Source organism: Hippocampus bargibanti, linkage group LG03 (genome assembly GCF_051943395.1).
Source record: "Hippocampus bargibanti isolate YZ-2025 linkage group LG03, ASM5194339v1, whole genome shotgun sequence".
In the NCBI taxonomy this organism is placed as follows: domain Eukaryota; kingdom Metazoa; phylum Chordata; class Actinopteri; order Syngnathiformes; family Syngnathidae; genus Hippocampus; species Hippocampus bargibanti.
In genome coordinates, this window is record NC_142736.1 from 17,540,425 (window position 1) to 17,662,094 (window position 121,670).

The following is a 121,670-nucleotide window of genomic DNA, read 5'->3' on the forward strand; positions in this document are numbered from 1 at the left end:
CCGATAAAATGCAACAAAATTATACCAGGAAAATTCTAAATTTGCGAATTAGGAGACTTAACATAGAGATAAAAAACAAACAGTCAGAAATAGAAACTTATTATCAGCGATTACAAACTAATCTTACCCACAAAATCTATCAGGAAGTGTGTGAATTTACTAAATCCGGTTATATGAGGCACCACAGCAAAACCAAAGAGAGACAAAAGGGTAAATTTCAAAAATTACTTTTACTGAAACAATCTCAGCTACTGGTAAACACGCGTAAAATTAGGTATGAACAGTTTGCAAGGGAGAATTGGATCAAAAATTTGTCAGACAGAGATCTCTCAGAGACAGAAAAGGCGGTACTTACCAAAGGTTTAAATTTCTCAGTGACTCCTAAAACTATACCTACAATAGATTATATCACAGCTACTGAATCGGCTATTAAAAATAACAAACTTTCGTATGCAGAGGCAGATGATCTACGCATTAAAATATCAGCTCTTCTCAGTAGTGCCAAACTTCCTCCGTCCAACATAACATTAGAAGAGAGAAAGGCGTTAACTACTCTACAAAAAGACAAAAATATTACTATTTTGCCAGCAGACAAGGGCAGATGCACAGTGCTGCTCAACACATTGGATTATGAAGACAAAATAAATAGGTTAATCAGTGATTCTAACACGTATGAGCAACTAAAAAGGGACCCTTCCAATAGATACAAGAAAGAAATGATTGACTGTCTCCAAAAGCTAGAGAAAGGAAAACATATAGACAAACAGATGTATTTTAGATTATACCCGGGAGAGGCCACGCCATGTATCTATGGCCTGCCAAAAATACATAAAGAAGGGTTCCCCCTCCGACCCATTGTTTGTAGCATTGACTCCTCTACATACAATGTAGCCAAATATTTAAAAACTATTTTAGCTCCGTTGGTTGGTAACACGGAATACCACGTAGAGAACACCACAGGGTTTGTAGAGAGGATCAAAGACCTCATATTGGAACCTGAGGAAACTTTGGCATCATACGATGTGACTTCTCTCTTTACATCTGTCCCAACCCCAGCAGCAGTCTCAGTGGTGAGGACGAGGCTGCTGGCGGATGTTTCTCTGCATGAAAGAACCAAACTGAAACCGGATCACATCTGCCAATTATTAGAAATCTGCCTTAATACTACGTATTTTCAATTTCGGGAAAAATTTTATAAACAAATCCATGGTTGTGCTATGGGCTCACCAGTTTCACCCATAGTGGCTAATCTTTACATGGAAGAGATGGAGAAACAGGCCCTCACATCCTTCCCAGGGACAAAACCTAGACACTGGTTTAGATATGTGGACGATACTTTTGTCATAATTAAGAAACAAGAAATTCAATCCTTCACAGATCATCTCAACTCTGTAGACTTCAACATTAAATTTACTCGTGAGGACATTCAAGAGAACCAACTAGCCTTCTTGGATTGTAAAGTAATTATAAAAGAGGACAGAGCGCTAAAAACAGAAGTCTTTAGGAAGGCTACGCACACTGACCAATACTTACTTTTTGACTCTAACCACCCTTTACAACATAAACTAGGAGTTATCAGAACCCTCCAGCATAGGGCTAAACTAATACCAACTAGCACTGAAGGTAGAGAAAAGGAGTCAAAACATATCAGGAGAGCACTCACTAACTGTGGGTACCCTCAGTGGTCATTCAACAAATGTCAGAAAGAAAGAATAGCGAACGAAACCAATAATTCTCAAGATTCTAAAAGGAGAGGAGTAGCAGTACCGTACATTGCAGGAGTTTCTGAAAAATTACAAAGAGTCCTTTGGCAACATAAAATTCCTACTTATTTCAAACCGATAAACACGTTAAGGCAAAAATTAGTGCATCCAAAAGATAGGCTACCAAATGAAAAACAAAGTAATGTAGTTTATTCCATACATTGTAAGAATGAAAATTGTAAAGAGCAGTACATTGGGGAGACTCAACAAATTCTCAAAAAAAGACTTTATCAACATCGCAGGGATAATACTAGTGGGCCTCAATCGGCAGTACATTTGCACCTAAAAGCTACTAACCACTCATTTGACGACAATGAGGTTAAAATCTTAGCGAAAGAACATAGATGGTTTGAAAGGGGGGTAAAAGAGGCGATTCTTATAAAACAACAAAATCCTTCATTAAACCGGTCTGGTGGTGTGAGGTTCAATTTGGATCGTTCATACAATAGCCTGCTCAGGCAAAACAGGTTAGGCAACTTTCGCAATGCTGATGAGGGTCGTTATGCTGATGAGGTGATACCGGGGGGAGTGGGTGTAATAGGCCAATCGTTAGTCAGGAATGTAGGAACAATCAGTGGGGCCACAGGGGGGGGTCCCGCGCCTCCCCCAACCTGAGAGTAGGGACCTATCATAGCTGTGTCCGGCGCCACCAGGTCTGGACATTAGGGATATATAAATGGGGCCGATACGACCAGTCAGACTTTAGTTCGCTGACGAAGCCTCTTGGATAGGAGGCGAAACGTCCGAAACCTTCACTTTTGTACAGATGACGGCTGAAGAAACCTTCTCATCGATGGACCACTCCTGTACGACTGAGAGCTTACACAGACGTATTGCTGCCAACTTTGGGAGAGACATCCTTCTGCTGGTACGTAACTTAGAAAAGGCCACCTTTAAATTAGCTGATTTAAAGAACCACCTCAGATTCAATCTTAGATGTAGACAGAGCCGGTTAATTCCTAAATGCTTGAAGCAAGCACCCCTGGAACCCGGATACTTAGCCGATAAAATGCAACAAAATTATACCAGGAAAATTCTAAATTTGCGAATTAGGAGACTTAACATAGAGATAAAAAACAAACAGTCAGAAATAGAAACTTATTATCAGCGATTACAAACTAATCTTACCCACAAAATCTATCAGGAAGTGTGTGAATTTACTAAATCCGGTTATATGAGGCACCACAGCAAAACCAAAGAGAGACAAAAGGGTAAATTTCAAAAATTACTTTTACTGAAACAATCTCAGCTACTGGTAAACACGCGTAAAATTAGGTATGAACAGTTTGCAAGGGAGAATTGGATCAAAAATTTGTCAGACAGAGATCTCTCAGAGACAGAAAAGGCGGTACTTACCAAAGGTTTAAATTTCTCAGTGACTCCTAAAACTATACCTACAATAGATTATATCACAGCTACTGAATCGGCTATTAAAAATAACAAACTTTCGTATGCAGAGGCAGATGATCTACGCATTAAAATATCAGCTCTTCTCAGTAGTGCCAAACTTCCTCCGTCCAACATAACATTAGAAGAGAGAAAGGCGTTAACTACTCTACAAAAAGACAAAAATATTACTATTTTGCCAGCAGACAAGGGCAGATGCACAGTGCTGCTCAACACATTGGATTATGAAGACAAAATAAATAGGTTAATCAGTGATTCTAACACGTATGAGCAACTAAAAAGGGACCCTTCCAATAGATACAAGAAAGAAATGATTGACTGTCTCCAAAAGCTAGAGAAAGGAAAACATATAGACAAACAGATGTATTTTAGATTATACCCGGGAGAGGCCACGCCATGTATCTATGGCCTGCCAAAAATACATAAAGAAGGGTTCCCCCTCCGACCCCTTGTTTGTAGCATTGACTCCTCTACATACAATGTAGCCAAATATTTAAAAACTATTTTAGCTCCGTTGGTTGGTAACACGGAATACCACGTAGAGAACACCACAGGGTTTGTAGAGAGGATCAAAGACCTCATATTGGAACCTGAGGAAACTTTGGCATCATACGATGTGACTTCTCTCTTTACATCTGTCCCAACCCCAGCAGCAGTCTCAGTGGTGAGGACGAGGCTGCTGGCGGATGTTTCTCTGCATGAAAGAACCAAACTGAAACCGGATCACATCTGCCAATTATTAGAAATCTGCCTTAATACTACGTATTTTCAATTTCGGGAAAAATTTTATAAACAAATCCATGGTTGTGCTATGGGCTCACCAGTTTCACCCATAGTGGCTAATCTTTACATGGAAGAGATGGAGAAACAGGCCCTCACATCCTTCCCAGGGACAAAACCTAGACACTGGTTTAGATATGTGGACGATACTTTTGTCATAATTAAGAAACAAGAAATTCAATCCTTCACAGATCATCTCAACTCTGTAGACTTCAACATTAAATTTACTCGTGAGGACATTCAAGAGAACCAACTAGCCTTCTTGGATTGTAAAGTAATTATAAAAGAGGACAGAGCGCTAAAAACAGAAGTCTTTAGGAAGGCTACGCACACTGACCAATACTTACTTTTTGACTCTAACCACCCTTTACAACATAAACTAGGAGTTATCAGAACCCTCCAGCATAGGGCTAAACTAATACCAACTAGCACTGAAGGTAGAGAAAAGGAGTCAAAACATATCAGGAGAGCACTCACTAACTGTGGGTACCCTCAGTGGTCATTCAACAAATGTCAGAAAGAAAGAATAGCGAACGAAACCAATAATTCTCAAGATTCTAAAAGGAGAGGAGTAGCAGTACCGTACATTGCAGGAGTTTCTGAAAAATTACAAAGAGTCCTTTGGCAACATAAAATTCCTACTTATTTCAAACCGATAAACACGTTAAGGCAAAAATTAGTGCATCCAAAAGATAGGCTACCAAATGAAAAACAAAGTAATGTAGTTTATTCCATACATTGTAAGAATGAAAATTGTAAAGAGCAGTACATTGGGGAGACTCAACAAATTCTCAAAAAAAGACTTTATCAACATCGCAGGGATAATACTAGTGGGCCTCAATCGGCAGTACATTTGCACCTAAAAGCTACTAACCACTCATTTGACGACAATGAGGTTAAAATCTTAGCGAAAGAACATAGATGGTTTGAAAGGGGGGTAAAAGAGGCGATTCTTATAAAACAACAAAATCCTTCATTAAACCGGTCTGGTGGTGTGAGGTTCAATTTGGATCGTTCATACAATAGCCTGCTCAGGCAAAACAGGTTAGGCAACTTTCGCAATGCTGATGAGGGTCGTTATGCTGATGAGGTGATACCGGGGGGGAGTGGGTGTAATAGGCCAATCGTTAGTCAGGAATGTAGGAACAATCAGTGGGGCCACAGGGGGGGGTCCCGCGCCTCCCCCAACCTGAGAGTAGGGACCTATCATAGCTGTGTCCGGCGCCACCAGGTCTGGACATTAGGGATATATAAATGGGGCCGATACGACCAGTCAGACTTTAGTTCGCTGACGAAGCCTCTTGGATAGGAGGCGAAACGTCCGAAACCTTCACTTTTGTACAGATGACGGCTGAAGAAACCTTCTCATCGATGCGCAATAGAAAAGCACTATGAAGCACATGCGCTCCAAAGTTCCACTCGACAAAACGTGAAGTAAATAATGACACAAAAAGTAATCTGGACTCGAAATGAATAAGGGAACTAATTAGATAACACTAGACAGTACAAAAGGGGAAACAAAATAAGATATTGTCATGAAAATGCGCGTTAATCAAGACCAACAGAAAATTGCGACTCACCCTGAATCTCCTCGAGATTGTTCTGGAAACTATGGGCGGGACATAGTGCCACACTGTGCGCCGTTGCGTCACTTCCTTCATAATTTAATAATCTAAGTGCACAACTCCGTTACATATATACACATATGCTTGCAATATCTCAGTGATATTTTTTACTGGCTTCAAAAATAGATATCCATCAATTGTTTGTGTTCTCATGTACAGTGTATTTGGGATATTATGAGGCGATCATGAATTTATATGGCTTCACAGTCATAATGGCCCATTGATGGGGAATTATAAGGGGGAATCATAACTCCAAAGCGGCCTTTGACAAAAACGAGGTTGACGGTGTGGTAGTGCAATAAATGTTATGCATAAGACAGTCATTTGGCAAGTGTGGTTAATTGTCTTTCTATTGCAATAAACTGGATATCAAGGATATGGAATAAATACACACCAGCATTCCCAAGGTACTTGCACACACTGTAGAGCAGAAAGAGGAGGAAAGAGGAGTGGAAAGAAATGTGTATTGACAGTACTTGAAGGATCACCTGGCATCACACCCACTCAACCAGCCAGTCCATATGTCTAAATCGCTGTTCTACCTAAGCAGTTTCTATAGCATAGATAACAAACTGTCTTCTTTTGCAGAAAAGATGATGTAACAGTGTCAGTTGAGTTTTCTGTTGGCCTTTGGGAAGACGGAGGTAGTGAGACGAAGAGAAAAATGAGCAGGGTGGAACAGCGAGGGCAAAATGCTGCAGCCCTCCCCTCTACCTCATTCACTATCTGTACTGACAGTGGAGCGCTACACCCCCGCCCCCTACACCGCCTTTTACCCACCACCCCCCTTCCCTTGGCAATGCTGTGTGGAACGGGGTTTACATAACCCACTGCAGTCTGAGGTACTGCAATCGTAACTCGTATGCCACAATCATTCGACAAGTGATAACTCTTCTATCCAAGGTGTCCTATAACTGAGAATAAAGTCTACTAGTACAATAGATGGACCTTAAGCTGGATATCAAGGATATCAAATAAATGCTCAAACAGCTTTATGGAAAACTACAAGCGGACATTTTGGGGCTACTTGCATGTTTCAAGAGGCTACTAAGGTCGCATGATTCGTTCCTACTTGTTGCTCGTAGTGTTACTCGTGCAGCATAGTACCTATACTGTATATATATGTATATACAAAATGGTTGATTGTGAAGTGACTGTTTTCATATTTTTTTTTTCATTGTGATTGGATTTGCCTTTATTAGTCTCGCAGTGGAGAAATTTACATTTCACAGCAGCGAAGTGATCATGTCGTGCTGCAATATGCCAGGAAGCACTCAGTCCTACTTAAAAGGGATCCATCACGTACTTGAGGACATTTGTATGTGTTGCTTATTCATGTGTGTTACAGTGGCATTGTCCCAAATAACCTGTCAGATTCTGCGATTAAAAAGGTTAAGGAGGGTAATAAAGTTAATAGCTGCCTGACAACTCTCTCATTAAAATTAAAAAATACTAATTAAAAAGTATCTTTTGGAAGTCAGATTAACAATGTCAAGGAGGGTAATAAGGTTAATAGTTGCCTGACAACTCTTACTAATTCATCACTATTCTCAGGCACAGTACCTGCACGGTTTAAGACTGCGTTTTTTCCGGACCCCTTAAGTGACCAAACCTCAAGCAAGAGTTTCTGTCACTATAAACCCATTTCAAATGTCAAGTTTATTGCAAAAATTATTGAAAACCTTAAAGGACAACAGCCTATTGGCTATATGGCCGCGAAAAACCAATTTGAACCTATACTGATTTAGACTAAAACGGCAAGTAACCAATGATTTACTCCGAGCTATGGACTCTGACGACTTAATATTATTACACATGTAGGAAAAGGCCTTCAGTTGAGTTACACAAGCCAACCGTTTATTTCTCACTTTGGCTGTACACAACATAATCGAGTCATAACACAATGGAATAGATCTACACACAATTCTTTAAAAATATATATAAAAAGTGTATGACTGTTCATCAGCCATGTGCGACCAGACATTGATATTTCAGTGAGAGAAAAAAAGTTTTATTCATCATCGTCGTCGTCTTCTTCCTCCTCCACTTCTCCCCCCTCTACCTCCTCTTCTTCTTCGTCTTCTTCGTCACTGATGACATATTTCTTGGCCTTCTTCGTGGCTATTTCTTCATCATCCTCTGCCTTTCGTTTGCCTGACCCCTCACCTTCCTGCAATAAACAAATACACATTCAGGAGCACCACAATAAATTGAAACGAAACATTTGGCCTAAATTATGATACACAACTATTTCATGAATTCCATTTTATTTATCGTTTATGCGTGGTGGTTTTGTATACCCAACAATGGATATATAAATAAAAAAACTGGAAAACGTTGAACACTTTCACTGTTAAACTAGCAGTTGCACATTTCTTGCAGATGGAAAACATTAGTCAGCACTTTTCCTCTCGTTTTTTCCCCCCTTACTCTCATGCAGGCATGTGGAAAAGTAGGATTTTCAACTTTGGCACCACACTGCCACCTGTGTGCTATGACACTCACATCATCACTGTCCAGCTTTTTGGCCTTCATCAGCCTCTGGGCCTTGTCATCGTCTGAGCCTTCATCGCTGTCTGATGAGTAGATTCTTGCACGTTCCTCTGGATTGAGCGGTGGGTGAATCAATGAAATAAACATTGTTTAATTTTGAAAAAAAAAAAAAAAAAAAAAAAAAAAAAAAAAAAAAAAAAAAAAAAAAAATTACTTTGAGATTGCGCCAACATGAAACAACCAACAAAAAAAAGCTTAATGATACTGTCAATGGTGCTTAATGATACACTGATGGTGTTTTTTGTGTCATAGTCCTTAACACTCATTGGTTCACATTCAAAATGATGCTGATGTCCCTGCTTTTTTTCACCGAAAGGTTTCAATCAAAGATTTCAACTGCTATTGAGTTAACCTCTTTCCAGTTACAACACACCATCTCTTACTCATCTCAATTAAAAAGTAACAGAAACATGTAATTCAGTACGAATACTCGCTCACCTCGGAGGCCGCCTCCTCCTTTGTATTTTCCCTTGATGGCTGCTAAGCTAATGGACTCCTCCCCCTCTTCTTCGTCATCGTAGCGATCGGGCTCCAGATAGCTACTGCTCAGGCCTCTTTGATGCTGCTTCTCCCTCATTCTCCTTTGCTGCGACTCTCTGCGGATAGAGGCTCGAAGGCGCTCTTCCTCTTTCTATAACGACAGACACCAGTTGGAAGCTAAATAGAATCTTTTTAAATGTATTAAGCCACTGTTAATGAGTTGCTATGGACCCAACATAGAATCGGTGCTGATGAGTTAACACTCAATGGCAAGAATACAACTAAACCACATCATTTTGTAGTCTAACAACATTGCAAGGTGATTCACAGCAACTGTGCTGCGGCACATCTGTGAGTGAACTATATGAGTGTAAAGTGCCATGTTTAGCTTTAGGTATTGTTAGCCTAATAGCATAATTGTCCAAGCATTTTTTAACTTAATGTGACAATATTACTATCAAATACCAAAAGTGCTTGCAAAAAATGGTCTTGTTCTGTGCAGATGCTCATTCAAGTGATTATTATTATTATTATTATTATATGTAACGCTTGAATAGAGGCAACCTGACACTTAATTGTTGTATTTTTTTCAGAACAAATTCAAATGGTATTAGTCTCACAATAAAGCCATGCCGGTGAGAGGCAGCTTATTCAAGTTCTTGGTTTTGTGCATGATGGACGCGATCAGAAGTGTCCTTTGTTTAGGTTGGCTGCATATACATAAACACAATGTCAGTGTTGCTGACCACAGTCCAACATTATTATGTAAGCGTGTCACAATGTGTCTTTGTGTAAGCAGCTGGGGTGTGTGTTTACTCGACAACACAAGCCATTTGGATCCTTTTTTTGTAGTTGTGTTGAGCGTTCTCAAAACACCACCGGAACACAATATGAATCACCTTAATCATTTCATTACGATGCGACTCTGGATCTCGTCCAGCCATTGGGAGGATGCGGATCTTCTGTGTCTTTGAACAACGGTCAGCCAAAGACAAGGTCATCTTCCTGTGTGTGGCGCTGTCAGTGGAGTGAGGCCTGGTGAAGGAAATGGACGAATGGCATCAAATTAAAACACAGAAAACTCCAGTATCACTCACACATAAACTTTTTCCCAGATTGAAATTTCTTTTGAAAAATTGTGTCTGAAGAGTTCATAAAAACATGAAGTATTAGAAGTTGTTGGCTATTTTGACAAAACTGACCTTGCAGTTCTTTGAAATTGTGTGAAAATGGCATGCTTACTTAGTTTGAGATTATGTGTTAAGGCAGCAATTAGTACACAGAATCTTCTTGATCCACAAAGTGGAAAGAAATTACTGGTAACTATCTTTTATGAGGTCTTCTCTTTACATTGTTGCCAATGTTTTGTCATTTTATTGAAATAGCAAGTTGTGAATCCACGTAGCCTCTGATGGTGGCAATGAAAAATAGTGCAGTTGTGAAGTAAACTTGGCCAACCATTTTTGAGTAATACTTGGGCCGAAAACAATTGCAAGCACACGTTCATGAGGTTTTTTTTAATGCAATCCACCCAGGTTCGTCGCGAGACCCATTGCAACGTGCTTCACAACAAAAATGCTTTTGTTCTGCACTCTCCATTTACAGAATGCAGAGTTGCCAATCGTCCATTGTAATACATTGTTAAAGGTCCTGTAAACTGTTCTTTGCCATTGTTACCAAGTCATTCATCAAAATGCTTCAGCGCTGTGTTGTTCACATTCAGGCCAAAAGAAAAGAATATGGACCAAATGGATCAGAATATTGGAAGGATACAGTTTCATTCTCACAAAGCCAGTGAATTTCATGTCAAAGTCAAGATGCATTCTTTACCCCATCACAACAAAAGGAAAAGTCTAATCTGGCAGAGTATAATGCTGTTATGCGTTCAATTGGCTTTGGATGGCATGTGTCTGGGAAAACAGAACATCCAGGTGGACAAGTGGCAGCTGAGAGGATTACATAAACCTGGGCAGCTTGTATAAAATCATGAAAGGACATGTCACACATTTCTCAGTCAAGCGTGAATAAAAGCTGCTTCTTGGTGCTGGGAAATAGATTCAATTGGTGTCTTATTAATCCGAGCATAAGAGCAGAGGAACCTGAACTAGCAAATTTTCAAGGTCTTTGTTCATTATTGATATCCGTCAAAAGGGGATGTGATGCGATTACTGTACCTGAACGTGAGCTTGGTTTTGAACACAGCCTGTCCCTGCAACCCAGTACCCTGACGGATGAACAGGTGGTTGTGGTCTCCCTGGAGAGGTGCTTTGTAAACGTCAAATACTTCATTCCCCAGGTGGAGAGACATGCTGCATCACAAGCAAAAGTGCAGTGAGTTGACAGGGGCCAGCAATCAGACAAAGAAAGAAGGTTGACAGTTAGCACGTACCTTCCATCGGACCATTTGACAATGCGCGCGTTGCTTTCACGCGTTTCGTTTCCTTCCTCGTCACGTTTTACTCTCCACCGGATTGTGTTCTCCACCTGGGAAAGGAAACGATTTACTGTCAGCCAAAGTGAAGCCAATTTCACAGTATCAACTTTTAATTTATATAACTGCAAGGCTCTTTTCAAATATCTAAATTTGATTCAACTGAGATGCTGCAGTATGACTTTAATTGCAGTTCAAAAGTGGGAAACTCTCCAACATGATGACTAAATGACAACAATCCAGTGAAGAAGAGACGGCCAAAATATCTCCAGAGCAATGCAGAAGACTCATCAGAAGTGATCGCAAACACTTCCATTTTAGTTATTGCTGCTATGATTGCTCACCCTCAAAAAACAATTAGCCATAGTAGACATACATAGACACACCTTCAATTTCAACCTGGTGCGTCCTTCTTCATCCAGCATTTCCTCATCCTCAAATTCATCCTCATAGTACTGTGGGTCAAAAGGTCTACAAAGGGGGGATTCAAAAGAACTTCACTTTAACATTCAGTAATTATACTTAAACATATTTTAAGTTAGGGTGAGTACATCGTGTGTGAATTTAGTTTAATTGGTTCTAACCTGGGTTCCACAGAGAGAAAGTTGGGCAGCTTAACAAAGTAAAGGTCTGAGCCAAGGTCGGTGCTGACTTTGGGAATCTCGACTTCGATACGCGTCTCTGGCACAGGCTCCTCCTCTGCCTGCTCCCCTTCCAAGCCATCTTCTGTATCCTAAAAAGAAAAGCACATCAAACTACGCTTCACTAAGCCATGGTAGAAGGGATTAGCGAAACAAGTCTTAGCCAGACGCTTTGAGGGCAAAACAGATTGGTCATTTTCATTACAGATGACAGAGACAGTAATACAAAAGTGGATACCATGGGCTGTCCCGGAGTGGGAGGCTTGTCCGCATCACTGTCAGACGAGATGTCGTCAGCTTCACCGAACAGGTCATCTGCTACAGACTTCTTGTCTGCATGTGTGAACAGAATGAACAATCTTGTATCCTCTGACAAGAAAAAAAATAGCTGTGAATGGTGAACATCATCAGGGTTTCTTACTCTCATCTGCGCCAATGTCACTGTCGGAATCGGAATCTGAAGCGGTTTTTGCTTTGGCTCTCCTATGGATGAAGTCATCTTCACTATCACTTCCTCTTGCAGATTCTGCAAAATGCATAACAACAATTTAAGGTAAGGCACAGAAGGATCAATGTCAGAGAGTGATCTTGTCATTCGGACAAAATGAGCATTTTCTTCGGTGTCTTAATGACCAATTTGAAAATTATTTTCTGCCTCTAAAGTAAGTAAAAGGTTTTGGGTAACAATCAGATCAGCTGTTTCAGTGTTATTAACACAAGGTCACGCCGTCTCGATTCTAGACACTCATAAACATACAAACTGTCTTGTAAATACACTATCAGGTGTAGTTTTTGCTTGCCCTTGAAGAAGCACTTCTCGCCGGGGATGTAACAGAAAACAAACGTCACGATATGAGATATGATAATGATAGGAACCGCATATGATAATTCGCATGACATTGTGGGGAAGTGGGTTAGATTAAAAAAACAGGATACTGTTTAAAAACTCACGATTTTGTGAAGAAAAAAAAACATATTGGAAAGCATACTGTTTGTTTTTACAGCAACAGACACAGCAGTGACAAAAACCCAATTATGTTACATTCCCCATCGTTTGGCGATTAGCGTGGTCCTGTAGCTGGCCAAAACTTGTCAAATTCATATTAAACTCCTACCAGACTTTCCGTTCCTGTGCCCTTCATCGTCTGAGTTCTCTCTTTCTTCATCCGAGTATTGCCGTTTCTCCTCTTCGTCCTCTGATTGGTCACTCTTAGCCCCACCTTCCCACTTCTCATCGTCTGAATGGTTCTCATGGCCTGAGGCTTCGCCGTCAGAGTGAGGTGTTCCCCCACCCGACCGCGGTGTTCCGAGGTCGGTGTGAATGCTTAAACAAAATAAAATGAACATCCAAGGATATTGTTACAATACAATGCAATATAATAAAATATATATTGATTTATATAGCGCTTTAACAACAGCTGATTATTAGCTATACCATTTGTGCCAATTAAAGCAGAATATTTCTATCTATGTAAAGGCACAATATTTCATCAGAGTCCATTAGTTACTGACCTTCTGTCAGAGCGGACACTGCCTCTCTCAGAGTGTGGACTTCCCCCTCCCGACATGCCACTGCCTGCCGGGCTTCCACCATCTGACCGTCGACCTCCATCTTCCTCGTCCTCTTCGTCATCTCGATGGCCACGCTCTGAGCCGCTGTGCTGCTCTTCATCGGAGTGTTCGTTCTCAACCTGATCCGAGTGCACGCTGGCGTCAGACTGATTGCCCGACCGCTCAGAGTGGTTGTCGCTGCGTCCGCTGCCACTATGTTGACTGTGCTCTTCTTCACTGTCGTCTCCAAACAGTTCCTAAGAATAGAATGATGTGCAGGGACTCCTGTCATGTAGGACTGAGCCTTGATAAAGCAAGAAGTATCCATAAATATAAACCCAGAGCTTTCTTCAAGCTAGTCTTTGACTAATACTCGTCTATTACAATGTTAATTAAGTAATATTTCGAAGCAATTATTTTTGAGATTCATACAAGTCAACTACAAACAAAGGTACGCACTTTATTCATACTGGGTTTTCCACCTTCATGGCCTACTTCGTCATCATCATCATCATCATCATCTCGTTTTCTCTCACTGTCACTGCCACTGCCAGATACATTACTGGCAGAACGAGGTCGCTCTTGCTCAGAGTCAGATCCAGAGCCTGAAGCAGATTCTGTAGCACATCGTCACAACATTAGGCACAACTGCACATTCAAATGATATCTAATACTGTATTAAATACTGGATTTGAGGGAGTTTGTCATTTACTTTTTATGTTTACCATTGTAATCACACAATGGTAAATTCACAAAACTTCCCTCTCCTGTACCTTTATCGAGAAAAATATGAAATAGACTAGCTTCTCTTGAGAAATAAGTTACCTTTTTGTCTGCAGCAAGACTAAGTGCTCCAATGCACAAGTGAGCTACTGCTGCTGGTTTGGTGACTACAGAAGATAACTATCATTAATTATTAAGTAGATCAAATAAGATATCAATAAATTAAACCCCGATCAAACCTCTAAAGATGGAGGCCACTGATTTGCTGTGGCGACCCCCTGAAGGGAAAAGCCGAAAGGAAAAGAAGAACAGTCTCAATGGGCTTGACTTCTGATTCAATTTAAGCAATGTAAAATGTCACAAAATTGTAATTTGCTGAGTGTAGCCTCAAGCTAAATGTGAGGCATTAATGCCAAGGAACATTGTATATTATATCTTATCTTATTGCAGCCCATGTTTTTAAAGTGTACTCAGAAGTGCTAACAATCATCGGTGTTGATTTTAGCCGAGCAAAGTTATTCTTTTACTCGGTGGGCTTGCTCATCGATTTAAAAGTAGCAGGTGTAAGCCCGAAAGACAGCTCCATACCTCGTTGCTCATTGTCGCTCTCTCCATCACTGCCGAACAATTCATCCATATCAGCCATTTTTCTAAAACTGTATGAAATATGACCAAACGGAAGTATTTGAATGAAAGTACTTTACTTCCGGGGTCATTCTGCAGACGAGACTGCCGCAGTTAATTAAAAATAACACGCGGGGGCGACAAAACGTAGGGAATGGATATTATCAATAATAGAGTATGCAGCTTTCGAATATTAAGAAAACATTTTATGTCTCACAACGGAGAAATTTGCAATCTACGGCAGCGAAATTGGGGGAATTCAAGATAAAATATGACATTTGATATTTGCTATCGCACGGTACACATTGACGAACAACAACCTGCGCTGACCCTCACACCAATGTACAATTTTGAGTCTTCCTTTAACCTGTTGTCTTTTTAGAATGTGGGAGCAAACCGGCGCACTTGCTGAAAACCCACGCAGGAAAACATGCACATCCAACACAGTAAGGATTCGAACCCTACACCTCTGCATTGTGAAGCAAGCCGATGCACTGACCAGTCGTTCACCGAGCCATGAATGTTTTATACAGACTCCATACTGTAAAAAACGCATTATAATGCTTTCGAATCTAAAACGAAATCGGTTAGAATGAAAAAAGCCATTCTGTTGTTTCATTCATCTCAGTTCCAGCCGACTTTCAGTTTTCTCCGTTTCAGATATTTCCAAACATTGGTTAAAAAACAAATAAACGCACTGTCTATTGGCTGAGTTATACGTCAGTCAATGAACCGGTGGCACTCTCTTTTCCCTGTTGTTCCACCCTTGGGCTGGGTCTAGAAATCAAGACACTGTCCTCACAAGGAAGTACGCTCATCACACCATCTCGTTTCATTTTCCTCAGGTAAGACGCACGTGAATGCGTAGCTTGATCGCCGAATTTGCGGGCATTAATTGAGTAATGTGACACAAACCGCTGCTTGTACGCGTGTCCTCGAGCTGTATGAGCTAGCTTCAATCGTTAGCGCCGTTGAAGCGAAGGTTAGCCTGCTAGCCGGCTGCTGTCAGGCTATTTCGATCAGATTCCAACTTTCACGGAATGAAATAGTCTCCGTTTAACTATAGAGTTGTTTCTTTCACGGTAATGTAGATTGTGACAGATTTGAATCGGAGGCGAGATTGTCAGAATAAACATGTCGCGACGAGCTAAACGTAGTAAATGAATGCAATTCTTTCCACGCATTGGTTGCGTTTACTTTCTCCACAGAATTCAAATTACGTGTTATCAGTCAATAGATGACTGTTGCTCACAACACAAGAACATTCGGTTATTATACCCGCCAAAGTGCTCAATCTAGTTAATTTGCTAAATCGTTTAATGTATATTATTGTTCGTTTCCAGGGATCTAATTGAATATCAGTTTCAGGCAAACGCAGTAACACGTCAGTAGTCCTACAGTTTCAGTGATTATGAGCGACTCCCGTCATCATTGAGAGTATTGAAGGGGAAGTGTAAAATGCCACATCGAGTCACTTATAAGATGCAAAAGTATATAGCTGTGTTATAGAATCCATCTACACTTTCCTGTTCACATTCTACATCTGAGTGCACTCTCGGTGTTATCTGTCTGGTCAGCGTGGTGAACGCAGGGTGTGGCCCTTGTGTTATGGTGCGTGGTTGCTCAGGGAAAGTGAGCTTTCAGCTGATCATCTTACTCGCCGTGAGTTAGCTGTTGTTTGTCCCTGCATGGAGTTCACACGCTGACATGACATTGTGGGGAAATCTCCCGTCTGCCACACCTACCGCGGTGTTGTATTGCAGAGAAACAGGCTCTGCAGATAGAATTTGGGTGCATAAAGGGAAAGCATCCTGCTCAGAAATGTTGTGGACAGTGTAAACCAAAGCAGTTGCACCTCAAGACATGTTTGAAAATAGTCTTATAAGATTCAACCACAATTTATTAAAATATGTACAAATGTTATTTAACACACCTGATATGAACACGTTACAGCCACAATAACAATGCACAGTTAAACCATTAAATGCGTGAGTCTCTTGGAACCACTAGAAGGACCCAATGTCAAATTGCTGGTAGTAACATTCGACTTTTGGGGGAAAATAATAAAAAAAACGTTGCCTTATTTTTTTTGACAAATTATCCAGTTAATCGTTTCTGACCTACTTGCTCTTGTCTCAAAATCTGTCTAAGTCCTTGATTATCAGATTTCAACAACCATTACTCTGATTTATGTAGTACTTCATGAATGCGGGCTCATTATGTTTTGTGTTTCACCAAAAGAAAACATTTTCAAACTATTGCTTAACGTTAAGAAATCAAAGACCAAAACCGATGATTGTTGTTCAGTGTATGTGTGTGTGTGTGTGTGTGTGGTGTGTGTGTGTGTGTGTGTGTGTGTGTGTGTGTATGTGTGTGTAGGTAGGTAGGTAGGTAGTTTGGTAGGTAGTTTGTTAGTTAGTTAGTATAGTTAGGTAGGTATGGAGTTAGTTAGTGATGGGGTTAGGCGTCCCAGCCACCGCGAGTCTCCCTGTCTAAGTGAGCATGCCACATAAACAGTAGGTTATTGTAGGGCTTGTCTACCTACGCATGTAAAGCCTGGACCCAGCAGATTGCGTGGAGGAAACCACTAGACTGGTTCAACGGGCATGAAGGTGGGCCCAGCAAAGCGTTGTGGAGCGCAAGTAGGGCACAGTGAGACACGTAGAACATCCACTGCATCCCGACCCATCCCCAGTCGTCTTGACTCTGTCTCGCCACTGAATTCAGATGGGCTGGGATGAGAGAGTGGGGCAGACGACATTGCGCAACTCTCCTTGAATTTAATCAAACTCACGCGTCATCTCACAAGTCATCTTCACCAACCCCCATTCCAGTGAAGATGGTCATCTCTTGCCAATGAGGACGAACACCAGGTATGTAGTTGGTTAGGTATGTAGTTAGTTAGGGATGTAGTTAGTCAACTAGTTTGACATGTAGTTAGTTAGGTATGTAGTTAGTTAATTAGTTTGGTATGTAGTTAGCTAGGTATGTAGTTAGTTAAACATTTAGTTAGTGAGGTAGCTAGTTAGTTAGCTACTTAGTTATTTAGATGTGTAGTTAGTTAGGTGTGTAGCTCACTAGTTAGTTAGTTAGTTAGTTAGTTTAAATAACTTAAACCTTACCAAGTAAACAATGATAGTCAATAAATAGAAATTGGGGATCTGTAGGGGAATCAAGAATATTTGAACTGCTGCATATTAAGACTTAAAGAACAGATAATTACAATTAGCTCACCCACTGAAAAACCTATCCTGTGACTGTAAAGTGACCTTAAGAGTTTTGAAAGGCGCTTATAAATGGAATGTATTATTATTGTTATTATTATTATTATTATTATTATTATTAATTATTGACTAAACTTTTTTTATTGTATTTTTTTACCCTGGAGTTTTAGGTTTGTCAGAAGAGCCATTACTTGGGTTACGTGGGCAACGTGATTGGCCTTTTCATGATGATCGTGATTGGCCTTGGCCATATGGTTGTCATGGGTTTGTACTGGGGATAATTGCTACGTATTTGAAAATCGCCTAGCAACATGTTAACTCGAGTTGACCTCGCCCCCAGCTGACATGCTTTCTGATGAGTTCAGCAAGGTCCATCACCCACGGAGCACCCAGCACAGCGATAGATTTTTTTCAAAAATAATAGAGAAGGCGCAAAGCACACAGAGGAGGGAAAAGCAATGGTTTGTGTGTTGGGCTGAAGAGGAGAATGTAAAAAAATGATAATAAAATTCACACAACAGGTGGTAGTGGGCGGTGTGAATACAAACGCAACTTGCTCAGAGAATGTGAGATCGGAAGAAGTCGTAGTAAATTGTCTCACGTATTTTTGCGGTGAATTGTAAATTTCTCCACTGCGAGACTAATAAAGGCAAATCCATCCAATCCATCCATTAACCTACATTTATTGTGCCTTTTGGATTGACTTGAGCAGTAACATTAAAGGACAACCGACGTCTCCGGACAATTTGTGTCCATAATTTGTAAAATGGCTTCAAATGACTTCTACTGAGCGTATTTTACAAAGATTCCACCGCATGTAGCTATATTTTACGTTTTAAGGCTCGTGCTGAATATTCCGGAAGTCTTGTTATTGAGTTGGTGACGAGTCCGTACGTGACGTCACTTAAGGAACGCCCCTGACCGAAAAAAAGGACACATTGTAGCAGTCGTTCCATCACGTCAATGCTTGTTTGGTCTGAAAAACTTGTGTTGCACCAGAAAGAGCCAGAAGAGGGCGTCCAAGCTCCATGTAAGGAATTTATCAGCCTGTGGAAACGGGCTGATTCATTCCTCAGCTCGGATTGCCATTTTCTGCCTCTTTTTGGGTGAGACATCCCCCCTCCAATGTTGCCTCAAAATGGCACGGAATAAATTCTTTAATCGATTGCAAACATGTATGCTTTCCTCTTCAGAACTATTTGAATCATATTCATAACTGGATGTGTAACAAGAAAGCATATTCTCTGAATCTGAAACCATTGTTTTGATTATGCAGCAATGCAAGATGTCTTGGCGTGACGTCACGAACTGGGGGCGGAACTTTCTGAAAATGCCCAATTTGCAGCTAATTTTTTTGCAGATTTTGGACACTTTAAGTCATTTTTATTGGTGTTTTGCATTTGAATAAAATATCATACTGCGTGTTTTGGGTATTTTGCTATAAAACGTTTTTCTGATGTCAGTTAGGAAACAAAAAAGTGACGTAGGTTGTCCTTTAAAGTTGGTGTGTGACTTCTGTCACCTTCAAATTGTACTACTTTGGTCAGACCATTCAATTGTGATGTTCTTCTGTCAAGATGTGGTCTCCCTAGTAGAACTTTTTTTCTTATGCTTTTTCTTTTAGTCTTGGGCAAGCTTAAATACTTGGGGTTTCTTGAAAGCTTCTCTTATTATATTCCTAGTACAGTAACTTGAGTGTGCAGCATGAAAGGAGGGGGGTGCAATCATGATTATTCTTGTGAGGAACTTTCTGGCTTGTCATTGGTGCGTTTTGTATTCGTTATTTGAATTTGTAGATTCTTATTTCTTAACGTGCAAAAACAAAACCTGTATTTTGGACAAGGATCACTTTAGCAGTCGTTATAGACTTTTAATATTTCGGTGCCAGTTATACAGTGTAGTGGAGGTTGAACACGGAAGAGACATTGTGGGAATATAATAAGAGCAATGTGTGGGATGAGGAAGCTGGGCAATTCTAACTATAGTCTTCTGTCTACTGTAATACGGGACTTAAGCAAACTTCCTGTTCATCTCTTTGATGTATCAACAACTACGCACGCGCACAAATACACAGACACACACACACTCACACACGCACACACACATGCACAAGCACACACACGTTTTAGTCTTTAGATGTCAATCTACAGATTTGTTAAATAATTTCATGGCTCACCTAATAATAAACATGTCTAAGTATCAATTAGTGTGGGTCAGGTCAGTGTTAGAACGGCCAAGGTGACAAAATTGAGTTGTGTCAATAGGTTTGCAGTATTATTGGCGTACGGTACTGTTTGTATCGTAGGATTAGCAGAGATGAGAAGGAGAATGGAATTAATCGGGCTGGACTAATAGGTCCTTTTGGTGCGGCGTATTCACCATTATTGCTGTCTGCATGCACTCATATTTTTCTATTTTATTTGGCCTTTGTGGTTGCTGTTTGAGAAAAGAGGATAATATCCTGACCACTATTATTTCAAGCTCATCTTGTCATAAGATCATTACGTGTGTGCGACTTACCCTGCACTTTATCCTAATCCTGACTAGAAATATCATCACATTTTTTACCCGGTGTGTTTTTTAGCATGGAGTAACTGACAATTTGACTAGCTAATGCATCAATACCGCTTTTTTCCCGATGGAACATTTTTGTCTTGCCTTTTAAATGGGAAAGGAAACAAAGATAATCATTTTGGCAGTCCATTCATTCGACTGAATCCTAAATCTTGAATCTCGTTTATATAAACGGTCTTAAAGGTGATATGTTTCTTTGCAAAAAGATGAAGAAAATCTGGTGGACCAGGCAGTTTAGTTCTTCACATTACAGTGTTTTCAGTCATTTTTATAGATCTGTAGAACAAAATATTAATTCACAGTTATTGATTTGAGCTCATAGCTCTCTAACTGCACATCCCGCAGTTGTTCCATGAGAGAACATCCAATTCAAGAAATTATCGCATTTAACTTATTGGTCTGCCAATTATGTACTACAAATATTGTATTGTTATAAAGTTTAGTATTCAAACGCTCATCCTAATGTATATGCAGCAAGCAGTGTGTGCCAAGTTGACACATTTGAGTGAATACAGTATTATCGCAAGTGCTATATTATTGCTGTTGAGTAAAGCCATCAGCGTTGAATTTTCAGTTCCGCGTTATCTGTTGGCACACAGACTGGTAAATTCCCCTGCTGTGACTTTTAACATTCCTTCCTAATGTGTTTTTGTTGTGGTGGTTTGTTAGAGCAGGCAAGAGGAAAAGTTCAGGACGGACATAGGTTGAATATTGGAGGTGAGGAACTGAACACTGTACATCGCCACAAGCCTGTTCAGGAAACTTTTCAAGTGCAGAAATCCCTGACTTGGACAGCTTCGAGGAAATTGCCAGAAATATTGAAAGAATCATTTGCTCTTACTCACAAATGAGGATCTTGTTTTTAAACCGCTGCCAAAGCATTTCCAATGTTGAATTATTGAAGTTGATGCGCATGTCTTATTTAATAAACGTGATTCACGTTCTCTTTCTAGTGTGATGAAATAGTTCAAGAAAACTATGAAGAAAAAATTGTAGTTAAACATCTGAATAATTTTGGGGGGTGGTTAGTTCTAACGTCAAATGTGAACCACTTAAAGGGAATGAGGAAACGATGAGGTCATGTTATGTTACAACTTCGGCGTGGGAGAGTGGACAAAAAAACTAAGGTCTCATCACTGAGTCCCACAGGACAGGCTCATTTCAAAATGTCTCAAACCATGCTGCTTTCATTATTCACACACATGTTGTTTGTTCAAATCTTCCTGTAACAGAACATATGGATTTAAGATTATGCGTCGGGGTAAAATATGACACAAAAGAGAGAGACTTTAGTCTGTAAGGTTCACTGGACGGGAGGTAGACATCTTCAAAAGTGCAGTCTGACTGTCGATGTTCTGAGAATGTTGTTTCTTTGTTCCTGCTGTGTGTGTTGCGTCATTGCAAAGAAGGCAGCTGCGATCAACTATTGTTTCACAATGATGAGCTCAACACTGGCCTGTTACTTACAAAATCCCGAAATACGTACAAAATACTTGATTAAATGTGCTGGCATTTTTTTTCTTAAAAGAAATAAGAATCCACTTAGATATGAGTCTTGGCTCGACACTACGATTATAACTCGAGAAATAAGAGCCCTTCAAATGGCGATGTTTGGATGATAATAATGATTTATGAGAAAAGTGTCCTCACCATAAGTGTAAATGTGAGTTTTGTCTATATTCATCCTGTGATTAGCTCGCCACCCGTCCAACCTCTCATCCAAAGTCAGCTGGGAAAGGCTTCAACTCACCTGTGACCCTAATACACACAAAAAAACGGTATTGAAAATGGATGGAAGGGATAGTTCCATAACCGAAATATTGTTCATCTTGCATTATTTAACCATTTTTTTCTAGATCACATCACACAATTGTCCCCAGGCAGAATTCAGAGCACTCAGTCATAAATAAACCTAAAAAAAACAGACAACTGTTCCTCCTATTCCGCCTGGTGAAAAGTTTTGTTATATGTTCCCCTTTTTCTCTTCATCTTCAGGTAGCCTTTTCTCTGCTGTGGAGCGACCAGACGAAGACATTAAAAGAGGGTCTGCAGTCTACCGTCCAGCGTGATCGGGAAAGTAAAAGCGAGCATCATGACGTTGTCATTCAAAAAGGACCTGGACAAATACAAGGATCTGGATGAAGATGAGATCCTTAACACTTTGTCGGTGGATGAGCTCAAACAGCTGGAGACGGCCCTGGAGGAGATGGACCCAGAGGTTGGAGCTCGGTGACAATTTATTGTATTTTAATTCAGACATCTACTAATGTGTGTCATTGGTCCCCTCAGAATGCACTTCTTCCAGCGGGTTTACGTCAGAAGAACCAAACTACAAAGCAAGCCACAGGAAGGTTTGACAGAGAGCAACTCCTCAAATACCTGGAGAAGGAAGCTATGGAGTACAAGGACAGAGAGGATATTGTGCCTTTCACAGGGGAGAAGAAAGGTGCGTGAAGCTGAGCTGCATGAGTTTTTCTTTCGTTGTACAGTATGGTGATGAAAAAAAGCAGCACAGTTAAGATATTAAGGACGTGTTGGAATAAAATAGCTTATGTCATATAATTAGTCAGTGTATGTATTTCCAAATCCCTTAAAAGAACTGCGACAATTTACCTCTCAAAATGCAAAGGGCAGTTGCTTCAGGAAGATCCAACCTTGTCCAGATGACCTTGAAGTTAAAAATCAAGAGATGTTAACTTCATTGTGTTATTTGTCATGTGAATTGGGATGAAGAGCTGGTGTGTGTCCATGGGTTTATGAGTTGAGACACATAACGGTAATTACTCTGCTGCTGTCTGTTCAAGTAATACAAATGCTTGTGTCCTCTTCTGCAATGTGTTGGCGGGAGTGCGGCGGACCATTGTGCGTGGGCTGAGTTGACGGAAGAGATGTAAAGCGGCATAACGCTGGACAATATTTTTCACTAAATTGCCAGTCTTTTTGTCTAGAACCCTCACATCTCAAATCGTATTTCCCTATTTAAATACAGTGGGACCTCGGTTTACAAACCCCTTGGCTTACGAACTTTTCGTTTTACGAACTTTACATTTATGAAAATTTTACCTTGGCATACGAACTATTTTTCGGGATACACACGGAGCTGCCACAATGAGTGATGTGTCGTTCGTGAACGAGCCCGTTCTCCAAACAAGGAAATGGCAGCAGTCTTTTTTTTGTTCTCTATTCCCCGCCCCCAGTCGTCTGTTAAACCCACGTGATTGGTCAAGAACGCAGCAGTGGTGGATGGGGTTACAGACAGAGAGAGAGTGAGGCCGTTCTCCAAAAAACAAAATGGCGTCTTCGGTTAAAGCCACGTGATTGTTACAAAACACTAACGTAGGAAAACAGTGAAGCTGAAGAGGGAGTGGTAGCAAACAATGTGATGTAATGTTACTCAAAGCAATTCAACTGTATTTATCTAGAGCGCTTTAAAACAACCACCACTGTGTACAAAGTGCTGTACATCAAGTAAAAATAAATCAGACAACAACACACCAATCACAAAAACAGTCAAATTAAAACTAACGTCTCATGCTGAGTTATGAGTCCACAGTTCCAATTATCGTCCCTAGCGCAGTAGTATCATAATAACTAGCATAGTCTAAAGGAAATCCTATTGTCAAAATCTCTTAAAGATTAAAATATTCTCTCAGCTAATGTGGAGGAAATGTGAAACTGACATGTTGACATCCACGCGAACCCGCACTGCTTAGTTAGCCATAATGGATCCCACATGTGTACTGTATATGTGCAAGTCCTATGACGCCATGGAAAAGTTGAATCATTGCAGTAATTATGTGGAATGTTACAGTTTCCCTTCCCCTTCTTTGTTCCACCCCAGCTGATAAATTAAGACAAACAGCCTTCTTACGTCCCCTGGAAACCGCCACAAATGATATTAGGCCTTTACCCTTTAATGTAATTATTTTGTAGTTGATCAATGTTTTTGTTGTTTTTCTTCTCTTGAATTTTCGATTACCAATTCCATTTCCCCTCTCAAAGTTTTGAGGTTTGTTTGTACACATATGAACTCTAATAGCTGGCAATAATAATGTCAATAATTTGCTTCACCTACTAGAAGACATACCCCGTTTTTCCCCTTTGTCAAGCATTACGATTCTTTGTGACGCGAATTGTGTTTTTGGTTTCCTTTAGCAATTTTACCGTTTCATTCATGATGCACATTGAACTGCCTTTTTGGGATTGTGAGATCAGAGGCCGCATTATCCCTATTGCTTAAAGGACAACCAACATCACTTTTTTGTTTCCTAACTGACATCAGAAAAACGTTTTATAGCATCTAGAATACCCAAAACACGCAGGCTGATATTTTTAGTCAAATGCAAAACACCAATAAAAATGACTTAAAGTGTCCAAAATCTGCAAAAAATTGAGCTGCGAATTGGGCATTTTCACAAAGTCCCGCCCCCAGTTCGTGATGTCACCCCAAGACGTCTTGCCTTGCTCGATAATCAAAACAATGGCTTCAGATTCGGAGAATATGCTCTCTTGTTACACATCCAGTGATGAATATGATTCAAATAGTTCTGAAGGGGAAAGTATAAATGTTTGCAATCGATTAAAGAAGGTCTTCAGGGTCATTTTGACGGATCAAGACTGAGGTGTAGAGTCACAGAAAATGTAGAAGATGGCGGCATAGCTCCGTTGGAAATAGTTTTATTCTTCACCTTAGAATTTTTGTCAACGAATATCAAAGAGTTGTCTCAGTGTAACATACAATGATTCACCATTGCGTTATTTATGTGTTTTCCTTCTAATTTTGCCATCAACACGGATAACGTTTTTCAGTCCAGAAGTTTTCAGACCAAACAAAGTACCGCAAAATGCATTGAGGTGATGCAAGGTATGTCCTTTCTCGGTGAAGGGCGATCCTTCAGTGACGTAGGGTGAGGACTCGTCACCAACTCAAAAACAAGACTTCCGGAATATTCAGCGCGAATCTTAAAATGTAAAATATAGCTATATGTGGTGGAATCTTTGTAAAATACGCTCAGTAGAAGTCATTTGAAGCGATTTTACAAATTATGGACACAACTTTGTCTGGAGACGTCGGTTGTCCTTTAAGAAAGGAGCCTGATGAGTGTATTTACTGATTTTTTTTTGCTCCAAGAAGTCCCTGAATCCCCACCAGGGACTAGTAGGAACAATTTGATTGGCTTGACTGACTTGAAAGGGAGGTTAAAAAGTTAGAAGAGCCTATTTCTTGCAGGCATTCAGCGCTGGCATCCACATGCTGTCACACTACAGCAGTGCAGTCAAATTTACAGTTGACTTTTTGTTCATGACTTCCTTCCCTTTCCCCCCTTTCCTCCCCCAGAGTGGTTGCCATGGCACCACCATGCTCGCATGACTCTTAGTCTTAGTTCAGGTCAACTGAGTATTGTGGTGTGGAATGTGAAAGCAGAAGAACACTCTATGATGCCCAACCCTTTTTACTCTGCGTTTTAAATCGGAACAGCCCAATGAACTTTGTCCATTACATTGCCGCTGACGACCGGAAACGATACAAAATGAATTCATCACCGTTTGTAAGATTCTTGTGCATTTTAGTCAAGCACTGTCAGTGTTGCAATGTGATGCCATATTTTTGCTGAGAGCACCGTAAATAGCCGGTTGGTGACGCGCTCAGTCTGCTGCGGGCTGACACTCACGCTGAGTGATTATACTGATTGTTTGTACATGTGTGTAGCATGGAAATGTGTTATATGAATCAATAGAGAATGGTAGGAAATAAGACATTAAGAAGAAAGATAATTTAGATGTATACGTTTCAGAAACTTTATTCATCTTATGAAGGAAATTAAATTGGAAGCTGATTGAAGATTCAACTCCTCTGCTGGTGAAATATGATGTGGCATAAAATACTTTGATGTAAACCTGCTTGTATCACCTTGTTAGTTTATTTTATTTTATTGTCTGTTGTCGGATGGAATCATCTTCTTGTTCACATGCTGTTTCCTCAACTACTTTTCTTTTTCTCTTCCCAGGCAAAGTATTTATTCCTAAACAGAAACCAGTAGAAACACAACAGGAGAATATCACAACCCTTGACCCAGAATTGGAGGAGGCCCTGTCCAGTGCCACGGATACGGAACTCTGTGACCTTGCATGTAAATGACATTACAGTACTTTACTACATGCACTATATGTATTTGCTCCGGGACAAAAAACAGCCAGACTCCGCCTCTGCGAGCACAGCTACACACAATCCCATTGGCAGTGTCTGAAATGACGCCTTACAAAACGTCTCCGCCCGGGTGGCCGACAACTTTTTCATGAAAAATAAAAACAAACAAATATAAAGGCAAATCAATCCAATCAAAATGTGTTTTTCAAATAAAATGTTGGCTTTATTCAATAAAACAAACATTTGAACAAAGATTTCGAAATCTGAATAAATTATTCCGATTTCGAAAGCTTCATTCGGTTTGGAAATTTCAGTTCTTTTGGCAATTTGCATACTCGGCACGGCAGCCAATCAGAAGCCTTTTTCGCGCTTCCGGACTTTCCCGAGTGTTATAAGGTCGTGCATTTGCATATCATTTTCCAAAGTCGACACACAGAACCTCAGCCTTAAAAATTCAAAAGAAGCTAACAAAATTTATGACGCTACAAAACGTAAACGTACATTTAAAGCATTGTGGAAACAGGAGTTCACGAGGCTTGTAGCCAACGACGCAACGCAAACATTGCACTGTGCAACATGCCGAACAGTGTGTGGACAAACGACAACTGGAGCAAAATTATCAGCAAGGGATATTTACGATAAATTAAGCAAGGGAGCATTTGTGGTCGGTACATCGATCTGTCCATCTTCTGCCGCTTATCCGGGGTCGGGTCGCAGGGGCAGCAGCTTCAGTAGGGCAGCCCAGACTTCCCTATCCCCAGCCACTTCTTCTAGCTCGTCCTGGCGGATCCCGAGGCGTTCCCATGCCAGCTGGGAGACATAGTCTCTCCAGCGTGTTCTGGGTCATCCCCGGGGTCTCCTGCCAGTGGGGCATGCCTGGAACACCTCACGAGGGAGGCATCCCGGGGGCATCCTAATCAGATGCCCGAGCCACCTCATCTGGCTCCTCTCGATATGGAGGAGAAGCGGCTCGACTTTGAGCCCCTCCCGGATGACCGAGCTTCTCACCTTATCTCTAAGGGAGAGCCCGGACACCCGACGGAGAAAGCTCATTTCGGCCGCTTGCATCCGGGATCTCGTTCTTTCGGACACAACCCATAGCTCGTGACCATAGATGAGGGTTGGGACGTAGATCGACCGGTAGATTGAGAGCTTTGCTTTTTGGCTCAGCTCCTTCTTCACCACGACAGATCGGTACAAAGTCTGCATCACGGCAGACGCCACACCGATCCGCCTGTTGACCTCTCGCTCCCTTACACCCTCACTCGTGAACAAGACACCCAGATACTTAAACTCCTCCACATGAGGCAAAATCTCCTCCCCGACCCGGAGACGGCACTCCACCCTTTTCCGACACTGAGAACCATTGTCTCAGATTTGGAGGTGCGGATTCTCATCCCGGCCGCTTCATATTCGGCTGCGAAACGCTCAAGCGAGAGTTGGAGAGCTCCACTTGAAGGCCCCAACAGTACAACATCATCTGCAAAAAGCAGAGATGCTATACTGAGGCCACCAAAACGGAAACCTTCAACGCTTCGGCTGCGCCTAGAAATTCTGTCCATAAAGGTTATGAACAGAATCGATGACAAAGGGCAGCCTTGGCGGAGCCCAACCCTCACTGGAAACGATTCCGACTTACTGCCGGCAATGCGAACCAGACTCTGACATCGGTCATATAGGGACCGAACGGCCCGTATCAGCCGCTCCTGTACCCCATACTCCCGAAGTACCCTCCACAGAACTCCACGAGGGACACGGTCAAACGCTTTCTCCAAGTCCACAAATCACATGTAGAGTGGTTGGGCGAATTCCCATGCGCCCTCGAGGACCCTGCTTATGGTGTAGAGCCGGTCCACTGTTCCGCGGCCGGGACGAAAACCACACTGTTCCTCCTCAATCTGAGGCGGAACCCGCCCCTCTAGGACCCCTGAATAGACCTTTCCAGGGAGGCTGAGGAGTGTGATCCCTCTGTAGTTGGAAAACACCCTCCGGTCCCCCTTTTTAAAAAGGGGGACCACCACCCCGGTCTGCCAATCCAGAGGCACTCTCCCCGATGACCACGCAATGTTGCAGAGGCGTGTCAGCCAGGACAGCCCCACAACATCCAGAGCCTTTAGGAACTCCGGTCGGATCTCATCCACCCCCGGGGCCTTGCCACCGAGGAGCTTTTTAACCACCTCGGTGACTTCAGTCACAAGGATCGGAGGGCCCACCTCGGAGTCCCCAGACACTGCTTCCTCCAAGGAAGGCGTGTTGGTGGAGTTGAGGAGGTCTTCGAAGTACTCTGCCCACCGGTTCACAACGTCTCGAGTCAAAGTCAGCAGCGCCCCACTCTCACTGTACACAGTGTTAGTGGTGCACTGCTTTCCCCTCCTGAGACGCCGGATGGTGGACCAGAATTTCCTCGAAGCGGTCCGGAAGTCGGCTTCCATGGCCTCACCGAACTCTTCCCATGCCCGTGTCTTTGCCTCGGCGACCACCGAGGCTGCATTCCGCTTGGCTAGTCGATACGTGTCAGCTGTCTCAGGAGTCCCACAGGCTATATAAGCCCGGTAGGACTCCTTCTTCAGCTTTACGGCATCCCTTACTACTGGTGTCCACCAGCGAGTACGGGGATTGCCGCCACGACAGGCACCAACCACCTTACGGCCGCAACTCTGATTTGCCGCCTCAGCAAGGGAGGTACGGAACATGGTCCATTCAGACTCAATGTCCCCCACGTCCCCCGGGACATGTGTATAGTTCTGCCGGAGGTGGGAGTTGAAACTCCTTCTGACAGGGGATTCTGCCAGACGTTCCCAACAAATCCTCACAACACGTTTGGGTCTTCCAGGTCGGACTGGCATCTTCCCCCACCAACGGAGCCTCCTCACCACCAGGTGGTGATCAGTTGACAGCTCCGCCCCTCTCTTCACTTGAGTGTCCAAAACATGAGGCCGCAAATCCGATGATACAACTATAAAGTCAATCATCGAACTGCGACCAAGGGTGTCCTGGTGCCACGTGCACATATGGATACCCTTATGTTTGAATAAAGTGTTTGTTATAGACAATCCGTGTTGAGCACAGAAGTCCAATAACAAAACACCACTCCTGTTCTGATCGGGGGGGCCATTCCTCCCAATCACGCCCTTCCAGGTCCCACTGTCATTGCCCACATGAGCATTGAAATCGCCCAGCAGAACAAGGGAGTCCCCAGTGGGAGCGCTCTCCAGCACACCACCTAAGGTCTCCAAAAAGGATGGGTACACTGAACTGATGTTTGGTGCATATGCACAAACAACAGTCAGACCACCCCCCCCCCCCCCACCTGAAGGCGGAGGGAAGCAACCCTTTCGTCTACTGGGGTGAATCCCAATGTACAGGCGGCGAGTCGGGGGGCAATAAGTATGCCGACACCTGCTCTACGCCTCTCACCGTGGGCAACTCCAGAGTGGAAGAGAGTCCAACCCCTCTCGAGAGGGCTGGTACTTGAACCAAGGCTGTGTGTGGAGGCAAGCCCAACTATGTCTAATCGGAACGTTTCAACCTCGTGCACCAGCTAAGGCTCCTTCCCTGTAAGAGAGGTGACATTCCACGTCCCCAGAGCTAGCTTCTGCAGTCGAGGGTCGGACCGCCAGGGTCCCCGCCTTTGGCTGCTGCCCAGCTCACATTGCACCTGGCCCCTCCCATGGGTGGTGAGCCCTTGAGAAGGGGGACCCACGTTTCCTCTTCGGGCTGAGCCCGACCGGGCCCCATGGGTGTAGGCCCGGCCACCAGGCGCTCGCCAACGAGCCCCATCTCCAGGCCTGGCTCCAGAGAGAGGCCCCGGTGACCCGCGTCCGGGCAAGGGAAAACCAAATCCATTTGTCTTTTTCATCATATGGGGTCTTTTGAGTCGTACTTTGTCTGGTCCCTCACCCAGGACCTGTTTGCCATGGGTGACCCTACCAGGGGCATGAAGCCCCAGACAATCTAGCTCCTAGGATCATTGGGACCCACAAACCCCTCCACCACGGTAAGGTGACGACTCATGGAGGGGTGGTAGTTACATCCTTAATAAAAAAAAGATAGGTAGGAACATCCTTTTTGTGTCTGTGTAAGCTCTCAAGTCGTACAGGAGTGGTCCATCGATGAAAAGATTTCAGCCGTCATCTGTACTTCTTTGAAGGTGTCGGACGTTTCGTTTCTTATCCAAGAAACTTCGTCAGCAAACTAAAGTCTTACTGGTAGTTTAGGCCCTATATAAATATCCTTAATACTTTGCAACAATGTTTTTTTTTTTGCGTCTTATTGTGTTTCGAGTTGTGGAAACTTTATGGCCGGGCAGGCAACTTTTCAGAGTTGTCTGCCCTGGTGTCCGGTAACTTTGTGTCATGAGTTTCAGACACTGCCATCGGCACTCAAAATTCTTATCTTATGCTGTGTTCCACTAGCCCAAATCATACCACATTGATTTCCAAGACCTCCCACCCCAGAATGCCTTTCTAATTAATATACTTGTATTTTAGGTTACATGTCTGCATGTAGAGTCTCATGCCTTTCCTTTGTTTGCAGCAATACTGGGTGTTCACACGCTTGTAACCAGCAATCGGACGTATGACGGAACTGGAGCGAAAGACGGCTATGACAGTATGTTATGTTATAAAAACAATAATGATAATGACAACTCTATTACTATGACTCCTACAATCAAATGTAGTACTACTGGTAACATTATTATAATGAACTCATTCACTGCCCGATGTGCAAAAATGTCTCCACTACAGTGCCAGGGTTTTTGTCATAGTCACTGAAATTCCAGGACCCACTGAATATTGAGTTTTAGGACTGCATAAACATTTAATGCAGCGTAATAAACCTTAGAGTCTCTTCTTTCATCAGCAAAAAAGAGTTAATTCCTAAGTATGGGTCTGGAATTATCTGAGCTTGAAATGTGGGTGTCTGTAAAAAATACAATACAGTAAAATACATACATATTGATTTATATAGCGCTTTTAACAACAGCTGAAGCTGTAACAAAGTGCTAACATGAACAAAATGCCCCCTCGTGGGAGGGGAAAATATCGGAGGTCTGACCAGCGCTTTATCGGCACCCCGCAAGAAAAAAAACAAAACCCGAACAACTTCGGAAATGGCGCTCCACTTCATGCTTTTCAATTCCTGAATAAATTCGGGAATGGCAATGAATGAGTTAAATGACAATAACAGTATTGTGAATCTGCTATTGGCAAACTGATATCTCCTATCTATCGCTCCCCCTTGACTCAAATGAGAATGAGTGATTTTCATTAAAGTAAAGAGTGACTCAAGGGTGGGGAGTGGGGCTGGTTGCCTCCCAACCTCGAGTTTAGGGGTTCAATCCGCTGCCATTGCAACCTTGTGTGAGTGTCCTTGACCAAGATACTGAACCTCAGTTGGTAAATTAGGTAACAGCGTAAAATGCTTTTGGTAGCAACGGTAGAGAAGCGCTATTTAAGTGGACACACATTTATCGTTCTCTCTTGGCCCAAAAGGGATATGATTTCAATTTGAATTGAACAAAATGTGGATATTCACTCTGTGCATTACTGTTTATTTCCATCAAGATGTGGTTAAAGGGGAGAAGATGAACCCCATGTTCGACGAGCCCCCCAATCCCACGAACGTGGAAGAAACACTGGACAGGATCAAGCGCAATGATGCCTCCCTAAATGAGGTCAACCTGAACAACATTAAGGTGCAACCTTCACTCACAATAATCAACAAGATTTACAGATGAACCACAATAAACAACAACATGCAATTTCCCTTTTGCAGAACATCCCCGTCCCCACTCTCAAAGACTTTGCCAAAGCGATGGAGAAGAACACACGCGTAACAAAGTTCAGCATGGCAGCCACACGGAGTAACGACCCCATTGCTGTGGTGAGGGACGCTGGTCTCTGGGCTATTATTGCACAGAGCTGCTCTGTGTTCACCTTATTCAATGTTGCCCTTCCAGGCCTTCAGTGACACGCTGAGGGCGAACAAGACACTGCGAAGTTTGAACCTGGAATCCAACTTCATTACCAGCGCTGGAATGCACTCGCTGATTGACGCCTTGCGAGACAATGACACTCTCACGGAGATCAAGATAGACAACCAGGTAAATACACACCAGCGCTATCTTGAAGTGGCATCTTGGCTTTGAATAGTTTGCAGTCATGCTACAACCGTGCGATGTACCGACAACCGACATCCCAAAGTGAAACACATTGGATTATGTATGATAGGCAGTCGTAGTTTAGTTGTCATTAACTTATTCACTGCCAGACGATGTGCAAACATGTGTCCACTCGAGTGCTAGGGTTTTTGTCATTTTCACTCAAATTGCACGATCCACAGAATATTGAGTTTTAGGACGACATAAACATTCAATTCAGCGTAAGATCGCTTAGACGGCTGAAGCTATAACAAAGCACTAACAAGGACAAAAGGCAATTGCTGCCCCCTCGTGGGAGGTAAAAACATTGCCAGAGGTTTGACCAGCGCTTTATCGGCACCGCCGCAAGAAAAAGCAAAAGCCGAACAAATTCGGGAATGGAGCTCCACGTAATTCTTTTCAATTCCCGAATAAATTCGTAAATGAGTTAATTCATACGACTTTTCCATCTAATGATTTGCTGGCTTTAGCTCAAGTACTCGACGATATGTTACCTTTGCCTTATTTGGATGCCTGCCAATGGAAATGGCAACTGCCAAAGCAGTAACTTCCAAAATATTTAATTCCTTGTCATATTTTCCACAAGTGAGTCCCACCACGTAATGCTGGTTTCTGTAAAATGAACCTTAGTCTGATGTGCAGACCTTTCAAGCTCTTGGAATTGCATTTCAGAGGCAACAGTTGGGTACCAATGTAGAAATGGAAATCGCTAAAATGTTGGAGGAGAACAACAGCATTGTGAAGTTTGGCTACCACTTCACCAAGCAGGGGCCTCGCTCTCGAGCTGCCGCCGCCATCACCAAAAACAATGACCTCGGTATGTAGCAAGCAAGCATCTACTCAACACATGAGAACCTGTTACAACCCGTGCAGAATCACCTCATTACATCAAGTAGGGGGGTGTATCATGCCATGACAATTGAATGTAACATACATGGAGAAAATCTTGCTTTTATTTTGATAGGTTTAGAATCATTTTAACTTTATTGCAAGTGAAAATTAAGTAGTAGTGAGAAATGGATAGCACCACAGAGTTCGTCTCATTTCCATGATATGATTATTGATTGCTTGCCCTCACGCCATCATGCAAATGATGTCTCCATTTTTTAATTCTTCCACATCACTTTGCTGTTCTCGATTTTTATGATAATAATAATATATATCATTTCTAAGCGCCTTTCAAAACTCTCAAGGACACATTACAGTCACGGGATAAGAACTTTCTTTTTTTTTTTTTTTTGTGCGGTTGAGCAGCGGCAGCCATTCGCACCAGCGTTCACTCTACCCGGAAGTCCACCCGGTTTATCCACTCTTGGAGATTCAGGATTGAGCGTCTTTCATGCTGCTAAAATGATCATAAGCTAGTGTTTGCACTCTCTCGAAACGGGATTGTGAACATTATTTTGTAATACATGACTGCACATTCTGTCTCTCTCCAACTTGCGTACCCCCTTACATTTCTGGAAATATTTTAATTATGGATAGCTTTTAAGACATCACTTGACTATAATGTCAAGGAGTCAATGTAAAATTTGTATAATTACAATTGCCTCAAAATAACATAGACCCATTATTGTCTAAACTGCTGGTAACAAAAGTAACACCCCTTTGTGAAAGTGCACACTTAACAAAGTCAAAGTCAAAAGACACATAGACCTCAGAAACAAACACAATAACTAAAATTTGAAATAAACATGTTCTTAAATTAAGGTCAGAGTGCCTAAAATGATTACAAGTTATTATATTAAAGCCTGTATATTGAGTTATTACACTCATCCAAGCTACACACGAACATTGTACATTATATTGTTGAAAAGTGTCATCTCATCATTAATGATTTTACCAAATATACAATCAGTCGATAATGCAATATTCACATTTAGTTTTACTTTCTACTCCTGTTGACATTCATTTCTAGGCACCAATGATCTGCTCTCTCTTTTAGTTCCTCCTGTTGTCAGAGCTGCAGTAGAACAGGTCTGATGCATGGAGTGTGCTCAGTGCAAGTTAACAATGACTTTTCTTCACAGTGTTCATGGGACTATTCCGTGCATTGAATGGCGCTGGCTTAATTTTTTCTGTACTCACTGATCCACACTCTTGAAATGGATGTAAAGTTTGCCCACGTGCTGACTCGCGCGTTTTTACCATAACTAACAAGTTATAGTTGAGCACGTAATGTTTTGTTATTCTTTTATTTAGCCTTTGCGGGTAGAAGAAGGTTAAAAAAGAAAAAAAAATGACAACTCCTTTCCTTGCAGTCCGCAGGAGGCGAGTGGAAGGGGACCACTAAAAGTGGAGTCCTGCCCATCTCCCAGCCAATCATGTCGCTTCATCTCGCCACGTGGAATCCTTTCCACACCAATGCCCTGATCTCATCTCATGTGGAACAAGTCTTGTGCCAAACTGGGGGGGTCAAGACGCAACTAAAACATACATCTGAGAAGAAGAGAAATAACTGGAATGAAATGCCCTCCTCTCCCATATATGCGTTTATCTTTTTTTATACTGTCGCTAAAGGTGTAAATCAAGTTAGATTTTTAGTCTTTCCATTTCAGCTGCTCCCTGGTTTCAGCCTTGAACTAGTCTTTCCTGACTTTTTACTTCTTTTATACTGATATCACATGAAATAACAGTTAACATTACATCATAGAATCGAAATCGAAAACATTAAAGTTCAGGATCACCCCATGGAACACCAGGGTCTTCCAAGCAGCTCACACAGCAGGACCACCGTCTGCCTAAAAAAACCCTCCACAGCTCTTACAAACCCATGCTGCCCTCCGTCACTGTGTACAACTTTTGCCATAACCGCAAGTGAAGGCACATGTCTGCCCAATTTTTCTTTTTATCAGCGCTCTCTTGTTAAACTTCACAGCTGCTGCGTCTTTTGAACGAAAGGCTTGTTTAGGTAAAGCGGGGCTGATCTTGTACTGCAGTCAGCCAAATCAATGAATCCTTACTTGTCCCTTCTAGTGAGGTACTGTACCCACTTAAACCTAACACTGCATAATGTTTGATAACTTTATTGTTAGATTTTAACCGATTTGGATTTTCCTGACCTCTTGTAACAAATGGCATCGGACAGAATATCAATGCCGTTCTGTAGTGAAAAGGTTTAACAGATGAAGTCATAAATTTGTACTCTGATGTTAAACCATGCCAAAGACCAACGCGCATTGCTTAATTTGTCTCATTTTGGGCGATGTGATTAGAGTATATTAGACTAGGTTTTGGCTGAAATAGTTTCTTTCCCACGGTAATTTGCGAAACATTCATTGTACATGTCTTTTTTTCCTTTTTGGTCTATAATTTGTGGCTAAAACGGTCAATGAAGTGACACATCATTGGAAGCGAGTGAAATGGCGACATGAAATCTTCCCTACAATTTCCCTGAACAGGATGCCCATCTTTTTGAGAAAATACCATATCAACATGCAACCTTTTAAGTCAAGTTTAAAGGATTGTGAGAACATTGGGCACAACAGTTTATACAGTAGTTGTATCATCAACAATTATAATCATCATTTAAAAATATTTGCATGAATTCACATTTTTCACCAATCATTTCTACGTCCATCACAGGTAAGCTATTTTTAGAATCGGACCTGTTGATACTATGGTCGTGAGAACCCCCACAAGAACATAGGCAAGTAATTGCACTACTATTGTTAAAACAAAGCATCTTAAAGTCAAAGTCAGCTTTATTGTCAAATATGCTAATATGCATGACATACAGCACATTTAATTCACTTAAAAATTGTTACTTGGCACCAAAAGGATGATGTTGAAATCCTTTTTTTCCACCAAAATCAAGCATCTCAACTGACTTCCAAGTGTAGAACTGGTAACGTGCCCAGGTTCACTGTATAATGTATGAATTGGCGTTTCAGGCAAAGGTACAGCCACCACACACTTTCACTTGACACTCAGGTTTGACCTTGAACATACCATTCATTTTTTAACGTTCCATGTGCGCTAAAACAGGCGTCATTATACATGGCTTAAATGAGCTACTTGAGTCTTGTAGTATATAAATAATGTCTTAGCCAATCCTAGGATGGCATCTTATTTAAATGTTTTCATCAACCATCTTATTTTTCAACTTGAAATGACACATTCCTTCAACATGATTTTCCCATCCAGGCCATGTCGAGTTCTTAGCATGCTCACATCTTCTTGCCTTTTCACAGAAAACACACAGGTGGCTTGCTAACATTCAGCTTCTTTTGTTGGGCTTTCTTGGTTATCGTGTATATGAATTTTTAAGTGGCATCTCAAATGCTATGCGCATACACTCAAATGTTTGTTCAATAAGGGTCTGCACAACTACTGTGGCGATTGTTTTGTACATTATGTTTAAAATAACGGGTGCCGGCAGAACATAAATGATAAAAGAAAAAAACTGCCGAAAAGCACTGCTGAATATATCTTCAACAATAAATGTTTTTACATTCAGACTTCCATTTTCTGCTTTTCAGTCTTCTGACCACTTTCATACACATCTTTGGGTGGGCCTTGTGGTTTGGGAGATGCAATTGCTGGTGTTCCTCTGCACTCTAATCAAATCCAGTTTCGGTGATTGTTTGCATGTGCCTGGGAGATGATGTCATTCATATGTATGACTTCATCCTGGGTTTTCACCGGGCCTGTGAGGTGTGCTGAGCTGTTGTCAAAGTGGAAATGAAAGACTTGTGTTACTCGATCAGTCAGACAACAGAATGACTTAAGAGGTCAATTGATCATGTGTTCTTGGTTTGCACAAGTCTGTAGAAAAAAAGATATAAAATATTGTTTATCATCTCACTTTTTTATCTGTTTCAATAGTGTACTGAATTGGAAAATTGAGGGTTTTCTCAGCAATGTTTAGTCTATTAAAACACATTTGAACTGAATCAATTAATTCCAGTCCGTAAATAATCTTACCGTTTGACCGCACAAGGGGGATGTCACTGATTTTTTTTTTTTTTGGACATTTCAAAAACAGAACATCATCTATTTATGTGAAACAGCCCCCAAAACAACCTTAGTTATCCAAACACTCTAATTCGCAACAACAAACATTAGCACATGCTTTATCGTCAAGATACAGTAATTAAAAATATATACTGTACAAAGGTGTATACTAATTGCGCCATCTTGAGGGTAAAATAATGTAACACTAAACCAAGGTGGAGTGCTTCAGTATTCCAGTAGAAGGCAGAAAAGACCAAATGTTTCTTCAGACGACTAGTCTGCACTGAAGGATCTGGTACTTAATCGCACCAGAAATGTGCAATCGACGAATTCAAATTTCCACCCATCCATTCTCTGTACCTCTTATCTATAAAGCTTAGGTTGGAATAATATAGTGATTTAATTTTAATTAATCTCCCCTAAAAGTGAGCTACCCCTACAATGTTTATTATCTGGCAGTGACGTGGATATATGGCTTTTTTGTGTCCCAAAACGTATTTAAATTTTATTTTGTACCATATCCGGTTTGGGGGAGATTTTATTATTATTTTTTAAGTTTGACCCAAAGTATCAAATAAGATTTTTTAATTGTTCCTATAGCCAATGTAATAGAGACACAATTTGACAGTCATGAATGTTGTATCCCAATACTGCCTGCCAAAGCAAATTGGACTTCATTGAGTCCATCCCAAAGCAGCACCTGTCCTCTTTGTGCTCCGGCTGAATAACACGTTTTCATCAGCACTATACAGTGCAGTCGGATCACTATTGTTTACAATCACTCTGAGTAAATAAAGGATTGTATAATGATACATTAATTCATGAGGTAAAGCTAATTAAGTGAATTTGGTGATTCTTTTGTGCTCTAAAAATGCACAGAGCTGAAAAGGATGAAACAAGTACCAGAGGCAATTGCAAATATTAATATCCAGTGGCGAGTGGTGCACTTCACATCTAGGCCTTCAGTAGTGCTACATATTCAACTATTCAACCCAACCAATAACTATTTTATGACTACGCAATCTTTATTGCTGCCATAGCTGTGACTGTGGCTCATATAAAAAGTGACCACTAGAGGGTAATAAAATATCAGGAAATAACTTGATTTGTATGAAGGTCTGCTAGCAGGCCTTCACGTCACCAACTTCAAATCTGTTTGGTTAAAGCAACAGTTTTATCGACACTTATTTTATGCTACAGGGCACGGCAAACTCATTGTGAAGGTGTCCCATCAGCCAGTGATTCAGATATTTTAGGCCAGCAGAGAAGGCCTTGCAGGTCCTGACGGTCCACCACTATTAATATCATGAATACAAAGACAAGGAGAACATGTAGACATTTAGAGACTCATATTGTGGGTTCACGGTGTTCCGTCTAAGCTTGCCCAAAACAAACGTGAGTCATACCTCTGAAGATGGAGGTCAATGATTTGCTGTGGTGACCCCTTGAAAAGCCGAAAGGAAGACAGTGTTCCCGTCTAAATCTCATTTTTCTAACATCAAACATTTCTAACATCCTAACATCAGTGCGGTGGTTGGGGTGCAGCAAAATAGTGGTACATTACTATGGTCTGGGATTTCACAAACAAACACAAACTATCATGTGTGTGTGTGTGCGTGTGTGTGTGTGTGTGTGTGTGTGTGTGTGTGTGTGTGTGTGTGTGTGTGTGTGTGTGTGTGTGTGTGTGTGTGTGTGTGTGTGTGTGTGTGTGTGTGTGTGTGTGTGTGTGTGTGTGTGTGTGTGTGTGCGCGCGTGCCACAACAGGACAAGATTAAACATCCCCAAACACCACCTGCCTTAGTGCAGCTCGAATCTTCTTCTTTTCCTTTCGGTTTTTCCCTTCAAGGGGTCGCCACAGCGAATCAGTGTCCTCCATCTTTAGAGGTTTGATCCGCATGTTTGTTTTGGCCAAGCGTTTATGTCGGATACCCTTCCTGACACAACCCTCTGTATTTATCCGGGCTTGGGACCGGCACAAGAAGACGTATGTCCCTTTGTGGCTACAGAACAAGCAACTCGCTCAGTAAAAGGCTCCAAACACAAAATGGTCATTGGCAGCTCGAATAAATATTGGAAATGAATAAACCAGAATGAATTATGGGGAAGTCTCTAAAACACAAACAAATAGTGGATCCAAATGAACTACAGTATCTTCCAGAGGTCCACAATCTAAATGCCAACAAGGAAGGTAAAATGCCATAGATTGGCCAATGGACATTGCAACGATGTGTAGTGAAATAATGTGTGTGCTTGCTGATGATTTTGGTGGGGTTAGAATGGATTTATGGCATTTTGTTCATTTCAATAGAAGAAGATAATTTGAGATGCAGCGCAAATGTTTTGAGTTACACAGCTTGGCCTCCCTGTGTGGAGTTTGCATGGGTTTTCTCCGGGTCCTCCGGTTTTCTTTCACCCCCCCCCCCAAAAAAAAACCTCCAAATCGTCCATCGGTGTGAGAGTGACTGTTGTACGTCTTTGTGTGCCCGCAACCAATTCAGGGTGTCCCCCGCCTCGTACCTGAAGACAGCTGAGATAGGCTCCAACACCCCTCGCGACCCTAGAGGAATAAGCGGTACGGAAAATGGATGGATGTTTTGAGTTACACGCAAATTAAATTGTTAAGTCAAGGCACCACTGTAAGTACGGTAAATAGATGAGGAATACGTTCATTACATTTAATTCATACAGTACGATTCATATAGTAGTTGTATACATAGTCATACAAATTATAGATAATAATCAAAAGTGATTGTAAAAAAAAGTAATTTCAGATGCATGGACTAAGGATGTAATTAGAATGTATTTTTGATTCAGTATTATTATTTTCCATAAATGTTGGAATAACTGCTATCAAATTAAATGTAAAATAAGTGTTCAATTGAAATGAGCAAATTAATCTAAATGGTATAGAAAACTATCACAAAAAGCGAACGTTACAAAAAGTAAAACAAAAAAATCGAATTGAGCGATACAGTATACAATAATTTTATTTTCAGAGCGTACCGGAAGTAAATGTAAATTCTTGTCCCTGGTTGGACGCGCTGCTCCTGGTACATCGCTACGTCAACGTGACGACCAATGACGAAGGCGAATTTTAAGGTAGTGCTCCCCGAAACATGTTTGTCCTCTGGGGCTAGCACGCTGAATTCTAACGGGAATGGCAATCTTTCAGTGCCCCGACGCTGTCCTTTTTATATTACCGGCCACCGAAGTCGATCGTTAACATCCACTGAGGTCACAAATTCCACACTATATCCAAAGAAGATGGCGGACTTCTCGCCCGTATTACCGATGCGGGATGGAGGAGCAGGAGGACGATACGGACAACCGATCTTCACTCGGTCCAGGTCCGGTTCCGAGTCTGAGAGCGAACTCTCCCAAAGCCTTGCTCGGACTAAGATACGTTCTTACGGAAGCACTGCGAGCGTCACGGCCTCTTTGGGGGAGAAATTCATAGAGCATCGTGTTGCGGACAGCGATACTCTGCAGGGAATAGCTCTCAAATATGGTGTAACGGTGAGTTTAACTTTGAACTTCCGTATCTCCATCTATATTTTGAAACACAAATGCCCCCCCCACCCTGCACGCATGTACAAGTTCAGATACTTGTGTGAATAAAGGAATGCTAAGCCAGTACTGCTTACAATAAATATAAATATATATTTTTAATAGTTCTTGGCCATCAATGTAAAATGAGTATTTATTGATGGATTACAGACAATCAACAGGACATTTAACCACACCTCAAATGTATTTCATCACTTGCAAACAAACTCTTTCGAGTCAGTTGGTTGACGACGGCAGAGTGATTGGGAAAAAAAAGATAAATAGCTTTAGTGATGATTGACACACCATTTTTTCACCAGACTTTGAATGTGTCACGTTACAGTAAACAAATGTGACGCGGGGTAAGTAGCTTGAAAGGAAACTGAACGCTGGCTGCTTATTATCTTTCAGGTGGTAAATTACAAATTGCATTATACCCTATGTTACGCTATGTTATCACAGAGGGTTTGGGTGATGAATTAAGTAGATAGCAACATATGTTATTTTCACATTGACGTAGTAATCGGTCTAACCTTAATAGTTTACTAAATTACTCAAATACAACCCAAACAAACGTTGGATACTGTCATGCTCTGCTCGTGCTTATACATGGGAAGTTTCGCAACTCCAGCTTGTAGGTTTTAATATGTTAAAGGAAGTACTATAGTTTTCGGAATGTCCAAGGTCACATTAATTGTACACATTAAGACATTTCCTTCTTTGTTTTTGCGATCACCCAATCTTCAAGATGGAGCAAATCAAAAGAGCCAACAAGTTGTTCAGCAACGACTGCATCTTCCTCAAGAATAGCCTCAACATCCCCGTGGCAGTGCCCAAGCGCTCTATTTTTAATGGACTATCTCCAGAAGCTCCTGATGGGGACGGCGAAGCAGCATGTCAGGAGACGGTGACCACCTATGCCATGTCTCAAGAAGTTGAGGGACCGTCGACCCCGCCCTCACCACCGCCTGAAGACTCCAGGGCTCCCCTGACCCAATCAGAGGAGCTCTCTGCCCAAGACTTCTTACAAAGACTGGACTTGCAAATCAAACAGTCAAAAAAGGTTGCGCGCAGGCTGAAAGAAGAGGAAGTAAGGTGAGCTTGAGTACACAATTGCAGTAAGGCAATAGTATGGAGACAGTACAAGCATTTGCAAAAACAAATTTACCGAATATTGCTTCCATTTTCGAGGATTATGAGAACCGCTGACAGTATTAGGAAAATGCAGTGCAGTACATTGCTAATATGCTAACTAGGCTCACTTGAGTAGCGCTTCTCCACCTTGGGTACTCAATGCATTTCATACTTATAAACCTCTTTTACTGACTGATGACGCAGCATTAGGACCAGCTGGGGTTTCAGTATCTTGCTCAAGGACACTCCAACATAGTCGCAATTACTGGGGTTTGAACCCCTAACCCCTGAGTAATAACTATGTAACTGTGTAACTATGTAATAAATATAAAAACCTAAATTAAAATAAATAGTGTCTGACAGAAAGGGATTATTGGAGACCAATTTCTATATTTGACAGATTTAAATGCAGATAATCAGACAATTATTTGAAAACAAAATGAATATGAATAATAAATCAGAGGCATCCTTGTGATACAGTGTTTAGCATGTCAACCTCACAGTGCATATGTACTGGGTTCAATTCCGCTTCCGGCCTCCCTGTGTGTCGAGTTTGCATGTTCTCCCTGGGCCAGCATGGGTTTTCTCCAATTACCGGTCCTGCGGTTTCCTCCCACATTCCAAAAACATGCATGGCAGGCTGATTGAACACTTGAAATTGTCCCTACGTGCGAGCGTAAGCATGGATGGTTGTTCATCTTTATGTGCTCCCTTCACAGTTACAACTAAGGTATGTATTATGTACTGTACTATATACAATACTTTGTCCTTTAGTATTTGTCCACCTTAGGAACTGACAGGACAAAAAAAAGTATGAACTGATGACTTCAGCTTTAAGAAGTTACTTTCAAAACACATTGCCGTTTAACCTCAAATGACATTTCTTCTCCTCCAATAGTTGTTTTGCCATGAAGCGGTGACTTCAAAATTAAAGAAGTTAAAAAAACAAGGATGTCTTTGCAACATGTCAAAACATGCCACCTTTGCCAGAGTTGAATTTGTGAGGAGTCACAACTGTTCAACAGTCAATGAAAAACACATTTGTATTTGTTACTTGCCTCGCACCTTCGCAGCGACAGAAGGGAATTTGGCCGCTGGCACATGAATGTGTATGTATCTTCCATATCTTTAAGAAAAAAGTGCTCAGGCTTAGAAAAAAGCTTTTGACAAGATATGGCGTAGAAACGGAGATGAACCACAATTAACTCATTCACAGACGTGCAAAAATGTGTCCACTCCAATGCTGGAGTGTTTCTCATTTTCACTCAAATTCCAGGACCCACAGAATATTAAGTTTTAGTGCTAGTACATCAACATTTAAAGGACAACCGACGTCTCCGGACAAGTTATGTCCATAATTTGTAAAATCACTTCAAATGACTTCTACTGAGCGTATTTTACAAAGATTCCACCGCATATAGCTATATTTTACGTTTTAAGACTCACGCTGAATATTCAGTAAGTCTTGTTTTTGAGTTGGTGACGAGTCCGTACGTGACGTCACTAAAGGACTGCCCCTGACCGTAAAAAAGACGGTCCTTCCATCACGTCAATGTATTTTGCTGTACTTGTTCGGTCTGGGGACCTCGTGTTGCACCCAAAAGCTGCCAGAAGGCCAGAAGAGGGCGTCCAAGCGCCATATAAGGAATTTATCAGCCTGTGGAAACTGAGGTGGCCACAGGAGGTCGCCATTTTGAGATTTCCCCCCAATGTTGCCTCAAAATGGCACAAATAAATTATTTAATCGATTGCAAACATGTATGCTTTCCTCTTCAGAAGTATTTGCATCATATTCATAACGGGATGTGTAACAAGAAAGCATATTCTCAGAATCTGAAGCCATTGTTTTGATTCTCTGGCAATGCAAGACGTCTTGGCGTGACGTCACGAACTGGGGGCGGGAGTTTCTGAAAATGCCAAATTCGCAGCTCATTTTTTTACAGATTTTGGACACTTTAAGTCATTTTTATTGGTGCTTTGCATTTGACTAAAAATATCATTTTGGGTATTTTATATGCTATAAAACGTTTTTCTGATGTCAGTTAAAAAACAAAAAAAGTGACGTCTGTTGTTTAATGCAGTGTGATAAACCTTAGACTCTCTTCTTTCATCAAAAAAGTTAATTCCTAAATTATATAGGTCTGGAATTATCTGAGCTTGAAATGGCGGCGGCTGTACAAAAAAAATATCGCGCTTTTAACAACAGCTGAATCTTTAAAAAAGCGCTAACATTGATAAAAAGGCAAATGCTGCCTCCTCGTGGGAGGAAAAAACATTGAAGTCTCACCGGAGATTGATCCGCACCCAAACCCAAAACCCGAATTAATTTGGCAATGGCGGTCCACGTCATATTTTCAATTCCTGAATAAATTCGAGAATGGCAGTGAATGAGTTAAGATGCACGTCATTTACCACAATGTTAAGATTCAATGTGAATTTTTTTGGGGACTGTTGATGGCATTTTTTTCAGCAAAAGCGCAGCGGCAATATGCTCCGGCACAACTCGCGGCCCTTGTGAGGATAAGCGATTCTGAAAACGGATGAATGGATTGATATTTTGATTTTAACTCCCAACTCAAAATTAAATGCACAAAAAATACATAAATTCATTTCCTGGTGACATGAGCTCTGACACTGAGCCTGAGACCAAGACAGTTGTTCGATTAGCCTCATACATAATTTAGTCAAGGCGTGCGTGCGCACATGCACATGGACACGCTCACGCTCATGCTCGCACGCACACACACACACACACACACACACACACACACACACACACACACACACACACACACACACACACACACACACACACACACACACACAAGACCTGATGTGTGTTCCCACAGTGGAAAATTTCCATGAAACGTTTGTCTTCTTCATTCGCAGGAGCAGTGAGGAGGACTACACTGCATCCACTACATCATACCAGGAAATATGATGGACCACCATGTTTACCGGAACCTTGCTTGTTTGTTTACCTTCCAGCTTGTTACATTTGCCTTTGTTACATTTTACATTTGCCCATGTTCCATCTGAGGACGTGTCTGCGGTTCGAGGATTGGGCTCGATGCCCATGAGAAATGGCACCAGCGACAGTGTCGCTAACCCCCACCCTTCCACAATCCCCCCAACATTCCCCCCTTCCCTTTGGAGCAAGCATCATCATCACTTATGATGGACAGCTAGAAGTGAAGTACATTTGCCTTTTATTTATTAAGGGTATGCAAGTGTTACATCGTGTATGATTGTTTTCTTTTACAGTTGCACATGGAGACAGACAACATAGGCGGAACATCTTGTATTTGGGTACTATCAATCGATCTGCTGCTGTACTGTATTAGACTGCTCCCAGCTCATCCCTATTTAAAGGACAACCTACGTCACTTTTTTTTGTTTCCTAACTGACATCAGAAAAACGTTTTATAGCATCTAAAATACCCAAAACATGCAGTATGATATTTTTATTCAAATGCAAAACACCAATAAAAATGACTTAAAGTATCCAAAATCTGTAAAAAATTGAGCTGCGAATTGGGCATTTTCAGAAAGTCCCGCCCCCAGTTCGTGACGTCACGCCAAGACGTCTTGCATTGCTGGAGAATCAAAACAATGGCTTCAGATTCGGAGAATATGCTTTCTTGTTACACATCCAGTTATGAATATGATTCAAATAGTTGTGAAGAGGAAAGCATACATGTTTGCAATCGATTAAAGAATTATTCCGTGCCATTATGAGGCAACATTGAGGGCAAATGTCTCACCCAAAAAGAGGCAGAAAATGTCCACTGAGCTCCTGTGAGGAATGAATCAGCCCATTTCCACAGGCTGATAAATTCCTTACATGGAGCTTGGACGCCCACTTCTGGCTCTTTCTGGTGCAACACTAGGTTTTCAGACCAAACAAGCATTGACGTGATGGAAGGACTGCTACAATGTGTCCTTTTTTCAGTCAGGGGCGTTCCTTCAGTGACGTCACGTACGGACTCGTCACCAACTCAAAAACAAGACTTTCGGAATATTCAGCACGAGTCTTAAAACGTAAAATATAGCTATATGCGGTGGAATCTTTGTAAAATACGCTCAGTAGCAGTCATTTGAAGCCATTTTACAAATTATGGACACAACTTGCCCGCAGACGTCGGTTGTCCTTTAACTCCCAGTAAAAAAAACAACAACAAAAAAAGAGGTAATTGATGGCGGTCTTTAGACTTATTCTATTATCTCCATAAAATCATTTCCCTCAAGATTAGAAGGGAAACGTATCTATTTTTGGAGTGCGTTATTTATGTGTTTGGACATGTTTTTATGTGCTTTAATATTTGACTTTTATTGTCTGGCCAGAATAAAGATGTACATACACTGAACAAACATCTAAATCAGATGCTTAGTTTTTTCTCGATTTGCTTATGAGCTGAACACTAATAACAGATTTTTTTTTCAACTCCTACATACACAAAAGCACACATAAAATATTTCTCTCAAATATTGTTCCCAAATCTGTCCCTGTCAGAGAGCATTTAGTCTTTGCTGGGATAATCACATGTATGGTGAATCAAGATGATGATTAGCCAGTGGAAGCCTTGGCATGCCTTCAATAAAATTCACAATGAAAAGTCAACTGTCAACTGGAAGCTAAGCGTTTATTGCCGCAATGTATATACGTACATGTATTGTCGAGTGCATTTTTAATGGATATGTCCTGAAGACGGTTTGGCCACTATTCTATGAAATTTAGGTTTGTAAGATGTTGCAATGATAAACAGATACTTGCCACTGGTGACTTTAGAAGAGAGTATGTGTTGTGATTGTGGAAAAGTTTATGACATGAATCAAGAATGAACGCTGTTTCTGACGGTTCAATGTGCAATTGTAATTTATTTGGGGCATCCGCGTATATAGGGAAGTAGGGTAGTGTTGTGACAATGTTGACAGCAAATCACTCAGACACACAATGCCGTACATGCTGTCGACCGTCTGCCTCATCCGCCTGGTTCACTCTAAATTACAACTGAAGTGAGTACCTCTGCTAAGTGTCAGATCCGATAGTGACTATTTGTCCACTCAAGTCTGCTTCTTCCGTGACGACAAACTGGAGATGGGGCTCCCTCAAAAGTGACTTTCGGCTGTGTTATAAAATTGAACATTTGTGAGTGTTCTTTTACAGTGGGCAGCCGTAGACATACCTGCGCTATCTCGTCAACATGGCACATCAATAAACTGGATCTCAGCTCACCAAACTCAGATTTAGACAGATTTGACAAGCATTCGAGTTCAGTTCATGTGAAATGGCGGCAAAAACAAAAGCATTATATTTATATTGTTGTACAGTGTATTAAAACTTGATGTGTTGTCATCACAATGCATCTCCTTGCATGTGTAATATTTTGAGTTGACTCGTATTACCATTATTACGTTATTAAGCACACTTGCAAAGAAAAGACCGTGTTTTAATTGTTGTCACACAGAAAAGGGCAAAGGCACATATTTACAGTTTGAAATACCTCATCTTGTGTGTCGCCTCGATGAAAATGTTAATTTACAGGCCCGTGAAGAGGAATGATTGGTGAACTGTCCACCTGTGGCCTTCAGCGTTATTACAGCAGATACAAATTTCATGCACAAATATATTTTTGCTGGTGAAAAACAGGAAGAAAATAATAGTATGTCACAAAACTGAAAAAGCTGACAGATTTGCATATACATACTGTATTGGTCTGAATATAAGAGGTGTTTTTTGCATTGAAATAAGACTGGTAAAAGTCGAGGTCGTTTTATAATCAGGGTTGAAACATTATACCCATTCAACAAGCTCGATGGCGCCAGATACAATTGAAGCGAATGCTGAACTTGACTCCATAGACCAAAGCGAAGAAAATAGAGGAAGATAATAGAAGAGAAGAAGTTATGATGCAAACTTCAAGATGATAGAGATAAATGAGGCAGAGTCTTCAAACAATTGCAAAGCGGCTGTGAAATATGGTGTCACGGAGTGTCATGTCTGGAGATGGAGAGCTCAAAAATCACCTAAAAATGCTCAGTCAGAGAAAAGCTTTCTGTCGTCCTCGCAGCGGCTGCTTTGAAGAACTTGTTCGACTTCACTTTGATGGTTAATGCACTAATTGCATTTTTTTTTGTTTTATCACAATCTTCTTCTTTTCCTTTCGGCTTTTCCCTTCAGGGGTCGCCACAGCGAATCAATGTCCTCCATCTATCCTGGTTTTGTGCATCCTCTACTCTCACACCAGCTACCTTCATGTCCTCTTTGACCACATCCATAAACCTCCTCTTCGGTCTTCCTCTCGGTCTCCTGCCTGCCAGTTCAAGGCTCAGCATCCTTCTCCCGATATAGTCACTCTCTCTCCTCTGGACATGTCCAAACCATCTCAGTCTGGCCTCTCTGGCTTTCTCTCCAAAGCCTCTAATATGAGTTGTCCCTCTAATGTACTCATTCCTGATCCTATCCAACCTGGTCACTCCCAAAGAAAACCTCAACATCTTCAGCTCTGCTACCTCCAGCTCTGCTTCCTGTCTTTTCTTCAGTGGCACTGTCTCCAGTCCAAACATCATGGCTGGTCTGACCACTATTTTATACAATTTTCCTTTCATCCTAGCTGAAACCCTTCTATCACACATCACACCTGACATTTTTCTCCAGCCACTCCAGCCTGCCTGGACACGCTTCTTCACCTCTTTTCCACACTCTCCATTGCTCTGGACAGTTGACCCCAAGTACTTAAAATCCTCCACCTTCTTTATCTCTTCTCCCTGTAGCATCACTCTTGCACTTGGATCCCTCTCATTCACACATATATTCCGTCTTGCTGCGACTGATCTTCATTCCTCTCCTTTCCAGGGCATATCTCCACATCTCTAGTTTCTCCGCCACCTGTTCCCTGTTCTCGCTACAGATCACAATGTCATCTGCAAACATCATGGTCCAAGGAGATTCTTGTCTAACATCGTCTGTCAGCCTGTCCATCACCATAGCAAACAAGAAGGGGCTCAGAGCTGACCCCTGGTGGAGTCCCACCTCCACCTTGAATTCCTCAGTCATACCGACAGCACACCTCAACTGTCTTACAGTCACAATAGATTGGTTTATTTACAGTACATTTCAGAAGCCATTCATTTATGGATGTGATTGCATTTTAATTTACATATTTAAATGTTCAGACATTAAGATTTGAATGAGGCAAAATAACATACATTTTCTGTTAAGTATATTGTTATAATCATTTGTTTCAGATGTACTGTAAATATTTTCTCAATAAAAAAAATCATTTTTTAAACGAGTGTTGAAAAAAGGGGGTTGTCTTATCATCAGGCCATCTTATATTCGGGCCAATACAGTGTATATAATATGTGTGTGTGTGTGTGTGTGTGTGTGTGTGTGTGTGTGTGCGTGTGTGTGTGTGTGCGCGTGTGTGTGTATATATATATATATATATATATATATATATATATATATATATATATACACACACACACACACACACACACACACACACACACACATATACAGTAAAGTCTTGTTATATCGATATCGGATATATCGATAGTCCCGGTTATATCGATACTATTTCTATGCACGCACGGAGAAAATTACATGCAAACAGGGTCGGATATATCGATAGTCCCGGTTATATCGATATTTTTTCGGACTCCCTTGAATATCGATATAACGAGACTTTACTGTATATACACACACACACACACACACACACACACACACACACACACACACACACACACACACACACACACACACACACACACACACACACATATATATACAGTAAAGTCTCGTTATATCGATATTCAAGGGAGTCCAAAAAAATATCGATATAACCGGGACTATCGATATATCCGACCCTGTTTGCATGTAATTCTCTCTGTGCGTGCATAGAAATAGTATCGATATAACCGGGACTATCGATATATCCGATATCGATATAACGAGACTTTACTGTGTATATATATATATATATATATATATATATATATATATATATATATATATATATATATATATATATATATATATATATATATATATATATATATATATATATATGCTGCAACGCTAAATTGCTAAATTCAAATTCGTTCGCTGACGAAGCCTCTTGGATAGGAGGCGAAACGTCCGAAACCTTCACTTTTGTACAGATGACGGCTGAAGAAACCTTCTCATCGATGGACCACTCCTGTACGACTGAGAGCTTACACAGACGTAAATTCAAATACTCTACCATATATAAAGTTTGTCTTGCCCCAATCATCACATCAGAAAATACCCTGCTTAAAGTTAACCTCCACATGGCACTGCAAATCAACACAGCTTGAGTGACGTGCCCATGAACAGGATGAAACTTGTGAACTAGATGTTTTAAATTTGTTTTTTTGTGAGAACAGTATAAGAAAGATGGCTGTTAGATTAGCCCATTTTGATTCTTTTCTTCATGATTTAGATGATTCCACATTAACTGTATTATTTTACTTGGGTAAATAGCTGTGACAAGCAGAGAAAATAGAAGTAGAACAATTGAATTCTTTACGGAAAATTAAATGATTATTTAGATCATGGTCATTGCTAGACATCTTTAATAGCGAGACAGCCAGCCAGATAGCTAGCTAGCCATATAGATAGAAATATTGATAGACATATAAATAGATAGATGGCTAGTTAGAATTAAAAGACCACTGCAAAATTATCGGCTATTTGTCACCTAATATTTCCCCCCCTGCTGTACAGTGTATGCGTTTTAAAAATACGTAGAATAAAAAATGATAATGACAAAGCTGAGGATTCTTACTCTTCAATCTTGCGATGCAAATATTGATGAAATTATTTTAGTGCCTTTAGTTTCATCGTTTTATTACATCATTTCCCTCTTTGTGGTTCTAACATGTATGAGAAAGTAAGCAGTTATTATGAATACACTTTACCATGCCATGGGAATCAGGTGTAAGTAAGAAATGAATGTTCTCTTAGTATCTTGATTCCGTTCTAGAGGACAGAGGAGGATGTCACAGGCTGCTGTAGATCCTTTTGATGGTGTCCCCTTCCTCCCTGGCTATGATGCCCTTTTCGATGTAAGAGTCAACCTGCTGGTCCATGAAGTCCTTCAGTTTGGATAGGTCATAGTCTGGCGCACAAACACAACATAGTTATTGCATTAGTTTATTTGGCTCGGGAGAGGGTTAACAATTCTCAGTATGATGGAGTGCATCACTCCAAAGTAAGAATCAAAGATTCTAATCTCAGTGGTATTTCGTACTGTATTTGTTGAACTGGTTTTATTAAAAATGATTTGTACAATCAAACCCAGCATTATCACCATTATAAAGACCCACTTGTTTATGGACAGTTGATCTGGGCAGGTGCACCTCATGTTGTGGCTCATGACTGGAACTATGGCCAATGAGTGGAGACAGTAAATTTACAAGGGCTTGTATGGAGGATAGGTCAGTCATTACAACACCCAAACAAGATGTAATCTGTGCTGTATTTATCATTATAAGGGATTGAGGTCACACTCAGCATGAGCGGTGGCCCAAAAAACAAAATAAAAACATAAGGGAGCCTAAAGCAGATGTTCGACTTGTCGCTCGTGAGTCATTCCAAAATCAATGGACAATTTCTATCCTGCCTGAGAGATTTCCAATAACTAATGTGGAACATACAGAAACACCCACAAGTATAAATTGTAGTTTTCCTGAGGGGAAAAAACTGCAGCGGAAGCTCTAGTAGAATTCATTCATTTTCCAAAGCTTTATCCTCACGCGGGTCGCTGGAGTCTATCCCAGATGTCTTTTGTATCTGATTCCAAAATATACATTGTCCTTTTTTAATGAAGGCAATCTATATGAATGTTTTTTTGTATGACTTTTTCTGCATCTTTCTCAACTTGCATGTAGCCTTTGTTTTTGCAATTTTTAGAGCGCTAGCCTGTACTCCTGAGTCATTGGCATTGATGTGGAATCCTGGTGCGACTAAAATCATACTCCTGAAGTTTAATTAGTCCGCGAATAAAATGTATAACTATCAATAGTGAAGGATATATTCTGCACGTTTAACATATTTTTTTCGGATGCATGAGTACTTGTAATAGTGTTCCACCAAGAACAGCATATGATCTGACAAATAAAATGCTTGCCCTTGCTTACTGAGAGAAATTCAAACAGGTCAATCAATTCCTCCTTATTCTCAAAATATATTTTCCCCTTGATCAAAGACAGTTTTTAATTTCCCTCGTTCTTTTATTCATCCCCATATTGCCACAGCTGCTAGCAGGTTCAGAAATGAGCTGATTGTGATCAAACTTAGGAACAAAACACACACAGTTGTGGCACTAATTAAAGGCCCAGATGAGCTTGAACAGTAATGAATTTCAATAAGGAAAATCCCTGTTAATGACGCACTTCCATTCACGATGTGGTTGCCAGGACACTGTTTGCTGATAACAAACATAACGTGTGTCAGGGATTTAAATACAATATGATTAGATTCTTTCAATCTTGACAGTGTGGAGCCAAGATCCAACAGCAGCATGTGGCTTGTGCGTCCATCTGCTCTCCTGCCTAATCTGGGTGATGTGTAGGCGTAAACAAACACGCATGCACACGCGTACACATTTCCAAACGATTTGCCAGCTGAGATTGTCCTAATGGGTGCGTCGGATGGAATGAACACAATAAATGGTTGCTTTGCTCTGTTTCTATGACACTGGCTGAGGTCAAGGAGACCTTTGCTTTCCATCTGCTCTTCTTTTCCGACAACACAGAACATTCAATATAATTACCGGACACTTAATTAGGTACACTTGCACAGTATTATGACCTCTGCCTTTTGTCATATTTATTTTGATATCCTTCAGATTAAGGATGACGAATTTGGGGCAAAACTGGACAAGGATACAATGGATTACAAAAATATTGAAATACATCCATTCCTTTATCGGCTTACATGATGTGCACTACTTTGAGAAAACTGGATGTACTCTCGAAACTGGATGTCCTCTTAACTGTGAGTGTGTTCGGTCTATTTTCTCCTATGATCAATTGTGTGTCTTCTTTGGCCAAACGGTAGACAGGCAGGCGGGGAGGCGGCTGTTGTCCCAGACTACCATCACACACTTGAATACTAATGAGTCGTCCCACATACAAGCTCAAAGATAAAACCTTCCTGCCGGCCTTTGAATGTCCTTTAAATAAAGGACTGTCGATTTTTGTTTCTTTTAAAAGGTAACCTGGCTTTTTGTTGGACAGCACCTGCTACTCCACAAATAAAGCGGACATCGTAAAATGCTATTTTTATGCAGCTATCACATTCTGCTGTTCATGTCCTGCACAGCTCGTGCTCATTCACATTTCATTTCCTGCTGCCAAATGAAATACCGCTGGGCATTGATTTTTACAGCAGCAGGGAGACTTTTGTGCGCCATTCACTTTTCAAGATCAACAGTCATCACACGGAAATAATAGATCTTGGAATAAAAATACATTTTCCTCTTTGTTCAAATGGAAAGTTCAATTTTGTTTTATATCCCCCCCCCCCCACTTTCTGGTGTGCATTTTTAATGTATGCAGTTGAGACTCAAGGCTAGGGCACCCCAACATGATTGCACTGTCAGGATGGGTAGAAATGAAACAAAATATGGCATTTCAACATCAACCACAATAAACAATAAATCATTTTTGCAGATCCATTTAATCTAACCTTGTTTTAACTTTTGAACGTATGTGAAAATAAGCAGATCATAAAATAGATGGATGCGTTGATTCCCCAGATAATTCCCACACATTTTAAGCATACAATTCTACATGACATCTTGGTTAGATGAGAGATTGAGCAACTTTGTTTCTATGAGCTGTTATTCTGCATAATGGCGTAACGTTGGTAGCTAAGAAGCTATATCTTCCCGCCTATAACAAGTGGCTTGTAAAGGCATTTGGCACCTTGGAACGTTTTGACCTTTTGCAACCTTTGAAGCTTCCAACTTAAAGATATAAAATTGGATTTAGTTGGCATCTGGGACAGAGGCTTACTGCCGAACGAGACAAGCAAAACAGAATGGCTTAAAACTAAACACACTCAGGACTTAGAATGGCTACATCAAAGCCCAGACCCGAATCCAATTGAGAATCGGTGGTGGAAAAGCACTTTTGCACGAAGGAAAGGCGAAAAAGTCACTTTACAGATGTGCAAAACTGACATATCCCAAAATAATTGGAAACTGTAATTGCATGAAAAGGAGGTTCAACAAAGAATTAACTAAATTTGCATATTTCACTTTTCAGTTTTTTATTTTCTAAGTATCGTATGAATTTCATTCCACTCTGAGATTGTGTCCAACTTGCCTTTGATTCTTCACAAAAGGAAAGCAAATGTAATTTTATAGATTGACATTTTAAACCCGGACAGGCAAAAGATCAAAAAGTTCCATGGTACTTTGTGGCCACTTTAAGAGCACCTTGTTGTCCCCAGACCCCACGGAGAAACATGGAAGCTTTTTGGTGTATTTTTCAAGGTCAGATTTGACAGTCAGCATGTCGACAAGGGCTTTGTGCTCGCATGACCATTTTAGATTGGCTCATTTTTGCGGTAAGGAAAAGCCTTGCGAAAATGTTGTGGGAGATATACCAGCCACTTTATGTCTGTGTAAGCTCTCAGTCGTACCGGAGTGGTCCATCGATGAGAAGGTTTCTTACCAGCCACTTGAGGATTTAAACCGTATTTAAGTATTTTAGTGGCTGGTAAATGTTGTCATGCGGTTAGAAGAAGGAGGCTAGTGCCATCAATTTTTTTTCAGGTACTTGATTGACAGTTAACAGCTGTGCGTGGTGTGGTTTCAGCCCATTCAGTGCAAATGCCCGCGGCATTGCATTGTTTTGCCACCTCATTTCAAGTACTTGTTTATTTTTTTCTTTTATTTTTATTTTATAAAAATGCTGCATCCTTATTAGCAACAGTTCTTTGTAGTGTGTGGAAAATACAGTAGAATATACTGTTTAATGTATATGGTTTCCCCTTACAGGAAATTTAGGTGATGTAAAGATGTGTCCAAAGTCTTGTGCGTGGAGTTACAGACATTAATGTAGAGTAACATGTGGGAGGAGTTCACTGAATAGACCTTTGTTTCTGAACAAGACAGTCGAAAAAGCTGTAATGAGGACAAACGCATCAAGAGTGATCTAGATTCATTAGCTGTGGCGCAAGCGTCTCGTCAAGCGTCCCACAAGAACTCCTTTCAAATGCAGATGAGGGACAACAAAAAGGGTTTTACGGGTTTGAGCTCTTCTGTGCCTTTGACTGCCTGTGACCCACCGCAACACTCGGGGTTGAGCGGTCACCCACATGAGATCTTTCATTAAACTCACCGTTTTTGCCTTCTTCTTTGTTGTGTTTCTGCAGCCACTCGATGTTCTTCCTGATGGCCTCCAAATACGTCTCGGACTTGCCAGGCCGATCTGTTGATCATGAGCAAAAGAGGCCAATCTAAAATATTGCTTTTGATGATCACAAATACCATATGTATCATAAATGCAATTGTCATGGACACATTCCCATATTGACATCAATAAATGCTTTTCGTCTAATATTTACTGCACAGCAAGATCCTGTTTGACTATTGAGCGAGGATGGTACAGCACAGAGGGACAGCAAATAACGTCAACTGTGATAAGCCTTTGAGCCATCTCTTATTGAACTGGCCTAGTTCTGGGCCAAACACCGTTCCTGTGCTATGATTGACTCGGCTCTGCGGTCTTATTTATTTACTTAGCGACTGCTCTGGCTGGGCTGAGTGGAAAGAAAAGGAGACATTGTGTTTGACTGATATGACGTCATTTGCAGGTAGTTACAGTTCAAGTGGAATATACATGGCTTTTTTTACATGTCCATTTTCCACGCACTCACAGTTTCATGTGTTCTGGTGTGTCAAAGTTTTTTTTCTTGCGAAAACTATTAGAATGTTTAATCCCCATGCACATGTTATATATAGAGCGCAGAACAAATTAATAAATAACTAGTTTTCACATTTGAAGTAAAAAATAATGACTGTTATTGTGGTTAACATGGGACAATTTGAAATTTTGGTTCAGACTTGAGCAAACATCATGTAATTTCAAAAGTTTGATCTTCTTTCGCGGGCCGAAAAAATGATGTGGCGGGTAACATTTGGGCCCCAGGCCTTGACTTTGACACCAGTGATCGACACGTATTTTTAAGATGTATGAAGATCCCAATTGACAAAAAGAAATTGTTGCTTAATCCTTCATGCTTCACAGAAAAGGCAATTCTATATTTTTCAGATAGACAGTTTGTGAACCTATGACTGTTGTTGTTTGTTTGTATGTATGTATGACAATTGAAAACTCCTTTCCTCTGCTACTGTTTTGAGATTCCCCCCATTGAACATCCAGAGATCAACAAGTACCGGGACATGTTTCTGCAGGAGTCTGTTCTTGTTATTGTTGTGAATTCCTTTTTGAACAGTTACCTCGGTCTCATAAAAAATACATGCACGTCATTCGTGGCATGTGCAGTTTCAGGATTCCCATCATTTCCTTTGATTTAACAGAAAGTGGTGCGTCTAAAATCAATTGTAGTGGATACAGCTCAAATATAATCTGAAACAACCTCAGTGTTCACCAATTTTGTAGGACCTGTGCTAAAAAAAATCTAATGTCAAAACGAGTTCAGTTTGTCTTAAACGGGATGGAAAGAGGTAAAACATACCAAAAAGAATAACGTTATTTTGCATAAATAACTAAAAAAGCCAATGGTTTTCATGGCTCTCTTAGATCACATCTAACGTTTGAAGACAATATGCATTCTTTTCTCAGCTGCTTTGTGGACTGACTGGTTGATGGCTGATCCTGCTTGGTGGAGTCCTTCAGGCTCTGATACTCCTTCTGCATCTTGGCAGTCTCGGCCTTGGTGTTGTCATCCTCATCCAAATTCTTTCCCACTGCTCAAAAACACAACACTCATTTAACCCCTAGGCTTCATTTGAGTTAATTATTTTGTCAATTTGGGCATGACAGAATGCTGTATACACGTGGCCTATCCAAGTTGTCTTTGGCACAGGAAGGCCGGAGTCGGAATGGAACACTGCACTGCAGGGCCGACATGCTAACCAGTCAACTACAATGCCACTGCTGTCATTCATGCAACACAATATTTGCTTAGGCCCAGATTTCATACGTGCTAAAGCCAGCAAGCTAACCAGCAACTAATGACTAGCCTCTGACAAATGTGGACATTTATTTACCGTTAGGTCCTGTAAAGTCTGGCGGTCCAAGAGCCTTTCCGAGCTTGTTCTTGGTCTGCATTGCAATCATCGCGTCCAGGTTTTCTACAGGCGAGAGGAAAAACAAAGGATTAATTAATAAATATTTTTAGCAATGGTCTTGGAAATTGGCACACATCATTTTTTCCCCCGGGCCACATAAAATGACGTGGCGGGCCGGATCTGGTCCGCAGACCTTGAGTTTGACACCTGGAAGTTAGCACCTGGCAGGCTCTCTCTTGTACGATGTGAAAAAAATGACTGAAATAAATGTTCAACTGCATATTACAGAAGCTTAGATTAAAAAAAAGTCAAATTTTCAAGTTTTATTTTCATTTTATTTTTGCTACAATATTTATGCAACTTCTCCGTATGGTCCTTTGATAAAATAAAAAAAAAAAACTGATATTTATTGATATTGATATTTCAATACAGTTTTCGACTTTTGTAAATGAAGCACAATGTTAAACTGCGCATAGAGTTGCTGTGGTTTTACATTTTTGCTATTCACGTTGGTGGTTTTATATTTTTCGATTGAAAGTGCTTCGATAAATTCATTTAAAGCACAATCTTAAAGGACAACCGACGTCACATTTTTGCCAGAAAAACGTTTTATAGCATCTAAAACACCCAAAACACACAGTATGATATTTTTAGTCAAATGCAAAACACCAATAAAAATGACTTAAAGTGTCCAAAATCTGCAAAAAATTGAGCTGCGAATTGGGCATTTTCAGAAAGTCCCGCCCCCAGTTCGTGACGTCACGCCAAGACGTCTTGCATTGCTAGTGAATCAAAATAATGGCTTCAGATTCGGAGAATATGCTTTCTTGTTACACATCCAGTTGTGAATATGATTCAATTAGTTCTGAAGAGGAAAGCATACATGTTTGCAATCGATTAAATAATTTATTTGTGCCATTTTGAGGCAAAATTGGGGGAAAATCTCTCACCCCAAAAAAAACGCACAAAATGGCGACATCCTGTGGCCATCTCCGTTTACACAGGCTGATAAATTCCTTATATGGCGCTTGGATGCCCTCTTCTGGCCTTCTGACGGCTTTTGGGTGCAACACGAGGTCCCCAGACCAAAATACATTGACGTGATGGAAGGACCGCTACAATGCGTCTTTTTTATGGTAAAGGGCGGTCCTTTAGTGACGTCACGTACGGACTCGTCACCAACTCAAAAACAAGACTTCCTGAATATTCAGCGCGACTCTTAAAACGTAAAATCTAGCCATGTGCGGTGGAATCTTTGTAAAATACGCTCAGTAGAAGTCATTTGAAGCCATTTTACAAATTATGGACACAACTTGTCCGGAGACGTCGGTTGTCCTTTAATGTTACTGCTCAAGTCAATCCAAAAGGCACAATAAATGTAGGTTAATGGATGGATTGGATGGATTTGCCTTTATTAGTCTCGCAGTGGAGAAATTTACAATTCACCGCAAAAATACGTGAGACAATTTACTACGACTTCTTCCGATCTCACATTCTCTGAGCAAGTTGCGTTTGTATTCACACCGCCCACTACCACCTGTTGTGTGAATTTTATTATCATTTTTTTACATTCTCCTCTTCAGCCCAACACACAAACCATTGCTTTTTCCTCCTCTGTGTGCTTTGCGCCTTCTCTATTATTTTTGAAAAAAATCTATCGCTGTGCTGGGTGCTCCGTGGGTGATGGACCTTGCTGAACTCATCAGAAAGGAAGTCAGCTGGGGGCGAGGTCAGCTCGAGTTAACATGTTGCTAGGCGATTTTCAAATACGTAGCAATTATCCCCAGTACCAACCCATGACAACCATATGGCCAAGGCCATCACGTTGCTATGGAAACTCCCATCATGTGTAATGGCCGTTTTGTTTGGCTATACATGGTCATTAGGCTCCTCAGGCTTGGCCAACGTATATTTCTGTGTTGTGATGATGAACAACCAGAGAGAGTTACTTCTGGAGAACTTTTCATGCTTACTTAACAAAAACATAAATCATACGTCCTTCAAATGAAATTATTGATTTTTTTTTCTTTACTCACATAATTCCCCGAATTGTCTGCTGGCCAAATTCCAGTTAAAGCAACACAAAATGATTACTCTACATTAGACTGGACAATAAACAGTCATGACCGCACGCACACATGCAGTAACATCCTTTTAAAATGAAAAACAGTCTGGTTCAGTGATTCAATGATTAATATTTTACAAATTAAGAGATTCATTTATTGAAGTACTCATTAATTTCTATTAAAATTAAAATTGCAATTATTATCAATTGATTTTATTTTTTTCCTTTCTGATCGTTTTTGTGTTCCAGTTCACCATAACACAATTTTCACATTAAAAGTCCGTGTTCGTCTTAAATAAAAAAGACAAATGATTGAAACAAAATTAAAAAAGAAAGTTTGAGGAAGAAGAAATTTGATGATGGGCCATAAAAAAAGCGTTGGCTATTGAACCCTTGACACTAACCTGTCATTTCAAATTCATCCTCCGGGAAACCGTTTTAACACATATAAAAAGTAGGAATATATAAACCAAAAAAATGTGGTGAAAGAACAAGAACATATAAAAACGTTCCTTTTCCTGGATCATGTAACATTTGTTTGTATAATAAAAATTTGTATAATATACATTTACGTATAGTGTTACATAGTCAATTACTGGCAACAAATAATCTGGATTAAGGCTGAATAATGTTTTCTTTTGTTACAAATCCTCCACAGTAAGTGTTTTTTTTCATACCCAGATAAGAGACGCCCTCCTCGGGTGTGATGGTGCCGTACTTGACCATCATCTTCACAAAGTCAACCAGCGTCTTCATGATGGTGATGAGCGTCTCCCTTTCCTGAGCATCTTGATCTGACGCAATCACAAAGCAATCAGAGCAGTGATAGGCAGAAACCAAATATTGTAGTGAAATCGATTTGACTTGATTATGTATTCATTAAAAAAAAATATTGATGTGAATGAGAGCATTTTAATTTTGTGTAAATTATTTGTTTGGATGCCCTTTGCTGCATGTTATTTTGATTATTCTGTATACACCGATTGGCAGAATACAGTGATTGATTACTTTTACTCAAATAAAGGAGATGAATCAGTCCATCGTTGTACATTTACTAAAATACAGAATGTGAGTACTGTTGCCACCGATGCACATTGTCTTGCGTGGTCAGTAATAGGTTGCAATAGTTTGGGTATTGCGGTGTTTAGGTTCAGGGGTCTGGACGATGGGATTATGAATAATTAGGGCTGTGTGTGTGTGTGCGTGTGTGTGCGCGCGCACGTGTGTGTGTGTCTTTGTGTCTACCTGGATGATAAAGGCAGACTAAACAGTGACTCATCCCAGAACACATGGTTGCCATGGCAACATGCCCAGGTCTTTGTTTTGCCCAGGAGGCAGTGTGTGTGTGTGTGTGTGTGTGTGTATGTGTGTGTGTGCGTGTGCGCGCGTATGTGTATTTGATGTAAAATGTGCTCACCGGAATTGAGGCTCCTGAGCAGACGGTAGAAATTGGGAAAGTATTGGAGATCTTGAAGGCCGTCTTCTGGGTTCACTTCATTGTCATCCTCGGCGTCATCTCTGCCCCATGTGTTAACTAGTGTCTCGTCGTCGCCTTCAGAGTCCCTGTCCACGTCATCCGTAACCTCATCATCCTCCTCTTCCTCCTTGTTATCGTAGCGCCTCCTGGGCTGCTCCCATTTATCCTGTTGATGCATCAAGCATTTTATGCATTTTAAATATGATTTGAAATCAACTTCACTTGTTAACTGTGAATTACCGATTACCAAGTTTGTAGACTGGGTGTCCTGCACATCTGTGACTTCCTCTTCATTGTTGTTTTCAATCTCGCTTTTGGCATTTTTGGTAATGAGATCCTGCAGGGCCTCAGCCACCTGATACTCCAGGGTGTCTGCCTGACTTTCCGTTATCTAAAAATAAATAAATAAATAAATAAATAAATAAATAAATAGCATCAAGACTGAAAGCAACCGTAGACTGTATTACATTGATCCATGCTCGTGAAATGCCGACTGAGAGATACTGAGGTGTGATAACAGTAATAAACACGTGAAAAACATCCAATCCACATGTTGCATTTTCATGAGCAAGGTTATGCAACCTGGGACCTGATAACATGAAAAGCCGTCCACTGTAGTAACTGCTGTCCCTGAAACGGTTAAAGACATTTTCTATGTATGCGTTGTAAGGTCTCTTTCCTTCAAATACTGTTCAGTAATCTACAAATCTGTTCAGCAAGAGATGGTTCATCTAACTCACAGGTAAGAGGGGTAGAAAGAGGGGTCCCACAAATATTGATTTTCTAAGCTATAATTGGCAGAATAAAATATTGAACAACAATTTAGTTAAAAATATAACAAGAAAACATTTTACATGTTTACAGCGATACAGGTATGAATTATAATCTGAAGATTTGGCTCTTTTAAAATATTTTGTCTTTTGGTACCTGCCTAACTTTACAACAGAAAGGAAAAAATGGGAGGATTTAAGGGAATTTTCGCCTGTCTTAGTGAGTAAAAAAAAGAAAATAAACTGAACCTATATTTGTATATTTAAAACAAGCTAATAGAGACTATGAAATGAACAGAAATGCAATGAATCCATTCTCGCCTCAGTCAAAATAAAACAAGAAAATTGTAACATGTTCTGAATAAGTAAAATCGCATTCTTGAATGATATGGAAATAAATATGCTGTTTATGTCAATCATTTTGCTGCACTTCAATAAATATTGTGGTGTTCCTTCTTGTATGTGGACCTTGGCCACTTGACAGCAGTTTAATTCAGAAGGGTCAGTCATTTTGCCCGTCACCTATGTATGGGACTAAAAATAACAAAAGTAATATAGGTAACATTTTTGTACTTGATTACTAATGGTGTGACTGCAAAAGAGAAAGTCCAATCTTCATAGAGTGGATGTGGCGTCACTGTTGTCAAACCTACCAGACCCAGTTTGAGCAGTTTGGACACAATCCGGTCAAAGACGCCCCTGTCGTCTTCCTCGTAGATCTTATTTGCGATCTTCTGAACGATGTCTTCGGCCGTCAACGGAGTGCCATCCACCTGACGGAACGTGTCTGTCTCATCTGAGAGGGGAAGGGACATAAATCGTGTGTTGATTTGACAGAACATATTGCAGCTGATTCATAACTGCCGTCTTCCAACCATCCTCAAGGACCTTCGATTAATTTAGCAATCAGGCAGGAGTGCATTTTCCCCCGAGGGCCACAAATGGAACAACATTGAAGGAGGACACAGACTCATTTACCTTGCTTTTGTCCATTTTTTTTGTGGGCTCAACTAAAAGTCGTAACCTCGTGATGCTGACCATTTTAATTTTATTACTAGAAGAGGTGATGGGCCAATAAAAATGTGCAGTGTGACAGAAGGAAAATTCTACATTTACAGTGTATAAGATATGAAAATATAATATCATAAAATATAGACTGTGTCTGCCTTCAACTCATAACACTAAGCTTCTTTTGTGCCAACTACTTATACGTATATTAAACAGGGTGACAGCCTGATCACAAAATTGCAAATCAGTGAGCAAATAAATTAGGAAAGATCAGAAAACATTAGCAGTGAATTATAACAATGTGTTACATCTTTGTTACGATTTTCTTTCTTTTTTTCTTTAAGTAGGTGTTTGTTTGGCCAATGTGCCAGTACTTCACCACCGCATTTATATATTCTTCCTCTTGCTTAGAAGAGAGATGTTATTCATACAACTCTTTTATCACTCCCAGGCTTCCCACAGAAAGCAAACGTGTGCTGACTTAATGGATGATCTTCAAGCTATTGTCTCACTCTGACATTGAAGGAAAAAAAAGAACATCCAAAGTGTGCTTTGCTGTATGTATTGTGATGTAACAGAGGCTGAGGAGAAGCTCACAAATGCTGGGCCATATGCAGGAATTGATTTGTGTCTGAGTCATCTCACTTCAGAGATTCTATTTCGCTCGATTATGTGTCAGGACGCTTGTATTTTATGAAGCTTTATCCCTTGATGAAATCTGATGTCACAAGCATTAACTATGTCCTTTTTTAGCCGACTGGAATCCTCCTGCAAGCATCCGGCAAATGTGTTTTTTAGATTATGTTTTTACATCCTCATTAATTGTTAAGAAACTGTCGTGTTATTTTACAGTCCTTCCAAAGGCATTTTGGCCCACAAAAATAGTTTTACTTTCTTTTTCGATGTCTTTAAAAATGTTTAAATCTCAACATTAGACTCATTGCACCCTGAGTGACATCCTGACATCTGGATTTGCGTCTGTTTTATTGATAAATCTCCTCTTCTCCTTTTTCCTTCTTTTCTTGATTTTAACTGCATATTATTGGAACCTTGAGGAGTTTGAATGAAACTAATTTAGTGAATACAGTACCACGCACACACACACACACACACACACACACACACACACACACGCACACGCTTTCATTTCACAGCTTTCTGGGGACCACATTTAGGATCATGACTTACGGGTCTTACTACGCTTTTTATATGTTTTCTTTTTTGGACAGGGTTGTTTGTTCTAATATCTAAAAGGGTTCCCAGGACGTGACTGTGTAAACAGGTTTGTGTCCCCACAACCATACAGAAACGAGAACACACACACACACACACACACACACACACACACACACACACACACACACACACACACACACACACACACACACACACACGTTTGTACTGAAAGTCACAAAAATAAAAATAAATAAAAGGAAAAAAAATATATGGATCTACAAGCTCATCAAAAGTAACCAACTAAACAAATATATCCAAAACAGTTATGCAGTAATCCAGATTGGAAAGATTTGTACTTTTGTGGAGTCCTGTCACGTCCTCGTCGACGCCAGCAGCGTGCCCCTCCTCTCCTGTCTCTTCCTCCTATGCTCCTGGAGCGGGCCCCTCCCTTCCTGGCTCTCCGGACTCACGCACCTGTTCCCCATTTCCTTAATTCTGGCTATAAAAGCAACCCTTACCGTTCTGTTGTTGTCGGTGTATTCCAGGAAGTTCCTCGTCGCCCATCCGCATGCAGGTCTGTTTTGTCATTGCTCTCTACCTTGCCTGATTTTCTGTTTTGTGCCACATGTGTCTCAGTAAAGACTCTTTTGGAATCACTGTCTCCACCGTGTATTTTGGATCTGACCTTAATCACCTTCCGTCATCCCTGTCACCACTCCTCGAGCGGACGTGACAAGTCCTTTTAAGGCATGGTATTTAAAAAAAGAAAAAAGAAAAAGAGGAGAGATTTTAAAGCCAGTGCTTTTGAGGTCTGGCACGAGACCATTGGGAGGTAATCCTACTGACATCCACGTGTTTTCTTTCATGTCTGCATGCAGATGCACGTGGAATGTTCAAAAGTCACCGACAAGCAGACGAGATCACGACTGGATGAACCTCAGTTGTACTTGGGTAGAGCTCGTGAGTATAAATGCTTTGCTCTGTACTTAAATATATTTTTAAGGTCCTTTACTTTGATCCTTTTTCATTATTTAAATGAATAGAGGTAAGATCAATTTCAATTAGGGTGGGAAAATGGACAGGAGTGAATATTTATATTCAAGTGCAGAGTGTGAGTACTCTGCTTTTTACTTGCCGTGCTCCATCCCGTTCTTGGTCGAGTCATATTCTACAGCCAGCCGGCGACTCTTGGTGGAGTCCGATTCATCTGGAAGGTACTCATCTTTCTTCTCCACCTCGTCAGTGGTCTCCTTGAATTTGTGGCTCTCTTGTAATGACTTCAGCACAGTCGAGTCATCTTCCTTTGGCTCCTCTGAGATGGCTTGTCGCTTGCTCTCTGATAAGGCGAACAAATGAAAATCATTCATCCTTACGGCCGCTATGTGTGCCTTGGAATAAGGTTATCAAATTGGTGCAATTTTGGAAACTTTCCATGGTAATGAAAAATGAATTTAAGACATTTCGAGGGTTGGCTGACACTGGAAAAAAGACTTTTCATTTCCATATTGTGAATTTTCCTTGCACTAAATCAAAAATGGTAGTTTACCGCATTTCATCATGTGCAACTAACTAAAGCACATATTGAAATTGAGTACATTCAAAGGAAAAAATAAAATCACCCCAACACTGTTGACATTCAAATCCCATTCTTCTTCTTCTTTCCTTTCGGCTTTACTGTTGACATTCAAGTCTCATTAATTCCCAAAATATTTCCCAAATTCCCATTTGGACTTCCCATATAAATTTACCAATATTTCTAGATACAGTATCTACTGAAAATGTCCCACCCCCTATGTAATTTTACCCTTGAGTAAAGCCTTTGACAATCAGTTTATTTTAGATTTTTTCATGACTTGACGTGGCATGTTCTTCCTGGCAGTCTTGAAATCTGATTATTATCTGAAATCTCATTAATTGATTAGCAAAATGATTTCCTCTTACCAGCCGACTGTACTGCAGCTTTCACACTGTCAGCCTCGGCGATCTGAGGAAATATCAAACATGCTATTAAAAATGCCATTGTTGACATGAGCTTTTGATTATTCCTTTTTGCTGAGAAAGCCTCACCTGCTCTTGGAGTGGCCTTTCTTCTGTCAGCTGTCGATTGTACACAGATTTATCTGCAACAATAATAGACCAAAGACAGTAAACATCATAAACACTTTTTTCCCATTTTTTTGGGGCAAAACAAATACTTTTGAAGTGGGCTCCAACATATAAATTCCACATCTGTGGTTCTTTACTAACAGAATGTTCAATACATAACAAGTCTGCAAGTTTTGTCATCGCTTCCATTTTATCTTCCAGACATCGGAAAGCTAAGGCTTCAACACCCTCCCACCCCTCACACACACACACACATACGCACACCTCTCCCTTGGTCAAACCTTAATCGGATTATCAAACAAAAGCTTAAACTGAGTCCAAAATAGACCGGAGGCCTCAACAGCTGGTGCTGAGCTGCAGCTCAATTTGCTGTATGCTGTTAATGAGCAGATTTACAGCTAAATTGACAGAGAACTGCTGGAAAGTGACACAAAGAACCACCAACCTGGCTCCAGTCTGAGCCAGAATTAGTCTGGGGTTGTTAATTGTTCATTGTCAGCACTTGTCACCCGAAAGGCTGTATTTTATTCTATTGTTCAGAGAGATTCTGTGGTATTCTCTTTTACAAGTCAGTTTGGGTAACTCAATTGTGTCCCTCTGCAGTTGGTTATTGTGTTTTTGGCTCTTTTATCATTGGTTGTAAAAATGTGAAAATACTTTGCTATACGTACATTGAATATGACACCGTGCCCCTCAAAAGGCTAACTCACCTTCGCTGGATGCTGTCGGTGTAGGAAAAGCAAATATTTGGTTTAGTAGACTGAAAACAAAAACATGCAACAGGATACAAAGGTGTTTTGGCGCCATCCTAAACTAATATTAAAAAAAGTGATTGGTCGTCTCCAAGCACCGTTGCGGAGGCTGCGAGATTGCTAGCCGCTTGAGTGAAGCCCTCGACGGGGGAACTGCTGACTTGATCTCCGCTTGTCCGTGGAGAGAATTTGAGCCGTCTGTCTGCTCTGGTGCTGAAAGCAGGTCGCGCAAACGCTTCGATTCGACAAAGGATGAGCAAGGAAGGGTGAGCAAAGCCCCGTGTGAGCTACAGCATCACTGGCCGGAGGATGTAACAGCTCAGCGCACAACAGAACCTGCCCCCTCACTGTGGAGGAGGAGGGGGAGGAGGGGGAGGAGGAGGAGGAGGGGGAGGAGAACGCTGTAAAAAGTGTCCTCATTTCACACTGCCAGAGCTGCGACGTGATGTTTTAAGAATTAAACACCACGAATTCCTGCATTTATTTATTGTTTATGTTACTCCTACTACTACTACTACTACTACTACCATTTTACTACTAGTAACATTACAAAATTTGACTAATGTTGTCATATTTTGGTTTGCGACCAACAGGTGGCACTGTCGGGCTCCGCCTGCAGCTGCACAGGTGTTGGTCGTTTTAATCAGTGGTGGAAAAGGTGTCTGGTCATTGCTTGTTTCACCCTGTCTGGTTTGTTTCATCTTGTCATGCGTTATTCATGTTTTTGTTTACTACTTTGGACCTTTTTGTTCAGATGACTTTGTTGTTTGAGGTTTTGTTCCTGCCAACTTTATTTAATAAAATTTGTGAAATACAGCCTGCTTCTCCTTCCTCCTGCTTTTTTGGGGTCCACCACCACCTTGCAAAGTAGCACCCCATACACTACAAGTACTTCTCCATTGTATTGTTTCTAAAATATTGTTCTATTACTCGGAGAAACTAGTCTTATGTTCTTTAGTTTCTTAGTTTCGTTCTTGACCTTACAAAAGAATTGAAGTTGTCTTTTGTGTGAAGTTTTCAACCATATGTTGGTTTGATCAATGCAATACATTATAATGCATCCATCCATCCATCCATTTTCCGTACCGCTTATTACTCATAAGGTTTGCGGGGGATGCTGCAGCCTATCCCAGCCGTCTTTGGGCACTATATATATATATATATATATATATAGGCGGGGGACACCCTGAATTGGTTGCCAGCCAATCGCAGGATAATGCAATGCATTATAACATACTGTATCTCCAAGTTCAATGGAACATTTATTTTCACCAATTTCTAATTGAAGTCTTTCATCTGCTGATCATCGTTTGCAGTGTTGGTGCATGACCTGGCGTGTATTGTAAGTCACACAATCTCATCACACAATCTTTGTGCGAATTGCTTGTGCAGTAAATCTTTCGTCTGCCACGCTTGTCAACAGCGAGTGCTATTAAATGACCAGCAAACAATTAGTCTTGTGCACACATCACTTTCAGGATCTATTTGCTTTCATAATCTCTGTGTGATCCTAATTAGACAATGAAAGCTAATTAAAAACTGAGATGGGTCAGAAAGGTCCAATAAAATATTATTACATTTTAAATTGTCTCTGCTTTAAAGGAATATACTGACGTTTAAAGGACAACCGACGCCACTTTTTTTGTTTCTTAACTGACACCAGAAAAACGTTTTATCTAAAATACCCAAAACACAGTGTGATATTTTTATTCAAATGCAAAACATCAATAAAAATGACTTAAAGTGTCCAAAATCTGCAAAGAATTGAGCTGCGAATTGGGCATTTATTCAGCGCGAGTCTTAAAACGTAAAATATAGCTATATGCGGTGGAATCTCATTAAAATACGCTCAGTAGTAGAGATGTCGGTTGTCCTTTAAAAGTATAATATTGTGGTAACATTACCTTTCTTTATAACTATCTATCCTTTAATTCTCTTCATCGCATGTTCTCATTAGTAGGATGTGTAGGCTATCCCAGCTGATTTGGGGTGAGAGACGTGACATACCCTGGATCGGGAAAAAGTCCAAGATGGCGCCCGAGTAGGCAGCCTCAGCAAGTGCTCTCATGAGCCTTGCTTTTTTTGGTTGTTTTTGTCTTGTGTTGTGTTTTCTTTTGTCACTTTGTGTTGTTGTGTGTCGTGTGGAACGGATACGGATTGTTTTTCAGCATTTTTGACCACGACATTCATCAAGAAGGAGACTCTGCTGAGCGGTTGCGCCTTTTCGGCAGCATGAATATGCCAGTACTGTTTTTGAATGGGAGGAATGTCGGAGCCATTCGACTGCCATCGCTGGACACCAAAGGGGCCATTGTGCTTTTTTGCGCCTGTAATGGGCAGCATCTTCACAGCCCCACTTTGTTTAGCGGAAAGGTCAGTGCTGTTGGACAGTCTGCGGCTGGATGGATGCATGGCTTGAGGAACCCGCGATAAGAAGAAAGGAGCGTCAGCGCAGAGCGCCGATGCGTATGTGGAACTGTTGCGGTTTGGAATTGAAGCAGATTTATGTGGAACAGGAGATGTGAGACAATCTCTTTTCGTCAATGGATGCTACAACTGCGCATTTAGCTTGTAGTCGACGTGCACATTCCACCATGATATCCCTGATCCACTGGTGGAAAGACGCTCTGATCCTCTCCTCTTTCATCTAGAACTGCTTCATGTCATCACAAAGAGGGTACAGCAAGTCCTGAAGAATGAATGTCTCTCCGTGTCTTTGTTTTGTCATATTGTCTCTATGCTGTCATATTATTTGTTATTTAGTTTTTTTTGTTCTTTTGACTTCAAGACGGCGCCCCGAGAGTGGCTGCCTTTCCAGCAGCTCATGTATTTTGTTTTTCTACTTTCATTCCTTTCATCACTTTGCTGCTGTGAAATGTAAATTTCTCCACTGTGAGACTAATAAAGGCAAATCCAATCCAATCCATCTACACCTAGTGAGGACAATTGTCATTGAATCCAACAAGCATGTTTTGGAATGTAAGAGGAAGCCAAAGTATGAGATTAAATCTTCACAGACATGGAAAGATAAAAACGTCACACAGGAGGAGGTCCAGATCCTGGATACAGACCCTGAACATCAAATATCAACATGCTTGAAAATGCTGGGGATATTATACAACTCAAGTGTTGAGTCACCGCTATTGGGTCAGAGATTGTGTCACTTCAACAGAACGTTGGATTAAAATTGGACTCAATTATTCAATCTGTTGGATAAAAGATGCTCTGCCCACAACACGCAACGAAACACATTGACTTCTGAACCGAACAACTAGTATACGCTGCTGGGTTTGGATCCATCATCAATGATGTTTTACCACTCTGATTGAAATAAAACTTCAACAATTGTATTAAATTAGCATTTGAAATCTGTTGTTTTGGCTTTGTTTTATAACGTCCAATACTCAATGTGTACACACAGGTATAGAAATAGTTTATACGTTGTCCGACACAATTTATGAATTTAGTGCTGATGAATCATAATAATCATAATAATCATAATAATACATTTCATTTTAAGCGTGTTTCAAAGCTCTCCAGGACACTTTACAGTCACGGACAAGCATAGGTACTATAATAAATAAAATAAAATCACAAATAGAACACAATAAATAAAATACAATAATAAATAGAAATAACAGAAAGAGCTACACAGAAAATGCAATTTTAAATAGGTGGCTTTTGAGATGGGATTTGAAGGTGGGAAGAGAATCGATATTACGAATGTTGAGAGAAAGTGAGTTTGGGGGCAGAGCAGCTGAAAGCTCTGTCCCCCATCGTGCTGAGACGGGCAGGAGGGCACACAGTGGTGGAGGGAGTAAGAGGATCTGAATGAACGAGAGGGAATAGAAATTTGAAGAAGGTCGGATAGGTATGGGGGGCAAGGTTATGGATAGCTTTAAATGTATAAATGTGGCGGGGGTCACAACAGTGACTGTCTTGAGCTCCATGTTGCTGCCGTCTTAATAATACCAGACGCGTGGATGTGTCTTTTTTGGATGGATAGATGGATGGATGGATGGATGGATGGATGGAGTTGCCTTTATTTGTCTCGCAGTGGAGAAATTTACATTTCACAGCAGCGAGTGATGAAAGGAATGAAAGTAGAAAAACAAAATACATGAGCTGCTGGAAAGGCAGCCACTAATAATAATAATAATAATAATAATAATAATAATAATAATAATAATCATCATCATCATCATCATCATAGTCATGATGATGATGATGATGATGATAAAAGTAAAATAAACACCAGCAAAAATGTGGTGTCGGTTGTCCTGTAAGGTATACATTCTCCAAAAAGAGGAAATGACTATTTGCGTCAATGAATCAAAGTCATCTTGTCCAGCCATGTCCAATGGCGCTTGTCTTCAGTCGGGTTCAAGTGTAGCCCCACACAGCTGACTTTACATGACATGACGTATTGGTTGCTGAATGAAGCCAGTCACAGAGCAAACAAACTGCTTATCATATTAATTATTCCCACATGTGGACAATTTAAGGAACGAAGATGGACGTTTATGGAATATTGGTAAGAAACTACACTTTGGGGATCATGAGTGTTATCATGAAATGGTGAGTATAGTTTTGCTTTTTTGAATGTTGCTGTGCCGATGACCATTTTGTGTTTGGGAGCCTTTTACTGAGTGAGTTGCTTGTTCTGTAGCCACAAAGGGACATAAGTCTTCTTGTGTCGGTCCCAAGCCCGAATAAATACAGAGGGTTGTGTCAGGAAGGGCATCCGACGTAAAAGCTTGGCCAAAACAAACATGTGAATCAAACCTATGAAGATGGAGGTCATTGATTCGCTGTGGCGACCCCTTGACGGGAACGGAAAAGAAGATAGTTGAGTGCATGCTGACGTTATTTTTTATTAATTTTTACAAATTCCGAAAGGGGAAAATCTTCGATATCCCTGGACTAAATCAACACCAGGGGAAACTAGAGCACATCAGCAATCACACCAGACCACTCTGATACAGATCTGATGTTCTATTTAGAAATAATGGGCCTCTGAAAAGATATTGTGAATCGATATTGTTCGTCAATTTAAAAAAAACTTCTAAATAAAAAAATATTCGATGTCCCGGGACCAAATAAACATTGAGGGAAACCAGAACACCCGATCTATCCAACCAGACCACTCTGACACAGATCCGATGTTTTATTTTGGAATAATGGTCCTCTGAAAAGTGATAACGTATCAATATTGTTCGTCAATTAAAAAACCTTCTATATCGAATAATATTCGATATCGCGGGGCATCATCAACACTGGGGGAAACCAGAGCACCCCGGCTATCCAACCAGACAACTCTGATACAGATCTGATGTTTTATTTTGAAATAATGGGCCTCTGAAAAGTGATAACATATCGATATTGTTTGTCAATTAAAAAAAAAAACTTTGAAATCGAATAATCGATATCCCGGGGGAAAAAACAACACTGGGGGAAACCAGAGCACCCCAGCTATCGAATATTATTCGATCTAGAATTTTTTTTAATTGATAAACAATACCGATACGTTATCACTTTTCAGAGGGCCATTATTAAAACATCAGATCTGAATCAGAGTGGTCTTTTTGGATAGCTGGGCTGCTCTAATTTTCCCCAGTTTTCACTTTTCAGAGGCCCAGTGTTTCAAAATAAAACATCAGATCTGTATCAGGGTGGTCTGGTTGGATAGCTGGGGTGCTTTAATTTTCCCCAGTGTTGGTTTTGTCCCGGGATATCGAATATTATTCGATTTAGAAGTTTTTTTTTAATTGACGAACAATATCAGTATCTTTTCACTTTTCAGAGGCCCACTATTTCAAAATAAAATATCGGATCTGTATCAGAGTGGTCTGGTTGGTTGGCTGGGGTGCTCTGGTTTCCCCCAGTGTTTATTTGGTCCCGGGATATCAAATATCTTTTGATTTTTTCGAGGTTTTTTTACAATTTATGAAAAAGAACCTCAGCATGCACTCAACTATGATGTTGTTTATTTTATATTTGAGCTTCAACGACTACATGCATGACCCATATGATTTCCATCCCTTTCAATTTTCTCCCAAGTCCCACCTGTAATCAAAACATTTCAAAACGTCATAGTTATTATCCATCCACAATCTGTGTGTGTGTTGCCTTATTCCAAATGCATGTTGTGGACAACAGGTCAGATTTTGTTTGTCGTGTTTGCTTTGTTCCATAATTGAATAGCATTTTTTGAGTCATTGTTAAATTGGTTTTAGTAGGTCACATATTACGTACACTGCATCCTCTTTGTACTCTTGAATACTGTTCACTCACCACTAGAGGACACAGCTTTTTATCTTTCCTCATCCATCCATCCATCCATCCATCCATTTTTTATTCATCTGCTTCTTCTCACCAAGGTCTGGGACGTGGTGCAGCCCATTCCCGCTGTCATCGGGTACAGTGCACCCTGAATTGGTTGCTAGCCAATCACAGGGTACACACAGTGAAACAACCATTCACACTCACAATCATATATGAGGACAATTTAAAGCACAGTTGTCAAAGTAAAGGCAAGGGGTCCAAATGTTTAATCCAGATTAAAAAAAGACTTGTTTATCCGTCTCCATGATCACATGTTTTTATAAGCCATGTAAAAGAAAATCAGGCATGTATGTCACAAGTTCCATGACGCTTGCTAAAGTCTGACCCAAATTTCTAATTGCCATATGTGATCCGCAATAACAGTTATTATTGTTCACTTCTGATTTTAAAATTACTTATCCATCAATTTGTTGTCGATGAGAAGGGTCGTATCGGCCCCATTTATATATCCCTAATGTCCAGACCTAGTGGTGCCGGACACAGCTATGATAGGTCCCTACTCTCAGGTTGGGGGGGGGGGGGGGGGGGCGCGGGACCCCCCCCCTGTGGCCCCACTGATTGTTCCTACATTCCTGACTAACGATTGGCCTATTACCCCCACTCCCCCCGGTATCACCTCATCAGCATAACGACCCTCATCAGCATTGCGAAAGTTGCCTAACCTGTTTTGCCTGAGCAGGCTATTGTATGAACGATCCAAATTGAACCTCACACCACCAGACCGGTTTAATGAAGGATTTTGTTGTTTTATAAGAATCGCCTCTTTTACCCCCCTTTCAAACCATCTATGTTCTTTCGCTAAGATTTTAACCTCATTGTCGTCAAATGAGTGGTTAGTAGCTTTTAGGTGCAAATGTACTGCCGATTGAGGCCCATACATTTGCAGGGATATATAAATGGGGCCGATACGACCAGTCAGACTTTAGATCAATTTGTTGTGTATGTGGAGGTGATTAAAAATGTATATGGTTTACCAAAATTCATAACGCCCCTCTCAGGCAAAACGTAACTGCAATGAGGCCCGTAACAAAAACAAATTTGCCACCCATGATTTAAGGTGGGGTATTCCAGTCTTGGAAGGCCTCTATCCTCCATATTTCCTATCTTTCCCTATGACACACACAACTGATTCAAATTATTAGTTCATCAGCAAGCTCTGTTGAAGCTTTACATTGAACCGGTTCATTTGAATCAGGTGTGTTGCATGACCCTGATTAAGCGTGTTCCATTAACCTGCATGTTTTTGGAAGAATCCACATTAGCAAGGGAAAACCCACACAGGCACGGGGAAAACATGTAAACTCCACACAGGGAAGCCTGCATCTCCGCCCTGTGACCCTTGAGTAAGTATTCAATTCAAATAATTAACATATAAAAGTTAAATATAATGGTGGCTAAATGTTTCAAAAACATCTATTCAAGATTAAATGCAAATGTATTGAAATAAAAAGTGAAAACTGAACATAAATGTATGTTGTCTGTAATTCTTTTGCTTAGCACAAGAGAGAGCCCAAGTTCCACATTTTGCAATGACTCTTCTTTTGTGTGGTGGTATATCTGTGGTCTAAATCTGACTCATAGGAACGGGCACAAGCTGAACTACAACCTGTTTTGTCAAAAGTATTTTAACTGTTTTAAATCAAGAATAACCACAGAGCACTTCATCTTCGAGCATAAAAGAATGAGTGGGGTGATGCTTACAACGATGGCTGCAGGCCAGAGCACCACAGGGCGTATTTCGAAACGTATGTCGGCAAAGTCATGGCTCGCGTAGATCTTTGTGAAGCCAACAGGAAACTTGTGGCCTCATGTGCAATTTGTGGTTTATTTTCCCGATCCAATCCATCCATATAATTCCTTTCTTGGAGGCAATTTCGGCACCATTAAAAAAATAAAAAGGCGGAAAAGCTGGTTTATTGATGTATGTCTTGTGCAAAAGAGTGGTAAATGTTAGAACCATACTTGGCCACAGTGGGCATGAACATTCTCCCCCCTGATAAGCTGTCGAAAAACATCAATCAATGTTGCGAATGAAGATAAAACCTATTTTTGCTATTGCTCTCAGAAGGAACGACAAAATGACACTGACAAGATTTTTTTAATAAAAGACAAGTGACACACTTTGGAGAAATTTGACTTAATTGGTTTTATGTACAGATGATTGCTAAGTCACATGACCCCCCCCCCCTCCCCCACACACACGTACACACCGCCGCGTGCGTGGAAGGGGAGTGATTACCATAATCTTCGAAATATACCTTCAATGTTTTAAGGCCCATTGGTTGTAATTTTTTTGTCCGCACACAGCAATGTACTGTAGATGAAAAGCCTCAGATCATTTACTCCACACCTTTGCTATTCAGCTTTAGATCTAAGATACTGTACTTCAATTTACTCGTGAAATGACGAGGGTGCACTAGTAAAACAACTGATTTGCTAGTCATGTTTTTCAACTACTGTACTCCTATTCATTCGACTTGGCATGATTCCGATCTGATCTTTCACTACCGGGTGGTTTCTACTATCTTTGTCACTACTTTATTTCCTGTGTATGATAGCTGTCCATGTTAAGTGCTACAGCTTCAGCTGTTAACACGCTATATTAATATGTATTGTATTGTATTTAGGTGCCCATGGTCCACAACTTGAACATAGCAGTAAGACAATTGAGTGTTACTGGGGAGCTGCACAGACCTCAGCACTAGCTTACATCTGCATGCTGCTAGTGCTACAAATGATGTGGCATCAATAATTTTATCTAGCTACTAGTGGTATTAGGATCACGTAGGTGTCAACTCGTGCACCGTTTTCCTTCATTAGTAACATGTAGTTGTAGCAGTGATGAGGTTTGCACACACTCCATTTAATGCTTTAGTATGTCCGGCCCAAACACTCCCTCCAAATGCCCCTCTGTCAAATTTTAGAACCCATTGTGGCCCGTGAGTCAAAAAGTTTGCCCACTCCTGTACTAGTGCATTGAATCACCCTGAAATGGGATCAGCACAACAAGCTTAAAATGGATATCAAAGATTCATTCATTCATTCATTCATTCATTCATTCATTCATTCATGCATTCATTCATCCATTCATTCATTAATTCATTCATTCATCCATCCCCAAAGCACTTATTCCTCACTAGGGTCGCAGAGGGTGCTGGAGCCTATCCTAGCCAGCTTTAGGCAGTAGGCCGGGGACACACTGAACCGGTTGCCTGCCAATCGCAGGGGATATTAAAGACTGAGTGATTAAATGCTCAAATATGCGTTTGTGGTTCCATGCTTGTGCAGTCTCTATCCTCACTTTTAACCCTCATATTATGTTAAGGTCTCACTTTTATCCGTTTCCATTTTTGTGTTGACTAAAGCACTGGATATATATTCCCAATGGGATAGAAAATATGTTGTCTTTCTTTTCAAGTATGTTTATAACAACTCAGAAACTGTTGTTGCTGATGTCCCCTATTATTTGACTGTTTTGTGCGGATTTTTACATACGGGTAAAAGAGATACACAACATAATCAACGTGATTTTTTTTCAACATCTGAGGGTTAAACGGAAGCACAGATGCCTTCTTGTGGGGCTGACTGGTGTTACATGTGGAAGAGATTAGATTCATACTGGTAGGATGACCGTGGCACTAGTAGTTGGGAAAAATATAAACGGTAAGACACAGTCGTTCTCACTAATGCAATGAATAGCATACTATTATATGGACCTTAAGATGGGATCCAACGATATGGAAGAAAAGTATTCACATCCAGTACTTGCAGAATTGTTTCCCCCCAATATTATTGAATGTCAGTGTTTAATACATTTCTCCCCATTTTTGGCAAGATTTTAGGGAAGGGAAGGGCTATTTTTTACATTCAATTTCAATGAAAGTCAATTATTCACTATATTTTCTGGTCCCATAAATACTCAAACAGCTTGCTGTAAATCCATGATATCCAGTCTCAGGCTGTACGAGAAGGCTAAATGCAGCACTAGAAAATCTACAAGTCAGACACAATCATTCTGCTAGTGTAATTGTAATAGTAAGAGGAAAGGGCACTCGAGTGCATGGACCTTTAGCTGTATAATAAGGAGATGGAATAAATGCTCATACAGCTTCCTGTGAATGCACATTTCACACACATTGTCCACAGGTGCGCATGGGGAAACACGGTCTGAATGAAACAATCGTCAGTAAGCCACAGCTGGAGGATGCTATAACTAGCTCCATGGAAACGGATGCAGGAAACAGGAAGTTGACAGAAAGAAAGGCGGAAGTGATGCAAGCCGTCCAAGGAGAGTGAACAGGAAGCTGTCTGAAGCGGCGAAGTGACGTAACACAGTTGAAAGGTTAAAGCGTCCCCTCGTCCAGCAGTTTGTTGATGCCGTTGCAGATCTTCCTCAAAGACAGTCTGTAGTCGTCTCTGTCCCCGTACAGTTCGGCCAGGAACTCGCCGTGAGCAAAATGGTCGAAAACATGGTTGATGCGAGCGTGCGAGCGAGCCGTCAGGTGCTGCTCGACCAGCATGTGAAGCAGGTCCCGGCACTCCAGCAAGAGCTCGGAAAGAATATTACGGTCAAAGGTGTACTCCACTTCGTAGAATGACACCGCCGTCATAGCCGCCTGGTTCAGCTTTTTCTTAAAGCGCTCCACCGTGTCGAGCTCGTCCGCGCTGAACTGGTGGTTGCGGTACAGGATGCCAATCTTCAGGGCGATCTTGATGACATCCTTGATAATCTTGTGGGCCTCCTTCTTGCTTTTGGTGAACTCACGACTAGATTTGTAGAGCTCATCCAAGATCTCACTGCTGGTGTCGTCTGTGAGCATGTTGGCCACCACCATGGTCGCCATTTTGCTCAGAATCTTCTTCTGGGCTTGCAGAGCTAAAGAGCGTGAGTTGAAGCTCTCATGTCCTTGAGGAGGGAAACGAAACAGCAAGAAATTAGTTTAAAAAAAGACCTTTTGATGCCAACAACACAATAAAGTTGGTAAACACACCCCATCTCGATACGTAAATCGAAATACAAATACTTGAAATTATGCAAAAGTAACTGCTGAAAGTAAAAGTTCTAATTCAACCCCCCTACTTAAAGACCTTATAAAGCAGAGCTACCCCAAATCTGTCTTGGGTGCCATTTGTGGTATGTGGCAAGTTTTTCATTTGCTCATCACATATTCAAATAAGACAACAGAAACATGGCTTGCATTCATAAGAAAAACTTTCAATCTCAAAGAATATCTTCCCTTTTTTATTTTTAATTATTTAAATTCTACATCCATCCATTTGTGATTTTTTTTTAATCCGCTTCATCCTCACTTGGGTCACGGGGCATACTGGAACCTATCCCAGCTGTCTTTAAGCAGTAGGCGGGGGACACCCTGAATCCATTGCCAGCCAATTCCCGTGTGGACATAGACAATTATTCACTCTTAAAATCACATTTAAAGTCACATTTACTCATCATTTATTTTCATGTCACAGGTTGTTAACATTAAAAGTTCATACATTCAAAATGTACCATCGGTGACCTCTCCATTATTGCAACTACTAGCAAAGATGTGTTAAACATTTCAAAATTAATTATATTTTCATTGCAGGAGTCTCTCTCAGTAACTGTAAGTCTCTGCAGACCTCAACCCCATTGAACCTTTTGAAGGGCAAAAGGGGAGAGTGAACAGGAGAAGACCCTGGTCATTGGATGATGAAAGAGATTATGCAAATGGTGGTTCTCCAATTTTGTGAAACATACAGGAGAGGAATTGTTTTATTTTTTGTCACCAAAAAGGGTTTGTACACAATATTAGCATCTGGGCTGCTAATAACTATGGCACACTTAAATTGATGCAAAATATCCATCCCTCAATGAAAACCATCCCTTTTTCAATCCTGTTTATCTCACAAGAGTCGGAAGGCATGCTATAGCGGCTATAGCATGCATATAGGCTATAGTATAGCCTATCCCAGCTATGTTCGCGTAGTAGGCAGGGGACACCTTAAACCGGTTACCACCCAATCGGAGGGCACATAAAGACAAACTAAGACTCACACCTTCAGTGTGTTCAATCAGCTGGCTATAAATGTTTTTGGAACGTGGGAGGAAACCAGAGTACCAAGAAAAACCCCACACAGACCCTGCGGGGAGAACAAGCATACTCCACACAGGAAGGCTGCAGCAGAGATCAAAACCACAACCTCTTCAGTGTGAAGCCAACACGCTAATTACTGGTCTATCGGACCACCCTGATGTAAAATAATTACCGTAATTTACAAGCCACGACTTTTGTCACAAGCTTTCAACCCTGCAGTTTATGCAACGATGTGGTCAATTTATGCATTTTTTTTCTCTAACGGCCGCCATGAGGCACTCGAGCACTAAAGGTAAGAGTGAGACAGGGTGAATATATGTACTGAGGAAGATGCAAGTTGAATGTAACTTTGCTTGTGAATCTTGCATTTGACGTGGCCCTCCGGGTTCAATGGGAGGCTTGGATAACCAGCGGTGAGAAATTGTTTACCAAAACTGGCTGTGTGTGAAGAGCAACTTTTGCACAAGTCTGCCAATGTATCCTGATAGCGTGGAGCAGTGTGAAAAAATCAAGCATCACCAACAGAGCCTGTCTGCTGCGTGACGGACAGGACAGCACGAGCTCTGGAGTGACTTTGCCTTAGGATGAAAGTGACACAGCAACAACCAAAGAGAGAATAAGGGTGTGTGTGGCAAGAAATATCTGACGCTATTCCAATGCGACACAAGATGAGAACGGCTCTCAGCGACGTGCTGTATTTTTGTAACCAGCCCTCTTAGTGCTGGTTAAATAATTTCGTGTTTTCTGGACTTTGGATGGGAGAAAGGTGCGCATTTCTCCCCATCCAAAACAGAGTCGGGCGACCACTAATTGTCTTTGAGAAGGTGATTGCAACCACCTGGGAATGGCCAATTGCCACTGGGACCTGATTGGCCAGAAGCTCCGGTGAACCACCTTTAAAACCAGACTGAGGAAGTCACTTCGAGGGAGGAAGAAGAGGGAGGAAGAAGAGGGAGGAAGAAGAGGGAGAAAGAGAGGGAGAAAGACGAGGGAGAAAGAACAGCCTGGAGAGCAGTGTTACCTGTGGTCTGCCGAAAACCGACATCTGTTATGACTTCAAATAAAGAAAACTCTAAATATCATTCCTGGATATGGCAGAGTGAACTTTTATCGTCTTTCCACCTGCTTGCTGTCTCGCCGCATAACACAGCTCTAATCGGGCTGTGTTGCTTCCGTAATGCTTGCTGTGTTCCTGCCGCATAACAGGCACTGTTTTGAAATAAAAATTAAGGTATACCAGTGTTCGAAACTCATGACAAAAAGTTACCGGACACCAGGGCAGATCACTCTGAAAAGTTGCCTGCCCAGCCATAAAGTTGCTTGCCCCATTTTCACAACTTGAAACACAATAAAATGACTAATCACAAAAAACCCATTGTTGCAAAGTATTAAGGATTGATCATCAGAATATATAACAGAACACCACTTTAAAATTAAGTAATTGATATACCTTAAGCTCCCTTACTTAATTTATCGTAAATATCCCTTGCTGATGATTTTGCTCCAGTTGTCGTTTGTCCATTGTTATGCGGCGAGACAGCAAGCAGGTGGAAAAAATGATAAAAGTTCACTCAGCCAGATCCAGGAAGGATATTTTGAGTTTTCTTTATTTGCAGTCGCAATGGATGTCAGGTTTTGCAGAAGAAAACGGAATTATTTAACATTTCTCTTGGCATCATGACATCCATACGCTGTTAGGCATGTTGCACAATGCAATGTTTGCGTTGCGTCATCTACTACAAGCCACCTGAACTCCTCTTTCCACAATGCTTTTAATGTACGTTTACGTTTTGTAGTGTCATCAATTTTGTTAGCTTCTTTTGAATCTTTCTTCTGGGGCTATAATGCTCGGGAAACTCCGGAAGCACAAAGTTATTCGATGCAGGCTTCTCATTGGGTGCCGAGTATGCAAATTGCCAAACAAACAGTTTATTTTTCCTTGAAAGAGTTGTGGGCCACTCGGGCGGAGATATCTTGTAAGTTGTACGCCCGCCGTCAAAGTTGCACGCCCCGGGCGTCCGGGCAGACATTATTTCAGACACTGGGTATAATATTAAAACTTTTTGTGTGTACTGTCTTTCTTTATAAACATTTCATGTTTCAATTTGGGCACACGTGGTTTATAGACAGGTGTGGTTTATGTATGTACAAAATGTTTTTTCCTTTAGAAATGTATGGGTGAGGCTAATAAGTGCGCTCTGTAGTGCAGAAATCAGAAATCAGAATCAGAATACCTTTATTCGTCCCACAATGGGGAAATTTGCAGTCCACAGCAGCAATTGAAAAGTGATGGGGTTGGGGTGGGGTGAAAGGATAGAAAACAAGATATTCTAAGCATAACAAAATAAAAATGTCAACTGTATACTGTACAAATGTAAATGTGCAAAACCGTTCCATAAGAGAAAAAAAAAACTGTACATAGTGCAGAATCAAGAAATTACGGTAAATCTTAAATTTCTATTTTTTTTTCTCACTGAACCAATGCATTTGAATTGAAGGTTGGATTCCCCCTTTTAATTCAGATGACATAATATTAAAATTAAATAATTAAACAATGGAGGGCAGTGTAAGTACAATTAAAAAAACATGTATCAAGAATTTGTACATTAACCGTTTGTGTATATCTATGAATCCATCAATGTACAGATTTGTGAATGAACTACTTAAATCTTGATATAACTGTAGTAATAAGTTGTGTAATAGGTAGTGTCGAGATGACTAGATGTACAGTCCAGAAGTGCTGTGCTATCGCATTCTTGAACAGGGCGGCGGCCTTCTTGGAGTTGGCTCCAATGCGGTTGGCTGTCTGAGGGAGGAATGATTACTATCTACTGTGGAGAACTTCAAACAGTAGCAGAGTGATAACAAAGCCCATGTATAGTCTTTTTCCACATGCTTCACAGCTGTGAATGCGTGGTAGTAACTAGACTTAGCCAATGTTGTGAAGAACAGTGATTTCTAACATGTGACAAGCTGGAGAATGAAAGGTTTATGAAATGTTTATGTTTGAGCAGATGTCATACCATGACAAAAGTATTAGGATTTCCAACAGTTGGGGAAGTGCTTGCAGGGTAGGAACATGTTGATAGCGATACATTAAAACATTTAATCAAGTTGGGGTTATTGTTACACTTTTTGGGACAGATGGTCTAACAAGATGTGTTGACTAAAGAAGTTGCTCTGAGCTTTGTGGGCAAGGCTAAGGGACTTCAAAGGTATTTAATGGTATTTAATGTTTCAAACACACTATGTTTAAAAATATTTTGACATGATGGTGGCCGGCCAGGAGGAAGGAATGTCCAAAGTTTAAAACTTTGCACAGCCATTAAACAACCCACATCAATAAAACAAGAATCGGCAACAATTTTAGAGATTTTCACCAGTCAACAACACACAGTTTGACTAACGTGATAGGAAAAATGGGAAACTATATGGGCTACGTTGTTATTGTTTGCGATTTTATGCTGTGCCAGGCTGTAAATTGTGCAAGATGACATCACAGACTTGGTCTACGTATTCCCGCTAGCACTGAGAACACGTCATAGTGGCTTGGTGTCCTCCACTATTGTTGGCCACTCCGCACATTTTGGCAGCTTACAGAGGATTCCATCCATGCACTCATATAGTTTAAATGCTTTCATCCAGGATTACATCCTTGGACGTGCATAATACCGTATTTTGAATTGAATGTTTTTACGGACAACAGCCGAAGTTATTAGTAAAATAGTATACCCACATATTTTGAAAATGTAGTTGTGTAAACAGATGTCTTTAAGTGCTTGTCACAAAGAATGCTCAATGACATCAGCGTGAAATTCATTCACATTGCGACAACGAAACTTGTGCTCCAATATACTGGTTCATTTATGTGCCCTATTCTTTTCTTTTGACCATTCAAACAACTGTTTGTCTCAATGATGAACAGTGCATCGCCACACAGCTACGAGACATTTTGCTGAATAGCTCAATAACAATGGCAAATGTCGGTTAACAGGACAATGCATTGCAATGGGTGACTGGTGCCTTGGCATTCTGCAAAAAAAGTCACTCGCCAGCAAACGCTAAACGGAATAATTTTTGTTGTTCGGTGGTTAGTATGGGTATAACTATAAACTTGGGTGAATTGTGTAAAATAACGATAGAATGCTTGAAATATTTTTAGCCATAAGTATGACTCAAAAGATCCTTCGCCTAATTTATGTCACACTTGAAATATCTAGTAGTGTGCAACTACCGTGTATTTGTACTTATTCCTTCCCGCCACTGACAAACAAGCATTGTGAAGATAAAGTATACGTCCAAGTATAGACCCCAGGCTGGCTCCCTTTTTTAAGAGTTAGTTGAGCGGGAAGCCCTAAGAGTTGTTAGGACCGAAAACAACACGAAGAGAGATGATGATGAAGAATACTTTAAAGTGTGAGTCAGCATGTTCAATGGAGAAAGACATAATATGTGAGTCATCAAATCCACTATGTCATAACCGACACCTCTAGCCACTCGGCAGCAAGGTCAAAAAGGTTTTCATGGCCACCTGCCACAGCGGGCATCTGGGTTGTACAAAAAGTAAATACATGAACATGTCTTCGTCAGTGTGGAAAGACTGCAGAGTGTAATATGCGCATCACGGAAAAAAAAATACCAGGGTGGTACAGTATGCCTTTTGTTAGACCAGTCCTGAAACATTTTCGACAGGACTAAATTGAAATGCTAATTTTTTTTTTTTTGCTGAATGTGGCCCATCATGTGCAAAATGAAGTGTTTCATACAGTATGTGCTTGTGGGAGAAGAGCTCTCCACAGAGGACAAGCCAACCATAGAAACCATGTGTCATGGGCCATCCAAGTTGTTACATAAGTGTTTTAAAAGTTAGTTTTTTGCTGTCAGGATTAGGTAGGTGCCCACCGACTTTGCCCGTTGACTACACAGTCCTTCTTTGTTCTGTCTGATGTTTTTACAGTGCAGAGTCAACACTTTCTACTGCGTTACGTCAAAATATACATACAGTGTGGGACATGGAAACCAGCCAAGGCTGCCCTGCAAAAAAATTATATGGCGCCTTCTATTAACTACATCTGGATTTAATTATTCACCTTTAGTCTGGCAAGGAACAGTCACAGGAAATACATGTGGAAGAAACTAAATGTTAGCCTAAAACATTACACTTATTTACACTCAACAATGAAAAGGTTTCTTCAGCCGTTATCTGTACTTCTTTGAAGGTGTCAGACGTTTCGCTTCTTATCCAAGAAACTTCGTCAGCAAACTAAAGTCTTACTGGTAGTTTAGGCTCTCTCTCTCTCTCTCTCTCTCTCTCTCTCTCTCTCTCTCTCTCTCTCTCTCTCTCTCTCTCTCTCTCTCTCTCTCTCTCTCTCTCTCTCTCTCTATATATATATATATATATATATATATATATATATATATATATATATATATATATATATATATATATATATATATATATATATATATATATATTCAACAGTAGCCAAAATGGAACTGTATAGTGCCACTTAGCAGTTTTTTTGACGACGTTACTAGTGCAGCGTGTTCTACCGGAAAGAAATTCCTTGTGTGTTCTACATACTTGGCAATAAAGATGAATCTGATTCTGATTTATATATATATATTTATATACCCCTACTGTCCAGACATGGCGGTGCTATGATAGGTCCCTGCTCTCAGGTTGGGGGGAGCAGAGGACTACTCCATGCAACTCCACATATATAGGGCCTAAACTACCAGTAAGACTTTAGTTTGCTGATGAAGTTTCTTGGATAAGAAGCGAAACGTCCGACACCTTTCAAAGAAGTACAGATGACGGCTGAAGAAACCTTTTCATCGATGGACCACTCCTGTACGACTGAGAGCTTACACAGACTTACAGTTAACATTTAAATTAAGAAATTCTATATCTGTACATCCTTGTGTTTAGTCAGTGAACGTCCCCTGCACTGCTGCAGCACAGCATAGTATTTCTTTAATTTTTACGGCACGACACAGCGATCGTGTGAGTGAAAAGAACGTCAGAACTGACCGCAGACAAGAAATGACAACATTCTGCCTTTACATGTGCAGTAAACCGCCTACATTTTGGGGAAATTGCACATTTTCATGGTTCTACCCAAACTATGAAACCCTAAACATTTACTTAACTTAACAAAATAAATGGCTCGCAGATTACTTTTTGAAAAAAGTCACCAGAAGTGCTCATGCGGCAAAAATTCTCAATAACTTTCACCTACAGTCCAGACTACTAAACTTAAAGTGCTGTGAAAAAGTATTTGCCCCTTCCTAATTTCTGTTCCTTTAAATATGTATCACACCTAAAGGTTCCGGATCATCAAACCAATTTGAATCACACAGATACAACACAAATGCACTTTCTCCATTTCAGTGTAATTCACCAAAGCAAGTTCAAAAGTACCCCATGAGAAAAAGTTATTGCCCCTCGCTCACCCGCTTGTTAAATCACAACGTAACAAATAACAATTGTGAATAATATCAATTCACCAATTTTAGGTTAAAAACACCCAACTTCATTCACAAACTAAAATTTATTGACGTTGTGGAGCACTAAGGCACGCCACAATGTTTTTGCTTTGCTTCTCCAAAGTGCCCAAAAAAAAAGAAAAACCCCGTCTGGATCTGATATCTCATACAAACACACCACCACGTAGGCGTTGCTCATGACAACATGCAGATGTTCAGCATTGGAGGACACTCCGCAGGTGCATGTGTTGTTTTGCTGCAGGACACAGAAACCCACAGCAACCATGACCCCATGTCAATGTGCTTGCTGTATGAGGACTTTTTTGTCCCCCCATTGTATGCTATGCATGTGTTTTCTGCGCCCTGTCAAGTTTGTTTCATCTTGGCACACTTTTCCTCTTGGTTTTCTATTGATACTTTGTATTTTTTCTGTACAGATGATTTTGATGTTTTAGATTTTGTTCCTGCTGACTTTATTTTAATACACTTTGTCAAATACAACCTGCTGCTCCCTCCTGCCTGCTTATTTTGGGATCCACCGCCATCACCACCTTGCAAACCGTGACAAGTCCTCACCAAGTCCTCTGGAATGCTGTCCTTCCTCTTTTAAATGTCTCCCTTCAACACAACTGATTCAAATGATCAGCTCATTAGTCAGCTCTGCTGATACCTGATAACACTTCTGATTATTGAAATCGGGTGTGGTGGCACAGAGTAAAACATCGAAATGTGAAGGATATCGGCCCTCGAAGTCCCAATTTGGACAGCCGTGAATTAAAAGGTTTGGTTCAGCACCGGATGGAATTTTCTGAAATGTCATAAACGCACGTGCTTTTATCTGTCAAATCATTAATTGAATATTTTGTAAAAACCTAATGTATAGGAACAAAAAGAGTAAAGGCATTTTGTGCTGATGATCCATGATTTTTTTTTTTCATGGCTTGTTTTACTGCACACTGGTGGTTCGGGTTGATAGTTGACACAGTTCTTATTCTGGATCTCATGAGCTATAGTTGACCTAATATTTGTCTGGTGGTGTGAAACCACATGTGATTTCAGACAGATCCATTCCTGCGAATGTGCCAGTTGATGTCTGCTTATTCTGTAGACAGAAATGACTGGATCTACTCCAAGTTGATAAGTATCTCCTCCCCGGGGACATAACCTCACACCAAGACTAACAAAATGTCAGGGAAAATTCACTTCAACAAAACTTGCCTGGCAGTTTGCATTTCAGTTTTTCCTCTGGCCTATTTTAACATTCCGACTCTCTTCCATATTTCTCTGGGCTGCAACTGGAAAATAACATTTTCAGGACCTTCTGGCTTAATGAGCCTGCTGAGGATGGCCTACCACAGGTTGACTGGTGAAATTGGAGGAGAGTTACTTTTCTTTCTGTCATTCCAGTTCTCGCCTCCTCTCAGTCTGTCCTGTAAAAATTGCACTTGTCTATTTTTAAATGCCACTTTCATATGATGACTCAAACACACCAGGCCTACTTTACTCCATATGTAAATCTGAAAAAGTCTTGCTCATTGAAAAAGCAATGGGTTCCACAGAGAAAAAGCAGAACTAAAATGTCTTGTTCATGTCACGCTTTGTTAAACCTTTTCTAAGGCGTTCTGGTCTGAAGGAGGTCATTCACCTCACCACTAACAACTACCCAGGATGGAGAACGACAATTGGGGCTGCAGGGTTAATGAATGGTTCCATTTTAATTGATCTAATGGTTTTCATCAGCATGAGTTAAAAGTCCTTTGACTTTGGTGGATTATTTAGCATGGCAGAAACTGGAAGGCACACAGATACACATACATATACAGTAGATCACAAAGCTTATCTAGTTACAGTGAGCCCTCAACTTACAAACACCTTATATTACAAACGTTTCGCCTTACAAACGTCAAATTTATGAAAATTAAACCTTATAATAAGCACTATTTTAATAATACACACCCACCACGGCTGGCGGAGTGATCTTCGGCGGAAGCACACGACTGAACAGCACCAGAGGTTAAGTTACCAACAGTCCATATGGAAGGTGACTCTCCTTCCATAAGCCATCAACGACCATCAAAAAGGTAAATAAAACTTTATTTTACAGCACAGTGAAACGACACCTGCAAGGAAGTATAGATAATGATTGAAGAACCCTTTTCCTCAATCTGCTGGTGTTTACACTTTCAAACTTTATTGAATGGATGTGACTCGGCCCAAATAGCAAACTCATAATGTTGACTTCATCACTTTTATGATTTGTTTTAAAACTCTGTTAGAAATTATTTTGCGCTGCAATGGTACTCAACCACAGAGTTTTAGTCCGTTCACCCATCTACAATGAGATATAGAGATTCTCATTGAACACAAGATTTGTGGCATTTGTGCAAAAGAACATCATATTAAAATATGTTCATTTTTGTGTACTGCATGTCACTCGAGGAAAAGTCATTTTATTGCATTTCAATATTTTTTTATTCCTGACAAATATTAAAACAAGTTACTTTACACAAATAGCTTGATGAGTACGGTAAAACTTGCAGTCTTAAACTGCTCGAAGACCACTTCCACTAAAAGCCTTTTTCAGTCAGAAAGAGAAACGATCACAAAATGCCTTGAGGCTTATTTGATAGTTTGTCCCTCATCTGCGTGACTGCTTTTTAATGGTGATGTCCCTGCAGATTTGAAACCAGAACAGAAAGTGGCAGGAGATGCGACTGATTAATGCACCGTTGCCTGATTGCTTGTCACGAGGAAACTGGAAGAAAGAGACATCAGTGACCTCCACCTCGGCTCCCATCGCAGCCACTCTGCCCAATGAAAGACGACAAAACCAATCCACTCCTCTGGGGAAAACAAATGCTACTCGTGACATCCTGTTTTATCAAATAGCGGAGCTTGTGGGTTTTCTGCCCTTTGACCTCTATCCGCTTTATGATTAATTTTTCAACCAGCTCTAGACTTCCTCTGTTTGGTTCGGACATGAGCCAGGCCCACTCAGCCGGTGAGTCGGGCATGGGAAACTGGCCGCAGGCGTTTTCTGCCTCGATCCCTTCAGTGTGGGAGCTTTTCTTTACCGCTCTGCCAAATTCACATCACGGACACATAGCAAGACGCGGGACTGACACACAGCAATAAATACACGCAACATCTCCACTAGAGATGGATACATTATGATTTAGTGACGACCACCCACCCAACACATCGTTTGGTGTGGTTGTACTAAGTCTGCACATTTAAACATTCCCTGCAGAAAAACATATAGTACAATGTTTTGTGTTTTTAAACTTTGTACTCACTTGAATGCAGTGGTGGGGAGTCAAGGCCTTCTCTGCTGGTCTAAAAATATCTGAATCACAGACTAATGAGAATTATAATTTGTCCATGAATTCTTATTAAATAAATCCAAATTGTCTTTCAGCATATTTTCATTTCTTCTGCCCTGATGTGCCGCTTCCAAATGTGTGTTTGTGTATTTAAGCATTTAACCAATCACATTTTTGCCATCATTTGTTACCAGGGTCAGAAATTACCTGGACACCTTCACAATCAATTCTGAAGGCCCTGAAGCATAAACATCAATGTTGATGATTCTGTTACTTTAACCAATCACAGTTTGAGTTGGCAACCCAAGGCCTGCTCGAAGGCGCAGGAAGCGCCAGAGTTTTCGCAAACTACAATTGGCTAGTCACATGATTGGCTAGTCACTAGCCAATCATAATATCATGAACCGCTGATAAAAGCATACTGGCTAGAGCTACCACGGTGTATCTGTCGTGAGCTGCATAAGCCAATATACATATTGTTGTCTTGATTTAATAGCGGTTTTGTCAACCCACAATGGCCCATGAGAAGAAGTGGATTTGGTTGCAAATATATTGTTAAAGCCATTTTCAAGATGGACTTTTCAAGAATAGATTGGCCATCATTAAGAAAGGTGGACAGCTCAGAAGCTAGCAAAATAGCAAACAATATTGCAATTTTATGAGGTTATCGTGAATCCACACGTTCATAATACAAATTCCAACAGTTTAATGACAGTATTTCTCTAGTTTCTTCAAGTCAAAAGTTATTTACTGGCCAACAGCACCCTCTAGAGGACGTGTAGTAATTCACACCAGCGGATTGATTCTGATGTAGCACTATTGAAGGCCTAGGAGTGACATGCACAGCTCCTCACTGCTTGAATGTTTCTATTTGAAACAAAACTGTAAGTTTAAAATCCCATTTTTGAGCCCAAAGCCTTACTCAAATGTTCACTTTGAAACCTTATACCGAGTTTAACCCCTACTTTGAAACCCAAGCTACAATTTGTAGTCTCTATCAGAAACCCCCACCCAAATTTAAAACCCTGCTTAGAAACCCCAACACCAGTTTGTACCCTACTTTGCAACCTTAACCCTAGTTTAAAAAAACAACTTTGAAACCCTACTTGGAAAGTCAAACCCTCCTTTGACTTCCAAACTGTATTTTAAAACTCACCTTGGACACTGGCCCTAGTTTAAACTCTGCTTTGGAACTTCAACCCTTGATTCAAGTGTGTGATGTAAAGCAGTATGGAAAAGCAATTATCTGTTTTCACAATATTTATGGATTTTTTTGCAGACACCCTTAAGTTTTTTCCATAGTGCATGATAAGATTTCAGAACCTTTAAAAACTTGACTTTGACATTTATTAACCTGCGGCTGTCTCCATTGCAAGTCCTCAAGTATCACTTACACACTGAAAGATGTTCTAAATACTACTATTTCTCATGCTACTCCAAATATAAATAATACCAAGAGGATGCATGATTGTTGCAAATGCCGCTTTGCAGGCCTGTGTAAATATTGTTTTGAAGATGTCGTCTCAGGGGAAACTTTTTTTCATTCAGTCGATAAGTCAATTTCAAAAGTTCAATGAAGGACACATGTATTGCTGCTATTATGCACCAAATTGTCATGTGGAGTTCAAAACATTACATCTGTGACTAATTTACCATCTTTACATGAATATAAAGACTGATTCTTCTTTTTTTCCCAGATTTTTTTTACTTGTGTGTGAAATTAATTTGCACTATCTGAAAATATATTTGTACAGTATAATGTATTACAATATACGTATGTACATTTCATTTTAAACAGTTCAGAAGGTCAGAAGACAGAAGGGTAGAAGAAGAATCACACAAACACCGGAGCTCCAGTCATAGTCACTACTTTCTCACTCACTATCTTTTCACCTCTGGTGTAATCGTGTCTGACTCTTTTATTTTGCCAATCTCTTCCTTTTTGACTCCATTTCACTGAGACAAACTTCAAGGAAGTAAATATTTTCCGGCCCTGGTTGAGCCGCCTCTGTCATCGGCCCTCGCCAAGTCTCAGCATGGCGTAGCAGTGCTTAAAAAGAGAACCACACGGCACTGCAAAGGCTCTCACTACTCACAAGCACAATCATCCAGGCAATGCCAACCTTCCCCATAACTCTGGCCTCCAGTTGGCCTGTTTACTTGTTAATCTATTTGGCCTCAGCTTACATTCAAGTGGGCCTGTGGGAAAGCTCCAAAGAGGACCAGGACCTAGATTTAACAGCCGCTGGTCCTCTTTTGATTTTTTTGAACTTTATTTATCCTCATCCTGCAATTAAATTCCCATGTCAGTCATACATACCAACAAAACAGACAACAAAAGTTCAAATATAGCCACAAGAGTACTTAACTAATAGCCAACTGCAGCTGGAATCAGACGCTGCTATTTTATTCACTAGATCAGGCCTCGAAAAAGCAAATGAATACTGTTGTGCGATTCATTTAATTTCACTATAAAACTAGTATTTTTTTTCAGAGGATAAAGAATATATGTGTCTGTTATATTTTCTACATGTGTTGATGCACCTTTTGAAATCAAATTGTTATAATATATTCGTTTTACATTAAAATGGAACTTCATATTTTTCCCTCTCCGTTGTAATCTAAAGTACTTTTCAGTCTCCTGAGCTATGAAATCTGACCCTGGGCTAAATCCAATGTCGTGCTGTTACTTTGTGGCTTCCACGTTCCAATTACTAACCACCATCGGGCACATCTGCTCTTCTCACATGCTGAATCAGTATCCACTGAGCTTGTACCACTTTTTCTATTCAACAGCCATGACGGATAAAAATAACCTGAGCGACTATGGACAGATTGAGAAAGCGGTGATTCATATAGAGCAGAACATAGACCGCTCAGAATTATAGGAACTTATCCGTATACTCAACCGTATGTGGGAAATTGCTTTGGAGGAATGAAATGCCATCAAATACTAAAAAGAAAATATGAATGGTGGCATCTTTAAAATCGAATGTCATACTGTTCGTGAGTAAATCACACATCAACCAATGTCACCCAAGATGCCGATGTATCTTGCTAGCGTCCCTCAACATACAGCAAGCATCTAAGGATTAATTCCAGATCTAGCTTTGCATTTTACGTGAGCAGTTTTTTTGTTGTATTTTTACAATTACCTTATTTTACGATTATAAGGCGCACCCAAAAGCCTTTATTTTCTTCAAAATATGATCCTGCGCCATATACGCCGGTCCGCCTTATATGTGAAGTAATATTGAGCCACAACAGGTCTCGCAACTGCTGTTAGCAGCCACCGATTCCATTTCCCCCTGTCGAAGAAGTAGTGCGTAACCCCAGCCTCTACTGTAGCGCCTTATAATGTGGTGTGCCTCATATTTAAGAAACTTTTATATATTTATATACAACAGTATATTTTCATTCATTGAAGGTGCACCTTATAGTCCATATCTTATATATGGAAAACGTTTGATAATACACAATTTATTGGGGGTGCGCCTTATACTGTACAGTGGAAAATATGATAAAATTGTAAAAGAAGGATGAGCCACAATAAGGGTTTTAAGAGGGAATTTAATTTAACAATAAGACCCTTTGTATCCAAATGATACATTCATGACCCACCTGTGGTAATTGAAAATCTGTGATATAGCGTGACCACATTAACAAATATTTAGGTAGTTTTATCCCCAACGGGCTTCAAAAAACATTTGAAACTCACCTTTTCAAGAGTTTCATCATGCATGTTCTCACTCATTTTCTGTTCTGGGGCACCTCAATTAAAAGCTCGATTGATGTGACTAACTTGGATACAAGTTCCACGCTGGCCTTGACTGCCTGATAGCAATGAGTGCAAACCCCAAGTGCTGCTCTCGTCATGGCTGCAGGCCCAAACACCGCAGCTAACTCCTGACAAGGAAATAACTGTGGTTTACATCCTCTCACAAACACACACGAGAAGAGTTGTCCCAACCTCAGAGGTAATCCATTTCTTCTGGAAATTTAACCCACTCTGCTGAAAGCATAAATCCAATCCCGCCCGGCCCCCACATGCATTCAACTCTCATCCAAGACTTGGAGAAAAGCTGTCACGTTTGAGACTTCTTTTCCTCATTCCCATTAAAATGTCATAAACCACACAGATATCTGTGGTTTTCCTTTTGCTTCCCACAGGGTTTATTGGATAGCAAGCATGGAAATGATCTGTAATTGAGAAAGGAACGCTTTACAATAAAGGAGTTTCAAATTACATATAATGGGTTGTTAATGATGTAATAAACAGTTCAACAAAATGTCTGGGATCACCATTTGGCAAGTTGAAGCTGTTGCCTACATTTTCTACTTTCTCACTGAATGTTATTTCCCTTCTTCATTTTATTCAGTCTACTATGTTGCAAAAATTCATAAACAGCCAAAGGAACCTTCTCTAAACTTGAATGAGTGACTTCTACCTATACTGTAATTTAGAAAGGGGTGGGGCTAGGTGTATAACACCACATTCTCAATGCCATTCGTGTCTGTGGTGTTTGGATTATGTGCATAAAACGAAACTATCAAACTCACTGCCCAGTAAATCGATGAGAAGGTTTCTTCAGCCGTCATCTGTACAATTTTGAAGGTTTCGCCTCCTATCCAAGAGGCTTCGTCAGCGAACTAAAGTCTGACTGGTCGTATCGGCCCTATTTATTCTTCAAAATTGTACAGATGACGGCTGAAGAAACCTTCTCGTCGATGGACCACTCCTGTACGACTGAGAGCTTACACAGACCTAACTGCCCAGTAGGAATTCACCGATGCTTTGTGTCACAGATCTAGCCACAGACTTCGCCGAGGCTTGTGGAGATTACATCTGCCGTTTAAGTATGTTTTAGAAACTATGCAAATTCCTTTCTGAACGTCTCATAGAATATGTGTCACATGATGCAAAAAACACCTGGAAATCTTAAGGTTTGCTCTTTGCAAAAATGCAGGGGGGAAAAAATATCCTGAGTTGCCTTTTCCATTTTTGGGCTATGCCATTTTTATTCTAAGACCATTTGTGTTACAATTTTCCAGAAGCACCTCTTGGTGTCTGGGGTGTGGGTGTATGTCCTGTGCAGGGGCTCGTTGAGCACTCTCCATCTGCAGATCAGATTAAAGAAGTGGGGGATGCATGCAAAACCAACACACTGTCGCTTATGGAAAGTCTTTGGAGTATTTATTTCTCAACCACCACATCCAGCCTCATGTCCATGTGATAGTATGTCATATGCCCTACCAATAAGACAGTTTAGCTCATTAGTCCAAAGCAGAATGATAAAAACACATTAATAAAACAACTGTGTCTTACTTGTAATAGTTTTTCTACTGCTCGTGCCACCTTAGAGCTACAAGTATACAAATAAACCCTCACCTAAACTACCGTGCTGCATTAATAACATCACCGCCATGTGTTGTTTGACTAGTCTGATGAATTGACTTAAAAGTGATGACGAAAAGTAGACTAGTGCATTGACCTTAAAGTGGATAAAGCTCTTTGAGTATTTCTTTGATTTCATTTATAGAGAAGGTAAAGTACAAATATGCTCTTTCTTATGAGCAGGGACATTTTGGCATAGTTGTATAAAGTCCTTTGATATTCTTGCTATCAAGCTCAAGTAGGATTGAATTATATGACGAGTACTGCAACTTTGGAAAACTAGTAGGACAAATAGATGTTTAGTGAGGTATAACTGATCTTGTTGACAACTGCTTGCTACTCGTACTACTAATGAAATAATGAAATAGTCGTTAACATTGAGCATTTCAGAAGAAGCACATGCAACAATAATAATAAATAATACTAATCATAAATATTTGAAGACATTCATTCTACAAGTGCATTGAATTCTACGACTACATTATGAACCTTCAATAGGCTGTCATATATGATACATGTCCAGCTGTTAAAGTGCTATAGAAATCAATATGTATTGTATTGTATTGTATTGTATTGTATTGTATTGTATTGTATTGTATTGTATTGTATGTACATGTCATGACGACACAACAGTATGGTCGGTGTCATGTATTTTGATTTTATTTGTGAGTTTGGCCGATTGTCAAAAGTTACAAAAAGATCCTGGCTGAGGATTACATTTGTGTTGTGCCATAAAACAACAGCTTTAGTTTCTTTGTATATAATATAACCCAAAACAAGCAACCCACATGCCCCTATGTGATGACTGGAGAGACATGACATGACACTGCACTACACTCCGCTACACGACCAGTTTCTGAGCAAGTCTAAATCTAATGCAATGTTAGGTGGGCAAAAATGCGTGGACGTCACATCAGCAGATGGCAGATTGATTTTTGTGTGAGTGAATCGTCCAGATTCTACAGCCAAAATAGTAAGCGAGCTGACTCACTGTCCACTGGCATACTGGCAATGTTGTCATCAGAAAAAAATATCCTGTGACTGTAAAGTGTCCTTGAGAGTTTTGAAAGGCGCTTATAGATGTACGTCTGTGTAAGCTCTCAGTCGTACAGGAGTGGTCCATCGATGAGAAGGTTTCTTCAGCCGTCATCTGTACAAAAGTGAAGGTTTCGGACGTTTCGCCTCCTATCCAAGAGGCTTCGTCAGCGAACTAAAGTCTGACTGGTCGTATCGGCCCTATTTATATATCCCTAATGTCCAGACATGGTGGCGCCGGACACAGCTATGATAGGTCCCTACTCTCAGGTTGGGGGGGCAGAGGACCCCTCCCTGTGGCCCCACTGATTGTTCCTACATTAATGCTGATGAGGGTCGTTATGCTGATGAGGTGATACCGGTGGGAGTGGGAGTAATAGGCCAGTCGTTAGTCAGTCGTTAGTCAGGAATGTAGGAACAATCAGTGGGGCCACAGGGAGGGGTCCTCTGCCCCCCCCAACCTGAGAGTAGGGACCTATCATAGCTGTGTCCGGCGTCACCATGTCTGGACATTAGGGATATATAAATAGGGCCGATACGACCAGTCAGACTTTAGTTCGCTGACGAAGCCTCTTGGATAGGAGGCGAAACGTCCGAAACCTTCACTTTTGTACAGATGACGGCTGAAGAAACCTTCTCATCGCTTATAGATGTATTTTTATTTTTTTTATTATTATTATTATTATTATTATTATTATTATTATAACCATAATTTTGGCAACCAAGGAATTATATTGTGAATAAAGGTGTAACACGTCACAAAATAACGGATTGAGTCATTGAAATAACACACCAATTTCACATTTCTACCTGTAGTTATTGGACAGGCTAATAATCCCTCTAATATAAAAATACCATAAAAGGAAAGACTGCATACATGATGTGACAGCATCATTTATGCAAAAAAATAAAAATAAATCATGACTTGCCCCTAATATATAAATTGGCATTGAGTAGACAGTAAGACTGGTTCATTGCAAATGCTGGTCACTGGCTAATTAAACAAATAATAATACAAAATTCTGGCTTGAGAGTCCGCGCATTGGGGGTGCATTGGTCACTACTTCTGCTCAAGGAATGTTTCATAATGTTTCAACAGTTTCACTTTCCATCGTTTTTACTGAAACATGCAAAGGAGCCTCTTATTCACATCCACACTGCAGAGAGCGTCCAATGACCATGAAGCTGTTTTAGGTTGAGTTGTGTGCTCCCAAAAGTTTTGACAATTAAAACATCGCACTGGGCATCCATGGCAATCACAGCCTGTCACCTCTGACTCACTTGTTTTCTCCCTTGGGGCCTGAAAAGGGACCGCTGAGAATGTAGTGTGAAGGTAGGTTAATAAAAAAAATGCCTTCATTAAAACAGTCCAAGGTTTTTTTATTCTCATATGAGAATAAAATGTTGAACTGCTTCCAAAACTGAATGTGCAGCATCCCAAAAGAGGCTCTGTTTGCTTGTTACAGTAAATGACACTTGAACATTTGAGCGCAAGTTGATTTTGTGATTTTGAGACTGTGTGACCTGCCTGGATCAAGCATTTTATACAATGCAGGTTAGAGATCACTGTGAAGAATGTGGAGGCAAGTTACATCATGAAATATGCTTACTAACAACAAATAAACTGCTCACGACAGAAAGGTCACCTGAAACAAAAACATTAATATTTACTCTTTTGGTGTAGCATACAAAATAAGTGCACACTGATAACTTATTTGTTGGACAGAACAGTACTTTCGTTCCAGTCCATCTTGACGTCATTAAAAATCCAAATCCAAAAAAATATTGACCTTTACATGGCAGTCAAGCTACTTTTTCTTTCCCTTGACAGTAGACTGAATGATAAAAAGTGTGGTGGAGCCACAAGGCAGGTTGCATTTATGTATGAGTCAGACTCTACTGGTTGAAGAAACTTAATTTTCCTTCATTCTCACAATACAGTCGAGACAGTCAAATCTCCGAGACTTTACATTATCTGGTTTCATAAAGACATCTCCAGGCTTGGACATAACAGAAAGTTAAGTCGATCGTCTCAGTCTGTGGCTGCATATGAAAGTCTACTTTCAAACCTGGAAATTGCTATGCCACATTTACACTGCGGCTTGGTTCGTTTATCAGGCTACCTTTGCCAGGGAATCAAAAGACAGACAGAGAATGTGCCAGATGGACAAACAGATGGTGGGGTTCAACGGCACATCATTAACAAAGATAAAAAAAATATTAAAAAAAAAACCACAATTTGGAGTAACAGATAACATTTTCAATACTGTCATTCTAGAGGAGAAATGATCATTAATCAAAAAAAATCAAAAAGCCACAACTAATCTGCTGACTATGGGAAGCCATCAAAACACTTGTAAATATGGAAAATGCATTATTTTTTATATCAAGAGTATTACATAAATGCTCATATTGCTTCCTAGGAAGAATTAAAAAAAAAATACTACCGGGCCGCCCCATACACACACACATATAATACAACCCATATATATATATATATATAGTCGAGTGGCTTCACAGTGCAAAGGTCGGCCTCTCCCGCGTGGGTTTTCTCCGGGTCCTCCGGTTTACTCCCACATTCCAAAAACATGCATATCAGGCAGATACACTCCAAATTGTCCTCAGGTGTGAGTGTGAGAGTGACCCTTGTTTGTCTTTGTATGCCCTGCGATTGGCTGGCAACCAATTCAGAGTGTCCCCTGCCTAGTGCCGAAGACGGCTGGGATAGGCTCCAGCACCACCCACGACCCTAATGAGGAATAAGCGGTCTGGAAAATGGATGGATGGACATACATATAAATATATATGTACTTGTAATAGTTTTTTCTCTCTCTCTCTCTCTCTCTCTCTCTCTATATATATATATATATATATATATATATATATATATATATATATATATATATATATATCAAAGTGACGAGTCAACGAGAAACACCTGGACAAGACACAACGGGGTGAGCTGATTGATTAAACACAAAAGACCCAGATGACGAGAACAGGTGGAGACAAATAGGGCACATGAGAGCACAAGATCAAATGTAATCAAAACACAAACACAACATGATATTCATTTTCAACAAAAGGGAAAATATTGGTGTCAAATAAAAATCCTGCAACTCCATCTCATAACATCGTTGATGTGTCTTGAAAAATATTTCTGGTGAACAACTTTTTAGATTTGCAAAATTTAATCACAATTTTAAGTGTCTTTTATCGGTTGACAGATACCTGTATTACAAAAAGGCATATGCCGATATTTCTCATAATTCTGATAATTTTCATGAGACTTTCACGAGAAACAAAAATAAAGCCCCAAAAGATATGGTTTTTAATCTCTCAGGGGTATATTTTTAATCAACAGTACTCATTAGTTTCTTTATTCTTAAATTTATAATGTCCTTTTGAATTACTTCCAATAAGATAACCCGTTACACTTATTTTCATTGCATTTGATTCATTTACATTATTATATTATCCATTGAGGTTATTTCGAATATTAAGTCAAGCATACCCATTAATTACTTCACTTCAAATGTAGAGTACAGTAGTTCATTTTAAAAGTAAATTTAAAAATGCCCAATAGTTACTGATGTCAAGTGTATTAATTATCATGTTGTCAGTTACACATATTAAATGTAGAACACTCAGATGATTACTTGTAATGTTAAATCTCAAATACTTATTTCAGCCATTTTTAATATTACATCAACAAAATCCATTGGTGTTACTTCATTTGTAAATCTTGAATACCATTATAGTAACTCTGAATCAATGTACACTACCTGCAGTTTATGAATAATACTTACCCCGGGTGTTAGTGTAAAACATGAAACCATCTGTAGACTCAGCGCGATACTTAAAATGAAGTGCAGGCTCCTTGCCATGTATGTTTAATACAAGAAATGAAGAGTACGACACATAGAGGTTAAGAAAGAGAGTTGTGTACCTGGCGAGAGGTCCCCATCACTTTGCTCTCCGGAGTCAGAGTCCATGTTCTCCTGTGGGACACGAGGAGGTTATAATACCTCTCTGATTCTTCTTATATCACTCTCCCCTCTTCCCTTCTCTTCTGATTTTCTTCTCTCAACACACACACAAAAAAAAGGAAACCACAATTTATTTTCTTCCCGCTGAGCTTCCTTTCTCCACCCACCCCTTGGGTTACTGCAGCGGTGGGAGGAATGCTAAAAGGATCATTTGCTGAGCTGTCCTTTTGGTCTTTCTTTTTTTTCCAGCTTGCGCTCCCTTACCCTGACTCCTTCACTTTCCTTCTTTCTTCTCCCTGTCATCTACTTTTCTGATGCCCACTCTCCTCCCCTCCCCTCTCTTCGCAACATCTCAGTCCACCCCCTCTCTTTCTCGTCCCTCCTCTTCCTCCTTCTTTCATCCGGTGTTGTCCACTCCAATTCTTTCCGTACCTCTTTCTGTAGGCAGCCTGTTCCTCGCTCTCTATGTCTCTATTACTCCTCTTTCTCTCTTTCTCTGGGTGAGAACGCTGCTTGTGTTTTTAGCGGAGCGGTGGGAGAGACTTATTCGAGGCAATTCAAAATGCATCCCAGAAGTATAAATCCCATGACCTCTTGTTACTAGCTCTCATAATATGAGCCCCTAACTATCCACGATGGTCACCAGAGGCAGTAAATGTTCCTTGCATGTCATCTCCAAGTAAAACCTTGGCCTCTTTAGGGTTGTAAATAAACTAGAAGCAGTGTGATGTAAACATGGTGTTGGTCAGGGAACCACAATTGATCTATTTATCATGGTTGTTTTTTTTTCTAATGTTGGGCCTGGTGGTGTTGTAAACTCTGTTTTGTGTCTTTAAATCAACTATTAATTTCCGCCCAGAAAAAAAAACATTGAATCGACTATGCACTCATGGTTTATATTCCATATTTTATTTCCTGAGTGTTGCCAAAATAATTATTTTTATTATTTTGAAGTGAAAAAAGAACTCATGTAGGCCTTTTTTGCTTTGTTTTGTTTTTGTCCACACATTTAATGTAAAACAAAATGAAACAGTGAATGTAAATTTAATATACTACAGGCAAATGTGGACAACTTTGTTGCGACACTTCTGTTAATAATAATGAAAAAACAGAGGTCATGGAAATAACTTCAATCTGATGTCCTTTCCTTCCCTTTTACTTTCATGACTTTGCTTCTGTGAAATGTAAATTTCTCCACTGTGAGACTAATGAAGGCTAATCCAATCCAATCAAAACTCCGGTCCTAGAGGGGCCGCCGTCCTGTATATTTTCCAAGTCTTTCTGTTACAATCCACCTGATTCAAATGAACAGGTTTAATGTCAAGCTTCCACAGAGCTTGCTGACATTCTCATCGTTTGAAAATAGGTGTGTTGCAACAGGTAGACGTGGAAAACATCCAGGACAGCAGCCATCCAAGATCTGAGTTTCATACCTCTGAACTAAGGTATGTCTCTTTACCTCATGATCACATTGCATGTACCACATGAAACATTGTGGACCCAACGAAGCAAAGTGTAAAGTTGTCTCAGGAGACTGGAAACAAAATTTTAGACAAGCATGTTAAAAGTAAAGTACATATAACCTTATTGGAGGTACTGAACTGACCCGGTTCATATTCACATTTGACTGCTGAGTAAAATAAATTTCCCCTGGCACTGATTCGACAAGCAATGTAATGTGATCATCTGCAGCCATTGAAAGCCAAATGGGAGCGTCATTGTTCATTGACATGTTGAGTCGGGTATGTCTTAACCATCATGGCAGAGGTTCCCTCGAACCACTGAAACGGATTTTCCGAACCCCTGTGGTTAGATTAAACCCAGGTTAATAATCAATGTCCCCAAAGGACGCAGAGTGGTCATTATAAATCAATTACAGATGGAAGTAAATCTTGAAGCGTCACATGGCCTACTTTTAAAACTGAGTCTCACCACCCACCATTTTTTGCTGCATATCACTTCAGCTTGGAAGCGATGCATAGAAAGCTATTCCTCATGGTAAGGACATGACCGAAAGCACAACGGTCTATTGTCTGCAGTCAGTCTTCTGCTATGTGGTGTTCTACATGTATTCCAGTGTGTGGGGGCAGGTGTGTGTGCAGTTGGTGGCCTGACAGCAGTTGCAGGCCAAAGCAGCCCGCAGGTTTGGACTTGATGGATGCGCAGCAGGGACGTTGGACACCAGATGACATCAACAGGCCTCAGGCTTCAATATTACCCCACACCCAAGTGTGTGCTGATGTATCCTTGATATCTTGCTTAAGCTCCACTTATAAATATGCTCTTTGTCCTCGCCAATAAAACAATTCAATGAACTCATACAATAAAAAGCGTGCAGGTCAAATGATTGTGGCTATTGTATAGGGAAAATATTGCTATAAACTTATTTTACTAGTGCACTCTTGTCATTCTGCTGCTGTCCTGAATTATTTTACTCATGAAGACAGAGCAGACTCGTGCAAAGTACCACGGCTCCCCATACGTGCCTGATTAAATAGACAACGGATTTCTCTCTGATTCCGCCGAACCAGCAATAACTGCAGACATTCAATACAAACCTTTTGAGATATGTCCACATTTTCAAATGTTTTTTGAAGTATTCCATTTTAGAGTAAAAAAAAAAGGGCTGTGTTTCTTTGGACCACCATGCTAGGGAAATGCTATGCATTTTTATGAGATGGTCTTTGCAACTATTTTCTCCACTGTGAGACTAATAAAGGCAAATCCAATCCAATCCAATCCAATCCAATCCAATCCAATCCTGAGGATCGAAATCCTAAGCACAAATAAACACATTCTGTAAACTTCTAAAGGCTTATCAGTAGAACTACGGAAAATGTCGCCCAGTGCTGTCTTACACTATCATACAACTAGCAATGTTGATAAATGAGTATATTTGCCTGTTCGATTTCCATGGCAACTACATCTTTTACTGAGGCGTTATTCAAACAGGGCCGAGAGATAAGACAGCCACTGGCATTTTAGAATTTTCACACTTTGTGTGTGGTGTACAACAAACAGCACCAAGTCTGTCAGAGAGTAGATCTGAGGAGAAAGACTCAGTTTTTGTTGTAACATTCTGACGTTTGAAATATTTGGAAGGCTCAAGGGCATCACACCAACGCATACCTGTCTTGGATTCGCATGGACACAGCATCTTCTGTTGAGAATATAAAACTAAGATAAACAAGGTAAAACAAGAACAATAATATTTGTTATTTTTTGGAACATAACAGAGGGAATAGTTCGTATGTGACAAAATGGAAAAAAGGCAAAATCATTTGTTCAAGAGTGAAAAACACAATCTAAATATTTCCTTCCTCAACTGGGATGATGACAAGAGATCAGACGGCCCTAGAAATCAGAAAGTTCTGCTGCTCTCAACAATCTCCTGTTTTCCTTGTTTACAAATCAAGAAAGAGATTGGGAGTGTCTGGAGAGTTGGTTTGGCATGTGTGATCGTGCGCACAGCATTTGATTGGCAATAAGAAATGACAGCATTAGGCCCTCATGTGATAAAGCAAAGTGATAATGAAGGCGGTTCACCCTGGAGATGACAAATGCCAATATGTATGAGTGTTCTGTTTTAAAAATAAAATGTACCTGTTAAATATTTATTTTCTCTTGACCTCATTGTTTGCTTGCCGCTATGTAAGCGGATCCAAATAGGTGCACGGTTCGCCGGGATCCACCACCATCTGTAGAGCCGCAAGGAACTGCTCGTGGGACACCCTCTGCGGCTCTCTCTGCGGGGAGCGGGTATCGGGCGGCGCCGGCAGCAGGGCGGAGGGGGCCGGTAGACGTGGGGCTGGCACACTGGGGTGAGGCGTGTGTGGGTGTTGACCCGCTTCTGGCGTCAGGCTGGGATCGGACGAGGTGTGGTGAGGGTGCAGCTGCCCGACGGTGGCCTTGTGGCCGGAAGATCCTCGGAAGGGCACGGAGGGGCCGTTTTGAGAGGATGACTCGTGAGGACGCGCTGGTGGCCCGATGGGGCTGTGCCCCCCGTCGCTTTCCTCCCTGGGATACGTGTTGAACGGCCGCGTTGTCTGCTTTGTGGTCTTCATCACACTATCGGTTTCCGCCAGGTTAGGGGTGTGGATGTTGGGCCCTGAGAAGGGTCTCTTTTCCTGGGGGGACTGCGGGCTGCCATCCCGCACCTGATAGCTGGACTTTGGCCTGTGTTCGTCTCTGCGGATCGCGGCGGATCGGCTGATCCTGGTTCTGGTCCCGATGCTCTCTGTCTCCGTGAGTAGGTGGTGGAGGGGGACCGGATCCCGGTCTGTCTCTGTTGCCCCGGCCTGGTTTTTGGCCTCTGAGCTGCTGCTGAGGTCGAGCGTGGTTGGACTCTGATGAAGACTCAGATGAGGAGAGGTTGGAAGGCTTGCTCTCTGCTTTCCGTCTAAACTTCACATAGTGATCTTTCATCTCTGGCTTCTTCTTCAAAGTACGCTGAAGAGACAGGAGACGGTTGAGGGCGTGCTCCCTGTTGTTTGGCAAGTGCTGCCTTGGAAACCGTAACGGGAGGGGAGCCACCCAACTGTTTGAGTCATCCTTTGAGAACTCCTAATTAATGATTTGGAGGGAAATCTCATCTTCGACAGATACGGCTAGTTTATCATCCTCAATGGTGTGACTGAAGATCTGCTTGCCAAGACCATCTTGAACTGGCTTTTGAGGAGGTTGTTTGGGGCGCTCTCCTGTGAACCTCTCCTTAATGTAGATGCTGCTCTCACACGGTCTGAAGAAGCTAACTCGACCATTCTCAAGGATACTCATCCTGCAAGTGTTCACAGTGGGTTTGTTGGCTCCCCTGGGACAGACGTCTCCTACCCATCCCAAATCAAGGCGTTGGGCATATGGTGCATTGTGTGGCCCATTTCACTGACTGCAAACCTTGTGAACTCGGATGATATCTCTTCCAAGCAACAGAAGGATTTCGGCTGAGGCATCAAGTGGTGGTATCCTGTTATCAATTGTTTTGAGATGGCGATGATGTGTAGCAGCCTCTGGAGTTGGTATCTCATCTCTATTATTAGGTATCAGATTGCACTCAATGAGTGTTGGCAGTACCATGGATACTCCACCATCAATAGCCTTTTTTGACGAAGTTTATGGCTCTTCTTCCACTGGTTTCTGTCATGCCAGAACAGGTCATCAATGTATAAGGAGACACCATTCCCTGAACGTTAAACATATCGAAGAAGGCGGACTTGGCGAGTGACAAATTACTTTAGTCATCCAGCATAACATACATTTTCTTCTTCTGTTCAGGATATCCTTTGGGATATACATTGACCAGGCATATTTTGGAACATGACTTTCCATGCAAGCCCTCTCCACACACTTCAGTGTAGCTGGATGTACTTACAGCAGTGTTCTCCTCAGCTTGCTCCCCGCCATCACCCTCGGAAGTCACGGTCTCCTTTGCCATCCAGGGAGCTGGACCATCATGGAGAGTTGAGATGTGACGATCATTGTTACACTCTGAACAGCAAACTGCAGTCTTACAATCTTTTGCTGTATGGTTTGTGGACATACATCATTTGAAACAATGAAATTCTTTTTAAGGAAGCTCTTCCTCCCTTCTAGGGTCTTCATTCTGAAACCCCTACACTTCCTGAGACAGTGTGGTTTGTTGTTAATGGGACAATGTCTTTCTTGGTCTATGGGAGACTTGTCACCACCTGAAAGGTTGGAGGCTTCGACCTCAGTTTTATTTGCAGAGATGGGAGTCCAGACCTTCCACTGGCTGGTGGGAGGTTTCTCATCTTTGTAGGAACCTGTGCTGGAGCCTTGGAGGGTGAAACTAGGATCCGTCTTCATTTCTGCGTAACTGTTAACAAAGTTAACGAAAAAGGAGAATGACGGATAATAGACAAACTTCTCTCTCTTGTATTTGGTACCCTGAGTAACCCATATGTCCTGGAGGTTGTATGGAAGCTTCTCAACAATTGAATTTATGCCCCTAGATGAGTCGAGGAAACTAAGGCCAGGTAGGTAACCTTCATTCTTCGCAGCTTCTTCCTCTAGAAAAGGTCTGCAAGCTCCTGAAGACGTCGGCTATCTTTCGGAGAGATTTTAGGCACATTGTCAAGACGTTTGAATAGTGAAGCTTTAATAACCTCTGGAGAACCATAACTCTTTTCCAATCATAGCCATAGCCTTTCGAGTCCATCTACTGGATTGTTGACATGCACTGCCCTGATCCGCTGGGCATGGTAAAGTGACTCCCCATCAAGCCACCTGGTAAGTAAGTCTAGCTCCTCACTCGGTTTGAGATTCAAGCCGTCTATGGCATTCCAAAAGGCAGATCGCCATGACATATAGTTTTCAGGCCGAATTTCAAACACCTTGAACCCTGTTGTGAGAAGGTCACGTCGAGCGAGAAAGGCAGCAAGGTCAGAAACATCTGTAGACCTCGATGGAAGCCTGTCGCTGACTTTATGTGGTTTGCTGCATTGTTGCCCTGCGGTGAGTGGGATCTGAAGGCATCAACATTGGCACAAGGGAAGACTGGCCACCGTGTGGCCTGGGGTTGCTCAGAACGCTGGATTGTACGAGATGCTACAGACTGCAACACGCTGGGGCTATTATAAGAAATGTCCTTATAATGGCGCTGTGGTGGGTATACTGATTTCCGTCGTCGTTTTGAGGGCTGAAGTGTGTGTCAATATAGTAGTCATCAACTTGTTGTTTTAATACAGCCGGGGATTGAGGAGGTCCGATAGCCAAGTCAGCTTTACTACTCTCACTTTCTGCTGCTGCTTCAAGCACCTTTGCTGCAGCCAGTGCAGCTTCAACTTCACTCTCTTCTTTAAGAGCATTCAATGTTGCATAAATGTGGGCTCGTTCAACTTCCATGTCAATTTTAAGTTTAGCATATTCAGGTCTTTTGCGAGCGGCCTCCGCCTTTGCCTGTGCTGCTGCAGCAACCTGGCTTGAATTTGTTGCAGCCAAACGCAGGAAGGGTATTGTGAATCTTCTTTATTTGAAGTCGCAACAGATGTCGGGTTTTGGCAGACCACTGGTAACACTGCTCTCCAGGCCTTTCTCCCTCTTCTTCCTCTGGAAGTGACTGGCTCAGTCTGGTTTTAAAGGTGCTTCACCTAAGCTTCTGGCCAATCAGGTCCCAGCGGCAATTGGCCATTCCCAGGTGGTTGCAATCACCTTCTCAGAGTCAATTAGTGGTCGCCCAACTCTACTGTTATGGATGGGGAGAAATGCGCACCTTTCTCCCATCCAAAATCCAGAAAACACAAATTATTTAACATTTCTTGTATTGATGTAGGCTTATAAATAACTTGCACAACAACAATAAAATGTATAATAGTGTAAATGTACTTACCAATTGTGCCTGAACAAGTCAAAAGAAAGAGGATGCCCATGGATGTAATCACAACTCTTCACAGTTAGATTTCAAAATGGCTAGTCCACAACGTTTTTCTTCTTCTTTTCCCTTCGGCTTTTCCCTTCCGAAAACATTCTCCATTTGTCTCGAGGGCAAGGTCCACCACTATGGTGGTGGACCCGAAAAATGCAGGCAGGAGGGAGGAGCAAGGTGTACTTGAGGAATTTTGTTTTAAACAAAGATAATAGATAAATCCAGTGTTCAGACATGACAAAAGTTAAAAAAAAAAACAAACAAACAAACAAACAAACAAAGTGCAAACAATAACCGTGGCTGACGCTAAAAACTAGCAAACATGAACAAGAGCGCGGGTAAAACATGAGCTACAGTGGAGACAAACACAAGCAAAATGTCACGAGCAAACAAGAAACAGTGACCTGACACTGAGTGTTTGTGTCGGAAGTCCTTTTAACTGCCACTGATTACAATGACCAACACCTGTGCAGCTGCAGGCAGCTGCACAGATACAATTAGTGATTCAGAACTTTTTGTGTCACTGGTGGCGAGGAACCATGTTGATGTGAGTTGAAGCTATTAATTCAGATAACTCGCCTCTTGACTGGTACTCGTAAGAGGGAGCTACTACTACAGCTACTCTGGCATCCCTTCACTAGGTACCTATATATTTCAGAGTTCTTTTCAATATCTTATTATTGGTTTTCAAATCTTGAAATGGCCTCTCTTCTCCTTACCTCTCCGAGCTCAGCCACCCCTACACACCTTCCCGGCGCCTCAGGTCTGCTAACCAGACATTATTAAATGTACCAAAAACTAAACGGAGGCTCAGAGCGGATCGAGCCTTTTCCGTTGCTGGTCCCACTCTCTGGAATGACCTGCCACTGAACATTCGGCAAGCACCCTTGCTGCGCATCTTTAACCCCCCCCTCAAAACACACTTGTACTCTTTGGCATTTTACTCAGCATGATTCAGACACGGGAAACTAACTCAACATAAAAACACACCCCAAACTGATGAAAAAAAATCATATAATAGCAGGAGCTTTATGGCCAATATTAGTAAAACTTTTAGGGTCTATGTACTCGCATTTGTCCTCATACTGGAATACTGAAGGTGAACCGGCAGGTTTTATTTAGAATGTGTTTTTTTTGCATGCACAACTGTATGATATTTCTTATTTTATGAGGACAACTTTGGCTTACTAGTAAGACAACTATGTGTTACAAGTGAAGCAAACCATGTTATGGGCATATTCCTGCTAGTGGTAAAGCCTAAGATGCTACTATTGTTTCGCACCTACGAAGTCTACTAAGTGTCTACTAGGTATGTAAGTCTACTGGTCTACTAAGATCAAAAGTGAAAAAGCCTTAGTGCAAGAATTTCATTCATTCATTCATTCATATAATTTTATTTATTTCATACATCCATCCATTTTATGCCACTTATCCAAGGTCGGGTGGCGGGGGCAGCAGCTTCAGTCAGGAATCCCAGACTTCCCTCTCCCAGCTCTTCCAGCTCTTCCTGCCGGATCCCGAGGTGTTCCCAGGCCAGCTGGGTGACATAGTCTGCACAGCGTGTCCTAGGTCGTCCCTGGGGTCTTCTGCCAGTGGGGCATGCCCAGAATATCCTCACCAGGGAGACGTCCATTAGGCATCCTAATCAGATTCCTGAGCCACCTCATCTGGCTCCAATCTATGTGGCGGAGAAGCGGCTAGAGTCAGAGAGAGAGCTTCTCACCTTATCTCTCAGGGAGAGCTCGGACACCCAACGAGGAAAGCTCATTTTGGCCACTTGTATCAGGGATCTCGTTCTTTCGGTCATAACGCATAGCTCGTGACCAGAGATGAGGGTTGGGATGTAGATCGACTGGTAAATTGAAAGCTTCGCCTTTTGGCTCAGCTCCTTGTTCACCATGACAGATCGGTACAATGTCTGCATCACAGAAGACACCGCACTGATCCGTCTGTCGATCTCTCGCTCCCTCCTATACCCTCATTCGTGAACAAGACTCCCAAATACTTAAACTCCTCCACTTGGGGCAAGATTTCTTCCCCGACCCAAAAAGTGCAGTCCACCCTATTTATTTATCTATTTATTTACTTTGCCGTCATTCAAATTTAGGTCTTAAAGGTCTTAAAATTGGGTCGTCGTTCTATTTAAAGACATCACATGGGATTTATCAAAACATTTCTGGGTACAATAATTTGCTCAATTGAGTGCAACATTATGAAATCACCCGACTACAGGTTGAGGCCCTCAGCATTACTTTATGCTGCAGTGACCTCTTCTGACCGTTATATGTTCACAGTATGAGAATACATCTGTTGGATTGCTTCCTGAACATGACTGCTTATTTTCCACAATTCTGACATTGATCATCGGCACAGGGCGACAATTTTGCACAATACTATGAAAAATCAGAATCAGAATCATCTTTATTGCCAAGTATGTAGAACACACAAGGAATTTGTTTCCGGTAGAACACGCTGCACTAGTATCGTCGTCAAAAGAACTGCTAAGTGGCACTATACAGTTCCATTTTGGCTACTGTTGAAATATTGCTACAATTCTCTGCAATAATTTATTGAAAGCGAAAAATATACAGTAACAATAAAATACAGTTTAATATATGATAGTGAATTAAATACACACTAAAAGAAGCAATATGCAACCACACAACAGCAAAACACAAAGTAGCTCAATGTATCTCATGCATTCATTTAGCAATTGTTTATAATGAATAATGTGTACCCAATAAATAGGTAAGCAGTATTGTATTGTATTGTAAGCAGTATATGGTCACTATATACATGTCTGGGAAAAGAGAAGGCCAACAAAAAATCTCAAAGAACGTCCCTGTGTCCTCTCTTTCTCGGTAAGAATGTCATAGTGAGATTTTGGCTGTCGTGCTGGTGCGCCACAGGCTGCTGGGAGAGGTTGTTGGTCTGCGGGAGGCAGTCTAAAGTCAAACCCTCGTGCGGGCACACGGAATACTGAGAGAGCAGCGTCACCAGGATTGATTTCATCATGACCAAAGCAACATGCTTGCCCACACAGGCTCGTGGACCGGATCCGAATGGCTGGAAGTAACGGCGTGGAGCCTAGAGAAGGAAATACAAGTTGAAAGTTATCAAACCATTCAGTCCATTTTTTTTTTCTCGTGAACGTTCACATGTCAAATGTTTGCAGATTAGTATTGGCTTTTTAACTATTCAATGTATGAAAGTATGAGGCATTTCTACAAAAGTAGTGTTTCACCATCATCTTAATGCAAAAGACCTTTGTTGATCTCAGCTGAGGAGCTCAATTTAGACAGATATAGCTCTTTGAAGTTGTCATGCAGCATGTATGTAAGAAGGAATTATGTTGAAGTGAGTTAAGAGCTTCATTTAGACAGTAGTTGTGCTTTGCTGTCATCTTGTAGCGTCTTGGTTCTAAAGGAGCTCAGTGGAAGTGAGCAGCTAAAATATGGGTAAAGTAATCCTTTCCTACCATCTTGTGGCAATCATAACACTCTTAGCCAAGGTATCAATTACAGTGAACCCAACATATTCGCGATTTAACATATACATATTAATTTGTTGCCGCTATTGAACTGATGAGAGAAACTTCATTTGAGCCAGATCTCAGAGAGCCTTGTCTCAGAGAAAAATCTCTAGGCAAATCTAAACTTTTTTTTATGGGCTCAGCAATCTTCCAGCATATTTTGGCGAATTAATATTTTTAGACATCGGAACATCAGGAATATTTATTGGAAGAACCATTGAAATGCATTTGGGAAATTTGAGAATTTCTCCCTCACTTTCATTGAAGAAGGGAGGAGGGGAAACATGTTGACCTCAACCACCCCCCTACTCTCTGAAATAAAATTTAATTTGCAATATAATATAATTTGCAATTTGGTAGAATTTTCAGCCATCAGTTACCCATCTCTGTCATTGGTGATCTTCTGCCTTGTGGACCAAGATGGTATGAGATACTTTGGTCTAAATGAGGTGCTCAATTCACTTCAACAGCTTCTTGGCACCATAATACCAGAAGATGTCAATCAAGTAATAATATATTATGTTTGGATACTTTGTGAGGTGGAAATGATCTGTTGGACCAAAATATGAACCCATTAAAAGAATTAAGAAACGGAAGAATTAAAGAAATTCATGGTGTGATCGTATTGTACATCATCTTATTCTATTAAAAGGAAAAGTGTCTACTTACAATCTTTTCAAAGTTTTTTAGATTCAATTCGTTGGGTTTGGGGAAGAACTCTGTGCGATGCATTCGGCCGGTGTTGAGAATGATATTTGTGCCCTTTGGGACTTTGTAGCCATCAATGACATCGTCAGACAATGCACGCCGCATGGTGAAGTCTACCACGGGGTGGTACCGCAAGCATTCATTGATGAAGCTCTCCAGAACTTGCAGCTTGTTAAGGTCATCGTTTTGTAAGGGTCGGTCACCTAAAAGCAAAGCATTTACCCTCAGTTAAAAACTGCTATTGAAAGTGGAGTCCTTTCATTTGGTTGGTGGGCTCCGTCAACAGACTTAATCCACCTCTTCATACCATCAAAATGTCATACAAAAATAAAACATCAAAAAATTTAAAATATGGAAAAATGCCAACTGGTATCACACAACTGTACCATATATATAGGTATATATAGTATATATATATATAGGTATATATGTATAGGTGTATATATAGGACACAGCTATGATAGGTCCCTACTCTCAGGTAACGACTCCCTCTGGAGAGAGTCGTTAGTCAGGAATGTAGGAACAATCAGTGGGGCCACAGGGAGTGGTCCTCTGCTCCCCCCAACCTGAGAGTAGGGACCTATACCATAGCTGTGTCCGGCGCCGCCATGTCTGGACATTAGGGATATATAAATAGGGCCGATACGACCAGTAAGACTTTAGTTCGTTGGCGAAACGTCCGACACCTTCAAAAAAGTACAGATGACGGCTGAAGAAACCTTCTCATCGATGGACCACTCCTGTACGACTGAGAGCTTACACAGATATTCATATATATATATATATATATATATATATATATATATATATATATATATATATATATATATATATATATATATATATATATATATACACACACTATTTCTATTCACTCAAGGAGAAAATTACATGCCCGCAGGATCGGATATATCGATAGTCCGGTTATATAGATATTTTTTCAGACTCCCGAGAATATCGATATAACAAGACTTTACTGTATGTATGTATGCATATATATATATATATATATATATATATATATATATATATATATATATATATATATATATATATATATATATATATATATATATGAATATCTGTGTAAGCTCTCAGTCGTTTCTATTCACTCGAGGAGAAAATTACATGCCCGCACTCACATTGTTTTTCATGTTTAATGCCTTTAGAGAGAGAGAGAGAGAGAGAGAGAGAGAGAGAGAGAGAGAGAGAGAGAGAGAGAGAGAGAGAGAGAGAGAAAGCAAGAGAGAGAGGAGAGAAAGACATAGCGAGAGAAACAGAGAGCAAGAGAGAGACAGAGAGAGTGAGAGACATAGAGAGAAAATAAGAGAAAGAGAGACAGCGAGAGAGAAACAGAGAGAGAGAGAGAGAGAGAGAGAGAGAGAGAGAGAGAGACAGAGAGAGACAGAGAGAGAGAGAGAGAGAGAGAGTCAGTCAGGGTAGGATGCAGTGAGGGAGGAATGGATGATGGATGGACATATATGTATGTGACCACTGGCCCCCTTCTACATGTTGTCATTTCCTGCAAATCCTCACCCATGGCACTGTCTATCTCTTGGAGGAGCTGCAGTTCCACGTGTGGATGCTGTTTGAGAAGCAGCAGCATGAAGAAAACGCTGACAGATAGAGTGTCCGGTGCGGCGATCACCATCTCCAGCACACACTGAGTCACGTTCTCAGCAGAAATTTCGCCACAATTCTAAAACCAAGTGGGAACAGTCAAACCATTTTGTTCTTGTGAGCTGGAGGAGTTTGTTGTTTTGGTCCAACCTGTGCGAATATGAGCTCGGCAGTGAAGTTGATGTTGTCCAGTTTATCCGCCTGCTCCATTTCTCTTCTTTTATACTCCACAAGGCCCTCGATGGCATCTTGGAGCTCCTGACTGAAAAGGGAACAATTACGTCAGCAGAACATTTTGAGGGGTAGATTTTATGGGGTCTATTCCAATAGTGGGACTCACGCTGCTGTTTTGTGCCTTTGGTAGATCCAGTCAAGTTTAAAGTAGACGTCTGGTTTGATCAGGACGCTCTGCCATGTCTCAAAATACTTCAAAATCTTCTGCATCAGTTCTTGTTCTGGACAAAAATGGATTGTTAGAAAAGTTTGGTTCAGATAGATAACGAGTGTTAAAATCCACCAAATAAAACCTTTTGCTTCTTTATTGCTAAATTCACTTCACTCATTCACGTATTTATTCAGGAATTGAAAATATAATGTAGAGCACCATTCCTGAATTTGTTCGGGTTTTGTTTTTTCTTGTTTGTATGCCGGTAAGGCACTTTTTTCCATGCTAGCGCTTTGCTCAGCTGTTGTTGAAGCGCTATATAAACCAATATGTATGTACTGCATTGTATTTTGGACAGCCACCTTCATTTCAAGCTTATATAAATCCAGACCCATATAATTTAGTAATTAATTCTTATGTCCTGATGAAAGAAGAGAGTCTAAGATTTCTTACGCTGCATTGAATATTTGGGTCCTGGAATTTGAGTGACAATGACAAAAACCCTGGCACTGCAATGAACATTTTTGCATATCGTCGGGCAGTGAATGAGTTAATTTGCATTTGCTCTTCTATAGAAAGAGTTGCTTTATTGGCTTCCTAGCCAAAGAGTCCATCTTTGTCACTCACATTGTTTTTCATGTTTAATGCCTTTAGAGAAACACAAAATGGAGTCGTTGCAAATAACCAGGGGAACTTGTGATTGCCAGGATGAGGCAATCGTCTCGCACAATAGACTGTCAACTAAATCGTATATGATGTGAGACATGTGTAATGGGGCGGCCCGGTAGCCAAGTGGTTAGCACACCGGCTTCACAGTGCAGAGGTCGCCGGTTCGCGTCCCGGTCCGGCCTCCCTGTGTGGAGTTTGCATGTTCTCCCCGGACCCGCGTGGGTTTTCTCCGGGTCCTCCGGTTTCCTCCCACACTCCAAAAACATGCATGGCAGGCAGATTGACCACTCCAAATTGTCCCTAGGTGTGAGTGTGAGAGTGACTGTTGTATGTCTTTGTGTGCCCTGTGATTGGCTGGCAACCAATTCAGGGTGTCCCCCGCCTCATGCCCGAAGACAGCTGAGATAGGCTCCAGCAACCCCCGCGACCCTAATGAGGAATAAGCGGTACGGAAAATGAGATGAGATGAGAGACATGTGTAATGTGCTTGATAAGGAAGTATACGATCATTCATTCGCTCTCATCCACAGTCTAAAGGGCAGAACGTGATAATTATGCAGCTCGCGGGATTATTATAAAACTGATGTTCTTAACCATTTTGTCTAAAATTTTAAAGCACCGATACCTTTTTGGTGGTGATACATTAAGCGCAGCTGTTTCTGGATGGAAATTTTTACAGTTAGATGACATGAATGCCTTGTTCGAATGACAACAAAACAAAACAAAGTGAATGTTATTTATCTACTTGATTTTAGTTTTATTCCCAGGTGCTGTCGATTATCTTGATGACTGCTGTATTTCATGTTTTGAGGATATAGTGATACATTAGCCAAACATTGAGACTTAGACCATCACGATTACGCTAAAGCCTCACTTATGGATAATAGTATGATTTTAGTTCATCCAAATCCTTCTTACTGTTAAAATACCAAAACCTGACATAAATATAATTTCTCATAAAAGCAAGTCACATGAGGATGTCGTGATTGCCAACTAAATGAGCAAGATTCCAGCAAGATTCCCAAAACGGAATTCCAATCGGACTTACCATTAAAGGGCACATCCAAGAAGAGTCTATTGGAAATGTCGACCACAGTGCAGCGCAGCAGACTGAGGACATCCACGTTTGTCAATGCATCCCCTCCCGCAGCATTCCTCAAGTGCTCCAGGTGTTTCTGCGTCGAGGAGACGCATACCTCCGATGTGTGTTGAAGGCCCGGGCCTGTCAAGGCTGCGGCAGAATGTCGAGGTCGTTGACGTCCTTTTTTTTTGTGCCGGTGGAATTGCAATTGTTACCTTTGGTGAAATAGCTGCGTGTCTTTTTCCACAGGGTGACATTGTTGTTAAATATAATCCCCCTCTCGTTCATGCCGATGCAGCTCAGTCCTAATTTGCTCCCAAATCGTGCGGTGTAGTGTCCATGCCTAAAAACGTGGTGCACCGCGGATGCTCTGGCAAGAATAAGAATACAAATTTTAGGGTCACAACACGATGAAATAATAATTTACGGGAATGAGTCAGGAATTTACAAAACCGAAGGTGGGTTCTCAAAAAGGAAATTCCTGGTGACTCCAGTGGATTCAAGGGGGTATTTTTCAGCATTTCTTTAACCTCAAACCACAAATATGCAAGTAAAGTATCACGGAAGAAATATATTTTTGGAGGGAGGGGGTTCTTTTACAAATTATGTCGTTTGTCATTTAGTGTAACATCAAAGTATAAATTCCCATTTCTGACTGCTAATATTTTTCTCTCTATTTCTGTCTGTCTAATTGTACAGTGATCTTGTTCATGGTAACTCGCAAAGGCTGTATGCAAGCAAATTCACAGTTTTGGTACAAAGTTAGCATTTTTTTATGTTTCAAAAAACGAACACTTAAAAACGCAAAACATAAAATACACACTATTGGGCAAAGGCTTGGCATTTGAATGGCAATTTGTTGAAAATTCATGTAAATTTTTCAATGGCTTTGTTCAGGGGGAAAAAAGTAATTCACGTTGCACATTACAACGTGAATCATTGACCTCTTCATAGATAAACCAAAGAGCCAACCTGCTGAGAATGAGAGTCTCTTCCCCATCAATCCAAACTCTGACAATGTCACCATACTTGTCGTTGTAATAATTGCTGGCTGTGCCAATGCCCGTCCAAATAAATCTCACATATGACAGAAGCGGCCCCAATCCCAGGCAAAAATATGGACCTGCAGAAAAGAAAGATGAAAGAGTAATAAACAGTAAATAAACTTCCCATGATGACAACTGACTGAGAAAAACAAGATTTGTCTTGAGAGTCTATTTGAGACAACCCACCTGGTACCCGTCGCTTGTCTATGTGTCCCCAAGCCACCAACAGGAGACAGAATAGTAAAATCAGAGTTTTGGTTGCCAGGGAAATCCCAACTGCTGCTCCCACAGTTGCATTCTGGGACGTGGGTGCCAGTTCGGATGCCATCGCCTCCAAGTCAACCAGAGTCATGGTCCGTTCACAAGCAGAGACACGCTCCATAAGAAAGTGCATTGAAAATACGCTGGACGCAAACTCCTCAATGAAAGCTGCGCAAGCCCAAGTACTTCTTCTTTATTGGCTGTCGACTTTGGTTATGAGCCAGGTCAGGGTAACGCAAAAGCCACAACACATGAGGGGGGGAAAGTAAACAATACACTCGTAACCTTGACGCTTGGATTGAGGCCGATGTCCTTGAGCATAGACTACAGTGCCGTATTTGACATTGGACTGATGAGAAGAAGGAGTTGCACTCTTGCTTTGAACATCAAACGAGTCTGCTTGGAAAACGCTCAAGCGAACACCTGCTTGAGTCACCGACTGAGCAGCGGGTGATGGTGGGGGGGGGGGGGGGAGATTTTGCATTTACAATCATTCTCGTGGTATGTTACAATTTTAAATCGCAGCTGTCTTCAGGCACGATGCTAGGGACACTTTGAACCGGTTGTCAGCCAATCACAGGACACACAGATATAAACAACCATTTGCGCTCACAATTGCACTGAGGATCAATTTGAAGAGTTTAATCAACCTACCATGCATGTTTTGGGAATGTGGGAAGAAACCAGGGGAACCCGAAAAAACAAACGCAGGCCCGGAGCAAACTACACACAGGGAGTCTGGCGCTGGGATCGAACCCACAAGTGGAGGACTTTGCCAGGTTTGGCAAGGTGGCGATGGCAGGTGCGGATAGCAAAAAGCAGGCAGGAAGGAGCAGGAGGTTGTGTTTGACCAATTGTATTAAAATAAAGGTCAGCAGGAACAAAATGTAAAACATCAAAATCATCTGAACAGAAAAAATACAAAGTATCAAAAGAAGACCAAGAGTAAAAGTCCGCCAAGGTTAAACAAACACATGCACAGCATACAATGCATGCAATTGCATACAAAGCATACAACAAACAATGACCCGACACCGGATGGTCGTGCCGGGAGTCCTTTTAAGGGTCACTGATTGTAACGACCAGCACCTGCGAGGCAGCAGGCAGGCTGACAGCGCTACCCTGTGGTCAATCCGAACGTGGCAGTCCGCCAAGGCTCGGGACGACCAGCACCTGTGCAGGTGCAGGCGGGGCCGACAGCGCCACCCGTTGGTCGCCAACCAGATGACAGACTTCAACTAACTTGGTGTCTTGTTCACGAATGAGGCCAGGATGGAGCTGGAGACTGACAGACAGATTGGTGTTGTATCTGCAGTTATGTGAACTCTGTATTGATGAAGGTGGACCTAAAATGAAAGGTCAATCTCTCGAATTACGTTGGCAGTGCATCTACGCTCTTCCTCAGAGATATAGTGAGATTCATTCATCCAAGAAGGTGTCTGAGTACAGCCATTGTTACTGCAGAATGAGAGGAGCCAGATTAGAACGCTTCCCGGAGAAGTGTTCCATAGACAGCCGGGACACACAGAAAAGAAGATGCTTCTCAGCTGGCCATGGGAATGCCTTAAGAGAGACATAATTATTAGCAAATAAATCATACTAAAACTTTGTTTTTTTCATCTTTTATCAATTACCGTACTTTACTGTGTATAAGGCGTACCCAAAAGCATTGATTTTCTTCTATTTGATTTCCTTATATGTGAAGTAATACTGAGCCACAACAGGTCTCGCAACTACTGGCAGCGGCCATCGACTCCATCAAAGAACGAAAGCGTAACCCAAGCCTCTATTGTAGTGAATAATAATGTTGTGTGCTTTATATTTGGAAAACTTTTATATAGTTCGATATTATATTTCAAAAACCTGTTCATTAATGAAAAAAAATGCACCATTTACTGGGGGTGCACCTGATGCTCCGGTGCACCTTCTACACCGGAAAATGTGGTGAAAATATTTAAATGCAAATATTTAATTTGGACATTTGTCTGAAGTCTTTTTTTTTTGGGGGGGGGGGGGGGGGCAATGAAAATCAAAAGTATATACTTGACTGAATTTGATTTCATTTCATTTCATAAACTCAGTTCAGGGTTTAGTGCTCCAAGTCAGAATGGGATAGGCTTGTGCAACCCTCTGAAGGATAAAGTAACGTGGTTCAGATAAATCCTTTTGAAGTTGAAGTGAGTTTTGAAAGGCGCTTATAAACAAAATGTATTATCATTATTATTATTATTATTATTATTATTATTATTATTATTATTATTATACAATTGATCAGTTTTTTTAGCACATTCTTGTGTTTCACACATTGCACTGAATTTCTTGACTTCGTATGTCGTGAAAGAGTAACTGCAGTTGAGTGACAAAGTCTTTGTTGTTAGAAGGAAAAGTGTCTTTGTTATGTCGAGTATCAATCAGCCACCGCCCACTCTCATCCAAGAATGTGCCGTGTTTAAATGGCCCACTGTGTACCGAGACCCTGATTTGATGGCGGTATCACACGTGATGTCAGAGACCCAGATTGTTTTGCATGATTAAGCGATGCGCCTCGTGAGCAGATGTTCATCTAACCTCATCTCTGGGCCTCTGTATAGTGGTTAACCGTATTTCCATTTGTCTCAAGGGCTCGACAAGCACATTTAACGGTGTACTGTACTGTAAATTCTGGATGTGTCAAGAAGAAATAAATACATTTATACATAGCACATTACAAATAAATAGGGAAACAAATGGTCATTATTAATCTACTATTGTAAATATCTCAAGGAGCTCGGAAAAAGTAGGCTTTGTTAGTTTTTTTTGTGCTGTTTTGACAGCATAGCATGTTATAGCATACTATTTCCTTTCTATTTACATGAGCGCTGATACTAATTAAAATCAAGGGTCATCCGAGGACACGCAAAGCACTACTTTTGTCTGGATAAAACTCCGCAGTTTGTTTCAACATTGTTACTTGGCACCAGTGGTGGACCGTCAAGGCCTGCAAAGCCTTCTCTGCTGGCCTAAAAATATCTGAATCACAGACTGATGTTAATTATATTTTCTCCATTAAATTCTTATTAAATAATTCCAAATAGTATTTCAGCTGACTTTCATTACTTTTGCCCTGGTGCACTGCTTCCAGATGTGTTTTTTTGTATTTAATCATGTAACCAATCACATTTCTGCCATCATTTGTTACCAGGGTCAGAAATCAGATCCGCGGGCCCTGTCGCATCAAATGTGTCAATCAAACTGTTGCTCTAATCAATCAGATTTCATGAAGGCGCTGGCCGACGTCAGTTTTCGCAAACCAAGATTGGCTAGTCACCAGTCAATCATAGTATCACTAGCAGCAAGAGTCGACTGGCCAGAGGTAGCACACTGTATCAGTAGCAAGCTGCATAAGCAGTTGATTTAATAGCAGTTTTGTCAACCCACAATGACAAACAACCCACAATTTATCAGAGGTACTGTTAAAGCCATTTTCAAGATGGACTTTTCAAGAAAAAATGGTAATGATAAAGAAAGGTCAGTCAGTTATTTTTGGCTAATGGTACCCTCTAGTGGACTTGTTGTAAATCACACCACATTTTTTTTGTCTGGATTGATTCATACTTAGCACTACTGAAGGCCTGGCGATGAAATCTATGGCACGCCACAGCTTGGTACAAAGACAGGAAAAAAGTCACTGTCATAACAATAATGGATCAGTTTATCATTTTAATATGAAGACTTTTGTCCTTGTCTGGAGCAACAAAGCCTGACATCATAGCTTGTGTTTGGAAGCAGATAAGAGCAACAGCTGCACCTCAGGAAGAGTGGAAGAGGGGGCAGAGCTTAACATTCAGTATGTACTGTACTTGTATTGACTTTTTTCTATTACCTTTTTGAAAATTGTTTAAAGTAGGTCCACTTCATGGATCAGCATTTTCATTTCATCAAAAGGTTGATATTCTTTGATTTCCCATTATTCTTCTCATAGTACTGGCGATTTGTCTCAATAATTTTGTCCCTATTGTGAATCTCCTTGCAGTGCACGCATGTAGATGTGCACCTTCCCGAGATACGCACGCGATCACAATTCAGTTATGTTTGCTCTTTTATGTGGGTATTGAATATTTTGCCCCCAGCAATGACTGAGGGGCAACAAAGAGAACTCTGATGTGTACACACGTTCGGGAGGGATTCAAGCTGGTCAACAACTGTCTATTGGCGACCCACAGCTTCAGGCAAGAACAACAACAACTCTGCTTCACAGACTGCAGGACCTGGAACGAATTGTCAGCTTACACTTCAAGCAATCTCTTCATGTGTCTATGTGGAACAGAGGCTTTGACGTTCATAGAAAATACGTGTGATCACATTTGTGAATTCAGAATTTGTTCCTTTTAACCCCACAAGTACTCTTTGATTCAAATGTCACCGCTAGTGAAATTTGACAGCAATAAATGATGCATACTCCAAATCCAGTGGGGGCTATCCATTTTTCTATACCGCCTCCCTCCATCAAAATGCTGTTGCACAGATGAAACAAGAAAGCTCACAGAAAGTTCAGCTTTAGTCAGACCATATATTCTCCCAAATGACTTAGGGTTATTTCTGATGTTTTTTTTTTGTAGGGTTAGGGGTGGTTTTAGGGTTAGGGCGTAAGAGTTAGTTGGGATTGGAGTTTGGGGTTGGAGTTGTGTTTGGGGTTCTGTTTTGATCTCTGTTACAAATGGCCTGGAGTGTGGATCCCAATTATTTTTCACATCTAACTTATCAATTTTCATAATGTTTAAGGTGATTCCGTGTTTTCTATCTATCGCGGTTTGCCTCTCTTCTGTGCTTTCATCTGAAGCTATTTCTGATGACATTATTCTTGCCTTTTGCAAGCATTTTTGGTTTGACTCATTTTAGTCATTTGTTGTATTTTGTATGTCGTGCATATCTTTGTGTCAATCAAATATTTTTGCTTTGCTGCAAATTGGAGAACTGTGTATGTTTTCCGCAACGTTTGAGGTAATGTATCTCCAAACAGTGACAGGTTAACACAGGATTTGAGATATCGTGCACTATGAACATCACTAACAGACATCAGAGAGTGCCTTGACACTCGCACGCGAGCTGCACCTTAAAAATACCTTCATTTCAACATTAAGAAGTAATCATTCATTTATTCATGTCAGAAAGGCTATTCTTATATTTTGAAATGATATTTAGTCCATAATTTGATTTCGGTGAGAGATTCTTGACATGGATCAAGATATCAATGAAAATGTTTCTTCAGCCGTGATCTGTACTTCTTTGAAGGTGTTGGAGGTTTCGCGTTTCATCCAAGAGGCTTCGTCAGCGAACAACAAATGTGCTGGTAGCTCTGGCCCTATATATACACAG

The 121,670-nt window shown here is 40.9% G+C and overlaps 6 protein-coding genes and 1 long non-coding RNA gene across 10 annotated transcripts; 2 read left to right on the top strand and 5 right to left on the bottom strand.

The window, feature by feature from the left end:
• Positions 1-7,410: 7,410 nt before the first annotated feature.
• Positions 7,411-14,671, bottom strand: leo1 (LEO1 homolog, Paf1/RNA polymerase II complex component). The gene is made up of 14 exons (XM_088991295.1): positions 14,543-14,671; positions 13,691-13,848; positions 13,193-13,488; positions 12,796-13,004; positions 12,102-12,206; positions 11,919-12,013; positions 11,624-11,772; positions 11,426-11,510; positions 10,998-11,092; positions 10,783-10,917; positions 9,508-9,643; positions 8,567-8,759; positions 8,081-8,178; positions 7,411-7,745 (listed from the first exon to the last, which is right to left on the bottom strand). Exons 1-14 carry the CDS (start codon positions 14,598-14,600, stop codon positions 7,587-7,589), a joined length of 1,971 nt encoding a protein of 656 aa, XP_088847421.1. The 5' UTR covers positions 14,601-14,671; the 3' UTR covers positions 7,411-7,586.
• A 611-nt stretch (positions 14,672-15,282) lies between these two features.
• Positions 15,283-37,147, top strand: tmod2 (tropomodulin 2). Of its 2 annotated transcripts, none has more exons than XM_088992341.1 (10): positions 15,283-15,423; positions 22,372-22,594; positions 22,666-22,822; positions 26,385-26,507; positions 31,061-31,135; positions 32,092-32,222; positions 32,303-32,410; positions 32,487-32,630; positions 33,360-33,504; positions 34,949-37,147. In XM_088992341.1, exons 2-10 carry the CDS (start codon positions 22,469-22,471, stop codon positions 34,978-34,980), a joined length of 1,041 nt encoding a protein of 346 aa, XP_088848467.1. In that variant the 5' UTR covers positions 15,283-15,423; positions 22,372-22,468; the 3' UTR covers positions 34,981-37,147. The 2 variants fall into 2 exon arrangements, with proteins under 2 accessions (XP_088848467.1, XP_088848468.1); XM_088992342.1 differs by lacking the exon at positions 15,283-15,423 and adding an exon at positions 17,433-17,451.
• Positions 37,148-37,218: 71 nt separating this feature from the next.
• LOC148900544 (uncharacterized) lies at positions 37,219-40,787 on the bottom strand. The gene is made up of 3 exons (XR_016114468.1): positions 40,647-40,787; positions 40,161-40,200; positions 37,219-37,353 (listed from the first exon to the last, which is right to left on the bottom strand). It is a non-coding gene; the product is annotated as an uncharacterized LOC148900544 (long non-coding RNA).
• On the top strand, positions 40,672-49,755 carry lysmd2 (LysM, putative peptidoglycan-binding, domain containing 2). The gene is made up of 3 exons (XM_088992343.1): positions 40,672-41,159; positions 41,938-42,284; positions 45,213-49,755. The coding sequence occupies exons 1-3, from the start codon at positions 40,722-40,724 to the stop codon at positions 45,262-45,264; spliced, it is 837 nt and encodes a 278-aa protein (XP_088848469.1). The 5' UTR covers positions 40,672-40,721; the 3' UTR covers positions 45,265-49,755.
• Positions 49,756-50,385: 630 nt separating this feature from the next.
• scg3 (secretogranin III) lies at positions 50,386-67,312 on the bottom strand. Of its 3 annotated transcripts, none has more exons than XM_088992345.1 (12): positions 66,935-67,312; positions 66,186-66,238; positions 66,060-66,102; positions 65,254-65,454; positions 62,588-62,730; positions 61,412-61,555; positions 61,105-61,330; positions 60,365-60,481; positions 57,602-57,685; positions 57,191-57,298; positions 55,707-55,796; positions 50,386-51,472 (listed from the first exon to the last, which is right to left on the bottom strand). In XM_088992345.1, the coding sequence occupies exons 1-12, from the start codon at positions 67,029-67,031 to the stop codon at positions 51,354-51,356; spliced, it is 1,425 nt and encodes a 474-aa protein (XP_088848471.1). In that variant the 5' UTR covers positions 67,032-67,312; the 3' UTR covers positions 50,386-51,353. The 3 variants fall into 3 exon arrangements, with proteins under 3 accessions (XP_088848471.1, XP_088848470.1, XP_088848472.1); XM_088992344.1 differs by having other exon boundaries at positions 57,191-57,301; XM_088992346.1 differs by lacking the exon at positions 57,191-57,298.
• Positions 67,313-75,400: 8,088 nt separating this feature from the next.
• On the bottom strand, positions 75,401-99,929 carry tnfaip8l3 (tumor necrosis factor, alpha-induced protein 8-like 3). Its single transcript, XM_088992347.1, has 2 exons — positions 99,593-99,929; positions 75,401-78,227 (listed from the first exon to the last, which is right to left on the bottom strand). The coding sequence occupies exons 1-2, from the start codon at positions 99,636-99,638 to the stop codon at positions 77,665-77,667; spliced, it is 609 nt and encodes a 202-aa protein (XP_088848473.1). The 5' UTR covers positions 99,639-99,929; the 3' UTR covers positions 75,401-77,664.
• Positions 99,930-109,842: 9,913 nt separating this feature from the next.
• On the bottom strand, positions 109,843-116,451 carry cyp19a1a (cytochrome P450 family 19 subfamily A member 1a). The gene is made up of 9 exons (XM_088992349.1): positions 116,241-116,451; positions 115,981-116,131; positions 115,224-115,378; positions 114,976-115,158; positions 113,214-113,328; positions 113,024-113,135; positions 112,790-112,952; positions 111,215-111,456; positions 109,843-110,100 (listed from the first exon to the last, which is right to left on the bottom strand). The coding sequence occupies exons 1-9, from the start codon at positions 116,446-116,448 to the stop codon at positions 109,843-109,845; spliced, it is 1,587 nt and encodes a 528-aa protein (XP_088848475.1). The 5' UTR covers positions 116,449-116,451.
• Between the last annotated feature and the right edge of the window lie 5,219 nt (positions 116,452-121,670).

What these genes read in the sequence shown, in the direction of transcription:
- leo1 (XM_088991295.1), bottom strand. Translation starts at nt 14,600, where the DNA reads ATGGCTGATATGGATGAATTGTTCGGCAGTGATGGAGAGAGCGACAAT. An exon ending in AGTGTCCGCTCTGACAGAAG is followed by an intron (nt 13,005 to 13,192) that starts GTCAGTAACTAA and finishes ATTTTGTTTAAG; the next exon opens with CATTCACACCGACCTCGGAA. An exon ending in TGACATTGGCGCAGATGAGA is followed by an intron (nt 12,014 to 12,101) that starts GTAAGAAACCCT and finishes TCACACATGCAG; the next exon opens with ACAAGAAGTCTGTAGCAGAT.
- tmod2 (XM_088992341.1), top strand. Translation starts at nt 22,469, where the DNA reads ATGACGTTGTCATTCAAAAAGGACCTGGACAAATACAAGGATCTGGAT. An exon ending in TTTCACAGGGGAGAAGAAAG is followed by an intron (nt 22,823 to 26,384) that starts GTGCGTGAAGCT and finishes TTCTCTTCCCAG; the next exon opens with GCAAAGTATTTATTCCTAAA. An exon ending in AGCGAAAGACGGCTATGACA is followed by an intron (nt 31,136 to 32,091) that starts GTATGTTATGTT and finishes ATTTCCATCAAG; the next exon opens with ATGTGGTTAAAGGGGAGAAG.
- lysmd2 (XM_088992343.1), top strand. Translation starts at nt 40,722, where the DNA reads ATGACGAAGGCGAATTTTAAGGTAGTGCTCCCCGAAACATGTTTGTCC. An exon ending in CTCTCAAATATGGTGTAACG is followed by an intron (nt 41,160 to 41,937) that starts GTGAGTTTAACT and finishes CCAATCTTCAAG; the next exon opens with ATGGAGCAAATCAAAAGAGC. An exon ending in CTGAAAGAAGAGGAAGTAAG is followed by an intron (nt 42,285 to 45,212) that starts GTGAGCTTGAGT and finishes CTTCATTCGCAG; the next exon opens with GAGCAGTGAGGAGGACTACA.
- scg3 (XM_088992344.1), bottom strand. Translation starts at nt 67,031, where the DNA reads ATGGCGCCAAAACACCTTTGTATCCTGTTGCATGTTTTTGTTTTCAGT. An exon ending in AAAGGCCACTCCAAGAGCAG is followed by an intron (nt 66,103 to 66,185) that starts GTGAGGCTTTCT and finishes ATATTTCCTCAG; the next exon opens with ATCGCCGAGGCTGACAGTGT. An exon ending in CAAAGAAGAAGGCAAAAACG is followed by an intron (nt 51,473 to 55,706) that starts GTGAGTTTAATG and finishes TTTGTGCGCCAG; the next exon opens with ACTATGACCTATCCAAACTG.
- tnfaip8l3 (XM_088992347.1), bottom strand. Translation starts at nt 99,638, where the DNA reads ATGGACTCTGACTCCGGAGAGCAAAGTGATGGGGACCTCTCGCCAG. An exon ending in TGATGGGGACCTCTCGCCAG is followed by an intron (nt 78,228 to 99,592) that starts GTACACAACTCT and finishes TCCCTCCTCAAG; the next exon opens with GACATGAGAGCTTCAACTCA.
- cyp19a1a (XM_088992349.1), bottom strand. Translation starts at nt 116,448, where the DNA reads ATGCACTTTCTTATGGAGCGTGTCTCTGCTTGTGAACGGACCATGACT. An exon ending in GAGACTCTCATTCTCAGCAG is followed by an intron (nt 115,379 to 115,980) that starts GTTGGCTCTTTG and finishes TATTCTTGCCAG; the next exon opens with AGCATCCGCGGTGCACCACG. An exon ending in AGAGATAGACAGTGCCATGG is followed by an intron (nt 111,457 to 112,789) that starts GTGAGGATTTGC and finishes CTTTGCTTTTAG; the next exon opens with GTGACCGACCCTTACAAAAC.